Genomic DNA, 140158 nt, shown 5'->3' with positions numbered 1-140158 from the left:
TCACATCCTCTTTTGAGTTAACTTTACCATCCTGCTGGTTTCCTCCTTCATGAGTTAAACTTTGACACGTGCTCACAATCTTTGTATAAAACTTTTTCTGAACATTTTGAAAATCATACTTTAACAATGATCCCATTTTTGTAAAAACAAAACAAAAACAACAATATGGTGGTGGGAGGAGCTGGAAGAAAATGCTCCAAACTCTTCACAGCAGTTCTCTGGTTGGGGAAGTGGGGGACATGATTGAGGATTTCTTTTGTGTTAAGTAGTTTGTAATATTTGAATTTTGTATAATTTTACATGATGTTTGTAATCTGAAAATTTTATTACTTTAAAAAGTAGATATATGTAAAGAAATCATTCACACACAGTGTCTGCCCCCAACAAGTTTAAGATCTGGTTGAAGAGGGAGAGATGTACTGCATACAACTAAGTAGAAATATAAGACAAATTAAGATAGGTGCCCATGAAGGATATGGGCTATCATCTGTTGAGTGCTTATTAGATACCAAGGTTCATGTCGGATCACTTACATAATTTTATTTCATCACAACACTCCTCTGAGATAGATGCTATCTATCTACATTTTTCAGACAAAGAAGCTGAAGCTGACAGTGACTTGCCTAAGGTCACACAACTACTCAGGGAAAGAGGTAGAATTTGAATCCTGGTCTTTTTTATTGCAAAGCTCATATCCTTCCCATTTTACTACACTGCCTCCCATAGATGTTTGGTCCAATGGTCTGGACTGGGTAGGACTGAAGTCAGTGGGTATTTTATACTCAGCTTTGGCTTTTTAAATGGGGCAGGTGCATTCACAGAAGGGAACAAAGGATGCTTATCTCTGATATATACCCAAACTAATCTATGGCTTAGCCTGCTCTGTATAGTTTCCTGACCTCCATGCGCTCATATTCTTGGCTTTGGACTCCAGTCCCTTCTTGCTTTCCAGACCCATTTTACTCTGCTTCTCTGGTTTACCAACCTCTGCCTGCCTCACTTGACTCTTCAATTTGCTCTTTTCCATTGGATTGGCTCACTGCAATCAGGACACAAAACAATTTCAATACCCAAAAGAATTTCCTTATACTACCCCTTTACAGTCACACCCTCCCCACCCCCAAACCCCTGGCAACCACTGATCTGTTCTCTTTCCCTATAGTGTTGTCTTTTTGAGAATGTCGTACATATGGAATTATACAGTACACAGCCTCTTGCATTGAGGGTTTTTGAGCAGAGGAGTGATGTAGTTAGGGCTATTTCAAGAAGATCACTTTGGTGGTGTGTGAAGGATGGATTACACAAGGGTAAAACTAGATGTCGAGAGACCAGCTGCAAGAATTTAAACTAGAGATGACTATATGTGGTACATATTCATTCATTAAAGGGCCGATTGTAATTAATCAAAGAGCTGTAGGGGAAAAAAAGAAACTAAACTAGGTCATGTTTACATATCTATAATGTTTTGATATATTTTAGTTTCCATTGATTACTCAAAGGGTATAATAGTACACACTATAGACAAAACAAAACAAAACAAAACAAAAAAACTAGCCACAAAAGGATACATACAGAATAGTCCAAATCTTATTTTTTAAAAAAGACATGTATATATAGATAGTAAAATGTCTGGAAGGTATATAAATATACACCAAGATCTTAATGTGTTATTTCTGCATGATGGAATTAGAAGTGATAGTTTTCTTCTCTATAATAGTTTACATTTCCAAAAGCCATATTTCCTCTCCTCCCACTTCCCCACCCCAACCCGGATGCCTGGAGAATAGGTAGGAGAATAGGTAGTATATACACAGTTCTTTGTTCCTTTGTACTACTTGGCATAATTCTAGGCACACGTTAGACAATAACTTTTATCATTATTTTATCAGTTATAATTTCTAAGTTACTAAGGAAAGAGTTAAGGTACTGTAATGAAGTGGCTTGGCCAAGATCACACAACTAATTAAGGATAAATCAGAATGTAATCTAGGGCTCATACTCCTGGTCTATACTTCTTTTTTTTAAAAACTTTTTATTATAACAGTGTTCAAACATACATAAAAGAGAGAATATAATATAGTTTCATGTACCACCAACCAGCTTCAACAATTATCATTTTGCCATTCTTATTTCATCAAGCTTCCAATAATTGTTTCTTTTCATCTGGCTGGAGGATTTTTTAAAAAAATTTACAATAATTAATTTGGTGTGCAATCTATAACTGTTAAAGACATTAAGAAATACACATAGCACTATACCATCATCACAACCAACAAAATTAACAATAATTCCTTAATTTCAGTCCATATTCAAATTTTCTCAATTGTTTTCAAGATGTCTTTGTACTGTTGGTTTGTTCAGATCAGCATCCAAACAAGATCTACACATTGCACTTGGGTAATAGGTCTCAAGTCTCTCTTATTTTGTAATAGACCATACTCCCTTTTTTATGTCACTGATTTGTTGAAGAAACGGGATCATTTTTTCTGTAGACTGTCATGCACTCTGGATTTGGGCAATTGCTTCCTTATGATATTGTTTAACTTGCTCTCGCATCACCTATATTTCCTATGAACTGTTAGATCTAGAGATTTGATTAGATTCAGCATCAATTTTTCAGCAAGGATACCTGATAGATTGTGCTAGGCGCTTCCTACCACATCAGCTTGTGAGGTGCATTATGTCTGCATATCTCATTTTGATTGATGCTAAGATCAATCAGTGAGTTTAGATGATGCCAGCTTATCTCCCCTATTATAAAGTTCTCCATCAACCTTTGCCTAGATTATTATGGAATTGCAAGATGGTGATTTTCTAGTGCTAACATTTCTTTGGCATTTATTAGCTGGAATTCTATAAATAATAACTTTCCCTCATCAGCTATCTGCTTACTCTGAGAAACAATTTATACAAGGAAAGGCAGAATAAATGCTTCATTTCTTTTCTCTTTATTGGTTTTCTGAGTAATAAGTTGTTGCCTTAGCAATCTCCAATGGTGCTCAACAAAGGTTTTTTGCTTTTAGCATCATTATGAATTTATGTATTTTTATATGTTTGATGTGCTTCAATCCAATGCAGTCATTATTCTTTGTTTAATAAACTTTTTATCTTAAACTAGTTTTAGATTTACAGAAAAGTTGCAAAGATAATACAGAGAGTTCTCATATATCCCTCACACAGTTTCCCCTATTCTTAATATCTTACATTACTATGGTACATTTGTCACAACTAAGAAACTGTTATTGATACATTGTTGTTAACTAAACTCCATTGTTTACTCAGATTTTACTAGTTTTTCCCTAGGGCCCCTTTTCTGTCCCAGGATCCCACTCAGGATACAACATGACACTTAACTGTCATGTCTCTTTAGCCTCATCTGGTCTGTGATGGTTTCCCAGACTATCCTTATTTTTGATGACCTAGACAGTTCTGAAAAGTACTGGTCAGGTAATTTGTAGAATTTGCATATATTTTTGCCATGATTAGACTGGAGTTATGTGTTCTTGGGAGGAAGACCACAGAGATAAAGTGTTGTCATCATATCATATCAACGATACATGCTAGCAACATGACTTATCACTAATGATGTTAAACTTGATGACTTGGCTGAGGTAGTGTTTGCCAGGTTTCTCTGCTGTAATAGTATCCCCCATCACTCACTCCATACTCTAGTCTTTGGAAGCGAGTCACTAAGAACAGCCCACATTCTAGGGGTGAGGAGTTAAGTTCCATCTCCTCAAGGAGGCATTATCTACATAAATTATTTGGAATTCATCTGTATGGGAGATTTGTCTATTTTCCCCAATTTATTTATTTGTTCAATCATATATTTGCATCATGGATATTTATTTTATTCTTTGGGCTATAATCCAACCCTTCCTTCCTTCCTTCCTTCCTCCCTCCTTTTCTCTCTTTCTCTCTCTCTCTCTCTCATTCGTTCATGGTGCCTTGCTACAATCTGGTGATGGTGAAAGTCTAGGTTTCTGCTCAGCCTTTGCTGGCATGGGTGGGGTGGGACAACATTTTTTTCTGTGATGTTTGGCTGGAACAGAGCAGTCGTTGTCTAAAAGTTTTCTGTCTTGCTAGGCTGCCCCTTGCCTAGTCCATTGGCTAAAGACAGCAGACTTTTGTTGGAGTTTTTTTGTTTTGTTTTGTTTTATTTTGGTCTACACTCATTGGCATTTCCAACTTGCTGGCTTCTTCAGATCCAAGTCTACGATATGTGATGCAAAAAAGAAAACCCAGAGAACTCACCGCCATGTACTACCTTGGGTTCTGAGGTCTCTAGCCTGTCTGCCTTCTTATCTCCATCTTTCAGAGGCTTCTTATGTTTGCTTATGTCCAGATTTTTAGTTGTACTTAGTGAGAGTAACAGGAAAATGTACGTCTACTTCATCTTCCCAGAAACAGAATTCCAGCAATGAACTTTTGGACATTGACCTTATATCCTGCTATCTCACTAAAGTCACTTGTTAGTCCCTGGAGTTTTTTGTAAATTCTTTGGGGTTTTCTACATAGTTTCATTTCCTCCATTCCAACTAGCATGCTTTTAGAAAATTTTAAAAATCTTTATATCTTTTAATTCTTTAAATGCCATATCATTGCAAGTTTCTTTTTTTGTTTTTATATCAAGTTCATTTTTATTGAAGTATATTTGATTTGCAATATTACGTTAATTTCAGTGATTCAGTATTTTTACAGATTATGCTCCATTAAAAATTATTACAGGGGCTTCCCTGGTGGCGCAGTGGTTGGGAGTCCGCCTGCCGATGCAGGGGACATGGGTTCATGCCCCGGTCCGGGAAGATCCCACATGCCGCGGAACGGCTAGGCCCGTGAGCCATGGCCGCTGAGCCTGCGCGTCTGGAGCCTGTGCTCCACAGCGGGAGAGGCCACAACAGTGAGAGGCTCGCATACCAAAAAAAATATTATTACAGGATAATGGCTATAATTCCCTGTACTATACAATATAGCATTGCTGCTTATCTATTTTACATATAGTAATTTGTATCTCTTAATGCCATACCCCTAATGTGTCCCTCTCCTCTTCCCCTCCTCACTGGTAACCACTAGTTTGTTTCCTATATCTGTGAGTCTATTTTTGTTTTGCTATAAACATTCATTTGTATTACTTTTTAGATTCCATGTATAAGTGATATCACACAGTATTTCTCTTTCTTTGTCTGACTTATTTCACTGAGCATAATACTCTCCAAGTCCATCCATGTTGTTGTAAATGGCAAAATTTCATTCTTTTTTATGGCTGAGTAATATTCCATTGTATATTTGTAACAAATCTTCTTTATCCATTTGTCTGTTGATGGACACTTAGGTTGCTTCCATGTCTTAGCTATTGTAAATATTGCTGCTATGAACATTGGGTTGCATGTATCTTTTCAAATTAGGGCTTTTGTTTTTTCGGGATATATACCCAGGAGTGGACTTGCTGGATCATACGGTAGTTCTATTTTTAGATTTTTAAGGAACCTTCATACTGCTTTCCATAGTGGCTGCACCAATTTACATTCCCACCAAAATTGTACAAGGGTTTCCTTTACTCCGCATCCTTGCCAACATTTCTTATTGTAGACATTTTGTTGATAGCTATGTTGACAGGTGTGAGGTGATATCTCATTGTTGCTTTGATTTGCACTTCTCTAATAATTAGTGATGTTTGGCATCTTTTCATGTGCCTGTTAGCCATTTGTATGTCTTCTATGGGAAAATGTCTATTCAGGTCTTCTGCTCATTTTTTTAATTGGGTGGGGTTTTTTTTTTGATATTGTATTGCATGAGCTGCTTATATAGTTTGGATGTTAATCACTTGTTGGTCATATCATTTGAAGGTACTTTCTCATTCCATAAGTTGTCTTTTCATTTCTTTGATGGTTTCCTTAAGTTAATTAAGTCCCATTTGTTTATTTTTGCTTTTTTTCTTTTGCCTTAGTAGACAGATCAAAAAAACTATTGCTATGATTTATGTCAGAGAGGCTTCTGCCTATGTTCTCTTATAGGAGTTTTATGGCTTCAGATATTACATTTAGGTCTTTAGTCTATTTTGAGTTTACTTTTGTATATGGTGTGAGGAAATGATCTAATCTCATTCTTTTACATGTATTGATAGCTGTCCAGGTTTTCCAACACCACTTATTGAAGAGACTGTCTTTCTCCGTTGTATATTCTTGCTTCCTTTGCCATAGACTAGCTGACTATAAGTGCATGGATTTATTTCTGGGCTCTCTATCTTGTTCCATTGATCTATGTGTCTGTTTTTGTGCCAGTACCATACTCTTTTGATTACTGTAGCTTTGTAGTAAAGTCTGAAGTCTGAGAACATAATACCTCCAGCTCTGTTCTTGTTTCTCAAGATTGTTTTGGCTGTTCAAGGTCTTTTGTGTTTCCATACAAATTAAAAATTTTTTTGTTCTAGTTCTGTGAAAAATGGCATTGGTATTTTGATTGGGATTGTATTGAATCTGTAGATTGCCTGGGTAGTGTGGTCATTTTAACAACACTGATTCTTCTAATCCAAGAACACAGTATATCTTTCCATCTGTTTGTGTTGTCTTCAATTTCTTTCATCAGTGTCTTACAGTTTTCCAAATACAGGTCTTTGCCTCCTTAGGTAGGTTTATTCCTAGGTATTTTATTCTTATTGATGTTATGGTAAATGAGATTGTTTTCTTAATTTTGCTTTTTGATACTTGGTTGTTAGTGTATAGAAATGCAACAGATTTCTGTGTATTAATTTTGTATCCTGCAACTTTACTGAATTCATTGATAAGCTCTAGTAATTTTCTGGTGACATCGTTAGGATTTCCTATGTATAGTATTATGTCATCTGAAAACAGTGATAGTTTTACCTCTTCCCTTCCAATTTGGATTCCTTTTATTTCTTTTTCTTCTCTGATTGCTGTGGCTAGGACTTCCAAAACTATGTTGAGTAAACCTGGCAAGAGTGGGCATCCTTGTGTTGTTCCTGAATTTAGATGAAAGGATTTCAGCTTTTCACCATTGATATTGGTGTGATATTAGCTGCAGGTTTGATATTAGCTATGGGTTTGTCATAAATGGTCTTTATTATGTTGAGTATGATATTAGCTGTGGGTTTGTCATAAATGGTCTTTATTATGTTGAGATATGTTCCTTCTATACCTACTTTGATGAGAGTTTTTTTCATGATCAGATGTTGAGTTTTGTCAAATGCTTTTTCTGTGTCTATGGACATGATCACATGATTTTTATGTTTCCTTTTGCTAATGTGGTGTGTCACATTGATTGATTTGTGAATATTGAACCATTCTTGTATCGCTAGAATAAGTCCCACTTAATCATGGTGTATGATCCTTTTTAATGTATTGTTGGATTCAGTTTGCTAATATTCTGTTGAGCATTTTTATATCTATATTCATCAAAGAGGGCTTCCCTGGTGGCGCAATGGTTGAGGGTCTGCCTGCCGATGCAGGGGATGTGGGTTCCTGCCCCGGTCCGGGAGGATCCCACATGCCGCAGAGCGGCTGGGCCCGTGAGCCATGGCCTCTGCGCCTGCGCATCCGGAGCCTGTGCTCGGCAACGGGAGAGGCCACAGTGGTGAGAGGCCCGCATGCCGCAAAAAAAAAAAAAAAAAAAAATATATATATATATATATATGTATATATATATATTCATCAAAGATATTGGCCTGTAATTTTCTTTTTTGGTAGTGTCTTTGTCTGGTTTTGGTATTATGGCAATTGTGAGCTTGTAGAATTAATTTGGGAGTATTCCCTCCTCTTGAATTTTTTGAAATAATTTGAGAATGATAGGTATTAGTTCTTCTTTATGTGTTTTGTAGAATTCCCCTTGTGAAGTCATTGGTCCTGGAGTTTTGTTTGCTGGGAGTATTTTTTTAAATTACAAATTCAATTTCACTACTAATGATGGGTCTGTTCAAATTGTCTGTTTCTTCTTCATTCAGTCTTGGCAGCTTATGTATTTCTAGCTCAGGATTGACCCTCAGGGCTTCTGCTCAAACAACTTGGGATCAAACCCTGTCCTTGATAGGGCAGTGACAGTCATTGAGCAGAAGGGAAGTTCCACCTCATACCCAATGCCAGCTCTAGCCCTTCCATCTCCAACTCCACTCCATACCAAGGTGATAGCCACCAGCACAGCCTAAGGAAAGACAGGACTTTGGTCCATAGCAAATCCAGCCCTCCCACCAAAGACACTGGGCACAAGCAGTATGTATAGGGATGCTCCCACATAAGAACACCCCTTCAAGACCACAATTGGTAAGTGTTTCACCTAAATTCATAGAGACAGAGAAAGTTAAGCAAAATGAAAAAGCAAAGGAGCTTGTCTCAACTGAAAGAAAACTCTGGAAAAAATAAACAATGAAACAGAAATAATTTACCAGATAAAGAATTCAAAACATTTGTAATAAAAATGTTAACTGAATTAGGGAAAATAATTGATGTAAAGAATTACCACTTCAACAAGGAACTAGTAAATATAAAAGAAACCCAATCAGAAATGAAGAATTTAATATCTGAAATAAAAGCCATACTAGAAGAAATGAATAGCAGACTGATACAGAAGAATGCATAAGTCATCTGGAAGATAGAATAATGGAAATCACCCAATCAGAACAACAAAAATAAAAACAAATTAAAAAAATGAAGGCAATTTAAGAGGGCTCTAGGATAACATTAAGCATATCAACATTCACATTATAGGGGTTCCAGAAGGAGAAGAGAGAGAGAAAGTGATTGAAAATCTATTTGACGAAATTATGGCTGGAAACTTCCCAAACCTGAAGAAGGAAACAGATATTGAGGTACAGGAAGCAAGATGGTCCCAAGCAAGATGAACCCAAACAGACCCACACAACACATATCATAATTAAAATGGCAAAAGTTAAAGAGAGAATTTTAAAGGCAGCAAGAGAAAAACAAAGAGTCATGTAAAAGGGAACCCTGATAAGGCTAGCAGCTGATTTCTCTACAGAATCTTTGCAGGCCAGAAGGGAGTGGCATGATGTATTTAAAGCACTGAAAGGGAAAAACCTGCAACCTAGGATACTCTACCCAGCAAGATTATCCTTTAGAATAGAAGGAGAGATAAAGGACTTCTTAGACCAGCAAAAACTAAAAGATAGTTCATCAATACTAAACCCACTCTAAAAGAAAAGTTGAAGGATTTTCTCTAAGTGGAAAAGAAGTAAAAATCTATAGGAAAGGGAAAATGCCACTAGGAAAAACAAATAAAAGTAAAGGCTAAAGATCAACCACTTAAATAATCCAGTATGAAGATTAAAAGAAAAAAATTGTAAAAGCAACTATAACTAGAATAAACAGTTAAAAGATGAGCATGAAGATATAAAATATGATATGAAAAAACACAGAATGTGTGGGATGGGAGTAAAAATGTAGATATTTTAGAATGTGTTTGAACTTAAATGACTACCAGTTTAAAACAAGCAGATATAGGTCAACGTATATGAAACCTGTGGTAACCACAAATCAAAAACCTGCAACATATACACAAAAATTAAAAAGAAAAGAACATAGGCAGTTTCTTCCCTTTCATTTGTTTGTCCTTTTAATTTTGCCTAATACGTCCTTTGCTATAGGTAAAATGTTGAGTTTTTTCCTTTACTGCTAAACTTTATTTTTAGAGCAGCTTTAGGTTCACAGCAAAATTGAGTGAAAGGTACAGAGTTCCCATCTACCCCTGTCCCGACACATGTACAACATCTTGCACCATTATCAACATCTTGCCCCAGAATGGTACATTTGTTACAATCTATGAACCTACCTTGACACATCTTTATCACCCAAAGTCCACAGTTTACATTAGGGTTCACTCTTGGTATTGAACCTTCTGTGGGTTTTGACAAAAGTATAATGACATGTGTCCACCATTGTAGTATCATAAAGAATAATTTCACTGCCTTAAAAATCTTCTGTGCTCTGCCTATTCATCCCTCTCTCCCCCTTAACCCCTGGCAACCACTAATATTTTTAATGTTTTCATAGTTTTGCCTTGCTCAGAATGCCATATAGTTGGAATCATACAGTATGTAGCCTTTTCAAATTGTATTCCTTCACTTAGTAACATGTTCTTAATTTTCCCACGTGTTTTTCCATGGCTTGAGAGTTCATTTCTTTTTTATCTATCTATCTATCTAGTGAATAATATTCTGGGTCAGTCCATCAAAAAGATATAACAAGTGTAAATATTTACATGCCCAACATCACAGTACCTAAATATATAAAGCAAAAACTAACAGAGCTAAAAGGAGAAATAAAAAGGAATATGATAGTTGGGGACCTTAATACCCAACTCTCAACAATAGATAGATCATCCAGACAAACAATAAGGAAGCAGCACATTTGACAGGTCAAAATACACATTCACAGTTCCTTGAGGATAAGGTCTGTATCGTTGTTCCCTCTGGCACAACAACCTGCACCAGGAGGTTAGGTTGTTATCTTCACAGCTGCTGCCAATCTGGAGTGAGGGATGACAAACACACAATTTAAAATGCCACAGTCCTTTCACTGTAATGCAGCATCTTCTCCATTAAGCTTTCCCTTGGTTGGTATGAGTTTTTTACTAGATTCCAGAGATCCCAGAAAGTTGATTCTGAAAGTTTGATAGCTTATTAGTTGCTTTTGTGGAGGGACGGAACCCTGGAATTACCTACTCCACCATTTTCGGTGACCTCCATTTTTTAAAAAAATAAATTTTTAAGGATGGCAATTCCACTTCCAAGCTCTTAATATGCCTGAGCTAAAAACAGATGTCCATTCATTACCTTTAATGCACAAATTGTGTCATCATTGGCCAGTGGAATCCCCTTCAAACTGGCTTGTTTTCCTTTTGACAGACCCCCAGTAATTTTTGATAGCTTCCTCGCTTTTTGCTACAAGATATCTCAGGCTCATCTTGTACATTTACTGACTCAGACCTGGATATTTGTTGCTATTGGGTTGTCATTGCTTCTAGGCTTTTCACTGGATAGAGTTAGGAAAAACATACAGAGTGAAGTAAGTCAGAAAGAGAAAAACAAATACCGTATGCTAATACATATTATATGGAATCTGAAAAAAAATGGTTTTGAAGAACGTATGGGCAGGACAGGAATAAAGACGCAGATGTAGAGAATGGACTTGAGGACATGGGGAGGGGGAAGGGTAAGCTGGGATGAAGTGACAAAGTGGCATGGACATATATACACTACCAAATGTAAAACAGATAGCTAGTGGGAAGCAGCCACATACCACAGCTTTGTGACCACCTAGAGGGGTGGGATAAGGAGGGTGGGAGGGAGATGCAAGAGGGAGGAGATATGGGGACATAAGTATATATATAGCTGATTCACTTTGTTATACAGCAGAAACTAACACACCACTGTAAAGCAATTATACCCCAATAAAGATGTTTAAAAAAACAAAAAATGAGTCCTTAATGGTATTTCCAATTCAAATTTAATAGTACAGGGTTTTACCTAATTTCTTTATTTTGTACTTATATCTTTTTTCTCTTACCCTGGTAATCTTGGTTTATAACTACATTAACATCATACTTATTTACTTTATTCTAAATAAGCCATTAATAAATTAAAATAACAATGCCAATATTATGATTAACAATAAGACTACTGAAAGCAGTCCAAGATTTCTTTTTCTTTTTTTTTGCCACACCATGTGGCTTGTGGGATCTTAGCTCCCCACCAGGGATCGAACCCGTGCCTCCTGCAGTGGGAGCTGGAGAATTCCCATCTTTGTGGTTCATTTTGTTCTTACACCATATATAGCTAGGGGTGTACAGCCAAAATACTGTCTTTTAAAGTCACTTGACGTTATTCTCTTCTTTGTGTGATTATGCCACCAACTTGATAGACGGTGAGGTTCATTTGTTTCAGTTTGTTTTCAGTTTTTAAGGGTTGATTTTTATTTTCCTTTTGATTTAATTTTATTTTTTAATTATGCTTCCAACATCAAAACTAGATAACAAGGTACATTCAGAGAAGTTTAGCTTCTATTCCTGCCACTGCACTCTTCCCTCCTTTTCCCAGTTTGGTTTCTTGTTGTTTCTTGTTGAAAAATATAAGCAAATACGTATAGGTATTTCTACCCTTTTTGTACACAAAAGATGGCATACTATAGAAACTATTCTCTACCTTGCTTTTTACCACTTAGTATGTTCTGGAGATCCTTCTATGTCAATACATGAAGATTATCTTCATCCCTTTTTGTAACTGTATATTATTCCATTTCGTGGATGTACTGGGTTTCTTTCAGTCTTTTGATATTACAGACAGTGTCACAATGAATACATTGGACGTATGCTATTTTTGAATTTTTTTCCAATATGCCTTTGGAATAGTTTCTGGAAAGTGAGATTGCTTTATGTATGCACATCTAATTTTACTAGATTGAGACAAATTCCTTTCCATAGGGGCTATACCATTTTCCATTCCCATCACCAGTGTGTGAGAGTTCAGGCCTCTTTATATCTCTCCACAGGGCCAGTGTGGATCAAATTGGTAACTCTGGCCTTCATGGCACAGGAGAGGCTTCACCTCCCTCACCACTCATCCCACAGATACATAAGAGAGCTTGCATCCTATTATTTTCTCTATTACATACCCTGTGCTAAAAACAAATGGGTTGCCTGACAGTAATGAGGAACAAAGTAACGTTGCAAGCCTTGGCTTGTTACGCGCCAGGTCACAAGCTGCCTGAGGCTGAAGTAGGTTCGGAAACGTGTTAAACAGCCCTGACAGCCTGATTGCAAATAGTCCTCATTGTCCGCCGTCTATACCAATCATATGATCTTGCCTATGACCCTGTCTGAAGGGCATAGACCAGTACACACAAGGCAGAATGAGACATTAGATGTGCATCTTTATACTTCCCCGAAGTACTTGTTTTCTGTTCACTATTGTCAAATTTGAAATAAACCCATTGGAGGCATCCAAAAGACAAACATGTTATTGTTATTGTTGTTGATATTTCTTTCATCTTCACTCCCATTCACTGCTTCTCTAAGTGTCTCCTTGGAGCTCTTGCCATCTTATGGCAGGTCAGCAGGCTTAAGAACTGAAATACTGACTTTTCAGAAGTGTGAAGAAAGTGTTTTCTAAACTATAACAGGCTGAGGCTCCACCCCCCACCAGCTTTGGCAATACTGTGAGGTAGAAAATGTTCATTACCAATGTTCCAAGGTTTTCTTTTCTAGACCTCCCCTTATTCTTGTGTTCCCAGCCCTTCTTCAAGGTGCCCTCTCTCTGACCTCAAATACTCAGAACGCTGGTGGTCTCTGCACCTATCAATAGCCTCTTGTGACCATATGTCATCACATTCCTCTCCTGGAGAGTTTGTCCTCTGACTGTGAAAAGAAAGGCTCTGTCTTTGGCTAAAAGAAGTTCAGGCACCAGGGAGGGTGGCAATGGCAGAATGAAGGGAGGATACAAACTTGAGAGTGAGACCTTTTCCTGAAATCATGTCATGCAAACATCGTCTATTCAGCCGCTTCAGAGACCCTGAATTAGCAAGCTGAGAGAGGAACCGAAAGCACTTTCTGATATAATGGCAAATTTTCACAGTATCCTATCACTTATTTCTATCCCTGGTACATGCTGGGTACTGCAGCTCATTAAAGCTTTTCCCCAGAGCTGACTTGATGTTTCAGTGGTAGTCTAAACGTTGTGATCTGAAGGGTTCTGGGAAGACTCCGGGGCCAAAAAGATGTTTTCCACTAGACTTTTACTCTTCTGGAAATTTTCACTTGTATGTGAAAATATGTATTTTAAATTATAAAAGCAAAACATGGTTCCACTTAAATATGGCAGATTGAACATATGAATTTGGTTTTGCTCCTTCACCAAGCCCCATTTAAATGACAGTGAAAGAAAACCTCCAAGACTTGCAAAATAATAACAAAAGGATTAGTATCCAGAATATGTGTGTTTAATATGTAAAAAATGACAATGAAGGGACTTTTTAAAAAGGCATAACCCACAAGACTGAAGGGAATAGGAAAGAAGATAGCATAGATAGTATTTTTTTTTGCAGTACGTGGGCATCTCACTGTTGTGGCCTCTCGTGTTGTGGAGCACAGGCTCAGCGGCCATGGCTCACGGGCCCAGCTGCTCCGCGGCATGTGGGATCTTCCCGGACTGCGTCGGCAGGGGGGCTCTCAACCACTGCGCCACCAGGGAAGCCCTATAGATAGTATTTTGAAAGCTGGAAAACAATGGTGAAATGGATAATTTACTCAGCAGATCTGACAAAGCTGAACCTTATAACAATAGCAAGAAAAAAGACCAATTTGCACTGCCCCCCAAAAGGAATCAGGAAAAAGCAAATCCCTGGAATCCTTCCTTCATTCCATGCATATAGCAACTGTCCTTTTTCCTGACAAAGGATTGAAGATTTATTTTCTGGAAAATGTAAAACAGAGAATGTCTGGACAGGAAGGATACTAGATACAGTTGAGGACAAAGGTATCCAACCAGAAACAGAGAGATTAAGTGAATGTTTACATACTGAACGCTGATACTTTAGCCCTCTTCCTCACTCAGTTTCCAGAAAGCTGGTGGCCAGTTATGTATCCTCCAGATAGGAGACTGGAAGACTCTTCTCTGGAGAATCAGAAGAGCCCAAGAATAAAGACCTAAATATATTGATACCAAGTGTTCCCCAATGAAATGGCCTAACTACCTTATCCTACAGTGTCACAATTGTAGTGTCACCAACTACAGTCTTTGAACTTCCAATTAGCTTTTTAGCTTCCCATTGTTAATTATAATCAGATGGCCAAAGGTCAGTACACATCTGAACAAAATCTCTAATATGAAAGATAGTAGCCCACGTAAACATAGCAAAAGTGGATAATGTAAAGTTTTACAGTCTCTTTCCTCTACCCCAAAGCAGAGCTTGAGGTAAAGGCTTGCCAGCAGGTGATTTATTTTGGGAAGTAATCCCAGGAAACAAGAATGAGAGACCTGGGATAGTAAAAAAGGGAAGGAAGGAAAGGATGCATTATCAAGTAGTCACTGCTGTTGGCAACTGGTGTTCTATCTTGCTAGTACCTTCTGAGGAGCTATGTTGAACCTATCTCAGAATTTTCCTCCTGAGTTATGAAAAGGGAGAGCATTAATCCACTGGCTCCCATCCTTCATTGGTCAAGGATGTCAACTACCATGCACTTCTGGGTTATGTAGACTGCAGTGCAGAGCTGATTTCCCCAAGCATAACTTTGTAGGTCAGAAGAGCTCCAGGGCGTGAAGCAATTCTTGGTGCACTGTCAGATTACTCCTGCAAAAGACTGGTTGCCACAGCAATGGCTGGGCTAAACTGTGGGCTGAAAGAATGTGAAGAAATGTACACCAGGTGTCTGCTACATAGGGAGAATAAAAGATTTTTTTAAAAAAAAGAACTATTGTTAGTATCCCTAGAGTTAAGAGAAACCATTAGTAAGAATGGGTTGCGCTTTTTTAAAAGGAAAAATCAGAATAACAAAGAGCTCTTTGGAAATAAAAATATGATAGTAGGAAAAATTCAATAGGAAAGTTGAAGATAAAGTTGAAGGAATCTCCCAGAAAGGAGAGCAAAAAGACAAAGATTGAAATAGGAGAAAGAATATTTGAAAATTAGAGGACCTGTCCAGCACGTCCAATATCAGAAGAGGAGGCATTCTATTTAGAGAGAAGAGAAAATGAAAGGAATAAAACGTTTAATATAGTCCAGAAATTTCCCCCAAACTGAAGGTCATGAGTTTCCAGGTTGAAATATCCTTGACTGATGAAAATAGACCCACACCAAAACACAGCTTCATAAAATTTCTCAACGTTGGGTTAAAAAGAAGACTTTACAAGCTCCCAGAGATAAAAACAGGTCAGATATAATGGATCAGGAATCACAATGGCTTTGGATTTTTCAATATCAACATTGGAAACTAGGAGATGAGCAAAAATGCCTTCAAAATTCTGAAGAATAATTATTTTTAACCTAGAGTTCTGTACCCAGCCAAGCTGTCAATCAAGTGTGAGGATAGAACAAATACAATTTCTGATAAGCAAGGTCTCAAAAATTTACCCCTCATACACCTCTTGAAACCAAGAAAGAAATCTCTTTAAACCTCTTTCTTTAAAAAAATTTTTTTATTGAAGTAGAGTTGATTTACAATGTTGTGCCAATCTCTGTTGTACAGTAAAGTGATTCAGTTATATACATGTATACATTTTTTATATTCTTTTCCATTATGGTTTATTACAGGATATTCAGTATAGTTCCCTGTTTGAAACCGCTTTAAACCAAGAAAGTAGAAGGACTTGGGTTAGTGGGGAGATGATCCAGCATAAGAAAGAGGCAAAAGGGAAGCTCCAGAAGAGGGTGAAGGTAGGTTCCAGGATGACAGCTGCACACAAAGAAGGAATAGAGGTCAACTAGCTTATACAGGTCAGAAGACTTCAGGAGAGATATCTTCAAGATACCTGATACACCAAAACACATGGAGAGGAGCTGGAGGTAACTGATCAAGAGTTTAAAGTTGAATTCTTGCTAAGTACATAGAAAATTATTTAAAGAAAAAACAAAATAATTATGAGCTCCAGGAAACACAAAAAGTTGTGCAAGTAAGGAAAAGTATTTGTGACTTCGTGGCTGTGAATAAAGTTTCCTTGGTCACCATCCTGTAAACATTGAATAGTGGTCTAACCAAAATTATGATATGCCTATATTGGAAAAATGTAGGGATAAAAAGGGTCTTGGGTGAATTGGGAGGGCAGGATGAGTGTAGGTAATGCCAATAGACAATGTCAAAAACTTAAAATTCAAGAAGTAGCAATAAAATAATGTTATTTAGAGAACCAAGGTAAATACCAAAAGAATCAGCTAAAAGAGTTGAAAACTCTTGCCTCTGGAGAGTGGGAAATTATGGGGAAGGGAAAAGGGCACTGTTTTTCATAACAAAACTTGTAGAACTTTTAAACTCTGTAAACTATGATAATGCATAACTTTGATAAAATTTTTTAAATTAAAATATAAAAGCAATGATGCACATTATAAAAACGTAGAAAATTCAGAAAATCAAAAAAAAATCACAAAGGAACTCATTACTTATCAATTGCCACATTTAATATTTTGCTATATTTCCTTTCAGGCTTTTTACATGCCAGATTATACAGTGTTGTGATTATTCTGATATCTTGGTTTTTCTCTCCATTAACTTCAAATCATACACATTTTCCTGTTACATTCATTTAAATAGTTGTGTAGTGTTCCACTGTGTAGATATGCTATAATTGATTTGACTATTCTGTTATTGAGCATTTAGCTTATTTCCTTTTTGTTGACCACTACAGATAATGCTGCAATGAACATCTTTATTCATAAGTTTTTTCCGTACTTCAAATTATGTCCCTAATATATCTTGAAGAATGGTAATCTTATGGACTATATTGTGTGTCCCCAAAATTCATATGTTGAAGCACTAACCCCTAATGAGGCTGTATTGGAGATAAGGCATATAAGTAGGTGATAAAGGTTGAGGTCATAAGGAAGGGGCCTTAATATGATAAGGCTGGTGTCCCAGTCTCCCTGTCTCCCTCCCATTCTCCTTCTCTTTGTCTCTCCCTCTTTCCCTCTCTCCATGTACACAGAGGAAATGCCATGTGAGGACACAGCGAGAAGATAGCTATCTACAAGCCAGGAAGAGAGCTCTCACTAGAAACCAACTTGATGGTGACCTTGATCTTGGACTTCCAGCCTCCAGGACTGTGAGAAAATTAATTTCTGTTGTTTAAGCCACGCGCTCTGTGCTATTTTGTTAAGGTAGCATGAACAAACTAATACACATAGTTACTTTGTATTTTAAAGCACCCATATGAAAATATCAATGTCCCTGGGGAAGGCTCACACAAGGGGCTGTTGTCAGTCATTCCCTCTCGCCCTTGTACTAGTCATTCATGCTGCTTTCTCCTTTACAATGAGGTGAAATACTGGCACCTGGAGGTGGGACTTAGCTGCAGCTAATGAAAGATTGGCAGAGCTTCTGAAAGTCAAAGAGATTCAGTAGTACTGACTTAATGAATGTCAAAACAAGAGTTAAGAATTATTTAGATTTGTAGCAATGTTTTCTTTTTGCTTAATGAGTTGTATACGTTGTTTATCAATATGAACGAACATTACTGGTCTTCTTCCTCTTCAAAGTATTTACTAAATCCACCCTTTCTTCCTACCTCCACTGCTCCAACCCTAGACCAAGCCTCTCGGGTCACATCCACCTCTCCCCTGATCTGTTCTTTGCACAACTACCAGAGTATACATATAAAAAATGAAAACCAGATCACATCTCTTCCCTGCTCAAAACAGCTTTCTATCACATTTAAAATAAAATCCAAACTCCTCGCCATGTTATATTGTATGTGTGCAATGTTTTATATTGCCTATAATTTACTTCAAAACACTTCAGTATCAGCTGTGTAATATACCTTGTTTTTTCTAAGATGCATATTTTCCCACTTTTCATCACCTCTGAAATTGGGATGAATTTTACCATTAATGGTACAGCATAGTTTAATTAAGAGCAATTTTTCTTTCTTGGTGCGTAAGAGAATGATGGGTTTTCCAACCTATGGTCATCTTGGATTCATAGAATCAATTATTTAATGAAACGGTGTATTGTCTAAAAAATAATCTTTTGAAATATTGGTCTAGGGTGGGGGCAGTGGAGGTAGGAAGAAGGGAGGGGTGGGTTTTGTATATATTTTGAAGTGGAGAAAGAACAGGCAATGATTATTCATATTGATAAACAATTTATTCAACTCACTGTAAATTAGTTTTAATCCACACTCTGGGGTGCTTAGTTAACATTTGAATTATCCTAATCAGGAATCTAGACTCAGGAGTGTTTGGTTAGCATTTGAAATATCCTACTCAGGTGTCCTTACCCCAAAGGTAGTTACACGCCCCATCCCCATGTTCACATTTCCCTATCTGAACCTGTGCTAAAGCAGGAGTTCTTACACTTTCTTTGTGCCATGGGCCCCTTTGGCCAACTGGTGAACCCGATTCAGAGTCATTTTTTTAATGCACAACAAGATAAAACACATAAGATTACAATTAAAACCAATTGTGTTGAAATGCAATTATCAAAATATTAAAGATACAGGGTGGAGTGGGGCGGGAGGAATCGGGAGACTGGGATTGACATATATACATTACTGATACTATGTATAAAATAGACAACTGATGGGAACATACTGTATAGCACAGGGAGCTCTACCTAATGCCCTGCACTATGGTAACCTAAATGGGAGGGAAGTCCAAAAGGGAGGGGATATCCGTACGTGTACGGCTGATTCATTTTGTTGTGCAGTGGAGGCTAACACAACATTGTAAAGCAACCATACTCCAATGAAAATTAATGATAATAAAAAAAGAAATAGGAAAAAATATTAAAGATACAATTTTGACATATTAATATGTATATTTCTTTACTAGCCCAGCAAATAACAAGATCTAGCAGCAGGTCTAATAATCACCATAATTTTGAAATAGTAATGAATTTAATGATCTTTTAAGATATTGGCAATAGCTATAATGTGATATGAAAATATGTTTGATATGTGCTGGTGACAAAGTCACTGGTACTACTAATAAGACTGTGGTTTGTTGACTACATTCAGTAACAATAAAAAAAAATAAAGGCATAATTTTTTCCCATCAAGGTCCCAGAACCCCCTGGATTCTATCCCCAGGACCCAAGGTTAGGAAGCCTTGCACCACAGACTCCACTTATCAGCATAAAAGATGTAAGAAATATATTTCATTGGTGAAATGAATTGCTTTCAAAATATGTGAAGTGGCTAGAAATATTGTCCAGGTGCTTCCATCCTTGCATGATCAGAATATAAAAATCTGGCAAGCAAACCCAACAGCTCAGTACTCTTTGGAGTGGCATTCTAGGCCTCAGACTCTGTGTGGTCCTGTATCCCACTACATGATAGCCAGCCTGCCAGATGGTCCCCAGTGATTCTTTCCTTGTGTAGTTACTCCCTTCCCACACTGAATAGGGAAGAATGTAACCACTGTAATGTAACTGGTAGAATATTATGGAAATGACCAAATGTGACTCCCAAGGCTGGGTCAGAAAAGACATTACAGCTTCTGTCTTGCTCTGTCTTGGATCATTGCTCTGAGCTTGCACGTTATGAGAAATGGAGGGCCATGTGTTGAGGAACTGAGATCTGCCAACAACTAATACTAGCTTGCTAGGCATATGAGTGAACCACCTTGGAAGAAGATCCCCGGGCCCATTCAAGCCTTTAGATGACTGCAACCCTAGCCAACATCTTGACTGCAACCTCACGAGAGACTCCCAGCCAGAAGCAGCCAACAAAGCTGATCCTGGATTCCTGACACACAGAAACTATATGATATAATCAATGTTTGTTGTTAAGGCACTAATTTTGGGGTTAATTTGTAGTACAGCAATAGATAATTAATATATATCACTTAATGGAAGATTTTCCTGCTCCACCCAGAAGATAGGTTGATCCCGTTACCATATTATTAGGCCATCTGTTTCAGGTAAATCTTTCATGCAAGCAGCTTGCTGGAGTTCCTAAAGGTCAGACAGAGAGTATGTATTGATACTTCACCCAATTTACAAGAAGAGGCTATGTGACTGTTTTGACCCCTGATTGCTAATAACTGCATGTGTCAGAATTTAGTCTGACAGTTACCTTCACTGTAATGTTCTACCTAGTAAGGAGGTTGTGGGAGAGGCGACCTATAGCCCTCACTTACCTCTAATCTTTTTTTTTTTTAACCTCTAATCTTTAGAGGCTCCCTAAATCTACCAAAAACAATGGGTTTAGGTCTATTTGCATCACATTTGCAAAGGCCTGCAAGACCCTAGATAATCTGACTTTTACCTACCTCTCTGAACTCATTTCTTACCCCATCCTCTCACTTGTCTCTAGAAACACTGGCTGTATTCATTTGTTAGGGCTGCCATAACAAAGTACCACGCACTGAGTGGCTTCAACAGAAAGAAGTTTGTTGTCTCACACTTCTGGAGGCTAGAAGTCCCAGTTCAAGATGTTGACAGGGACTTTTCCTTCTCAGAGCTGTGAAGAATCTGTTCCATGCCTGTCCGCTAGCTTCTGATGGTTTGCTAGCAATCTTGGGTATTCCTTGGCTTATAGAACCATCACCCTGATCTCTGCTTTCATCTTCACATGGTGTTCTCCCTGTGTGCATGTATGTGTTCAAATTTCCTCCCTTTATGACACTAGTCATATTAAAAGCCCACCCTACTCCAGTATGACTTCATCTTAATGAATTACATCCAAATAAGGTTGCTTTCTAGGGTACTGGGGGTTCTGCATACAATTTTTTTTTTGGCCACGCCACAGGGCTTGTGGGATCTTAGTTCCCTGACCAGGGATTGAACCTGGGCCCTCGGCAGTGAAAGTGCTGCGTCCTAACCACTGGACCGCCAGGGAATTCCCCTGCATATGAATTTTAGAGAAGACACAATTCAACCCATAACACTGGGCTTCTTGCTGTTCCTCTAGCACACCAAGCTCATTTCTACCTCAGGTCCTTTATATGTATTAGTTCTCCCTCTAGAACGCCAAAGAAGCATGACTGTTCCCTTCTCAGAATACAAGTGTCATATGTCAACTACTCAAAGAAGTCTTCCCTGATCATCCTATCTAAAACAGCCCCTCCACCACACACATCATGGTCTATTCCCTTCCCTGTTTCAATTTTCTTCATAGCACTCCTCATTACCTGAAGTATATTTCTTTTTATTTGTTTTTAATCTGTCTCTCCCACCAAAATATAAGTTCCATAAGGACAGGGAGCTTGTATATCTTATTTACTGCTGTATCATCAGCTCCTAACACAGTGCCTGTTAGAGAGTAAGTATTTAATAAATGTTTGTTGAGTGAACATTGAATGAGCAAATGCTTACTTTGTTGATTCTCTGATTTAGTCTCTGGAAAGCCCAGTAGAATCAAGTTTTCCCTGAGAAAATGGAACTTACCCCAAACTCCTCAAGATATTCATTTTCCTCCTTGGAAATGAACTAATTTATAATCCAATTATAAAACAGTAAAATAATATTCCTCGTCTCCCCCAAAGTTACCTGTTTTTCCTCTCTTTATACTACCAGGAAGCCACCTGAGGGTAGCAAAAAATCAGAGTGAAGAGAGGTCAGTTCCAAGGCAGAGGTACATTTTCAATCTTTCCTCAAAGATTGTCTGCCACCTGCTCTGTCTCCAGCCTGGCTAGTTTTTTTCCCTTCTGGTAGGTGCACATTAACGGGCCTAGCTGGACTACCTATTAGGAAAAATAGGGGATCCCTTTTCATTGAATCAGCTTGCTCAGAAAAGGCCAAGGACCCAAGCTGAGTTCCAACTGAGATTTCTAAATGTAAGAGCCTTAAGTTGGAGCAATGACTATATTTTGTTCTTTTTTTTTTTTTAAGAGCAGTCCACTTTGAGATCTGACCTGCCACCTACCTCCCAGCTCTCAGCTGTATGACCTCTGACAGGTGCTAAGATAAAGTGGTAGCTAAACAAAGTCTCTAGGCGTTTTATGATTATTGTTTGTTTTCATATTTCCTTAACAATCAAAAGAAGGGCTCCAACCCGGAATCTTGATGTTTATTTCACCTAAACTGAGGCTTTTCCTGTAATAAAAAAAAAGGGGGGATTGTGTGTGGTTTGCGATCTGGGAAGATTCAAGCAAGGGAGGAAGGAAGGAAGTTTAGTTTCTAAACCATTTCTTAAAGGACAAATCTTTGTTAAATAAAGGAATCTAATTAAACCATTTTGTGAGATCAATTCCCAACTTTTTTCCATTTACTCTTTCTCCCAACCTGCTTAAGTGTTTGAGCCCTTGTGAGTCGCAGACTCTGTAAGAGCAACACTTCTCAAATTTAATGTGCACGTGAATCACCTGGTGATCCTGTTAAAATGAAAATTCTGATTCAGTAGGTATGGAGAGGGCATTATAGGTGGATCCAGTGGGTCTTCAGGCATTCACTTTGGCTTCAGTCCACCTCCAAACACCCAATGCACCCCTGTTTTCCAAAGTCCTCTGCTACAGTACCCGATTCTAACTACTCCTTATTGCCAGATGCCCCAGGAATCTGTTATAGGTCCCCTTCTCTCTGGATCCTGCCTTCTGTGAAAATATGAGTTACAGGTGATAGTGGGTTGTTTCGTTACTTCCCTCTCTCTCCTTAGAGCAGAGGCCTCATCCCCCACCCCCACCCCTCCATCAGTACAAGATAACAATGGAATTTAATTATAGCCTCTGGGAGCATAGCTTTTTAATTCCAATGGTAAGAATTTCCTACCCTATGACAGACTAATGAAAAGGCTGTTTTTCAGTGGGGTGGGGAAGAGGAATGTCATTTTGAATTTCTCAAAAAATTATACAACATAGGAGACTGCCTGCCTGACTTACTTATAATTTCTCCTCTACCTCTCATCTGCCTTGGTCTCATTAAAGGCAACATTTTCTTATTTTAGAAGTGGAACCATGAATCTGTCATATTTCCATCCATTTCATATTTATGTACAAAGAGTTGCAATTCCATAGCAAGACAAGCAACAGAGATCTGAGTGAAGGTTTCCCTGTTGATGACAGTACATTATTTGGTGTTTACAGAAGGTAAAATGATCCTGATACTATTTGACCAATATTTCACCCAATAATTTTTCTATAATTTCCTCATTTAGGTAGAATTGAAACTAGTTAGGTAAAACTACTTATTTAAGCTTTCAACCCACAGCACAAAATACTTTATAGGGCAGCCTATTCTCATGCTCATTTTTTTAACGTCTTTATTGGAGTATAATTGCTTTACAATGGTGTGTTAGTTTCTGCTTTATTACAAAGTGAATCAGTTATACATATACATATATTGCCTCCTCCCATGGACACACCAAAATTACAATTATTTACAGAGAAATTATTGATTAGAAGAACAAAAGACTAGCAGAAAAGATATTCTACAATTAAAGATATAGAGAAGGAACCATAATGAGATGGGACAAAAGATGAAACATCAAGAAAAAGAAAGAGAAGAAAAAATGAAAGAAACAAGTTCATACTATCACCTTTCCAAGAGGGGCTGAAGCCAGGTTGAACTTTTGATTTCCAAAACTTAGTCTTTTGGTGTAAGGTGGCCAAACAAGGATGCAGAGCCAAGCACTGTGAAACCTACAGACACATTGAAGAGCTCAGGGAATACGACGTCTTTTCCACCATGTCAAAACTCCTGAAACCAATCTCCACACCCTCTGTAACCACACAATAAAGACTTGGGAAATCACACCAGAAAGAGAGGAAGGAAGGAAGGCCAGAAACTAGACTAGGCACCTCTCAAAGAAGAAAACTCACTCAAATGGCCAACAGTTGAATTAAAAGATGCTCAACTGGGAGTTCCCTGGTGGCTTAGTGGTTAGGATTCCAGGCTTTCAATGCCATGGCCCGGGTTCAATCCCTGCTCTGGGAACTGAGATCCCGCAAACTGTGGGAACTACATGTGCCAACATGTACGAATCTCAGAGACACAATGTTGAGTGAAAGAAGCAAATCACAGAAGCATATATACATACAAACAGTTAGATTCCATTTACTTAGAGGTTCAAAAACAGGAAAAACTAAACAATATGTTGTTTAGGAATGCATTTAGTTAGTAAAACTGTAGAGAAAAACAGGGCAATGATTACTCCAAATTTCAGGATAGTAGTTACATCTGATGGGGGAGAGACTGGGGAAGAAGGGAAATCGTGATCACAGAGGGACACAGAGAGGACTTTAAGATACTGGAAGTAAATATTCAATTTTTTAAACCTGGCTACTGAGTACATAGTTATTCATTCCTTAAAATTATTTTTTAAATTACATATATATGTTTTATATATTCTTCTGTGTATATTTCACCATTTTAGAAAAGGAAAAATATCAGTGCCCAGAACTGAACACACAACTCTAGCTAATCCATCATACTAGAATACAATCACCTCTCTCGTTTGGAATACTTTGCCTCTGTTTTTTTTGAACCGAGGTGTTCATTTGTACCTGCTAAATTTTCTTTTATTTTATGTGGCCATTCTTTTCACTTGTCCTTCCAACCAGTCAAGCGCTCCCCAGAGCCAGATCATCTTCCAGGAGAACTGGTAAACAAAGTTTCTGAGCTAGCCAGGCCGAGGTCCAAATTGCAGCAGGCAGCTGCAGCAGCTCTTCTGAAAGCCCACCTTAAAGCAGCTTCCTTAACAGGCGTGTGTTCTGCCCTGCTTTTCCTGAGATCATCTGTTTATAGCCTCAGCCCAAAATCTTCCTTATGAGAAACCTTAGCGAATGTCTTATCAAGGAAGACAATGCCCCACATTAAATCATGTTGATAAGTTGATGGGAGAGAACATTCCCACCCAAGAAGATTGTTATTTCCTGAAGGGATAAAACCCCACCAGGGAAAACACCTGTGATACTTATAGGTAGGGCTGGTCTACCAAAGCTGATAACATAGTTCTGACCAGAGGAGGAAGGCAGAGTGCATGTATTCATTCCTGAAAGCTTTGTGGGTAGGTGTGCATCTTTCACATATTAAAGATTCACAGTCCCTGAGCTGGACAGAGGTGCCAATCCTGAAGAATCTCTCCAGAATCCAAGTTGCTGAATCTTCCCTGCTGCCTACAGAGGCTCCAAACCACCACTTGACAATGGGAAACTGGGTGGTTAACCATTGGTTCTCAGTTTTGTTTCTGGTAAGTGATGTTTCACTTTCTAATAATTACTCTTAGAGTAAGGAGACATTATGTTTGTTAATATTTGTGAAGTTACTTGAAAGGGAAAGATTCCATGCCAATATTGAGCTCATCAAGGCCAGTTATCAGCTGAAAGTTCCAACTCTAGGATTACATATATGTTTTATATACTTTTCTGTGTATGATATATTTCAGCATTTTAGAAAAGGAAAAAAGTCCAACTCCAGAAATTGATTGGTAAAGAGACAAAAATATAAACCACAAGTATTTGGAATTTCAATCTGTTTTCATTTTTTGTCTTCTTTTTCTCTTCCATTTCACTTCTAACTAGTGCCATGGAGCACTCATTTCTCTCCATTCTTCTTATATTGCTCACATCAAGAAATAATAAAATTGAATGTTTGAGATATAAGTGATCTTAGAGATTATGGTCCAGTGCTGTCCACTAGAAATATAATGTAACGTCACATATGTAATTTAAAAATTGTCTAGTACCTAGACAATTGAAAAAGGTAAGAAATAGGTGAAATTAATTTCCAGTAATATATCTTGTTTAATCCAATATATCAAAAGTTATCCTTTCAACCTGTAATCAATATGAAAATATTAATGAGATAATTTATATTCTTTTATTTTTACTAAGTCTTTGAAATCCGATGTGTATTTAATACTTACAGCACATCTCAATTAAAACTAGGCATATTTCATGTGCTTAGTAGCCGCATGTGCTTAGTGGCTACAGCTTTGTGTAGTGCAGAACCAAACCAACTCTTTGATTTTATAAGGGAAAATAAGACCTAGACGTCACACAGTGAATTGATTGCAGAGCCATCACTCAAAGCTAGCTCCCCAGGGTTCAAGCCAAAATGCCTTTACCACACCACGTATGCACAATCCCCTTCTAATGCACTCTCTAACTGAACTCTAGTTTCAGTTCTGCTATTAATTGAGTGACCTTGATCAAATTATTTGTCCTCTCTAGCCTTCAGGTCACCTGTGTGTGTGGGGCGGATTGATGAAAACTAGATTAGATATAAGTGTGTTTCTAGGTCTAAAATCCTCTGCATTTTTTATCCCTCTCTTAGGTTTTGCTTGGAGAGTTCATCACCCCTGGTGGTGATGATGATGTAACTAGCTTTGATTTTTCACCTTGCACCAATCCCACTGGCAGGCTCAGACTTCTTGTTATCTCTGACATACACTCCTTTGAACTATTACTTTAATGAAAAATAAATTACCCCCAAAATATTTTTACTCTTCCTGCCAGGTCTTCTACTCTTTCTTTTCCATTCATAGTGGAGGAAATTATAGTCAAGGTGGGGAATGGAATTCCTTACTCTCAGATGTCACTGTATTTCATCATTCATCTTACCTACAATTGATGATGGGCTGTCACAGAGGTCTTTGCCTCTGTGTCCCTCTCAGATTCTGAAATATTTCTGCTCCCTCTAAATAAGCTTCTCTCCTTTGTCTTCTGAACTCTTGAAGTATCTGTGGCTTTCACCTCTCTTTTTCCATTAAGGTCAAATGATCTCTGGAAGACACGCAACTCTAGAAAGGGTGTGTGGGCAAAGAATGCAGGAAGAAATTGATTGGTAAAGCCAGTCTGGTGATGACACAGGCAGAATTTATTGAGCTTCTACTATGCACCAAGCACTGTATTAATCACTTCACATACATTATTGCATGTAAGTCTCACAGCATTGCTGTGGGGTAGATATAGTTATTGTCCGCATTTTATAGGTGAAGAAATTGAGGTTCAGAAAAGTTAAATCACAGGTCTAAGATTACAGAGCTAGAAAGTGGTGGAGCTAGAATTTGAGCCCAAGGAGTTTGACTCCAATATCACACTTCGAATCACTATGTTATGATGCCAGAGGTGTGTGAGTGGTCCAGATCTAGGGAATCTGAATAGGCCATGTTCTAGGCTAAAGGCCCTCTACCTGTGGGGCTGAGATGGTTCTGGACCATCCTGGGGCCATGGATATATATCAGAGGCATCCCAGTGCCCTAGAGTCCTGATCAATTACAGACTAGCACCTTCAAGCTTGGGCTAAAGCCCACCTGGTTGTTCTCCAAGGAAAGGGACGGTAGGTTCCAAATTTCCCTCTTTGCCAATGTAGAGACAGATCTTGGGACAGACCAAAGAAGTCTTAAGAGCTCAAATGAGTCCAAAGCAATGATAGGTTAATTTGAAAAAAGAATCACAATCTAAAAACAGGAAAGTGTATGTCAGGAAAGTGTATTAAAGAGGCAGGCCCATCTGGAATGGTTTAGTCCCTTCAGATGGGTATTGTCACAGATGTTAAATTTATTTTCTATTTCTTTAGAAATCCATTTATTCACGTATTGCCTTCTTATAGGTGCAATAGTTGGAACGCTCCAATCCAGAAGTTGGCAAATGTTTTCTGTAAAGAGCTAGGTAGTACATATTTTAGGCTTTGCAGTCCATATGTTCTCTGTCACAGCTACTCAACACTTCCATTGACTCACAAAAGCAGTTATAAACAATACAGAAATAAGTAGGTGTGGCTAAGTTCCAATACCACTGTATTTATAGATACTGAAATTTCATATAATTTTCACATCATGAAATATATTCTTCTTTTGATTTTTTCCAACCATTTAAAAATGTGAAAACAACAAAATATAAAAACCATTCTTAGCTTGTAGGCTGTACAAAACGGGTGGTGAGATAGATTTGGTCTATGAGCCTTGATGTGCTGACCCTGGTCATTAGCATCTAATGCATGTCTTGAAGTCCTAACTGACTCAGAGTAAGTTGACTCATTTAAAATGAAAACAGATATGGGAATTCCCTGGCGGTCCAGTGGTTAGGACTCTGCACTTCCACTGCAGGGGACAGGGGTTCTACCCCTGGTCGGGGAACTAAGATCCCACATGTTGTGTGGCACACCCACCACCCCCAAAATGAAAACAGATAAACACAAAATAGCCAAATGGTAACACTATTTTCTACCCCTTATCTACTCTTTCCTGTACCCAAATTTCACTTTATCCCTTGCTTAATTTTTCTTCCTCTAGGCTGCTTGGTTGGGGCTGAATGTTTTCCTGTTTGTGCATGCCTTCCTGTCATTTGAGAAGGTAACAAGTACTACTACACAAGACAAATCCTGGGGGTGAGTATCACAGTTGTGATGTGGGGAATCTCTGTTTTTTCTTATCTCTGACGCTGGCTTCTTTGAGACCCAATGCCCTCATTTCGCCTAGAGTTAGAGTTGCCAGAAAAAAAATACAGGATGCCCAGGTAAATTTGAATTCCAGAAAAGTAACAAATATTTTTTGGGGGAGTATAAGTTATTCTACATATTGCATGAGACAGGGGCATATTAGAAAATTATTCATTTTTTAAAAATCTGAAGTTCAAATTTAGCTAGGCATCTGTATTTTTGTTCATTAAATCTGACAGACCTATCCAGGGCACACTCCCCAGACTCAATAATGAAAATACACAGTAAAGAAATATTGAGCAATTTTCAAACTGGTTTCCACAGAAATTCAGGTATCCCTACAGGGTGTGAGGGGAAGGCTAACTGGGCAGTGTCTCTACTTCAACCAAAGCAGCCTTTATCTGTCTTATGGATTCCTGTTTATGATTTTAAGAAAGAGTTTGGTTGAAAACAAATAAATGAACAAGTTGAAAACCACCACTGTGGACTGATCTCACAGAAAAATACCTATCAAACAAGAGGGATACTTGGGGTGGGGGGTTTTGTGAAGTGGGTGGTGTTGCCAAATTCAAGGCCTGTATAAAAGGTGGGGTCAGGTCAGAGTAACAGGTTGGAGAAGGCTGGGGAAGGAGCAGATCAAGGACAGAAGAGGAAGGGTGGGGGTGGGTATGGCACGTTGGTGTATGGAGGTTCCTTAAAAACTAAAAATAGAGCTACCATATGACCCAGCAATCCCACTACTGGGCATATACCCTGAGAAAACCATAATTCAAAAAGACTCATGTACCACAATGTTCATTGCAGCTCTATTTACAGTAGCCAGGACATGGAAGCAACCTAGGTGTCCATTGACAGATGAATGGATAAAGAAGATGTGGCACATATACAATGGACTATTACTCAGCCATAAAAAAGAATGAAATAATGCCATTTGCAGCAACATGGATGGACCTACAGATTATCATACTAAGTGAAGTAAGTCAGAAAAAGAAAGACAAATACCATATGCTAACACATATATATGGAATCTAAAAAGAATGGTTCTGAAGAACCTAGGGGCAGGACAAGAATAAAGACGCAGCTGTAGAGAATTAACTTGAGGACATGGGGAGGGGGAAGGGTAAGCTGGGACAAAGTGAGAGAGTGGCATGGACATATATACACTACCAAACGTAAAATAGACAGCTAGTGGGAAGCAGCCCCATAGCACAGGGAAATCAGCTGGGTGCTTTGTGGCCACCTAGAGGGGTGGGATAGGGAGGGTGGGAGGGAGACGCAAGAGGGAGGGGATATGGGATTATATGTATACATATAGCTGATTCACTTTGTTATAAAGCAGAAACTAACACAATATTGTAAAGCAATTATACTCCAATAAAGATGTGTTAAAAAAAAAAGAATTCATCCCATACAGATAGCCTCCACAGAATATGTAGCTGTGAAATTGTAGTCCTATGTTCTTCAATTCACTTGTCAATTTTTTTTTTTTTTTTTTTTTTTGCGGTACGCGGGCCTCTCACCGCTGTGGCTCCTCCCGTTGCGGAGCACAGGCTCCAGACGCGCAGGCTCAGAGGCCATGGCTCACGGGCCCGGCCGCTCCGCGGCATGTGGGATCTTCCCGGACCGGGGCACGAACCCGTGTCCCCTGCATCGGCAGGCGGACTCCCAACCACTGCGCCACCAGGGAAGCCCACTTGTCAATTTTAGCTTTAAGGAGCCTCTGTGACTCAAATAAGCAAGCAGTGGGAACCAATGTGGAAATGCAGGATATTTGAGATGAGCAGAGAAAATTTACTCAGAAATAGAACAGGCCGTCTCTACCAAAAACAGTTGGAGTGTGACTCAGCAGAGGGAGAAAACACAGGTCATGTGGAAGAGTCAGAAATGGAAAACAGTAGGGCAGCTCATGTTCATTGCACTGCCTGGCATTGTAAGCCATTATGGATGGTAGGCAGATCTTGACCTGGCTTATTAAACCAGTGTCACGTTGTCCCGGGTTTAGGTTGTGGAAAAATAGTTTTTGTGCCGAAAAGATAATTAGAAAAAGGCCGAGAAATTGTTAACTCTATCTCATATTCTTTTAGCAAGTCATTGACAGGCATACATGTAAGGCTGACCAGTCAGCTGAAGTGAACAAAAATTTCCTGGCTGCTGCCACCACCTTCACTGCTGCTGTGAAATTGTCACACTCCATTGTCTGCAATCCCAAGGAGCTGACTCAGAGACCAGTTGTACAGCTGAGGAGAGAAGTCGGAATTAGCTACCACAGACAGAGTTGAATATATTCTGACTAGCCTATACTAATCAAGCCTATTTCTGGGCTCAATACTTCTTTGAAGTACTGATTCCTTGTCTCCTTTTCTAGCGACTTCTACTGTTGGATCAGATTGATCTTGATGTATGCTGCCTGGCCACCCAAGGAAATCAGTTTGAAATTTTGTTCTTAGAAGTTCTCCCTTCTCAAATCTCTACCTAAGTTTAAAATTTTTGCTCTGAGGGGTTCATTCGTTTTGCCCATTTTATTCAATTATTAAAGAGATCTTAAATATAAATGGTTAATTTTTTATTACATGATTATTACATGCATATAATTGCAACATTAGAAAATATAGAAAAGAGGAAAAATAGTTACCATCTGTAATTATAACTCAAAATATCTAAGCTTTATTTAAAGTGCAAATAAAATATATATGATCTTCAAGATTGTTTTACAAGTGACAAGCTAAAATCATAATTGAGTGTATTAAGCTAAAAACCTTGTAAAGTATTATATTCATATAATTTATTTGTTAACATTAAATCTTGTTCTCTTTCATATTGATAAATATATAGTCAAACATGTCCAAACCACTGTCATGAGGATTTCTCAATTCAATGTTAAGTTCAGCAAATTTTCTGTCATTTGTAAACAGAGATTTTGGACTGATTGTCCAGGTCTCAGGCAAGTGGACTGGGCCCATGCTCACCTGCAAGATGAGGAGATGACGCAGCTATTGGTTTCTTCTCTCCTCCGTTCTAGTTGGCATTGGCCTGGGCCCAAGCCTCTGCTTGCAGCTTGCATTTTAACAGCATGCTGATTCTGCTTCCTGTGTGTCAAGATTTGCTGTCCTTCCTGAGAGGCACCTGCTCACTGAGTCCCAGCCAATTGTAGGTCAACTTTCACATTAAAGACAAGAGACTCTTGACGTCTCAGTAGGACAGCTCAACACCAAGCCCCTAGGAATGGAAGCCAGAGGTCTCCTTTGGTAACCAAGGGGGTGAGCAAGAGTGGGTGTGTATTGGCACACTCTGTGTAAGACATGTTGGTTATGGGTTAGCGAATTTCATAAAGCTGCCTGGATACACCCTATCTTGATCATTTTACATTTGTTGTTTTGTAGGCGCACCCTGGGAAAGCAACTGGATCACAACCTCACCTTCCACAAGCTGGTGGCATATATAATCTGCCTACTGGGTAACTGGGGCAAACGATGAAACTGCAGGCTCCTGGACATTCACAATCTAGTTTCATTCATCCACGCATATAAACATTCAAAATATATTTATTGAACACGTGGCATTATTTGCCAGGCACTATTCTAAACCTGCTTTCATGGAATTTACATTCTATTCCTTTGGGGACAGAGTGAGTATAAAAAAGATCTTGATTCTCTCTGTAATCATTATTGGGCACCTTCTGTGGACTCACCATTCTGCTTGGCACTATATATAGGATCCTTCTCTTCTAGTGGGGCATGCCTGCCATGATGTTTCTGAGACAACTCTCACATTCCTTTCCATCTTTTCATTTAGCTATTCACATCACCACACACCTGTTTAACTTTGAACGATATAGCAGAAGCCGACAGGCCACAGATGGATCCCTTGCTTCCATTCTCTCCAACCTATCTTATCAGGAGAAAGATTCTTGGCTAAATCCCATCCAGTCGTCAAACACAGTGAGTTGACTCAAGGGCAAAGCATCTGGAATCTGGTCATGAGCAGGAAAGGCGTGGTGTCCCTGGTGGAAATTGTGTCAGGCTGAAATTTCTACTTTCATAGACAATGGAGTATGTGACATTCACCCACATTGCTGGTGTCACTGGAGTGATCATCACAATAGCTCTAGTTCTCATGGTGACTTTAGCTATGGAATTTATCCAGAAGAGTTATTCTGAGGTCTTCTGGTATACACACCATATTTTTATCATGTACTTCATTGGCTTAGGGATTCATGGCCTTGGGTAAGGTCCTCAAACTCCCATTTTCATGCCCCAGTTCCTGACCTTGCATAATTCTTTGCCACATATTGTATTTTTGTCTGTCTCAGTGGACTTGTCCGGGATCAAACAGAAAAGAACATGGATGAGAATCATCCTCACAAGTGTGCAGAGTTTTTTGAGAAGTGGAACGATCCTGACTCCCACTGCAAGCCTCCCCAATTTGAAGGGCTCCCCGCTGAGGTAAGACCAGGACAAGGATAGTAGATTCTTGTTAGGAGCTGTTATTGTTATTATTACTCTTCTTATGATAACCATTATTAACTCAGCCTGGTGCTGGCTCCTATGGAGGACATATGCTATACGTTATTCATCTTCTGACTGAAGGCTTGTACCCTTTGACCAGCATCTCCCCATTTCCCCCACCTTCCAGCCCCTTACTACTTTCTGTTTCTGAGTTCAACTTTTTTCTTTTTTTTAAAATTGAAGTATAATTGACTTACAATATTATATTAGTTTCAAGTGTACAACAGAGTGATTTGGTATTTTTATACATTACAAAATGATCAGCATAATACGTTACCATCCGTCACCATACAAAGTTATTAAAATATTATTGACTATATTCCCCATTCTGTACATTACAGCCCTTTGACTTATTTTATAACTGAAAGTTTGTACCTTTTTTTTTTTGTTGTTTGTTTTTTGTTTTTTGTTTGTTTTTTCGCGGTACGCGGGCCTCTCACTGTTGTGGCCTTTCCCGTTGCGGAGCACAGGCTCCAGACGCGCAGGCTCAGCGACCATGGCTCATGGGCCCAGCCGCTCCGCGGCATGTGGGATCCTTCCGGACCGGGGCACGAACCCGTGTCCCCTGCATCGGCAGGCGGACTCCCAACCACTGCGCCACCAGGGAAGCCCTGTAACTGAAAGTTTGTACCTTTTAATCTCTCTCACCTATTTCACTCATTGCCCCCCACCATCTCCCCTCTGACACCACCAGTCTCTTCTCTGTATCTACGAGTCTCTTTCTGTTTTGTTATGTTTATTCATTTGTTTTGTTTTTTAGATTCCACGTGTAAGTGAAATCATAAGGTATTTGTCTTTCTCTGACTTATTGCACTTTGCATAATACCCTCAGGATCTGTCCATGTTGTTACAGATGGCAAGATTCATTCTATTTTATGGCTGAGTAATATTCTATTATGTATGTACATATATATAATATTCCATTATATATATATATATATATATGTCACATTTTCTTTTTATCCATTCATCTATCAATGGATACTTGGTTGCTTCCATATCTTGGTTATTGTAAATAATGATTCAATGGACATAGGGATGCGTATATCTTTTCAAATTAGTGTTTTTGTTTACTTTGGAAAAATACAGTTGACCCTTGAACAACTCAGGGGTTAGGAGTGACAATCCTGGAAAGACAAAAATCTGTGTATAACTTTACAGCTGGCCTTTGTATCCACGTTTTGGCATCAGCAGACTCAATGAGCCACAGATCTTGTAGTACTATAGTATGTATTTATTGAAAAAAATCTGAATATAAATGGACATGTGCAGTTCAAACTCATGTTGTTCAAGGGTCAGCTGTACCCAGAAGTGGAATTGCTAGCTCCTATGATAGTTCTATTTTTAATTTTTTGAGGAACTGCCATACTGTTTTACATAATGGCTGCACCAATTTACACTCCCTCCAACAGTGCACAAGGATTCCCCTTTCTCCACATTCTCACCAACACTTAATTGTTGTCTTTTTTATAATAGCCATTCTGAAAAGTGTAAGGTGATATCTCATTTTGGTTTTGATTTGCATTTCTCTGATGATTTAGTGATATTGTGCATCATTTCATGTGTCTGTTGGCCATCTGTATGTCTTTTTTTGAAAAATGTCTATTCAGGTCCTCTGCCCATTTTTTAATTGAGTTGTTTGTTTGATGTTGAGTTATATGAGTTCTTTGTATATTTTGGATATTAACCCTTTATTGGATATATCATTTGCAAATATCTTTTCCCATTCAGTAGGCTGTCTTTTCGTTTTGTTGATAGTTCCCTTCACTGTGCAAAAGCTTCTTATTTGATATAGTCCTATTAGTTTATTTTTGCTTTTGTTTCCCTTGCCTGAGGAGACATATCAAAAAAATATTGCTAAGACTGATGTCAAAGAGCATACTGCCTGTTTTCTACTAGGAATTTTACGGTCTCAGGTCTTACATTGAAGTCTTTAATTCATTTCGAGTTTATTTTTATTTATAGTGTAAGAGAATAGTCCAATTTGATTCTTTTCCCTGTAGCTGTCTGGTTTTCCCAACACCATTTATTAGAGAGGCTATCTTTTCCCCATTGTATGATCTTGCCTCCTCTGTCATAGATTAATTGACCATCTAAGTTTGGGTTTATTTCTGGGCTCTCTATTCTGCTCCATTCACCTATGTGTCTGTTTTCATGCCAGTATCATACTTATTTGATTACTGTAGCTTTATAGTGTAGTTTGAAACCTGGGAGCTCTAGCTTTGTTCTTGTTTCTCAAGACTGTTTTGGTTGTCCAGGGTCTTTTGTGTTTCCATACATATTTTAGAATTACTTGTTCTAGTTCTGCAAAAAATGCCATTAGTATTTTGGTAGGGATTTTGATTACTGTAGCTTTGTAGTGTAGTTTGAAACCTGGGAGCTCTAGCTTTGCTCTTCTTTCTCAAGACTGTTTTGGTTATCCAGGGTCTTTTGTGTTTCCATACATATTTTAGAATTATTTGTTCTAGTTCTGCAAAAAATGCCATTAGTATTTTGGTGTAGGGATTGCATTGAATCTGTAGATTGCCTTGGGTAGTATGGTCTTTTTAGCAATAATAATTCTTCCAATCCATAAGCACAGTATATCTTCCCATGTATTGTGTCCTCTTGAATTTCTTTCATCAATGTCTTATAGTTTTCTGAGTATAGGTTTTTATACCTCTTTGTTTAGATTTATTCCTAGGTGTTTTATTCTTTTTGATTCCATTGTAAATGGGATTGTTTCTTCATTTCTCTCTCTGATAGTTCATTTTTAGTGTATGGAAACACAACAGATTTCTGTATATTAATTTCATACCCTGAAACTTTACTCAATTAATTTATTAGTTCTAATATTTTTTTGGTGGTGTCTTTAGAGTTTTCTCTATATATTATTATGTCATCTACAAACAGTGACAGCTTTACTTCTTTCTTTCCAATTTGGATACCTTTTATTTATTTCTCTTGTCTGCTGTGGCTAACAATTCCAATACTATGTTGAATAAAAGTGGCGAGAGTGGGCATCCTCATCTTGTTCCCAATCTTAGAGAAAATACTTTAAGGCTTTCACCAGTGAGTATGATGCTGGCTGTAGATTTGTCATATATGGCATTTATTTTGTTGAGGCATGTTCCTTCTATACACATTTTGTTAAGATTTTTATCATAAATGGATGTTGAATTTTATCAAAAGCTCTTTTGCATCTATTGAGATAATCATATAATTTTTATTCTTCAGTTTGTTAATGTGGTGTATCACATTGATTGATTTGCGGGTATTGAACCATTCTTGCATCCCTAGGATGAGTCCCACTTGACCATGGTGTATGATCCTTTTAATGTGTTGTTGGATTCTGTTTGCTAGTACTTTGTTGAAGATTTTTGCATCTATGTTTATCAGTGATATTGGCTTGTAACTTTCTTTTTTTGTGGTGTCTGGTTTTGGTATTAGGGTGATGCTGGCCTTACAGAATGCATTCAGAATTGTTCCTTCTGTGATTTTGGGGAATAATTTTAGAAGGTAGGTGCTAACTCTTCTTCAGGTGTTTAGTAGAATTCACCTATGAAGCCATCTGGTCCTAGACTTTTGTTGGTTTGGAGGTTTTTTATTTTTACTACTGATTCAATTTCATTACTGGTAATCAGTCTGTTCATATTTTCTATTTCTTCCTGATACAGTCCTGGGAGATTGTATGTTTCTAGGAATTTATCCATTTCTTCTAGATTGTCCATTTTATTAGCATATAATAATTTTTTGTAGTAATCTCTTATGATCTTTTATATTTCTATGGTATCAGTTGTAACTTTTCTTCTTTCATTTCTGATTTCATTTACTTAGGTCCACTCTTTTTTTCTTGATGAGTGTGGTTAAAGGTTTATCACTTTTGTTTATCTGTTCAAAGAACCAGCTCTCAGTTTCATTGATTTTTCTTCAGTCTCTATTTCATTTGTTTCCACTCTGATCTTTACTGGTGCTAGGCTCTTTTAGCTTTTGCATGACTGTAAAACTCTTTATCTCTTCTTCAAATCTGAATGATAGCCTTGTCAGGTAGAGTATTCTTGGTTGTAGGTTTTTTCTTTTCATCACTTTGAATATATAGTGCCACTTCCTTCTGGCCTGCAAAGTTTTTGCTGAAAAGTTAGCTGCTAGTCTTATGGAAGTTCCCTTGTACATAACTAGTTCCTTTTCTCTTGCTCCTTCTAAGATTCTCTCTTTATCTTTAATTTTTCCATGTTAATTATAATGTGTCTTGGTGTGGATGTGTTTGAGTTCATCTTGTTTGGGACTCTCTGTGCCTCCTGGACCTGGATGTCTGCTTCCTTCTCCAGGTTAGGGAAGTTTTCAGCTATTATTTCTTCAGATAAGTTCTCTGCCCCTTCCTCTCTCTCTACTTCTCTGAGACCCCTATATTGCAAATGTTAGCATGCTTGAAGTGGTCCCAGAAGTCTCTTAAGCTTTCCTCATTTTTTTATTCTTATAGGCTTTTTAATATACATACATATTCAGACATATGTATCTAGTTTTTTGTTGTTTTTAATAATGGAACAATTCTGTAGTACTTGTTTGATTCCTGATTTTCAAGAAAACCATATATCTTGAGCATCTTTTCAGGTCAATATAGACTTATATCATTTTTTTTCTCCTCATTAAAAAAATTTTTTTTTCTGTTTAGCTTCAGTGATTTCCATTACTCTGTCTTCCAGTGTGCTGATCTGTTCCTCTGTATCATCTAATCTACTGTTGATTCCTTCTGGTGTATTTTTTATTTCAGTTATTTTATTTTATTTCTTTGGTTCTACTTTATATTTTCTAACTCTTTGTTAAAACTTCTCAGTGTTCATTTTTTATTTTCCTGAGTGTGTTGAGCATCTTTGTGATCATTACCTTGAACTCTTTATCAGGTAGATTACTTATCTCCACTTTGCCTAGTTCTTCTGGGGTTTTGTCTTGTTCATTTGTCTGGAAGATATTCCTTTGTCTCCCCATTTTGCTTAATTGTCTGTTTATTTCTATGTATTAGATAGGTCAGTTACATTTCCCGATCTTGGAGAAGTGGCCTTATGTAGGAGACATCCTATGGGGCCCAGTAGCACACTCCCCTCTGATCACCAGAGCTATATGCTGTATGAGTGCCGCCTATGTGAGCTGCATGGGCTCTTCTGTTGTGATGAGGCTGACTACTATGGGCATACTGGTAAGCATGACTGGCCTCTGGCCACATTGGCTGCCAGGCCCTACCTCTTGTAGTGGCTGCCAACCTGCTGGGTGGCTGGGTCCCTATGTGGCTGCCTTCATAGTCTGGGGGTCCTAGGGCTGGTGCCAGCTTGCTGTTGGGTGGCACCATGTCCCAGTGTGACTGTCTTTGCAGCTGGGGGAGCTCCAATGCCAGCCCACTGGTGGGTGGGTAAGCTCCCAGCACTAATAGGCTAGAGGGAGGACTCCAAAATGGCCCTTGCCAACACCAGTGTTCTAGTGGTAGAACGCGCTCCCCCAAATGGTTGCCACCAGTATCTATATCCCAGAGGTTGGGCTCCAATGACCTCCTGCCTCTCCAGGAGGCTCTCCAAGATCAGCAGGTGGTCTGACCCGGGCTCCTTTCAAACGACTGTTTCTGCCCTGGGTCCTAGAGCATGTGAGATTTTGTATACACCCTTTAAGAGTGGAGACTCTATTTCTCACAGCCCTCTGGGCCTCCCAAAAGTAAGCCCCAGTGGCCTTCAAAGTCAAAATTTCAGGAGCTTGTGCAAAACCCCAGGCTGGGGAGCCCAATGTGGGCCTCAGACCCCTCCCTCCTTCAGGAGAACCTCTGCAGTTGTAATCATCCTCCCGTTTGTGGGTCACCCACCTGGGGGCATGGGTCTTGACTATAACACAACTCCACCCTCCTAGCCATCTCGTTTTGGTTATTTCTTTATATTTTTAGCTGTGGAAAATCTTTTCTGCTGGTCTTTAGGTCATTCTCATAGATAGTTGCTCTGTAAATATTTGTAATGTTTGTTTGCATGTGGGAGGAGGCAAGCTCAGGGTTTTCCTACTCCACCATCTTGGCCACAGCCCGCTGCCTTGTGATTTCATAAAATACCAACAAGAAGCCTCTGAAGGAAGGTCTGCTCCTCAACTCCTGGATGGGGAACCTGAGGCTTGGTGAGCCCTATTTTGCCATATGTCATTGGCAGAGGCCACACGGGAAGCCCCCTCAATTTATTTTTTAAACCATTCTTGAAGTTGACTTTCTTTGGTATTGTAAGAACATGCCTGGAAATTATTGTTAGATAGTGGATGATCAATAAACTGGATTCCAGGGAACTTAAGGTGTGCCTCAAGGTAAGTACCATGGATATTATGCTTTACCTTTAGTTGTTCATAAAATATGTTAGGTTGAGGAAGAAATGGAAGAGAAAGGTTGATTTGTGGTGTCTTAAAGTGCTCTGAGGATGATTAAAGTCTTTAAATCATATGCAGAATTAAGAGCAATAGCTCTGTCCTCATGTAGAAAGAGAAAAATGTTTTTTGAAAATCCCCTGTGACTTCCTTGGTGGTGCAATGGTTAAGAATCTGCCTGCCAATGCAGGGGACATGGGTTCAAGCCTTGGTCCGGGAAGATCCCACATGCCGCAGAGCAATTAAGCCCATGCACCACAACTACTGAGCCCACGTGCCACAACTACTGATGCCCACGTGCCTAGAGCCTGTATTCTGCAACAAGAGAAGCCACCACAATGAAAAGCCCGCGCACCACAACTAAGAGTAGCCCCCACTTGCTGCAACTAGAGAAAGCCCACGCACAGCAATGAAGACCCAACACAGCCAAAAATTAATTTTTAAAAAAAGAAAGAAAGAAAGAAAATCCCCTAAAGTTGACATTTCAAATCAGTTGGGAAAAAAGATACATTATTCAATACTTTTCTTTACAATAATAGGATAGACATCTAGGAAAAAAAGCTGTCTCTTTATTCCATACTTTACAGTAAAATATGGTCAAGGATGCATGGATCAAGGATTTAAATGTTGAAAAAAATGAAAGAAATCATAAAAGCACCCTAAGACCACATGGGATTTTTTTTCTAATACTGGAGTTTTAGTAAAAATATTCTAAATAATATTTTTAAAAAGCTCGAAGCCAGAAAAGGAAAGAAAATACATATTTTTATTCAAATTCATTTATTCTCTCCCTGTCTCTCTCCATCCATCCATCCATATATATATTTTTTTATGGCAAAAAAATCCATCATAAAGAAAGACAGGTAACAAATTACTGAGTAGGAAAAGTATTTACAGTTCACAGACCATGAATTAATTTCCTAATATACAAATATAGAAATCAATAAGAAAAAGCCTAACAACCTGATAAAAAAAAAGATGTAGAAGATATGAACAGAGTGATCACAGTAATAAACCTAACAAATTAGCAAAGATCAAAGAGTTTGCTCATGTGCTGTGTTGGTAATGCTCTTAAGCATTGCTTGTGAGCATCTAAAATATGCTTGCAAATGTGTTAAATTACATGTATTAGGTTATTCATTGTAGCATTGCTTGGTAGAACAAAAGATTGGAAATAAGTGCCCATCAATAGGGGACTAGTTAAATTACGGGACTTTCCTACAATGGCATACTCTGTAACCATTGAAAATAAAAAGGTAGCTTTCTAGATATGAATATGGACCAGTCTCTAGGATGTTAAATGAAAAAAAGTCAGGGCAGTATGTATGCTCTGCTACCATTTGTACTTAATGTAATATTATCATTTAAATGCATTTTCTCCAAAAGGATTCACAAAATAATAATATTGACTGCCTTGGGGAGCTGAGGGGAGCAGTGGAAGGGAGATTTACTTTTTATTGTATACCCTTTTGTACTTTTGAATTTTGTGACATGTACGTGTATTACCTATTTTAAAAATAATTTTAAAAGGACATACCTGATATATGTTAATAGCACATTTCATTTCTAAAGTCAGTGGAACTTGTAGGCTATGACCAGACACCTTTTATATTATTTGACCAGTAAGAGGTCCTTAAAGACAAGAAGTTATAACGCTTGACTAGTCCCTTACTAGCTAAGGCAGTTAATCCCCTGTCTTACCTTGCACATCAGCTTCTATCCCTTTCCCATCTATTACCTGAGATAAAGGTATAGTTGGCCTATTTGGAGGTATACTGAGAACTCAGGGGTTGCTTTGAATAGTCATGTAATACCACAAGGGAGAGAATACCGGTTTTGCCATCTGTTTGAATGTATTGGTTTGTTTCTTCCATAAACACACACAAAAATACTCTCTCCACATTCTCCCTATTTAAAAATTATAAAAATAATACATGCTGGGGCTTCCCTGGTGGCGCAGTGGTTGAGAGTCCGCCTGCCGATGCAGGGGACACAGGTTCGTGCCCCGGTCCGGGAGGATCCCACGTGCCGTGGAGCGGCTGGGCCCGTGAGCCATGGCTGCTGAGCCTGTGCGTCCGGAGCCTGTGCTCTGCAACGGGAGAGGCCACGGCAGTGAGAGGCCCGCATACCGCAAAAAAAAAAAAAAAAAAAAAAAAAAAAAAATAAAAATAATAATAATACATGCTTATTGTAGAAAGTTTGGAAAACACAGAAAAATATTTAGAAGAAAATTAAAATTTCACAGAATTTTATCACCTAGAAGTAATACTTTTTTCCTTTAGTCTATATCATGGATCTTTTCCTATATTGTCAAGTATTCTACTGAAACTTTTTTTTTTTTGCTGCACCACACAGCATGAGGGAACTTCAATCCTGACCAGTGATTGAACCCATGTCCCCTGCATTGGGAGTGTGGAGTCCTAACCACTGGACCACCATGGAAGTCCCTGAAGAATTTGTTTTAAAAATGCCATATGTTATACCATTTTTGTCATTTTTTCCTACATGATCATTTTTAATGACCTTGAGGGTATTGTGCTAAATGAAATAAGTCAGACAGAAAAAGACAAATACTGTATGATCTCACTTATATATGGACTCTAAAAAAAAAAAAGCTCATAGATACAGAGAACAGATTGGTGGTTACCAGAAGCAGGGATTGGGGTATAGGCGAAATGGGTGAAGGTAGTGAAAAGGTACAAACTTCCAGTTATAAAATGTCCTGAGGATCTAATGTACAGCATGGTGACTATAATTAATAATACTCTACTGCATATTTGAAAGGTGCCAAGAAAGTAGATCTTAAAATTTCTCACCACAAGAAAAAAAATTTTTTGTAGCCATGCATGGTGAGAAAGGTTAACTAGAATTATTGTGGTGATCATTTTGCAAAATATATACAAATATTGAATCATTGTGTTGTGCACATGAAACTAATATGTTATATGTCAATTATATCTCAATACAAAAAAATAAATAAAAATTAAGAAAAGACAGTCTGGTATTAGCCAAAAAAAGTCTGTATGATATGCCACTTTTTTCTTTTTAAATAAATTTATTTATTTATTCATGGCTGCATTGGGTCTTTGTTGCTGCACGCAGGCTTTCTCTAGTGGCGGCGAGCAGCAGTTACTTTTCGTTGTGGTGCGCGGGCTTCTCACTGCTGTGGCTTCTCTTGCTGCAGAGAAGCTCTAGGCACGTGGGCTTCAGTAGTTGTGGCACAAGGGGTCAGTAGTTGTGGCTCGCGGGCTCTAGAGCGCAGGCTAAGTAGTTGTGGCGCACGGGCTTAATTGTTCCACGGCATGTGGGATTGTCCCAGACCAGGGCTCGAACCCGTGTCCCCTGCATTGGTAGGTGGATTCTTAGCCACTGTGCCACCAGAGGAGTCCGATATGCCATTTTTGTCATTTTTTCTTAGTAAATAAGGGGTCATGACTATACTCATATACTTTGTGCACACCTTAATTATTATTTTATGCTCCATTTCCTAGAAATAAAATTCCTGTGTCAAAGAGAAGGAATGCTTTCAAGGCTGTTGAGATGTTTTGCCAAATTGCTCTCTGGGAAGATGCTACTTATTTGTACTTCCCCCAGGTGCACATGTGAATGTGTCTATTTCCCTGCATCCCACTTAATGGTGGGAATTATTGTTTGAAACTGCTTTCCAATTTGAGACGCTAAAATACTATTTTGTTTTAATATTCATTTTCTCTGATTACTTTCAAAGCTAACATTTTTTTCCCACATTGGTGATTAGCCACTTTTTTTTTTAAATTTACTTTTGGCCACACCCCACAGCATGTGGAACTTCCCCAACCAGGGATCAAACCCGTGCCCCCTGCACTGGAAGCATGGAGTCCAAACCACTGGACCACCAGGGAAGTCCTAGCCACTTCTTAAATATATTTTTTTCATGTCTTCTGAATTCAGCTGGGGATTTTTTCCAAATAAGAAGTAGCATCAAATTGTATTATACCCACTCTCCGATTTACTGTACCCGTCTCTGCCCCTTTCCTCCCCAGAGATACCCAAGAAAGTATCTTGCCTGAAACAGCATAAGAAACCTCATTCCACACAGTTCCAATGTATTGTGATTGAGCAGTTGGGCAAAAAAGAACATGACTTAGCACTGCTAGGAAATACATTTTTAGTAGCTCCTGTGCATATAGAAGCAAACTGCTGCTGCCTTTGAGAAGATCTCAGGGATAGAGAGACTGCTTTTTAAAAAAAGTAGACAAGATAAAAAATGTTTTACTATGTTAGATGTTTTGAGCACCTGAAAAAAGAGGTGATGGATAAATACCAAGTTTTATGTATTACTGTTACCAGTAGTGTCAGCCACACACTTTCCCTTTTTGTTTTGTTTTCTTTTTAATCATCTGCTGCTATTTCACATCTACCTTCTCTGTTGGTTTTTCAGATTGGACAAGTTGTCCTGGAAGATAGTCTTAGATTCTTAAAATTAAACTTTAAATATTATTTAAGAATATATATAATTACCATGTATTTTATTTCTGTGCTTTTCTCTTGCTTCCTGGTGAGACCTGTAAAATTTCAGGAAATGATCTGCTTTATGAGTAACAGATTAGCAAACAAAACCATTGTGGATTACTCCTTTCCATTTCCGTCTTCAAACTTTGGTGAAATTAGCAGCTTAGTAATGATACACGTCAGAGAACTCAGTAAATATTTATTGAATGAAGGAATGAACTGCTACACAAACAAATCCTAGAGAAGAGATTAATGTGTAACCTCACTTTTTATTGTCTCTGTGTGCAGTCTTGGAAGTGGATCCTTACACCAGTCATTATTTACATCTTTGAAAGGATCCTCTGATTTTATCACTCCCAGCAGAAGGTTGTGATTACCAAGGTAAAGAATATGCACTTTCTTCTTGCTCTGCTAAGAGATGTGTTCTTCCTGATTATAGAAATAAATTGCCACATTGTCACCTTGACAGGAATAAAAAAGAATTTGAGGGCAATATATTTGAGTTCCTCCAAAGCTGGACAGAGCCGGAAAGAGAGGTTTGGCAGAAATCATCAGCTTGGGTCTATGTCAGAAGCTGCAAACAGGCATTCTGCGCCATATCTAGCCCACAGACATATTTTGTTTGGCACACACCCTGATTGTTTAGAAAGTCAAATTGGTTGCTAACATTTAGAAATCTGGATGGAGGCTTTCACATTGAAAAAGTGGCATTTCTTGTTGCCTTTCCAACCTACCCAGTTACAGCACAGGGAATTACATTCAATATCTTGCAATAACCTATAATGGAATATAATCTGAAAATAATAACTGAATCACTATGCTGTACACCTGAAACTAACACAATATTGTGAATCAACCATGCTTCAGTTTTTTAAAGTGGCATTTCTGGTTTCTCTTGAAGAATCAGGCAACCTGACAATGCTGAGTCTTGGCTCCGTAGTATGACCATTGTCTGGACTTGGTAACTGCTGCCCCCTTTAGAAGAGACTTGTGTTTGCAATTTACGGCCATCACCAGCTCTCCAGCTTTACTTATTTACCTTATCTGCCTGCTCCTGTCGCCATTTGAATTTGCCTTCTTTGGCCTCTGTGCTTTATTCATAGGATGGGTCATGTACCCATCCAAAGTTTTGGAATTGAAGATGCACAAAAATGGCTCCAGCATGGAAGTGGGACAGTATATTTTTGTTAATTGCCCCTCAATCTCTTACCTGGAGTGGCATCCCTTTACCCTGACCTCTGCTCCAGAGGAAGACTTATTTTCCATTCATATCTGAGCAGTGGGGGACTGGACAGAAAATCTCATAAGGGCTTTTTTTTTTTGCGGTACGCGGGCCTCTCACTGTTGTGCCTCTTCCCGGACTGGGGCACGAACCCGTGTCCCCTGCATCGGCAGGCAGACTCTCAACCACTGCGCCACCAGGGAAGCCCTCATAAGGGCTTTTGAACAACAGAATTCACCAGTTCCCAGGTAGGTCCTTAAGAGCAGCAGAGACCCAGACCAGAAAGCAGACAAGCAGAAAAGAGAAAGCAATTCCGCATTGAAACTTAAGTCTGGTACAATGGAGTATGATTAAAATAAACAGGTAGCAATCAGCTGTGGAACAGCTCTGCCTCTGGGAGGATTTTTGAGGTTGTGGGTGGAGGTGAGACTTCACTTGCCCTTTGATTTTTGCCTTCTGCCAGGATCAAGGTGGATGGTCCCTTTGGCACTGTCAGTGAGGATGTCTTCCAGTATGAAGTGGCTGTGTTGGTCAGAGCAGGAGTTGGGGTCACCCCCTTTGCTTCCATCTTGAAATCCATCTGGTACAAATTCTGGAATGCAAATCACAACCTCAAAACACAAACGGTATGCTCCCGAATACCACTTTTCATCTGGTCTGGGCCTGATAGGTCCATTGCTTTCATGGGCTAAGCTCTTTACAACTGGTAAGAGAGTAACCCCTCCCTGGAGTTATGAGAGTGAGTGATCACTTCTCCCTGCCAAGGCATCTGCTTGTACAGACTTACCATAAGAACTGGGTCTTCATTTTCAATTGGAGTTTAAAATCACTTTGAACTAAAGCTGACGTTGGAGTTCTCTTTCCATAAGGGAAGTTGTTAGGACTCTGGACATTAATGCCACCTGAGGTCTGCTGTACCGTAGAGGTGATTTTTTCAGGTCACTCTTAGACTGGATCAACAAATATAGTGTATATGTACATAATCATGTCACCATAGTGCACATTGTAAAGGGCACTTAATAAGGCTATATTCTCTTTTGCTGATTCCAGATCTATTTCTACTGGATCTACAGGGAGACAGGTGCGTTTGCTTGGTTCAATGACCTATTGGTTTCCCTGGAACAGGAGATGGAGGAATTAGGCAAAGTGGGTTTCCTAAACTACCGTCTCTTCCTCGCCAGATGGGACTGCAACTTTGTGAGTTCAAACAACAGACTAATTCCCAAGATGCAAGATGAATGTCAGACGAAACATAATATATGCTGATTAGAAATAATCATTTCTTATGATTTCCTACCTGTTCTCACCTTCACACCCAAGTTTAAAAGTGGCTGAAGGAAGAGGCAGCTATCAGGACCTGCTTTTTCTAACTTCCTATTTCTCTGACCAGGCTGGTCATGCAGCATTAAGCTTTGACAAGGCCACTGATATCCTGACAGGTCTGAAACAGAAAACCTCCTTTGGGAGACCTATGTGGGACAATGAGTTTTCTACAATAGCTACCACCCACCCCAAGTAAGTGTATTCTCTAGTTACAGAACTGATTTTACAGAACTGATTCATTTTGTAGATTTAGGTTTAAGACAAGTATTACAGCATGTTGAACACTCTTGGGAAAGATCTCTGGGGCCAAAACTATTTGCACTAATCTTAGATTCTTGCTTAAAAGTGAGGAAATTTCCTGTGGCGTTTCAGCGAAATAAGGGTCTTGATCTTGTAATTGACGAGAAGACATTTGTTGTCCCCACATGCATTCAAACAGTGAGGCAAAGAGACTCAGTTCTGGTTGTCTTACCAAACAAAATAGAGAACGGGAACAATTCAAATGCACTGTTTTGGGCCAAAGCAATTCTGAGGAAAAAGAACAAAGCTGGAGGCATAACCCTCCCAGACTTTAGATAATACTACAAAGCTGCGGTAATCAGAACAGCTTGGTACTGGCACAAAAGCAGATATATAGATCAGTGGAACAGAATAGAGAGCCCAGAAATAAACCCACACACTTACAGCCAATTAATCTTCAATAAAGTAGGCAAGAATATACAGTGGAGATAAGACAGTCTTTTCAGCAAGTGGTGTTGGGAAAGCTGGACAGCCTCATGTAAATCAATAAAATTAGAACACTCCCTTACACTATACACAAAAATAAACTCAAAATGGCTTAAAGACTTAAATATAAGACATGGCACCATAAAACTAGAAGGGAACCTAGGCAAAACATTCTCAGACATAAACTGTAGTAATATTTTCTTAGATCAGTCTCCCAAGGCAAAAGAAATAAAAGCAAAAATAAACAAATGGGACCTAATCAAACTTAAAAGCTTTTGCACAGTAAAGGAAACCATAAACAAAATGAAAAGACAACCTACAGACTGGGAGAAAATATTTTCAAGCAATGCAGCTGACAAGGGCTTACTTTTCAAAATATACAGACAGCTCATACCACTCAATATCAAAAAAGAAAAACACAACCCTATCAAAAAATGGGCAGAAGACCTAAACAGACATTTCTCCAGAGAAGACATACAGATGGCCACCAGGCACATGAAAAGATGCTCAACATCGCTAATTGTTAGAGAAATGCATATCAAAACTACAATGTGAAGTTTCACCTCACAGCAGTCAGAATGGCCATCATCAAAAAGTCTACAAGTAGTACATGCTGGAGAGGGTGTGGAGTAAAGGGAACCCTCCTACAGTGTTGGTGGGAATGTAAATTGGTGCAGCCACTATGGAAAACAGTATGGAGGTTTCTTTAAAAAACTAAAAATAGGGCTTCCCTGGTGGCGCAGTGGTTGAGAGTCCGCCTGCCGATGCAGGGGATGTGGGTTCGTGCCCCGGTCCAGAAAGATCTCACATACCGTGGAGCGGCTGGGCCCCTGAGCCATGGCCGCTGAGCCTGCGCTTCCGGAGCCTGTGCTCCGCAACGGGAGAGGCCACAACAGTGAGAGGTCTGCGTACCACAAAAAAAAAAAAAAAAAACCTAAAAATAGAGTTACCATATGATCCAGCAATCCCGCTCCTGGGCACATATCCAGAGGAAACTCTAATTCGAAAAGATACATGCACCCCAATGTTCATAGCAGCATTATTTACATGGAAGCAACCTAAATGTCCATTGACAGATGAATAGATAAAGAGGATGTGATACACACACACACACACACACACACACACACAATGGAATACTACTCAGGGACTTCCCTGGTGGTCCAGTGGTTAAGAATCCACCTTCCAATGCAGGGCACGTGGGTTCAATCCCTGGTTGGGAAACTGGGATCCCACATGCTGTGGGGCAACTAAGCCCGTGTGCTGCAACTACTGAGCACACAGACCACAACTAGAGAGAAGCCTGAGTACGGCAATGAGGAGCCCCCACGCGCCGCAGTGGAGGATCCCGCAAGCCGCAACGAAGATCCTGCGTGCCGCAACCAAGACCTGACACAGCCAAAAAATAAATAATAAAATAAGTAAAAAATAATAAATTTCTTTCAAAAAAAAAGGAATATTACTCAGATAACGCCATTTGCAGCAACATGGATGGACCTAGAGATTATCATACTAAGTGAAGTAAGTCAGACAAAGACAACTATTATATAATATCACTTATATGTGGAATCTAAAAAAATGGTACAAATGAACTTATTTACAAAACAGAAACGGAGTCACAGACATAGAAAACAAACTTATGGTTACCAAAGGGGAAAGGGGAGGGGGAGGGATAAATTGGGAGTATTGAATTAACAGATACACACCACTGTATATAAAACAGATAACAAGGATTGTACCATATACCACAGGGAAGTAATAACCTATAATGGAAAAGAATCTGAAGCTGTACACCTGAAACTAACACAATATTGTAAAAGTCAACTACAATTAAATTTTTAAAAATGCATTGTTTTGGGCCTTAATGACCTCTACTTAAAGTAACAAGGGTTTGGAGTGTATTAACTAGTTAACTGATGACCTGACCTCAGTTTTCTGAGGGGTTCTGAGACATGCTAGAGCATGAAAATCAGCCATAAAATCAGCCATTCCAATGGGAAGATTAAGCTGATCATATTAGATAAATCCTTGGAACAAGTTGGCAGGTGAAGATCAGTTCAATTCCACAAACATTATTGGTTACCTTCTATAGGGTACAGCACACACTATTCTAAAAGATTTGGAGGTTGAAAGAAAAATAGGATAGGGTTCTTGCCTTCAAGGAGCACACATTTTAACAAGAGATGCATATAATCAACTCAAGCAGAATGATGCACTCCATGAAGCAGGTACATGGACACGGAGGAAAAGTCTATGCCCATATGGGGTGATCAGGAAAGACTTCAGGAAGGCAGTGGAGAGAACACTTAGTGACTCAGATTCAGATGATCCTGGGTCCTACTGCTAGTTCTGACACTTTCTAGTTCTGGGACCTTGAGCTACAAAGCCCTCTGATCTTCAGATTCCTCATATGTAAAATGGGGGTTTATATTAGTAAGCGCCTGCTCTACTCACTTGCAGGATTGTCGTGAATAAGCAAGACAATATATTAAAAATGTTCTGTAAACTGTAAAACAGCATATAAACAAAAGAGATTATGTTAATTATTGTGTCGGGTTGATGATAGTTGAAGTTGTATTAAGGAATGCATACATTATGTGGGAAGGGAGAAAGATGAGCCAGGGAAGTAGGAGAATGTGTAGAAGCAGTATCACAGAAGCCAAGGGAGGAAATATTAGAGGAGTATTGTCAACAGGGTTGGAGGAGTGGCAGGGTCCAGGAAATACTTATTTAGTTTAAGGATGATCTAAGCATATTTATAGACAGATCAGGAGACAGTAGATAGGAATAAAATAAACATACAAAAGGGGAGACAGGGCTAGGATGGCCATAATAAAAGGGCAATAACAAGAGTTGGCGAGGAAATGGGGAAACTGTAGGCAAGTTCCTCCCATGTTGCTTATGGGAATGTGAAACAGTGAAGCACTTTAGGAAAACTCTGGCATTTCCTCAAAATGTTAAACATAGAATCACCACATGACCCAGCAATTTCACTCCTAAGTACATACCCAAGAGAAATGAAAACATATGTCCACACAAAAACTTGTATGTGAATGTATGTAAAATAGCCAAAAAGTGGTAACAACCCAAGTGTCCACCAACAGATGAATGGATAAACAAAATGTGGTATATTCACACAAAGGAATATTATTCAGCTGTAAAAAGGAATGAAGTATATTACATGCTACAACATGAAGGAACCTTGAAAACAGTATGCTAAGTGCAAGAAACCAGACACAAAAGGCCACATATTGTATGATTCCATTTATATGAAATGTTCAGAATAGGCAAATCTAGAGACAGAAAGTATACTTGATTGTCTAGGGCAGGGAGTGGGGGCGGTTGGGAGGAAATGGGGAGTGACTGCTAATGTGTATGGGCTTTCTTTTTGGGAAGATGGAAATGTTCTCGGATTAGATAGTGGTGATGGTTGCACAACTTTGCGGTTATACTAAAAAGCACTACCTGCACACTCTAAAAGGGTGAATGTTAAGTCATGTGAATTACGTCTCAAGTAAAAAAGAGGGGAGAAGAAGGTATGAGGGAAGGAAGGACAGGGTGAGACCCAGAGCCTAGTTAGAAAGATTATCCTTGGCAATAAGAACCACCACCTCTTCAGTGTGAGAAAACACTGGATGGATTTAATGGCAGCTAACATATGCACTTGCTATATGCCAGGCATTTTTCTAATTGCTTTACATATATTATTTTTGTTTAAACCTTCAAACAACCCTGTGAGGTGGATACTATCCCATTTTACAGGGGGGAATATTGAAGCACAGAGAGGTTAAGAAACTTGCCTAAAGTCACACAGCTGGGACAAATGTCAGAACAGGGATTGGAACCTAGACAGCCTGGCTTCAGAGTCTAGTACTTCATTAGTGCACTGCACTCCATCTCCTGAGTGTCTGTGCTCAATAGAGTAGGCAAGGCTGAGTGCTGAGAGGGTTAAGAGTTGGGAGCATATTTGGGGCTTGCAAGCGGAAAAGGTGAGAAGACGAACATGAAGAACATGAAAAAGTCAATAACTGAATTTTTATGTAAGGTTGTTGGGAGTAGTAGAGGCCTAGCAGAGGCAGAAACTATTCCCTCAAACATTGTCAGCAGCCTTTGCTGCATTCTAACTCTGGCTACCATTCTATTCTTGCAGGTCGGCGGTGGGAGTCTTCCTATGTGGTCCTCAGACTTTGGCAAAGAGCCTGTGCAAGTGCTGTCATCAGTACTCCAGCCTGGATCCTAGGAAGGTTCAATTCTACTTCAACAATGAAAATTTCTGAATTACAAGAATAAGGATGGTAATCTGCGCTTAGCCTCTGTATCTTCAACAATCTACTTGGTCTGGTCAGGTTTGGGCAACCACTTAAGGACAATAACATGTTTCTTTCAAGCCTTGACTCCCTGGTATTCTTTTTTGATTGGACTCAACTTTGTCATCACTGAGCTTCATGGACCTAAGAACTTCAGAAGTCACAATAATTGCAAAGCCCATGGATCATTTCTCGGGAAAACAACTGTAAATCCTTCTGGAATGCCATGATTGAAGCAAGGCTTGATAGGAGACGTGGTTGACAGTTACACAATTTAACTCCAGGTGATTTTGTTGATTCCAAGTGTTACTGTCTCCTGGACTCTGGGTCACATTCTCCTCTCCCTCCCACCCACAAAGAAGATTTCTAAGTAGGGTGATTTTTTAAATAAAAATTTATTAAAGAATTAATGACAAAACATAATAATAAGCATAAATAGTAAAACAACGAACATAGAATTACCAAGAACCCAATACCTATATAACACTATGTACATTCTTACTGTTAAACATGGTCTTATCCAGTGTGAACAGCAATTTATGCTTTACTTATTTTTGCTTGTCAAAAAATGAAGGATTTTCTTCTTTGCTTAATGAATAAATCTTTTGTTACTTTACCTAGGCTCTCCATTTGGGAAAGAAAATCTTGGAAGTATGCTAATCATAATTGAAATTGTGTTATAATTGAAAGTCAGTTATGTTGTCATTAGCTTGCATTGTTCTGTTGGAAATAATTGTGAAAACTTGAACTCCATCTTAGGATGATTATTTAGTCAACAAGGATTCTTTATTGCCATTTTTATCAAGGGGTTTTATTAATGTCTAGTCTTAAAAAAAAGATAATTTAAAATTTTGACATTTTTTGGCTCATACGTAACTATTCATTAAGGAATCATTCACCTAATGACATCAGCAAAATGCCTTTTCTTTCTCCTATTGAAATGCTTTTTATTTCTTCCATTCACCTGGCTCTGGGATGTCAGTAGTCACAGTGAAACAGAAGAGGGAAAGATCGGGGCCCTTAAAAGAGGAAAAATAATCCACATTTCTTTGTGCCCAAAGACAATTCAAATCACTGGATTTACAAGAATGTTTTTACTGAATCAACATTATAGCACCTATTTCTCTACCATTAAGTGAGCAAAAATGAATAAGTGATTGTTTCTAATTATCCAGAAACCTACATGACTTGAAAGATTAGTAAAACCAATCTTTTCAGTCACTAGTTTGAACAAAATAAAGGTAGGTCATGAACTCATGGTAGCTAATTGTGTTTCATTTATTAACTGGACATCAGGAAAAAATACTAATGGATGTTTCCATGGGAATAGATTGGGATACCCCTGCTGTTACCAATTTCCCGGATTTCAGCTAATTTAAATTTAATAAGGCTTTAGGAACATGCACAATGGAACCTTGATGATATGGTTCCTACTAGACAACTGTTGACCAAATTATAATTTGATCTTCAGTGAGTTTGATTTGGAATCTTAAGTGTTCTTGAAACTTATAATGCGTTCCTAAGGAGAAAGGCTGTACTCTTGGTCTTAATGTCTAAATATATTGACACTTCAAGATATGACTGCTGCTAAAATCAACATATCAAGGCCTAGAATGTTCATGGAAGTAGGCAGAAAAGGTAATGATGATAAATCCTACACATAATCAACATCTAAGCCTGAACTGGGGATGAGCAAGATACCTAGAAAGCTCCTCAGCTGTTTTGAGCAAGTTTTTCTTCCTAGGTTGTAATATCAAGTATCTTATTCAGCAAATTTCTGTTGCAGTAAATGTTTACATATCAGAGTAGAAAATCCCTCAATTTTAATGTCTCTCATAAAGTTGATTATCTTTGCATTCTTTTGCTTCACAGGTAAGCAATATGCTATTACATTCTCTAAGCCTATGGCAGGCTTTTAATTCACTTGACCATAATCCTAACCCAGAGGCTAGGACTCTGTGAACATAAATAGGCTCAGGAGTAGTTCCAGTGGAACTTTACTAATTATTAAGGCACCTCTTAACCTCTTGAGGTTGGCCTGATGGAGAGAAATCATGTTTCTCCTTAATGCCACTATGAGAGAGAATACTAGGCTGGAAGAGCAATAGGTTAGAGCCAGTGGCACTGATTATGTTCACACCTATTTGAAAGGAAGCAGGCAGGGCAGGCCTAATGGGCAATCCGACAGCTTATGCTCTACATTTGGTCCTCTTAAAATAAATGAGAAAAATGTAAAAGTTTTAGAGTTTCTATGTTTTAGTTTCCCAGAATAAATCTGGTCACTGGGTAGGGCTGTAGGTTAGTAATTATTTAGAAGGCAGGATGAAATGTATTTTGTTTGTTTGATTTCTGTTCAGTGTTTATTTCACCTTGAACATGTGAAAAATTAGTGGCTTTCTTAACTTTTAAGGTTGACTACCCAGACTTAAGAGTTTTAAAACAGACAAGAAAATGTCAACAGTCTCTTGTGTTGTTGACACACTCAAACCAGTGATCATACATCATCTTTGTCTTAACTCTGAACTATGCATGTGAATAGACGTGGTACTGACCAAAAAATACATTTTGATACTTGGATTTTTCTAAACTAAATACACTGCTCTCCTAGGTAGGCTCTTTGCATTGTTGGCCTTCTGACCATTTTACAGCTCTAAGCACATGCTATTGTCTCCCAGTAGACTCAGAAGTTCTAGCAAGCTCTCAAAGGGCAAATATTATTCCTGTTGGAAGCAAACTAAGCAGAAACTAAGTTCCAGAAAACACTGTTTCTGAGAAATTCTCAAATATCATCAAGAAGAATAAATGGTTAACTTAAAAGGAAAAACAGAGCTATGGCAACATAATATTAAAGTACAATACTGCAGTAAGGGTAGAAAACACATGTAAGGTTTCACCCTTGGTGTTCAGCCTTTTAAAAGCAAAAAGGTCATGTATATCAATTTGCAGTATACTAAAATTGTGTTCAAAGTTTATTTCAAGTCACAGAAAACATACAAACTAAGACAACAGAATGAACTGATTTTGTTCTGAGAGAAGGTGATGGGAGTCCTCCACCTGGCACCGATTTGAGTCATTCAAGGGTTAGGATGCAGAATTCTTCTTTTTGCAACATTTCAACAAAGTTATGGAACTAATTTCCAGATTTGTTGCCAGGTAGTTTTGAAAACCTGTAAGGAAAAGTTGGGAGAAAGCCATCAGAAGTGGAGACAAAGTTCTCTTCCCCGAACATCAGAAAAAGAAATTTAAAGGTGGGGGAGGGAGGCTACACATATGAGCAAATCACCAGGGAAAGATCCCTAAGGTATCTGCTTCTTGCTTCCCCAAAGTAATCATCCCTTACAGCGGAGTTTCTCAACCTCAACACTACTGACGTTTAGGGCCAGAGAACTCCTTGTTATTGGGGGATGTCCTGTGCATTACAGGATGTTTAGCAGTATCTCGGGTCTCCACCCACTGAAAGCCAGTAGCACACCATACCCCCTAAAGCTGTGATAACCAAAAATGTCTCCAGACATTTCCAAATGTCGTGTAGGGGGCAAAACTGCCTCTGGTTGAGAACCACTGACCTGATGGTAGTGGTACATAAGCCTGTCAGTGACAGCAGAGCTGGATCACAATGAGCAAGGTATAGGACGGAGGGAGAGACAACATCTCGGCTACAGTATGCACAAATACCAGCAAATACACATTAAAACCTTCCCTGCATAGAACTACATACACAGAACTACGTGTGCGTACGCACACACACACATTAATGCAGGTTTAGTAAAAATGGTAAAAGGTGAATAAGGTCTGTAGTCTAGTTAACGGTAAGGTACCAAAGTCAATTTCTTCCTTTTGCACTATAAACCAAAAAGGTATGTGTACAACAGCTTCCCAAGATGTTATCATTGCAGGAAGCTAGGGGAAGGGTACACGAGGCTCTTTGTAGTACTTTCCCAACTTCTTGTGAATTTTTAATTATTTCAAAATAAAAGTTAAAACAAAAAACCTTGCCCTGTGGTTTATGTGCAAGGCTTTAAAATGAGATATCTTACAAGCAAGAATACACAATGAAAGTACTTTCAGAAACATTTTTACCTCTACTATCCCAAAACAGAATTTCCTCACATTGTAGGGAATGCCTTCTCTGGCATAAATAAATTAGAAAAAGTAAAAGAGAGGAATAATTTTTTTAATATATCTATTCCTCTGAATATAACAGGTCTATACTTTTATAGATCTATAATAGTCTATACTTTTACTGAAGAAAATAGAATGCCTTGGGTATCTGGACTAAAAGTGCTGGTCATACTGAAAGTCTACTCCATCCATCTACGACAGCTTCCCATTAAAGTTCAGTCATTTAAAGTCTAGATATAGATATAATGCACATTTCCAGTTTGGATGTTTTAACAACATTACAAATATGGATTAAAATACAATATATTTAGTAAAGACTGCTAGTTAGTGTAAATGAGTTCACTGTCATATGATAATACATGGATGGGAATTATAATAAAGATGGAATAAAAAGCAGAAATTCAAAATGTGATATTCCAACTGATATTGGGACAATGTACATTTTAAACTGTTCTTAGAAAGCAGAATTGTTTATGAAATACCAGATGTTGGGGAAATTTTTTTTAAAATGAAACGCCAATACATGTAATCAAGTTAGGTCACATGACTATGTTCCTTTTTACCTGACTGATGAGCAAGAAAAATAAGGGCAGCAGTGTACAGCAACCTCTAAAATGTACAGGGACTGATGGCGATGGTGGACATTCACTACCTTAAATTATGTGCTGTAATAGTTTAACCTCAAAGTATTCAATGTAAAATAGATACTGGAAACTGAATGCTTATACGTTTTATTGAAATGGTTTGTATTTTCTTCATTTTGATGGGGAAATATTTTATTTTATTTATGTTATTTTATTTTGGAATAAAATAACAACCGATTCTGGAGGAATATATGATCAAACCATATCAAATTATATTATGTCTAGAGAATGAGATTGAGAGGGCAGAGATTTTACCCTGAACTTTCTACATTTCTGTATTTGATTAATTTGGTTAAATTGATCATATGTCACTTTTGTCATTAGGAAAGAAAGGTTAAATTAGATTACAATCCATTCAATAACTGAACAAATGCCTACAGCCTTCCCCTGTCATGATAGGGACTGAGCTACTGAAGGGTGAAGGGTCTAGCCAAGAGGAGTGCAGGTCTTGGAGGGTCTTGTTGGTTAAGCTTGAAAGTATATATCCCAAATGCATGAGGAGCTTGTCTGACTCAGGCAGGGTAAGTCTGCTCACCTTTTAAGGCGCTCCAGTAGATTTCTGTATTTGTTCCTTTAAGATCAGGATACTCTGCCTCTGCTCAGGAGGCAGCATGGCGATCTGGTCTGCAGTTAGTTGAAGAACCTGCATGATCAAAGCAGCCTGTGCAGAGGAAAAAAAGGTAGTGAGTTTTAATGATGGCAGCTAAAAAAACACCACCAGCTTCTGTCCAAAAAGGAAGGACAGAGAAAGGATAGTTCACACACAAAAAAACAGCAGGCCAAAAAAAAAAAATCAAACAAAACCAGAGAAAAAACCAAAACCAGCTGGTGAGAAAAGGCACAATGAAAAACACAAGTACAATGCCTAAGATCAGAAGACTCAAAACAGACACCTTCATGAACCCCAAATTCTTACAGACTAAGGTGACACCTGTGAGCCCTGGGAAGTCTACAATTTTTAATCCTGCTTTAAAAGTTTCTCCTGGGACTTCCCTGGTGGTGCAGTGGTTAAGAATCCGCCTGCCAATTCAGGGACCATGGGTTTGAGCCCTGGTCCAGGAAGATCCCACATACTGCAGAGCAACTAAGCCCATGTGCCACAACTACTGAGCCTGTACTCTAGAGCCCGCGAGCCACAACTACTGAGCCTGCACGCCACAACTACTGAAGCCCACGCGCCTAGAGCCCATGCTCCACAACAAGAGAAGCCACTGCTATGAGAAGCCTGCGCACCACAACAAAGAGTAGCCCTTGCTCGCGCAACTAGAGAAAGCTCGCACACGGCAACGAAGTCCCAATGCAGCCAAAAATAAAATAAATTTTAAAAAAAAGTTTCTCCTTTTCACAAGTTTTAGCCTTTCCATCAGATATGAACTCCCTACAATGGTCAAATATAGAAACAGAAAGATATGCTCATGGGGAATCTGCTATTGTTTTTAGGGATAAGGTAAAAAAGGGAGGAAGAAAGGGATTTGGATTTCCAAGTCAATCAGGCCTGCACACAAAAAATCTACTGGTAGATGAGTTGAAATGTAAGATAAGCTGCCATTCACATACATCCATTTAAGAATTTTAGGACCAAGCCCACAGATTTTCAGGTGACAAGATCATAAAGAGTTCTAAGAGTAAAAACATCACTTCCTGAAGACCCAGGACCTCCACATGGTGACTGTGAAAAGAGGATTCCAAAAGACTCGTGCATATGGAGGCAGCTGGACAGCATTACTTACCTTCTCATGGTCCTGTGGAGTGACTTGGTTCTGGCCAGGACTAAAGCCACCAGGCTGGCCTCCACCCTGAATGCTCGCTCCTTGCATGCCCGCTCCCTGCATGACTGGGACCTATGTGCACAGAGAGAGATGAAGAGAGATTTTCGGTACTTCTCATTTAGGTAACCAGAAGCCAGTAATAACAGCAATGTGAAAAAATATCTGATTGTGGATATGAGTTTAAAAAGCAAATTAATGACTGAATATCATTTCCTACTGTTAGCATCAGCAGAAGGCAGGGTTTAGCCAGAGATCAACTAGCAAGTTGACAAATTTCTTACAACAGCTCCAGCATCATCAACAAGTATCACACAGCACAAGTGGATACCATCAAATCAAGCAAAATTCAGCCACATAAGCACAGGGGAAACTGAGGGCATTCTAGAAACTAGCACTCAGTGGAAACAGAAACGAAAGCTGACAGATTCTAGAATAATGTATGCTGGTCCACTGGGGAAGCTACATTTACAGGGATACCACCTACCTCTAGTTCAATCAGACACAGGCCCTATCCCACAAGTAAGGCAGAGATGATCATAATGGCAGAGGCAGAAAGGAGATGGGAAGGCCTCCAGGGAAAGGACTACTATTAGCCCAACATTTGTTTTTTATAACTTTCCTCAGAGAATATGCAGCAGTTGCTTTCTGTTAAATACAGACCAAGAAACACGACTGACCTGAGTTTAACAAAGTGCAGTTATATCATGCTTACTGGTACTTAAGATCTTCGATGGGTTCAATGTTTTGGAAGACAACCAGAACCCAAGGAAAAGGCCTCAGAGCACCTAGAATAACTTAAAAGGTCCCTATACTGGATTTATGTTCACACTCAGGCATTTACCCAGAGCTTAGGTGGTACTCTTATTAAATACAAATTGTTAACAAACATGTTACCTGCTTCCTCAGCAGATGAGAAGCAGCAAAGCATGAAAGAAATGTGGATGAACCATTAGGAGCAGATATCATGACAGCAATGTGAAGAGCCAGGTGACAACCTGACAGTAAAGGATACCAGAAACCAAAACAGGAGATGCTATGTTTTCTATTATAGCCTATACAATAATGGGTACGTTTAATGATGACCTTGAGTAATCAAAAATGATCAAAATAATTTTTTGTATCCTGTTTAAGAAGAGAAGGAAGCATAGTATACTTCATAAATGATTTTTCATTAAAATAGTTTAAAAACTTGGTTGAATAATTCTATTATGTGGAACATTCATTTGGATGCATTAACTAATTTCCCAAAGACACCAGAGACATGAAGCATTAGTACAGCTTTGTACAGATTGCTAGAAATTATCACTTTCTGTTCTTTATCAATACTGAATCCGGAGACCAGTCTGAACCTTAATGAGCTGTTACAGATCTGAAAAATCTATGAGAGTAACCTTTTTGAAGCTTCAGTCAATACTAATTTGAGGTACTGTAATGTGATCTAACCATTTAATAATGGTCATTTAAAGTTTCCAGAAGAGCCTGTTCTAGGCTCTCAAGTAATTATACAGCTGACCACATATCCAGGTTTGCTAAGACAGTCCCAGTTTAAGCTTCTGCCCCACAGTAATTACTAACAGCACTCTCAAATGTGTCCCTGTTTGTGGACAGTAAGTTATATAATCACCCTAGTAATAATAAGCCTTTTACCAACAAGTTTCCAACTAGGTGGACTGAAGTTAATTTTAAAATTTGATTTAAAATTATGAGTGAGGGACATATTGTTAGGTTAAAAAACAAGGTGCAGAACAGTGAAAGGAGGAAAAAGTAAGAATACATATATATTCATATTTGCAAAAATAAGTATATTCTTATTTGCTAGAAAGATACATTATAATAAAAGTGATTATCTATAGGAGATGGGGGTCACAAGGGAGACAGGTACGAGGAGGAAGTGAGGTTCTTACTGTATATCTTTTGTACATGAGTGAATGTATTTTATATATTTATTTATAAGTAAACATAGTAAACAAGTTTTTTAAAGTTTGAAGATAAAGTTTTTATTTTCTCTACCTCAGACCTAATTGGCTTTATAGAATCTACTAATGAAAATTATAATAAATGTAATATTAGACTAATAAGTTCAAGTACTAGCAGATAAAGGAGCAAGAAATTATTGATAAATGGTCTTCCAACCATTATTTTCGACATCTTTCTCCAAAGAACTATTGACAGAACTATATAAGGACATCATGTAGTTATTTGTTATTTATCTCCCCACTAGAATATAAGCTCCATGGGGGCAGGACTTCGTTTTGTTCACACTGCTATATCCCCAGTACCTATAGCTCTGCCTGGTATATAGTAGGTGCTCAATAAATATTTGTTGAACGACTGACTGAAAGCATAAAACCCATTTTTACTATGAGGCTACTGACCATAGAGGGTATGATAAAAATCAAAGCCCACGAACACATTTGTTTTAAAGTGAAACTTGAAAAACAATAGAAAAGTTTTTTTCTACACATACCAGAAAACAACATATTCATATTTCATATTAGAGAGGAGGGATAGACACACATATACAACATGCAGATAACAAGACAGAGTAGCATAGCGGAAAAAATAGTGGGTTCTATTCCTTGCTCTGCCACTTTTTAGTTGTGTGAATTTGGATAAGCCACCTGAATTCTTGGGTCTCAGTTTCCAAACCTATAAAATGAGAGAACTGGGTGACTGACATGTTCCATTCCAGCTCTGACAATACAGTTCTCTCTCTTGTGCATACACACACACACAAGGGGGAGTAAGGCACAGAAGCATATGGAAGAGAGAAGAGATAAAGAAGTACATAGAGGAATGAGGAAGTCACATTGAGGAAAAATGAAGGTGGAAGGGCTAGAGTGAAACGAAGGTGTTAGCTGAAAAACAAAACAAAACAAAACTAACTCAGAGGGAAGATACAGATGTACTACCTCCCCACAACCAACTGGAGGGTAAAAAGGATGGAGATAAGAACACATAGACAATCATAGACCATCATTACACATAGCTGGAGAAAGCCAAATAAAGAGAAAGAAGAGATAAGAATTTAGTTGCACAGCTTTTAAGACAAGCATTAGTAAATTGCCTTTCAACTCCATTGTTCACTTTAGGCTATGTGATGAAAGTAAATTAAAATAGATTTCTGCAAACCTAAGATCAGCTAAATGACCACTAATAGCTCTTCATATGTTCTAATGCAGTGGTTCTTAGGGTTATACATTAGAATCATTTGGGGGAGATTTTTCAAATTATCCACGCCTAGATTCTACCGACGTGCTCTCTATCCCCTAAAATCAGGGATTCTGCTCTGAATGGAATTTGAAATTGTGGGACAAGGTTACACTTTTGGACTATAATCCTGGTAGTCAGAAAACCACCACCCTAAGGAACAGAGAAACTAAAGGAAGGGAGATTCTAATCTTCCCCAAAAAGCTGAGAAAACAACCCAAATCAGAAAGCAGTAATAATCAGCCTCAATAATCAATTCCCGAATAGATCAAGATTTTACATAGAAGTGACAGTTACATATACCTGTCTGGATCCCTGGGGGCCAACTGTCCCCATGTTAATTGGACTGGGACCCTGGATTCCACTAGGTATAGGGCCTCTAGGGCCTGGGACTGGGCCCCTTGTATCCATGCTTCTGGCCTCCATTCCTCTGACTTCCATTGCACGGGCCTCCATTGCACGGGCCTCCATTGCACGAGCCTCCATTGCACGGGCCTCCATCGCACGGGCTTCCAATCCTCTAGCATCTAATCCTCTTGCCTCCATGGCTCGTGCCTCCATCCCTCGTGCATCTATGCCTCGGGGATCTCTTCCACCTATAAAAAGTTGCAAGAAAACCATTGGGTAGCTACCCACCTTTACTGCAATAATAACCAACAATCAAATAAACATTCTGTATCCCAGATTGGAGCCTAAGACAGCATGTTCATCATGAGCCCACAACTACCAGTCAGCCTTGTGACGTGGTTTCCCCTCACCTCTGCCATCCAATGGTGGACCCCTCTGATCTAGCATGGGTCCTCTTGGCTCTGCCATTAGCGGTCTGGGCTCAGCTAATGGCCCTCCTCGCATCTCATGTGGGGGTGGGCCACGGCTGTCATGGCCAGGGACATGGTGCATGGGCGGACCCTGATGAGGTGGTCCCAGGTAACCTCTAGAGATGGAGAAAAAAATGTTATATTTTAAAACAGAACAAAACAATAAGAAAAAAGTGTCAACCAGAAGATCAGTAAAATTAGATAAAGAGCTGATGCAAACATCAGTCTACAAATGCTAAGAGAATAACACAAAACAGGTCAAAGAAAAGCTATCGAGATGTAAATCCATGTATTCTAGAATTTCGTATTTGGTCAGGGCACTCAAATTAAGGAGGACTGAATGGATATCCATTATATATAATGAATACGCAGTAGGGTGCTTAAGAACATGGGTTACTGTATGGGTTCAAATCTAGGCTCTATCATTTATTAGCTGTGTGATCTTGGGCACATTTGCTTAACTTCTCTAAGCCTTAGTTTCTTCATCTGTAACATGGGACTGATATTAGTATCAATCTCACAGGGCTGTTGTGTGGATTTAGTGAGATGAACTCAGTAAAGTACTCAGAGCAGATTGAGAGGCATAATCCCCACTAATACCAATTATTATTATTATTGCTATTATTAGTATTACTACTAACAATAAGCAATATAATTTTTTCCTGTTTAGATATGTGTGCTAGAATTTCCAATTTCTGAGGATGGAGTAGCAATGGTTAGTTCAAAATGACACACTCAACTACATAGTTCTGCCCAGGAAGTGCTTCATCTTGGACAGTGGCCATGAATATTTATTTATCTTTTGAAGTAAGCAAACAGGCACAACTGGTATGAAAAGACTTTGTTCTCAAAGCAAGGGGAAATTCTGATTCCTTCAATCTTTTCCTTCTGTGTCAGTGCTTACCTAGGCTCTACCTCTCCAGTTACAGAAAGTAAAGTGCCTCCGCGTGGGTCATTTGGAGCATCTCCCAACAGACCTCGAGGAGTTGGGACGTTGGCAGGCAAGGGCCCACGCTGCATAGCTGCTCTGGGGTCTTGCATCGGCACTGACAGGGAAACAAACGGGGAGGTACTGCTGTGAAGGACATGTAAGGCAAGAAGAAATGACTCTATATGCCACTGACAACATAGTTCAGACCCCTCAGAGTGGGTGAAACCTCACCACAAACAGACTTCTCTTGCAGCTCAAGAACAGAAGCAGGGTATAGGCAGAATTTGTTCTATGTTAGAGGTATGGATGGAATTATGTAAAGAACAAACTGGGGAGCAACCTGCCAAGGCCTAGCACTGCAACCTGAAGAAACTTAGGCTCCTGGTTTTGCTTATAATCAATCTTAGTTCAAGGACCAGAGTCACAAAAGAGAGGTAGGGCCTTGGCATATGTGAATACTGCCATGGCTCTGCAAGAACATGCTGTCTCTTTACAGACTGCTATTCCATCCAAGCCTCCTGACACCAGTAGGGAGGGAGTACAGCCTCAGACAGTTGTCCATATCATCCATGTTCTCTGCCCTGTGTGAAGAGGTCAATCTTAGGCTTGTGGCCCCAAAAGGAAAAAAATGAAAAAACAAAAAACCCAAAACACTACCCTTTTGGGTTCCAAATGTGAGGATGACTGCCAAGCAGCCCTTTACCTCTCAACGTCCCACCCTGAACACCACAAGCAAAAGGAAACCCGCAGATACAATGGGTACCTTGGACTCGCTCAATTGATGCAGGCCCGGTGGGTCCCACGGGCGAGTGCTGTAGGGTTCCTAGGTGAGCAGTAAGTTCAAAAGGAGAAAGAACAGACACTTAAAATAGCTTGCACACACACGCAGAGGCACACAGACAGTGGAGATTTACACATATAAGTTAAAGAGCCAAGAGTTCATTAGCTTGCCCTGGGCTACAAAATCTTCCTAAACTATATGAGCTTCTTTGGGATCTGAAACTGTTCTGCTTTGATGAGATTGCTTCCTAAGGTAAAACCTGTGGGCCACTGATTTTATTTGGGCAGGAATAACCAGCCACTTTCAATTTACACCTCTCCTACTGGGATTCCCCTTAAATCTTATGATACTATGAAAAAGAGAAACAAAATATAAAAAGGATGCTTCTGAAACTCCAGTTAGGCAAAGAAGGTAAACGTATTTTCATAAGCAAAAAATGAAAGAAATTGCACTGAATCTGGAAGGCAAGATTTATTCTGGAAAAGCCCATTAACAGAAGTGGCACAGTATTATTTTTGTCATAATTTAAAGCACAAAAATTCCTGCTATCAAATGGGGAAATGCAGTGAATGAACTTTAGACAAAGAAAGAGAATATTACTCCTCAAGAAGTACTCTGCCACTGTAAGTTTTTGATAAACAAACATCATGACATCAGCAAATAAAGATTAATAAGACGACAAGGGTGCCAACACTAAACAAAGGTGGCAGAAGGCAAGAAGAAGTCTCTTCTTAAACATCTCATTGTCTCTTTTCAACATTACAAATGTGTAAAAGAAGCATGGATTGCAGGAAAAGAATGACAAACTGGGTACAAATGAAAGATTCTTGCTTTCTCTGCTGGGTACTAAAGGAAAAGTATAAAAGTCTCATTTTGTCTCTTCATGAAGACATCCTTGATATACCTTCAAAACTCAAGTCATTTCCCTTTGTTAACTTTTGACCAGAAAGGTGAAAATAACTGTATCAAGGAAGATGTCTTGTGGAAGTGTGTATTAAACAAAGTTTGATTTATTGATGGCTGGGGGAGAGGTAGAGGTATGACTGAAACTTCTAATTCCTTCTCACTACTGCAAAAATACTTTGGGGCACCTACACGATCTACTGATAGCAGCTGAGGGGGGTGGGGCACAATAGCATAAAAGCATGGTCTGCTCAGACAAGGTGTCTGGACAAAGAGCTTGTTCCATTGTCAATTGCCTGACAAGATTATTAGCTCTGTCACTTTAGCAACCAATATCAGTATACAAACCATAAACGAGGAGTACAGTGCATAGGCCTGTATCTTAGTATTTTGCTTAAAAAAAAAGGGTTTTGGGGAATTCCCTGGCAGTCCAGTGGTTAGGACTCAGCACTTTCATTGCCATGGCACAGGTTCAATCCCTGGTTGGGGAACTAAGATCCTGCAAGCCACATGGTGTGGCCAAAAAAAAACCAATTAAAAAAATTTTTTTAATGGGTTTTACTTATAGACCATATGCTAATAAGAAGTAACTTAAGCTTCCCTACACTTGTCCAAAGCAGTTCTTTCTCATCACAAGGACACAATGAATAAGAACAGAAGACACTGGAAGGAAACAGAAGCAGTGTGATTGACAGAAAGAGGATAGATTTCAGAGTCAGAGACTTTGGAATCTTAGCTCTGCCACTTATTAGCTGGAAAAGAAGACGAATGCACCAAGCCCAGGCCACGTTACTCAGATACCAGTATTTACTTACCATGTCCCCTTGAGGAAGTAACTCAGAACTCTGAGCTTCCAGCTCTTCACCTGAAAACTGAGGTGCTGCCACCTAACTCACAAGGTTGTTTATGAAAATTAAAGTGCATGGCCTATAGGATGCGCTCAGTTTTATTGTTAGTTCCTTCTGTTTTCTCACTCTCTCTCTTCCTGATGTTGGTTTCAACCGAATCACTGCATTTTCTTTTCTTCAAACTCCAGTAACATAGAGAAATAACGTGGACATTTTGGAGCGCCTGCCACTGTGGTATCCAGTGTTACTGCCACAGTATAACATATACTTACCAAGCAAGCTTCACAGACCTTTGACCCCCTCCCAGTTTTCTCTGGGGTTTAAATTTAGTCTTACACATACCCAGTCACATATAACATGGTCATAATTAAAATTCCTTACTCAGATCTCCATAGATGGAGTGAGAACATGTAAGTAGAGGGATTAAACTATCAGGAAAAGGCGACATAAATTAAATAGAAACAAAGGATCAATTTGCTTCATCATCAATTCTTGTAGAGCTGGGCTCTGAATCACTAGATAGAAGTCGAGACAGTGCTGCCCAACAGAATTTTCTGCAATGATGGAAGTGTTCTATATCTGCAATATCCAATATGGTATTCACTAGCCACATGCGGCTACTGAGCACTCAGAATGTGGCTACTGTGAATGAGGAACTGAGTTTTACATTTTACCTAATTTCAATTTAATTTATTTAATATTTGAATAGCCACATGTGGTTAGTGGCTGCCATATCAGACAGTGCAGATATAGAACATTTCCATGTCTAGTCCACATTAATCGGACATTAATATTTATTTACCTTGTCCCCGCTCCATGGACACTGGTCCACTTCCTGGCATTCCAACCTGGGCCTGCATTCCTCCTAGAAGATAAAGGGCAGGAAAGAAAAACAAATTGGGACAGTGGGGAAAAAATTTGGACAGTGGCTGAGTTAACAAATTTCCTCTTTCTGCCCCACAAGCAGAAACCTATACAGGAAGATCATAAGTACCACTAAACAATGCAGTTATACAGAAGATGGAGTTTGTTACTGTACTTTAGCCGTTGGTGACAGAAAAGTGAGTTAAAGAAGAATTCTTAATCTCACTGGTTACCAAAACTTTGGCAGGGGGCTTCCCTGGTGGCGCAGTGGTTGAGAGTCCGCCTGCCGATGCAGAGGACACGGGTTCGTGCCCCGGTCCGGGAAGATCCCACATGCCGCGGAGCGGCTGGGCCCGTGAGCCATGGCCGCTGAGCCTGCGTGTCCAGAGCCTGTGCTCCGCAATGGGAGAGGCCACAACAGTGAGAGGCCCGCGTACCACAAAAACAAACAAACAAACAAAAAAACTTTGGCAGCGAGTTCTGTAATACAGAACAATGGCACTTATCCATGTACCTCCTCCCACAGGAGGCACTACTGTTCCAAGCGTACTTTGTAAATGGGGGGGTATACTGTTGCAGTTGTGACAAAGATTTGTGGGGGCACGCCTGGCATTTTATGAGAAGCCAACAGGGATACTAGATGTCCTGCAACGTATGAGACAATTCTGCAAAATCAAGGATTACCCTGTCTTGCAAAACTTTCAAACGTCTTGCTAAACATTCACACAAATGAAAACCTTTTTATAGTCATCTAAACTTAAAACTTGTCTGTTTTATTTGTAAACAAAGCGCTTCTTTGTCCAGTTTTTACACACACACACACACACACACACACACACTGAATTTTCCAGGAATGCAATTATTGAGTAAATTATGGGTATTGTATCTTGTTTTGTTAAGAACTTTACCAAGAGTTTTCATTTTCACCATTCAGAAAATCACATCATCAATGTCAACAGTCCTTGTGGTATCTGAATTGCCAAAACAACATACCTGGGTCTGTCTTTTACTTTTATAGTATTGGTGCAAGCATCTGACTGCTATTTATTGTTTTCTAGTGTAGCTGTGCTTGAATACTTGCGTATTTATAATATTCTTTTACTATAAATTAATTTCCTTTTACTTCTCCTTTATATTATAGTTACGGTAACTATACTGATTTTTTGGAAGCCATGTTAAGTATGCTATGTCACCTGTGCATTTCATTTCAGGATAGTAAAGGGTCACTGCAAGATATGTTACAAAAAGGAGCCACTGGGTCTAATAGTGTTGAGAATGACAGGTCTGCTCTAACCAGCTATACAAAGACTAAACATGTACCATAAGTCCTTGTCTGGTCCTTCCCACGTAGCAATAATTCTGTTTTCCTCAAAGGAACAATATATGCTGCGAGTGGGGAGAAAAGACAAGCTGAACTGTTTGCAGTTCATTAATACTCACCTAAAATATCCAAGTACAATACATGTCACATTCTCTTATCCCATTTAACATGCCAGGCACCAAAGAGCCATGAATTAAGAACCTGAGTCTGTGCTAGCTCTACCAATGCTACTAAGTAATTGTCATTTTGAACAACTGATTTGATAAAATTAACATACCCTCAGGCTTCCTCATCTGTAAAGTGAACGAGTTTATTTAAACAGTGTTTTCTCAGAATGTGGTCCCCAGACCAGCAGCGTCAGCATCACCAGAGACTTGTCAGAACTGCAAAGCTTAGAGCCCTACCTCAGACCTGCTGAAATGCAAACTCTGGGTGTGGAGACCAGCAATTTGTGTTTTCATAAGCCCTTCAGGTGATGCTAATGCACACTAACATTTGAGGTCTAAATGATTTCAAAGCTCTCTTCTAGCCATAACATTCTATGATTTATTCAGACCACTCATAAAAACAATACAAAAATTTAGGATCTGAGGAAAGCAATGGCAGAAGGCAATATGGGTAATTTATCATACTACACTATCACATAATGGCACTTTTATCTATATGGACTAGCTTCCCAGAAGTGGAATTGGTGGGTCAAAGTGTATATGAATTTTTAATATGAGACTACTTTCTTAAAAGGCTTAAAAAGTTCACATTTCCACCAGCAATGTATACTACCACTCTCCCCACCAATATTAAGTGTCATCTCTGAAACTTTTGCTAGTAGGACGGGTTTAAGTAAAGTGAAATCACGTTATTTAATTTGAAATCCCCTGAATATAAATGAATGTTTTTATTGCCATTTGGATTTGCTCTTCTATGATGTGCTCTTCTATGAAGTACCTACTCATTTTCTTTGCCTACTTTTCTACTAGTTTGTTCCCTCTTCTCATCAACTGCCAAAGAGCTTCGTACAGGGTATCTCAAAAATTGTAGTGAAGTTTTAAGTTTCAATAACTTCAGAACTATAAATGCTACAAACGCATAAAAAATATCACTTGAAAATTCAATTATTTAAGTTTCTTTTACACTTACTTTCAACTTTTGTATTTATTAATTCCCTCTTCTTGGTACCTTGGGTTTTTTAAAAATTATTTTTCTAATACTTTAGAACTAGCAGAGTTCCTTTATTCTTTAATAAGGCACTTAAGGGTATTCATTTTCATTTAAGTACTGCTTTCACTATTTCCTGCACTTTTTTGTATGAAGTGTACTACTTTTTGTTGTCTTTTAGATAATTTATAAATTTCTTTTTATTTTCTCTTTAATTCAAGGATTACCAAGAATATGTTCCTTAACTTTACAAGTAAAGGTTTTTTCCAGTCACCTTTTAATTATTTATTTCTAACTTTATTGGCTTATAATCAGAGAATGCAGCCTGTAAAATCTCTACATTTTAAAATTTGTTTTTATTTTATGGCTAAGTACATGGTCATTTTTTTAATGGGGGGAGTATATTTTCCAATCAAAAGATATAAGGCTCCCTCTCTATATTAAATCAAGCTTATTGATTCCATTATTTTATTTCTCAACATCCTTACTTATTTTTTGTCCACAGATTTTTTTTGTCAAAGTGTGGTCTACAAATGACAATGATACACACTGTATGTTAACAGTTCGTGATTTTTAACTACAGAAATGGAGAGTAGACACTTTTATAGCAACTTGACATTGCTGTGACATCCAAGTGCATGACATGTACTTGTCTCACTGAACAGGGTATAGACCAGTTTGGGTGTTTTTCAACTCATGTAATGAGCTGCATATGTCATGGGTTGCACACTTGTTATGTGTAGTAGGACCACATTACAACTTGTGATATTTTAAGGTAAGCTAGGTACCTATAACACAAAAAAATGTATAAAACACAGAATCTATTTCTTTCAATAAAAGATAATTTAAGTTTAACGGTAACTCTATAGGATAAGTGAAAATCGTGAGTTTGCTGAAATTTATTTGAAAATCCCTTCTCCCATTCCCTGTCAACTTAGCTCTTCAGACTGGTTTCTCTATAAACCAGAACAATTTAAGGCCAAATTATTGCCCATTAGTTGTGTTGTAGTCAATCTAACCCAGATTAGATAAATTAACAAGAAGTGAGTTTGTTGTGCAAAAAACTTTAAATACTGATACACATCATATGTTCATACTGGTGTTTTATATGAGGAATCACCTATTTCACCCATAACTTTTTAAGTTATGATTGTTAAATGACGAAAAGCTACAAGCGTAATATTAATTCCTATATACACAATTTTAGTGAACATATTAGTTTTTAGAATTCTTTTTTCCTTTTGTCGTTTGGTCTAATTATATTTCATGAAATCCAATGTTATGTTTGTTACATATAATAACAAATGCAACCAGGCATTTTGCTTCTCTTTTTTTTCCCGCATGTACTTTTTAACCTAATCTGACAGTCTGGCTTTTAGTGGGAGAATTCAGTCCATTCACATTTAGCAGAATAATGACTATATGAGATTTTATTCCTTCTACCTTAACTCTATGTTTATTATTACTTACTTCACAATGTAATTTCCTTTTCTCTATATTCGCTGGCTTGGTGTAGTTTCCATTCATTCTATTTTTCCCCTCATTAACTTGGAATTTTACTGTACTTTTCCAATTTACTGTTCTTTCCTCTGCTCTCATAATCAGACATACAGGATGTGTATATAAGAAATCAACTACTTCTTCCACCTAGGATATATACTGCCTAGCTATACATTAATTTAATATCAAGATCTCGTTGCCACATAATAATTTGGCTACACTATGCCATTTGCTATAACAAAACTCTAGCAAAATACTAAAATGGTGAAAATTCTAAATGAAAATGTACCTCCAGGAGCTAAGGAACCAGGCCCAGGTCCTGTTACAGTGGCTGGTATCTGCCCTGGTGCTGCAACTCCAGCCTGTAGAGAAGCTTGCATCAGAGGAGGTGCGCCATTGACATGCATTCCACTCTGACCAAGAGAAAAACCAGAGTATGTATATGCCTCTGTGAAGACTCAACACACAAAGTCTATGACCTTAAAGAACTCTTCAAATTGACACGCCCAAATAGTCTACCAAATACCCTTTTCTGACAGCACGTCTCATGCAGCATTAGATTTATAACACACTTTGAACAGAAGCTGCAATACATGCAATGAGCCTGGTTACACAGAACACAATTACGACAGACTGTATTATAAAAGCAGAGGTTGACAAGTCTTATCTGTGTGGTGAGGCCATATATAGCACCTATTTGTTGACTTAGAGATGAGGGCCTGGCAGTAAAAGTTTTAAAAAAAAAAGTGCCTTGAATGCAAGAAGAAATGAGGACTTTAAAAAAAAAAACAGAACTGCTGTTAGTCTAAATTTTTAAGATGAAAAATTTTCTTTGACCAATCTTTTCTCATTGCTGTCCTCAGAAATAATTCTACTTGGGAGGGGGATGTAAAATTTTTCTAATGCTACATTAAAGCTCCAGAGGAAAAGGGAATGTTATGTTTTCATTTGTGTATTCCCAAAAGAACTGAGAAGCCCCTTGGAATAGAAAAATAAAAACTAAGATATATATAAATATTTTAAAAATCACATATATTCTCAGAGAACACAAACAAAACTCTAGAATAGAAAAGAGGAAACTGTATAGTGAGGTGGTTAAGAGAAAACAGGTTATGATGTCAGACAGAACCAGATTCAGATCCTGGATTTGCCACTTAGATTGTTATTTTTGGAGCAGTTAACCTCTCTGGACCTTAATTTATTTCCTTTCTATTTCTGAAAAAGTATTTATTGAATCAGAGCAGGGGATAGTAAACTATGACCCATGGGCCAAATCTGGCTCACTGCTTGGTTTCATAAATAGTTTCATTGGAACACAATCATGCACATTTGTTTATGTACTGTCTGTGGTTCATTTCACACTCCAATGGCAGAGCTGAGTAGTTAAGACAAATTCCACGACCTGCAAAGCCAAAAAATATTTACTATTTGGCCATTTAGAAGATGTGTGCTGACCCTCACCATAACTTTTGTATGAGCCATCCAAATTGTTTACCTCTGCCCATCTAACAGGTGAAAAATGATAGCTTATTGTACTTCATTCACATTTATCTTATTTTGAGGCTGAATACTTTTCATACATTTAATATATATTTGTATTTCCATTCTTATGAACTGTTCATATCCATTGCATAGTTTTCTACTGGGTTATTGGTAATTTTCTTACTAATTTATAGGAGGTGTTTTTTAATATGAAAAATTTCAGACATATAAGTTGTATAGAGAATAAAATAACCACACAGCTTAGGAAACAAATCACATACATAATTGAAATCTCCTGTATGGTCTTCCCCATTGCATCCTGTATCCCCTTCTTAGACAACCACTTAAGAATTCTTATAGATGTTTTGAAATTTTATGTAAACCATTACATACTAAACACATTCTTTGCAACCCACTCAACATGTTCTCGGGATATGTACAGACACATACATCCTGTATTTTGGAAATATTTCCACATTCACTTATTTTCACTTCTGTATGGCATTATGTGTTTGAGTTACCTGTGTTGATACCATGTATCCTAGTTCATCCTAACTGCTATATGAAACTACATTTTTGAAAGTCATTCACGGTGACACATGTAGTTTATTTAACTGTTGTAGAGTATTTCATTGGATAAATATACCACATTTTCTCCATTCTTCCATTGCTGTACATTTAGGATGTTTCCAATTTTTCACTATTAAAATGTGGCAATAAACATTCTTGAATATGACTAATGGCCCTTAGGTAATCAGCCTGCTGTCCATCACGTGTGTGGCAAATACTTTTTCCCAATTTGTCATTTGTCTTTGGTGTTTATTTCTTTTTCTCTGTTCAGAAGTTTTTCAGTTTTCAAATGTACCAATTTTTCATGGCTTCAGGGTTTTGTGTCACACTTGGAAAATAAGCTTTACTTTTTTCATCAGTGAGAATGGAGATAAGAAGAGTACCGACCTCATACAACCACTCTAAGTATTAAATGAGATGACGTATATGGAATAACAAAGTGCCAACCACAGTGCCACACATGCACATATACACAAAATCAGCTTATAAAAAAAGGGCATAAAGGAAGGATCTCTGTTTTACAAACTTGGCACTAAATCTGTATTCATTTAGATGTCATGTACTCTGCAACCCTGTTAACTGCTTTTATGCCTGGAAACTGAAATTATCATCTCTGGCTGCTCACCATTCTTCTTCCAATATATCCTCCTAAAATGAAAATGACATTTTCAAGGCAGTTCAAAAATGTTAAGGGATAAAGTCCTACCAAAGACTGGGCCTGAGGGGCCTGAGGATTCTGCTGGTTCATCGACACATTGGATCCTGAGCCAGGTCCGGCGCTGTGGACTGTCTGAGGGTTGCCTGCAATCAGTGTTGGGATATTTGTCTGGCGATGCAGAATTTTCTAAAAAGTGAAAAGACAAATCTATGAGCTGTCTGTTTCTACCCCACTCAAGGTTTACCCTAGTATTTCCATAAAAGAACCAGAAGCACTCACCAAGGCAATTTCTGGATCCACAATTCTCATCACTACCTGGGCTTGTAGCAAAGCATAAGCCAGTTGAGGGTTCTGAAGCAACATGTTCCGTGCTTCCTGAGGACTATTCTGGACACAGAGCTGTGAAGATAAACAGATTCATCATCAGGTTCAAAACTTATTACTCAGAAATTGACAGTGATTTAGAGCTATTCCCATCTGAGAAATGTAATATTCAAGAGGCTTTTAAAGCTATTATCAGTTTTTACATAGCACACAAAATCTCGGTCATGGCAGGCAAGAGAAGGAAGAGGCATTTCAAATACCATAATACCACCATTTAGGAAAAAAGCCACATTTTAACATCTACATTTGATATCTATGGGCCACAAAAACCCTGCCAGATTGTGTGTGTTTGTGTACAAAAAATGGAAAGCTCTTTGTATGAAATATACAACACACTGTGCACATATGGAATACTGAAGGTGCAAGAAATGTTGGTCAACAGGTACACTTCCTATTTGAGCTCAGGAAATCATTTCCATTAACTCAATGTTAATTTCCATTAACATCAATGACTTCTTGAAGAGTTGATATGCTATGATTTTCCATAACCTAATGCCTCCTCTTACCTTCATTTGTTTCATCAGCTCAAACATCTGCTCTGGTGGAAGACTGGCAACTGCTTTGCTAATGGACTCAGGGGCATCCTCAGGACTGATGGTCTCTCCATAAGGTGACTCAATGACAGGGGCACCAGTGCCAAGGCCTGATTGGGAAGAAAGTACAAAAACATTAAGGAGGCAAATTAAAGAGCTAAATCATTTCAAGTATCTACTTTCCAGGGTTGCTGTAAGGACCTGTTGATAACTTTAAATTTTCTGGAGCTTAGAAATAAGTGACTTGCAGGACTTCCCTGGTGGTGCAGTGGTTAAGAATCCGCCTGCCAATGCAGGAGACACGGGTTCAATCCCTGGTCTGGGAAGATCCCACATGCCACAGAGCAGCTAAGCCCGTGTGCCACAACTACTGAGCCCACGTGCCACAACTACTGAAGCCCATGTGCCCCTGAAGCCTGTGCTCCACAACAAGAGAAGCCACCACAATGAGAAGCCTGTGCACTGGAATGAAGAGTAGCCCCCGCTCAATGCAACTGGAGAAAGCCCATGCGCAGCAACGAAGACCCAACGTGACTAAAAATAAATATTTTTTAAAAAATAAAAGAAATAAGTGACTTGCAAGTCTTTTATTTCTGTGGAGGAAAGTGACAAAGTATATTTTCTACTCTCAAAGGAAAGCTGAGACCAGGATTGTATAGGTGAACAATGTTAACATAAATTAGGGACTAGGGATATCCATTTCCTTTCACAAGTCATTTCAGAAGCAAAAGTTTCAAATAGAAAAAAATTCTAATTTCAAAATGGAATTTCTGGATCTATTACCTCATGAAAAAAGCCATGAGAATGCCTCGGTATCCCCATCAGTTACACATCTGGCAACATAATTACAGGAGTGGCAAACACTAATGACAGACATAGTCAACATAACTAATGGTGTGGTGAACCTGTAATTCATCTACAACTGGAAATCAACTCCTTGGCAATGGAAGGACTTAAGTCAACTTTACCTTATTTCTCAAAGATACACACTTCCCTAATACAGGTACCTCAGGTGGGTCAGGTAAAGAAGCTGTGTGGCTGACAACCATTTCAGCAGATGCTAAAACATATCATTAAGTGGAAAATCTTCATTGTTACATCTTTACTAACTCATGTTGCACACAGCTTGGGTTTATACTCACTCTTCAACTCTTCTTTGTTCTTTTCGCTGGCAGCATTGTCCACTCGAAGTGCTCTCCCACTGAATTCGCGCCCATTTAGGTTTCGCATGGCACTAAGTGCTGTCTCCTGGTCTTGGTATTCACAGAAGCCATAACCTTTTGGCTTTCCTGTCTCCCTATCATATACCAACCTGGAGAGCAGAACCAAGTGTCAGGCACAAATGTTACATACACACAAGGTTCCCACTAACATTGCCATGTTCTAATTTGATCTACCGTAAGACAAATAACCTTATCGCTCTGTCTCACTGAAATACTTTTTACACATCTTTTTAAGTGAAAAAAATGTATCTTTGGGCTTCCCTGGTGGCACAGTGGTTGAGAGTCCGCCTGCCGATGCAGGGGACACGGGTTCATGCCCCGGTGTGGGAGGATCCCACATGCCGCGGAGCGGCTGGGCCCGTGAGCCATGGCCGCTGAGCCTGCGCGTCCGGAGCCTGTTGCTCCGCAACGGGAGAGGCCACAACAGTGAGAGGCCCGCGTACCGCAAAAAAAAAAAAAAAAAAAAAAAAAAAAAAAAAAATGTATCTTTTAGTAAAAATGAATGTGAATTGTATGATATGTGAATTACATCTCAATAAAGCTGTTACAAACAAACAAGAAGAATGCATGTGAAAACTCACCAGTAAAAGGCTTGCCATTATTACTAAGGGCCAAATTTGTGGTGATTTTAAAGAAACTTCCACCAAGTGGTAAAAGGGGATCTCACCTGAAACTAACAACAGGTCCAACCTCAGAAAAGATGTCCTTTAATTGCTCTTCAGTAGCCTCATATGGAATGTTCCCCACTAAGGAAGAAAATAGATAACATATCAAAACTCTGAGTTTGTAACCTAGATCTTTAGTGAGAAAGTATCTATATATATCACTGAAAATGTAACAACTTAGCACAGGGAGATCAGCTAGGTGGTTTGTGACCACCTAGAGGGGTGGGATAGGGAGGATGGGAGGGAGGGAGACGTAAGAGGGAAGAGATATGGGAACATATGTATATGTATAACTGATTCACTTTGTTATAAAGCAGAAACTAACACGCCATTGTAAAGCAATTATACTCCAATAAAGATATTAAAAAAAAAAAGAAAATGTAACAACTGGTTCAAACACAGTGTTCCTCCAATCCTGGTTCCACCGTACTCCCTTAGACAAGATTTCAATCCTGTCTGCTGACTTTATTTACAAGAGAAATAAACCAGTTAGACTAAACACAAAAGGTGTAGGCACTCCTAAGTATCAGTTCTCAGACTTAACTGACATGTGTTAGATTTTCCTTAACTATGGTGAAAATACTTAGGCATTAGTATTTACCTGAAGGTGTTTAAGTCTTATCAATAACTACTAAAAATGTCAATATTATAATTTTTAAAGCCGGCTCATATGTCCGTATTTCTACATATACACGCACTCAAAGGAGAATGACCATGAATGTACTGGAGGATGTTTAAAAATTGTTGTAAATCAACTATACTTCCGTAAAAAAAAATATATATATATATATATATTCTGCACTGTTTTGTCATGTTCCTTTCAAAAGATGCTTTAAAATCACCACACATACTTTAAAATAAACAACTTATTTTGGCTGAAAAGATTACTCAGAATAGACTCCACCCTCTTTAAAATTTCTTCGATGAGGTCGTAGTCGTTCATTCATTCATTTATTTACAATCCACCTTAAGACGCCGGGTAGTCGCTACCACTAACGACGAACTAAAATGTAACGGGGAAAAAGCAGAGGATGAAAGCCCTTATGAGAGGGCGGGAAGTGGACACAAGGATCTATACCCTCAGCACACAACCTGTATTCTGGGACTGGGGGTGAGAAGTAGTACGGGACAGTTGCCATGAGCCCTCGCTTCTGGATAATAATTGAAGCTCATGAAAAGAGAAACGCATATAAGCTGAACGCTGGTGTAACTTCCTCAGCCACATCGTGAAAAGGCTGCGAAACCTCGGGGGAAGGGGAGCATCACTTTGCCCACGAGTCCACCAGGCTGGCCGCCTGGGATAGGCAGGTCGAACTGCAAGCCCCGCGGCGATCTGTGAGGTGCAGGGGGGCATTCCTCGCCGATCCCTGTCTTTTTCTGTCCCTCCCCGATGCTTGGCTCCACCGAATTCCTCTCACCGAACACCGAACGTAGAGAACGATCCACCGCAGGGTCTCTCACAGTCAAACCCGCCATCGCTCTCTTCCAACGGCTTCCGGTGCGCCAGAGCACACTTCCGTACGGCGCGTGAGCCCAGCGCCGAACACGCTTCCGTACGGCGCGTGAGCCGGAAACTCCTGGGCCAGAGGGACGCAGGGTCCCTCCCCCGGCGTTATGCCGTCAGCAGCCGGCACGCGTTACGTCCACGAGAGTGCTACTACCCCAGCTTCCCCGGCCCTGGGATCCCGCCTGGGAATAACTTGGTTCTGAGCTGGAGCTTGGCTGATTTGAAGGCTTTTAGTATGTAGAATTCCTTATTACTCATTTTTTTCTTAGGCTAACGCAAGTAATTGTCGACCACAATAATGAGGCGGCGGCGGCTTTACCATGGAAACAGGGAAGTCCTATGGTAAACAACCGTGGCATTTTCATTTTAGTTCCGCCCTGTTACGGGAGGGAAACGACTTGGCCACGCCCCAGCGGCGTGCGTTTTATTCTTTTGTAAAAGCTGTGAACCTTCAGGGGACATGAGGAAAGACAGTCGCGGCAGCCTAGAGAATGAGGGGCGCTCAACGTCAAGGCGCCCACATAGCTGAGGAGATGGGGAGGTAAACGCAGAAGAGACCCCTACTTGCTCTCGTGCAGCCTCTGGGCTCCAAGTGTTTCGTGGTGGTGAGGGGGCGGGGCGGCGGAGGACGTTGGCAGGCAGGGTATCTGAAAACTTCGGAACGGAAAATATCTTTGACTGGTTGTACGCCGGAAGCAGCTAAGATGATTTTAACTCGGGTTGCTTTGGCTCCAGAGGCTGCATGTTTAAGTGCTGTATCTACTGCCTACCAGTATAACTCAGAATTTTTAATGGCGTAAGTTTTAATTTTTAAACCGTTTTTGGAAAAGAACTTAGAGCATAGGGCCTGGTGATGGTGGATCACTGTCTCATAATAATGAACCACCGAAGAATAGGTTGAGGCGCTTAGCCAGGGCTTGTTCTGCCATCAGCCATTTGTGGAGAATGGATTGTTGGTTCTATCACTTCATCAACCACCCCTACTGGTTATAAAAGAAGACATGTGTACAAGGGGTATTTCCTAAGCTTTTGGTTTTTTATATTTGTGTTTCAGGTCACCATGTGCCTGTGACCCCATGCCTCATTGCTGTTGTCCATGAGGGTCTTTTCCCTTCATTGCTACGCTCCCCCCCTTACACATTTTTTTTTTTTTTTTTTTTTTTAAGTTTTTTTTTTTTTTTTTTTTTTTTTGCGGTATGCGGGCCTCTCCCTGTTGTGGCCTCTCCCGTTGCGGAGCACAGGCTCAACGGCCATGGCTCACGGGCCCAGCCGCTCCGCGGCATGTGGGATCTTCCCGGACCGGGGCACGAACCCATGTCCCCTGCATCGGCAGGCGGACGCTCAACCACTGCGCCACCAGGGAAGCCCCTGACACATTTCTTTTGCCTCCAGGTTGTAGCAAAATGAAGACAGAAGGTGTTGTCTGATGCTGTTGTAGGTATTATGACTGAACCTCAGTTAACACAAGGAAATAGGTGCTGTATGAAGAGGTAGGGGAAAAACTAGGAAAGATGCATTTCTACACAAATGGGACTAAGTGTTATTTGGGGGCTTTGAGCAGAAGAGAAAGGGTATGTAGTAGAGAATCAAAGAATTTGGGAAACCACAGGCAAGATTTGTGGGGCATTGGCAGAAAGTTTTGTGGTAAAGTCCTGAGTTCTTATCCAATTTTGTTAATGGCACTAAGAATACTGGATAAGGTACCAGTGAAGCAAACAAAGACATTCAATATTGTGAGGGCACAGAGACTTGGGTTATTTATCCTGGCCATGAAAGGTCATACTTCCAAGGCTGGAGTAAGTGTTGCTTATGTTTGGTCCACATTTAAATTTCCTCAGACAGTCATGGAATGAAATCTCCCTTTGGAAGGCAGAAACCTATGGATAGACAACATTTCACAAAAAAGATTCCAAATAGAACTGTAGCATTACCCAAGTTAGGAGGAATCCTCAGTGGTGCCTGCAAGACATAAGGTAACTTGGGGCCCTCAGAAAGCACATGAATGTTGACACAGATCCTGGTCAGTATCTGGCTATAGGTACCAATTGGCTAGCTTTCCAGAAAGAAATATCATTCCTAGGTTTTGCACTACTGCATTATTAACAGTGGTTCTGCACCAATATTTATACTTTCTGAGAATGTTTGAGGGTTCAGGTTTGAGGCTACTCTACAGATAATTGTCTAACCCATCAAAGCTGGTTATTCTGGTCTTTCAGCTTTAGCATTTTCATTTATATTTCTTATGTAACTACTTCTTAGTTCATGCTCAGTGAATATATTTCCTGTATTCCTTTCCCAGAATCCTGTTCCTTCAAAGGAGGTTCAGGATTGTTCACCTGCTCAAAGTCTGCCTCATTAAATATGTTGCTTGGTAGCAGGCCAGGGAGTTGGGTGGTCAGTTGAATTGGAGGATTTCCTTTGTTCTTGGCAGTGGCATGCTGACCTCTTGTTGCTGAATGAGGACTGTTTCCAAACCAAGCATTGGGAAAAACAGTAAGAGGGGAAGAAGTCTTTTGAGTTTTTTCTCTAGGAACCACCAGGCTTGTCTGAAACTTTTGTCTGTTTGGGGGCTTGTTCTGTTTCAGAACCAGAACTCTGGGAGACCATTGCCTTGGCACATGGAATTCAGGGCCTAGCAAGATGAAGGTGGATATCACTGGATAGCACTTAAACTCCAACAGTATGCTGCTAGGTGAGCATGGCTCGGTTGAGCATGTGGATAATGGCATCAGGCTGGGGTAAACAGGGTAGTGATTAAAAAGAGCTAATATTTGTGAAGGGCCATATAGATTACAAAGCTTTTTTACATAGATCTCACTTGATTCTCACAAAACCTGGGAGATGGTTTTAGTATGCTATCTTTTTGTGGTAAAATATACATAACAAAATTTACAGTTTTAACCTTTTTTTTTTTTTTTTTGCGGTACATGGGCCTCTCACTGTTGTGGCCTCTCCTGTTGCGGAGCACAGGCTCCGGACGCACAGGCCCAGTGGCCGTGGCTCACGGGCCCAGCCACTCTGCGGCACATGGGATCTTCCCGGACCGAGGCACGAACCCGTGTCTCCTGCATTGGCAGGCGGACTCTCAACCACTGTGCCACCAGGGAAGCCCAGTTTTAACCATTTTTAAGTGCATAGTTCGGTGGCATTAAGAATATTCACATTGTGCAACTATCATCATTCTCCATCTCCAGAACTTTCGTATTTTCACAAACTGAAACTCCATACCCATCAAACACTAATTCCCCATTCTCTCCTCCCCCCAGCCCCTGGCAACCACCATTCTACTTTGTCTCTATGAATTTGACTACGCTACATACCTCATATAAGTGGAATCGTAACACTGTTTTTCTTTTTGTGATTTATTTCAGTTAGCATAATGTCTTCAAGGTTCATTTATGTTGTAGCATGTATCAGAATTTCCTTCCTTTTTAAAGCTGAATAATATTCCATTGTGTGTATATACCACATTTTGTTTATCCATTCATGCATTGATGAATACTTGGATTGCTTCCACCTTTTGACTATTGTGAATAATGCTGCTATGAACATGGGTGTACAAATATCTGTTTGAGTCCCTGCTTTTAATTCTTTTGGATATATACTCAGAAGTGGAATTGCTAGATCTTGTGGTAATTCTATGTTTAATTTTTTGAGAAACCATCACACTGTTTTCCACAGTGGCTGCACCATTTTACATTCCCACCAGGAATGCACAGGGGTTCCCATTTCATCCTCACCAACATTTGTTATTTTCTGGTTTGTTTGTTTTTTTGATAATAGCCACCCTAAAAAGTATGAAGTGGTATTACATTGTGGTTTTGATTTGCATTTCTGTACTATATTGGAAAAACCTACTGTTCTCCTCTCCTGTGTGTCTCCTTTACTTTCACATAGAACACTATACTTTTGACACTTCTGGTCACCAAATGTGTGGTGGGGGATTTTCCTCACAACAAGCAATTCTCTGCGACACCAGCTGGGTGTTGTACAGTTTAACTCAATTCTGACACTATCTACCTGGAGATAGCATCAGATTCACAGGTTAAGGGCTCAGTCCCACAAGACTGCTTTCCACCCCCACTTATGCCAGTCACAAGCCCAGGTTATCACCTGTGTTTTTGACCAATTGGCTATAAATCAGAGGTTCCAGCGACTTCCTCCTTGGGTTCAGTTAATTTGCTAGAGTGGCTCATAGAACTCGGGAGAACAGTTACTTTTATCAGTTTACTAAAGGATATGACAAAGGATACAGTTGAACAGCCATTTGAAGAGATATATAGGGTGAGTTCTTCAAGGGTCCCAAGTGCAGGAGCTTCTGTCTCTGAGGAGTTGGGGGTGCATCATTCTCCTGGTATGTGGATGTGTTCATCCACCTGGAAGCTCTTTGAACCCCCTACTTTGGGGATTTTTATGAAGGCTTTGTCACATAGGCATGATCAATTATTACTCCATTTCCAGCTTCTCTCCCCTCTCTGGAGGAGGGGGAGGGGGCAGAGCCAAAAATTCCAAGCTTCTGATCATGGCTTGGTTATTCTGGTGACCAGCCCCCATCCAGGAGCTCACCCATAGTTGCCTCATTAGAACAAAAAATGCTGCTAGTGCTCTTATCATTTAGGAATTTATGAGGCTTTTAGGAGTCCTGTGTAAGGGATGGGGTCAAAGACCAAATATTAGAACAAGAGATGCTCCTAGTGCTCTTAGGAAAAGGTTTTAGGAGTCTGTGCCAGGAACCGGGGACATAACCAAATATATATATTTTCTGTTATCTAACACCTAAGGATTAATGAGGTTGAATGTCTTTTCATGTGCTTATTGGCCATTTGTAGATCTTCTTTGGAGAAATATCTATTTAAGTCCTTTTCCCATTTTTTAATCTGGTTGTTTGGTTTTTTTTGTTGTGGTTGAGTTGTAGGAGTCTTTAAAAATATATTCTGGATCCTAATCCCATATCTGATATATGATTTCCAAATATTTTTCCCATTCTGTGGGTTTTCTTTTTACTGTGTTGGTAGTGTCCTTTGGATACACAAAAGTTTTAAATTTTGATGGAGTTCAACTTATCTATTTTTTTATTTGTTACCTGTGCATTTGGTATCATTTCCAAGAAATCTTTGCCAAAACCAGTGTCATAAAACTTTTCTCCTATGTTTTCTTCTGAGAGTTTTATAGGTTTAGCTCTTACATTTAGATCTTTGGTCCAGTTTGAGTTAATTTTTGTATATGGTTTAAGGTAAAGGTCCAACTTTATCCTTTAGCATGTGGATATCCAATATTCCCAGCGCCATTTGTTCAAAAGACTGCCCTTTCCCCATTGAATGGTCTTGACACCCTTGTTGAAAATCATTTGACCATTGACCATATATGTGAGCGTTTATTTCTGGACTCCCTATTCTATTCCATTGATCTATATGTCTGTCTTATGCCAGTGCCACACTGTTTTTTTTTTTTTGTTTTTTTGTTTTTTTTTTTTTTTTGGGGTACGCGGGCCTCTCACTGTTGTGGCCTCTCCCGCTGCGGAGCACAGGCCCCGGACGCGCAGGCCCAGCGGCCATGGCCCACGGGTCCAGCCGCTCCGCGGCATGTGGGATCCTCCCGGACCGGGGCACGAACCCGTGTCCCCTGCATCGGCAGGCGGACTCTCAACCACTGCGCCACCAGGGAAGCCCCCACACTGTTTTGATTATCGTACAATAGATTTGTAGTAAGTTTTGAAATCAGGAAGTGTGAGACCTCCAACTTTGTTCTTTTTCAAGATTGTTTTAACTTCAAAATCCCTTGGGGTTCCATGACTTCTAGGATAGATTTTTAAAAAAATTTCTTCCAAAATGTCATTGGGATTTTAATAGGGATTGCTTTGAATTTGTAGATTGCTTTTGGTGGTATTGACATCATAACAATATTGAATCTTCCAACTCATGAACATGGATGTCTTTCTATTTATTTGTGTGTTCCTTAATTTCTTTCAGTAACCTTTTGTAATTTTCAGCATAAAAGTCACCTTCTTGGTTAAGTTTAATCCTGAGTATTTTATTGTTTTATATATATATATATATTTCACATATAACATTATATTATTTTCAGGTGTACAACATAGTGATTCAATATTTGTATATATTGCAAAATGATCACCACAGTAAGTCTAGTTAACAGTCATCACCACACATAATTACAACTTTCTTGTCTTGTGATGAGAACTTTTAATATCTACTCTCTTAGCAACTTTCAGGTACACAATGCAGTATTACTAACTATATTCACCATGCTTTACATTACATCCCAGGTCATATTTATTTTATAACTGGAAGTTTGTATCTTTTGACCACCTTCACCCTCCGGCAACCACCAGTCTGTTCTAACTATGAGATGTTTTTATTTTTTTTTGGATTCCACATGTAAGAGAGCTCATATGGTATTTCTCTGACTTATGTCACGTAGCATAGTACCCTCAAGGTCCATCCGTGTTGTCACAAATGGCAAGATTTACTTCTTTTTAATGGCTGAATAATGTTCCATTGTATATGTATACTACATTTTCTTTATCCATTCATCCATCCATGGACACTTAGGTTGCTTCCATATCTTGGCTATTGTAAATAATGCTGCAATGAATATTGGGGTGCATATATTTTTTCAAGTTAGTGTTTTTGTTTCCTTCAGATAAATACCCAAAAGTGGAATTGCTAGATCATGTAGTAGTTCTATTTTTAATTTTTTGAGGAAACTCCATACTGGCTTTCCATAGTGGAAAAGCCGCTTTCCATAGTGGGTGTACCAATTTACATTTCCATCAACAGTGCACAACAGTTCCCTTTTCTCCACACCCTCACCAACACTTGTTATGTCTTGTCTTTTTGATAATAGCCATTCCGACAGATGTGAGGTGATATCTCATTGTGGTTTTTGATTTGCATTTCCCAGAAGACTAGTTGTGTTGAGCACCTTTTCATGTATGTTGACCACGTGTATGTCTTCTTTGAAAAAAGTCCGTTCAGATCCTCTGCCCATTTTTTTAATCGGATTGTTTGCTTTTTTCCCTTTTGAGTGTTATGAGTTCTTTATATATTTTGGATATTAACCCCTTATCAGATACATGATCTGCAAATGTTTTCTCCCATGTGGTAGGTTACCTTTTCATTTTGTTGATGATTTCCTTTGCTGTACAGAAGCTTTTTGGTTTGATGTAGTCCCACTTGTTTATTTTTGGTTTTGTTCCTTTACTTACTCTTTTTGATGCTATTATAAATGGAATTGTTTTCTTAATTTCTTATACAGATTGTTCATTCTTAGTGTATAGAAATGCATCTGGCTTTTGTATGTTATTTTTTATACCTTAAATATATGTTTTTTAATTAAAAATGTGTAAAAACATTACTACAGAAACATTACCTAAGTTCAGAAATGAACTGAGTTATTATTTGTAAGTGGGCCCTTCAATATGATTTTAATATTTGGGAAAATATAAATATATTTTAGTAATTCTGATGAAATTTAGAATTCCATTATTTTGGGGTTTTTTGTTTTTTTTTAAATTTTTATTGGGTATAATTGATTTACAATGTTGTGTTAGTTTCAGGTGTACAGCAAAGTGAATCTGTTATACAAATACATATATCCACGCTTTTTTAGATTCTTTTCCCATATAGACCATTACAGAGTGTTGAGTAGAGATCCCTGTGCTGTACAGTAGATGCTCATTAGTTACCTTTTATATATATATATATACATACACACACACACACATATATATATATATATATATATATATATATAGTGTGTATGTGTCAATCCCAATCTTCCAATTTATCTCTTCTCCCCCCCTACCCCCCAGTAACCATAAGTTTATTTTCTACATCTGTAACTCTGTTTTGGTTTTGTATATAAGTTCATTTGTAGGCTTTTTAAATTTTAATTAATTTATTTTTTTAACATTTTTATTGGAGTATAATTGTGTAGGCTTTTTTTAGATTCCACGTATAAGCGATATCATATGATATTTGTCTCTCTCTGTCTGAGTTACTTCACTCAGTATGGGAATCTCTAGGTCCATCCATGTTGCTGCAAGTGGCATTATTTTGTTCATTTTTATGGCTGAGTAATATTTCACTGTATATATATATACCATATCTTCTTTACCCATTCCTCTTTTGATGGACATTTAGGTTGCTTCCATGTCCTGACTATTGTGAGTAGTGCTGCAATGAATATTGCGGTGCAAGTAACTTTTCAAATTATGGTTTTCTCTGGATATATGCCCAGGAGTGGGATTGCTGGATCAAATGATAGCTCTGTTTTTAGTTTCTTAAGGAACCTATACTGTTGTCCATAGTGGATGTACCAGTTTGCATTCCCACCAACAGTGTAGGAGGGTTCCCTTTTCTCCACACCCTCTTCAGCATTTATTGTTTGTAGGTTTTTTGATGATGGCCATTTTGACCGGTGTGAAGTAATACCTCATTGTAGCTTTGATTTGCATTTCTCTAATAATTAGTGATGTTGAGCATCTTTTCATGTGCTTTTTAACCATCTGTATGTCTTCTTTGGGGAAATGTCTGTTTAGATCCTCTGCCCATTTTTTGATTGGATTGTTTGTTTTTTTGATATTGAGCTTCATGAGTTGTTTGTATATTTTGGAGACTAAAACCTTGTCGGTTGCTTCGTTTGCAAACATTTTCTCCCATTCTGAGGGTTTTCTTTTTGTTTTGTTTATGGTTTCATTTGTGTGCAAAAACTTTTAAGTTTAATTAGGTCCCATTTGTTTGCTTTTGTTATTTTGCAGCAAACTCTGCAAGTTTGCTGAGTTCATTTATTAGTTCTAATGAGTTTTTTCAGGGGGAGGAATATTTAGGCTGTTCTCCATGTGAGATCATGTCATCTGCAAACAGGTAATTTTAGTTCTTCCTTTCCAATTTGGATGCCTTTTATTTAATTTTCTTGCCTAATTTCTATGGCTAAAACTTCCTTTTCGATGTTGAATATTATTCATCTGAGAGTGTCTTAATTTCTTTCTCATTTCTGAAGGACAGTTTTGCCAGATACAGAATTCTCAATTGACATTTATTCTTTCAGCCCTATAAATATATTATCTCACTTCTTTTGGTCTCTGAGGTTTCCACTGAGAAATTTGCTGATCATCTTATTGAGGATCCCTTGCACATAAGAGTAGCTTTTTCATGGTCCTTTCAAAATTCTCACTATAGCTGTTGACAGTTTGATTATAATGTATCTTGGCGTAGGCCTCTTTCAGTTTATCTTACTTAGAGTTCATTGAGATTCTTGGACTTGTGAATCCATGTTTTTCCTCAAATTTGAGAAGTTTTCAGCCATTATTTCTTCAAATAACCTCTCTGCTCTTCTTTTCTTTCTTTCAACCTCTGGGACTCTCATAATGCATATGTTGCTTGATTATGTCCCATTAGTCTTTTAATCTCTGTCCACTTCATTCTTTTTTGCTCCTCAGACTTGATAATTTCAAATGATAACTTCAGCTTCACTGATTGTTTCTTCTTGTTTCAGTCTATTGTTGAACCCCTCTAGTGAATATTTTAGTTGTTACTATATTTTCAGCTCTAGAATTTCTTTTTTGTTCCTTTTTATAATTTTTGTTTCTTTTTTGGTATTCTCATTTAAAAAATATATTCCTTTCCTCATTCCTTTGGTTCTTTGTGTTTTCCTTTAGTTCTCTGAACATATTTAAGATAATTGTTTTAGTCTTTGTTTGGTACTTCTAGTGCCTGTGCTTTTTCAGGGACAATTTCTGCCACTTTATTTTCTTCCTTTGAATGTGGCATATTTTCCTATTTCTTTGTATGCTTTGTGGTTTTTTAAATTGAAAATTGGGTATTTGAAAAAAACAGCCTTGCAGGTAGGCTGTGTGCTGGGGAAGACATTTACTAATTAGCAAGGCTTGCTCTGGGCCTTGGGATCAGCCTCATGTCAAGGCTTAAAGTCTTCTTGGACCTTTTCTAGGCGTACATCTTGCCTAGGCCACTGTGTGTGCTTTTTCAATTCCCTAAAATACACATCTGTTTTTAAGTGTCTTACTTTCCAAAAGACTCTCACCACTGCTTCTTCTGGGGGCCATTGATGTTCTGTTGTGCTCCTCTACCTCTAATCTCTTGCCCCGGATGTTGCAAGACTATAGTCCCTCTGCAGCTTTCTTGAGCGGTGTCCACTATTTCCTGTCTTTTCCTAGCCTGAGATCCGAGCTATACCGCTTTTCTCTTTCTGAACTCTAAGAGACCAGTACCTTAGGCAGCCCCTAGACAGATTAGAACATTGCAAAAAAGGTCCGCCTTCCTCTTGTTTCCAGTTAGAGGGAGGGAATTGACAGCCAGGCCACTGCATCTCCCAGACTGTGCTTCCCTGCACTACAGGGGAAGGAGAGGTGGGGTACAAGTAAGTAAAAATACCACGAAATTTCCTTCCATTTCCTGTGTGGCTTTTTCTTGATTAAGCTTTCGCTTGGTTGCTATAGACTGTTTTCCAGATCTCCTGTAAAGTTATTTTTTGCTAATTTCTAGTTGGTTTTTTAAAAATGTTAATGTGGGTGGGGGTAGGAGAGCCTGGCGTTTCCTAGTTTACCAACTTACAGATATCACTGAAATAAACAGTATTCTATCTGTTTTATAAACAGAGATACCAGTGTTTAGATAGTGACTTATACAAGGTTCACAATTAATGAGGACAAAAGCTGGGCTTTGATTCTATTTCTTTTTCCAGGTTTTGTGATTTTTTAAAAAATAAACTTTGAGTCTGTCATGCAGAGTGAAGTAAGTCAGAAAGAGAAAGACAAATACCGTATGCTAACACATATATATGTAATCTAAGGCAAAAAATGTCATGAAGAACCTAGGGGTAAGACAGGAATAAAGACACAGACCTACTAGAGAATGGGCTTGAGGATATGGGGAGGGGGAAGGGTAAGCTGTAACAAAGTGAGAGAGTGGCATGGACATATATACACTACCAAACGTAAAATAGCTAACTAGTGGAAAGCAGCCGCGTAGCACAGGGAGATCAGCTCAGTGCTTTGTGGCCACCTAGAGGGGTGGGATAGGGAGGGTGGGAGGGAGGGAGACGCAAGAGGGAAGAGATACGGAAACATATGTATAACTGATTCACTTTGTTATAAAGCAGAAACTAACACACTGTTGTAAAGCAATTATACTCCAATAAAGATGTAAAGAAATAAATAAATAAACTTTGTATTTTAGGATAGTTTTAGATTTACCAGAAAGTTCCAAAAATAGTACAGAGAGTTCCCATATCCACCCACTCCCTGCCCTGCACACAGTTACCCCTTTTATCAACGTGTTACATTAGTATGGTACATTTGCTACAATCAGTGAACCCATACTGATGAACTAAAGTCCATACTGTTTTTCGGATCTCCTTAGTTTTTACTTAATGTATTTTTCTGTTCTAGGATCCAGTCCAGGACACTACGTTAGATTGTTCTCATGTCTCCTTTGGTTCCTGTTGATTGTGGCAGTTTCTCAGAATTTCTTTGTTTTGATGACCTTGACAGTATTGAGGAGTACTATTCAGGTATTTTGTAGACTGTGCCTCAATTGGGATTTGTCTGATTTTTTTCCTCATGATGAGAATGGGGTTATGGATGTTTGGGAGAAAGACCACAAAGGTAAAATACCATTCTCATATATCAAGGCTTTGATGAGCTGACCAGCCTTTACCAGCTTTTTCCTCCATATAGTTATTTTCCCCACTTTCTATACTCTATTCTTCGGAAATTAGTCACTAAGTCCAGCCCACTTGCAAGAAGGGTTGGGGAAGATTAAGCTCCACTTCCTGGAGGGTGAGAATCTACATAAATTATTTAGCATTCTTCTATAAGGAAGAATTATTTATTTTGTTTCTCAAATTGTTCCAGCTTTGTTCATTAGAAACTCTTTCACATTGGACCCTATATCCCTTTGGCATGTCCCCATTGTTTTGTTCTTTGAGCACTTCCTTATTTCTGGCACTACAGGTTGCTCATTTTGTATATTCCCTGCCACAGCCATGGGAGAACCAACCATTTCTCCAAGGAGACCTGGTTCCTTTTATTAAATCAGAATGTCTTCCAGAATATGAAAGATCTAGATGACTGTAATAGAACCAGTGGAAACCCATTTGTAGGGGTATGTGTGTGTAGGAGGTGGTTAACAGGAGCAAAAGAAAAAGGGAAATCTGGAAGGGTCATAATCCAATTCTCTTGAATGATAGTTTACTATCCATTTGGAGGCAATTTAAGAGCACAAACTAAGAGATACCTTGGGTTCAGATGCCAGCTCTGTCACTTTCTAGCTGTGTGTCTGTGAACCTCAGTTTCCTCATCTGTAATGTGGATATAGTAACCTCATGAGGTTGTTGGGATGATGATGAAGTGATTTATTTATTTATGTATTTATGTACTTACCACACTCTGCGGCATGTGGGATTTTAGTTCCCCGACCAGGGATCGAACCTGCGCCCCCTGCAGTGGAAGCACAGAATCTTAACCACTGGACCGCCAGGGAAGTCCTGATGATTAAGTGATTTAGAACACAAGCTTTTGCACAGTGCCTTGCACATGGTAAGCATTCACATCTTAGCTATTATACTTAGTTTCAGTTCTTGTCTGAACTAGCTACTGTAATGTCACGAACAACTGTGAGCTCTCACTTTTTAAATTTGATGCCTTTGTTATTCAGCTTCCTTCTTGTTATATTTCTTTCCCTAGGAATGATTTTCGTGGGACCCAGTGCATCTTCTCATTTGAGGTATCACCGAGAAGCTGTGAGTGATGTCATTGCCCTGTACTGGAGAAGCACTGGTGTGGGGGCGTCTCTATGCAGGTGATGATTCTAGGGACCATGGGCTTGAAGTAGCAGCCTATTCCCCAGACCCCTATTCAGGTCCAGTCCACTCTTGAAACTCTTGAATCAGTGTTTTTCTTCAAGGCCATGAGAAAATTGTGTTGTTCAAATATGGTATATTCGTATTAAAGTGCAGTGAACTCCAAATCTGTTTTTATTAATAGAATAAAAATTCTTTATCACCTTCCCAGCAAATTTAATGTCCCCTTGTCAGGTTAGCTCTTTAAAATGTAAGAAGAACTTGTCTTCCTTTTGATCATGTGATTCTCCTCCTAAAGGCTCTTCCTGTTTCACTGTGGATGAAGTCTAAAGTCCTCCTCCTGAATGTCAGCACCCCCTATTAGATTGCCACATTTTTTATACCCATGAACCTTCTCCCATGACTCCCATGCCTGACATGTTTTCTCATAATTTCCTTCACTAGACTGTCATTCAAATAACTTTTTAAACTCTGCCCAGAGTAATGTAAAGAGTGCTAATACCTCCCTATCTACTGTCTTTTGAACACTGCTGTTCAGTTATTACCTAGAGTGCACTGGCCTTTGGTATGTATATGGTATAAATACTCAAAATATTCAACATTTGGTTGTGTTTCTATGTATCTTCTAAATATTTGTATTAATGTTGTCTTCTCCCTAAAGAACATGTATGTAAATACCCCAGTCAATATAGTACTAAGTATCTGCTTATTGATAATGAGGAGGAAGATAAAGATAGGTCTAGAGTATAGTCATTGACAAATTTGAATAAGGGGACTTCTTACATCTGAGGTAGTCAGTGTCTCTGCCTACTTAAGTCCCTTGGCTGTGATTATAGGAAATTAACTCCCAACTCAGTCCACAGCTGGGTGTCCCTTCAAGAAGATTGCTATTTCTGAGTCTTAGAGCTTGGAACCTATATTTATGGTTGGCCACTTGGGACCCATAATCTCAACCAGTGTCTAATCTTCCTGTAGGGATTGACTATTTTACATTACCATTCCTAGTTTATGCTGATGCTGCCTTCATCCATGCCTGTGGTTGGAATCCTCATGCTGTACCTGCTCTGAGAAAAAAATCTAGAGATAAATGGAGTAGCAGATCTGTGCCAAATATACTTTGAAGATAACGGGAAGGTGAGTGCAGGGGAAATATATCTTTTGAGTGACTTTCCACATACACAACCAGGCAGTGACTTTCAGAAAATATCCAAAGTAAGACCAGCTGTGTTGTTTACCTTCATCATCTCACCATACAAAGTACTGTTCTTATATTGAATGATTTCACTCATAGAATTTGAGTGATACATGTAGATAGTTAGTTGCATGTAATTGGGTAAAGGAGAATATTGGTAAGCAGCCAAGGTCTGGAACTAGTACAGAAAGATAATAAAATGGTTGAAATAAAACTATGGGACTTGAGATTTTTAATGCTGTTTAAAAGATGTGGATTGCCTGCTCTAAAAGAAATTAGAGAGGAAAATGATGGGAGAAATGTTAAGTTGGAGTGAAAACTCATGAAAAATGAGTCTTCCTTATTTCCTACAAAATAAAGTGGAGAAGCATTTGTTTCTTTGTTTTTCTTCTTTTCAAAATACACAAGTGGAAAAGAGAATTCGGAAAATCGTCATAGTCATTTTCCCTTTTGCTGTGCTATGGCTATGTCCTATTTGAAAGTACTGCTGTTGTTCCTCATTTCATTTTCTTTACACCTCTTGTAGCTGAAACTGTTTCACATTGCTGACAGGGTAGTTCTTGGGCTGGTCCTTAGCTCTGAAGAAGGCTGGTTCATTGCCTGCCAAATGTTACACCAGGACACTGGAGGCATTTTGCATGTCCACCGAAATGTGGAACCTTGCCTGCAGAAGAATCTAGCTTCCTGGAAGCAGGGACATAGAAGAGAAGCAGCACTGTTAGTATCCTCAGCAAATTATCAATGACAAGTGGAAATATAAAGCTACTAGGGTGTCTGTGAGGGAAATGCTGGTGGTAGTCACCGAACTACAGTGGCAAAGGTGGGCTCAACCTGTAGAAACTCACATTGCCATTCTCTACCAACAAGAGCACAGTAAACTGTGTAAGACACAGATCTTGCATATTCAGCTAGTAAAATCCTGTGGTGCCCATGTGGATCACAGAGTTCTGGATATGAACCGCCACCCCTGTCCTCTAATTGACTAGAGGAGGTGAATCCAGGGGCACAAGGGTTCCATCTGTGAGTAAGTTTCCATAGTTGATTCCTTTAATTTATTAGTTCAACTCAAGTTGTAATCCCCTTGTCTCCTAGTGATATGTTTTAATTTTTTTAAGGAAAAACAGCTTTATTGAACTATAATTCACACTTAAAGTATACAATTCAGTGGTTTTTAGTATACTCACAGAGTTCTGGAACCATCACCACAGTCAATTTTAGAATATTTTTGTCACCTCAAAAGAAACCCTATAACCTTTAGCTCTAAGCACCCCAATCCCCTATTCCCTCTAGCCCTGGGCAACCACTAATGTATATTTTGTCTCTGTTTGCCTATTCTGGACATTTCATATAAATAGAATATATGGTCCTTTGTGACTGGCTCCTTTTACTTAGCATAATGTTTTAAGGTTCGTTCATGTAGTAGCACATATTAGTACTTCATTCCATATGTATGTGAGAGAGAGAGTGTGTGTGTGTGCACATGCATGCACGCACATAACAGCTATATTGAGACATTATTCATATAACATACAATTCACACATTTAAAGTGAACAATGGTATTTAGTATAATCACAGAGGTATGCAAATATCAGTCATTTTAGATAAATTTAGAACACCTGTTTTCAGTTCTTTTGGGGAATGTACCTAGGAGTGGAATTGCTAGGTCATATGGTAATTCTGTGTTTAACTTTTTGAGAAAGTGCCAAGCTTTCCAGAGTGGCTGTACCATTTTATAATCCCACAAGCAATGTGCAAAGTTTCCATTTCCTCCACATCCTTATCAACACTTGTTACTTTGTTTTTTTGCTTATGACCAGCCTAGTGGGTATGAAGTGGTATTTCCTTGTGGTTTAGTTCTGCATTTCTCTAATAATGCTGTTGAACATTTTTTCATTTGCTTGCTGGCCATTTGTATAACTTCTTTGGAAAATGTCTATTCAAGTCTTTTGTCCACTTTTTAATAGGGCTGTCAATATGTTGTTGAATTGTAAGAGCTCTTTATATATTCAAGATATTAGAACCTTATTAGATGCCTGATTTGCATATATTTCCTTCCATTCTTTGGGGTTTTTTTTAAGACTTAATTTTTTTTGTGTGTGTGGAGCAGTTTGTAGGTTCATAGAAAATTCAAGAGAAAGGTACAGAGATTTCCCATGTACCTCCTGCCTCTATACATACATAGCCTCCCCCATTTTTAACATACCCCACCAGAGTGGTACTTTTATTACAACTGATGAATCTGTATCAACACATCGTAATTACCCAAAGTTCATAGTTTATCTTAGTGTTCACTCTTGATGCTGTACATTCTGTGGGTTTGGGCAAATGTATAATGACTTATGTCAGTCATTGTAATATCATACAGAATATTTCCACTGCCTTAAAAAATCCTGTGTACTCAGTACCACCACTCACCCCACAACCCCTGGATACCACTGATCTTTTTTTTTACTGTTTCTACAGTTTTGCCTTTTCCAGAATGTTATATAGTTGGAATGATACAGTATGTAGCCTTTTCACTTTGTGTTCTTTGAGTAATAAGCATTTATAAGGTTCTTCTATGTCTTTTCATGGCTTGATAGCTCATTTCTTTTTAGCACTGAGTAATATTCCATTGTCTAGATATACCACAGTTTATCCATTTACCTACTGAAGGACATCTTGTTTGCTTTCAAAAGTTTTGGCAATTGTGAATAAAGCTACTATACATACTTGTGCGCACATTTTCATGTGGACATAAGTTTTCACTTCCTGTAGGTAAATATCAAGGAATGTGATTGCTGGATTGTATTGGAAGAATATGTTTAGTTTTGTAAGAAGCCACCAAGCTGTCTTTCAAAGTGGCTGTACGAGTTTATATTTCTACTAGCAATGAATGAGAGTTCTGCTCTTCAACATCTTTGCCACTATTTAGTGTTGTCAGTGTTCTGGATTTTGGGCATTTTAATAGGTGTATAGTGATATCTCCTTGTTATTTAATTTGCAATTCCCTGATGACATATGGTGTGGAGCTTCTTTTCATATGCTTATTTGCCATCTGTATATCTTCTTCAGTGAGGTGTCTGTTAAGGTGTAAGGCCCATTTTTTTTTTTTTTTTGCGGTACGTGGGTCTCTCACTATTGTGGCCTCTCCCGTTGTGGAGCACAGGCTCTGGATGCGCAGGCTCAGCGGCCATGGCTCATGGGCCCAGCCGCTCTGCGGCATGTGGGATCTTCCCGGACCGGGGCACGAACCCGTGTCCCCTGCATCAGCAGGTGGACTCTTAACTACTGCACCACCAGGGAAGCCCAGGCCCATTTTTTAATCGAGGTACTTGTTCTCTTATTGTTTTTATTTTAATTCTTCATTCTTTAATACTTAGATAGAGCTCAGTTACAAAAGCATTGGCTCTTTGAACATGATTTTTTATTAAGGTATTGTTGATTTACAGTATATATAAGTTTCAGGTGTACAACATAGTGATTCACAACTTTTAAAGGTTATACTTCATTTATAGTTATTATAAAATATTGACTATATTCCCTGTGCTGTGCAATATATCCTTGTAGCTTATTTATTTTATACATAGTAGTTTGTAACTTTTAATCCCGTACCCCTATATTTCCCCTTCCCACTTCCCTCTCCCCACTGGTAACCACTAGTTTGTTCTCTATATCTGTGAGTCTGCTCCTTTTTTTTGTTATATTCACTAGTTTGTTTTATGTTTTAGATTCCACATATAAATGATATCATACAGTATTTGTCTTTGATTTATTTCACTTAGAATAATGTATTCCAAGTCCATTTTGTTGTAATTGGCAAAATTTCATTCTTTTTTATAGCCAAGTTGTATTCCATGGTATATATATACCAAATCTTCATTTTCCATTCGTCTGTTGAAAGACATTTAGGTTGCTTTCGCATCTTGGCTATTGTAAATAATGCTGCTATGAATATTGTGGTGCATGTATCTTTTCGAATTAATGTTTTTGTTTTTGTTGGATATATGCCCAGGAGTGGAATTGCTGGATCATATGGTAGTTCTATTTTTAGTTTTTTGAGGAACCTCCCTACTGTTTTCCACAGTGGCTGCATCAGTATACATTCTCACCAACAGTATACCAAAGGGGTTCCCTTTTCTCCACATCTTCTTCAACATTTCTTATTTGTGGGTTTTTTTTTATGATAGCCACTTGACAGGCATGAGGTGATATCTAATGGTTTTGATTTGCCTTTCTCTGATGATTAACAATGTTGAGCATCTTTACATGTGCCTGTTGGCCATCTATATGTCTTCTTTGGAAAAATGTCTATTCAGGTGTTCTGCCCACTTTTTTTTTTTTTTCTTTTGCGGTACGCGGGCCTCTCACTGTTGTGGCCTCTCCCATTGCGGAGCACAGGCTCTGGACGCACAGGCTCAGCAGCCATGGCTCACGGGCCCAGCCACTCCGCAGCATGTGGGATCTTCCCAGACCGGGGCACGAACCCGTGTCCCCTGCATCGGCAGGCGGACTTTCAACCACTGCGCCACCAGGGAAGCCCTTTGCCCACTTTTTAATTGAGTTGTTTGTTTTTTTGATGTTGAATTGTATGAGCTGTTCATACATTTTGGATATTAATCCCTTATCGGTCATATCATTTGCAAATATTTTGTCTAATTCAGTAGGTTGTCTTTTTGTTTTGCTGATGGTTTCCTTTGCTGTGAAAAAGCTTTTAAATTTAATTAGGTCCCATTTATTTATTTTTGCTTTTGTTTCCTTTACCTTAAGAGGTAGATCCAAAAAAATATTGCTGCAGTTTATGTCACAGTGTTCTGCCTATGTTTTCTTTTAGGAGTTTTATGGTTTCTGGTCTTACATTTAGGTCTTTAATCTATTTTGAGTTTATTTTTGTATATGGTGTAAGAAAATATTCTAATTTCCTTCTTTTACGTGTAGCTGTCCAGTTTTCCCAACACTACTTTCCCAACACTACTTTTCTCCATTGTATATTCTTGCCTCCTTTGTCGTAGATTAGTTGACTATAAATGTGTGGGTTTATTTCTGGGCTTTCTATCCTGTTCCATTGATCTATTATATCTGTTTTTGTGACAGTACCATGCTGTTTTGATATCTTTATCTTTGTACTATAGTCTGAAGCCAGAGAGCATGGTACCTCCAGCTCTGTTTTTGTTTCTCAAGGTTGTTTTGGCTATTCGAGGTCTTTTGTGTATCCATACACATTTTAGAATTATTTGTTCTAGTTCTGTGAAAAATGCCATTGGTATTTTGATAAGGATTGCATTGAATCTGTAGATTGCCTTGGGTAGTATGGTCATTTTAACAATATTGATTCTTCAAATCCATGAACACGGTGTAGCTTTCCATCTGTTTGTGTTGTTTTCAGTTTCTTTCATCAGTGTCTTACAGTTTTCTGGGTACAGGTCTTTTACCTCCTTAGGTAGGTTTATTCCTAGGTATTTTATTCTTTTTGATGTGATAGTAAATAGGATTGTTTCCTTAATTTCTCTTTCTGATACTTCATTGTTAGTGTTCAGAAATGCAACAGATTTCTGTATGTTAATTTTGTATCCTGCACCTTTACTGAATTCATTGATGAGCTCTAGTAGTTTTTTGGTGGTGTCTTTAGGATTTTTTTCTATATAGTATTGTGTCGTCTGCAAACAGTGACAGTTTTACTTCTTTTCCAATTTGGATTCCTTTTTTTCATCTGATTGTTGTGGCTAGGACATCAATACTCTGCCCATTTTTCAATTGGATTTTTTTGGCTATTGAGTTGTATGAGATCTTTATACTTTTTGGATATTAGCCCCTTATCAGATATATGATTTGTAAATATTTTCTCCCATTTGGTAAGTTGCCTTTTCATTTTGGTGATGGTTTCCTTTACTGTGCAGAAGCTTTTTTTTTTTTTTTTTTGCAGTACGCGGTCCTCTCACTGTTGTGGCCTCTCTCGTTGCGGAGCACAGGCTCTGGACGCGCAGGCTCAGCGGCCATGGCTCACGGGCCCAGCTGCTCCATGGCATGTGGGATCTTCCCGGACCGGGGCACGAACCCGTGTCCCCTGCATCGGCAGGCGGACTCTCAACCCCTGCGCCACCAGGGAAGCCCCAGAAGCTTTTTGGTTTGATGTAGTCCCACTTGTTATTTTTGCTTTTGTTGCTTTTGCTTTTGGTGTCAAATCCAAAAAATTCTTACCAATATCAATATCAAGGAGATTACTGCCTATTTTTTCTTCTAGGAGTTCTTTTTAATGATTTCAGGTTTACGTTCACGTTTTTAAGTCATTTTGAGTTAATTTTTGTGTATGGTGTAAGGTAGTTGTCAAGTTTCATTCTTTTGCATGTGACTGTCCAGTTTTCCCAGTACCATTTATTGAAGAGACTGCCCTTTCTGAATTGTATATCTTAGCTCCTTTGTCATAAATTGACCATATATGCATGGATTTGTTTCTGGGCTCTCTACTGTGTTCCATTGATCTATGTGTCTGTTTTTATGCCAATACCATACTGTTTTGATTACTATGACTTTGTAATATAGTTTGAAATCAGGAAGTGTGATGCCTCCAGCTTTGTTCTTCTTTCTCAAGATTGCTTTGACTACTTGGGGTATTTTGTGGTTCCAAAGAAATTTTAAGATTATTTGTTGTGTTTCTTTGGAAAGTGCCATTGGAATTTTGATAGGGATTGCACTGAATCTGTAGATTGCTTTGGGTGGTTTGGACGTTTTAACAACATTAATTCTTCTAGTCCATGAACATGGAATGTCTTTCCATTTAGTTGTTCTTCTTTCATAAATGTCTTCTAATTTTCAGTGTACAGGTCTTTCACCTCCTTGGTTAAATTTATACTTAAGAATTTTTTTGATGCAGTCATAAAAGGGATTGTTTTCTTATTTTCTCTTTATGGTAGTTAATTATTAATGTATAGAAATGCAACATTTTCTGATTTTGTATCCTGCAACTTTACTGAATTTGTTCATTAGTTCTAAGAATTTATTGATGGAGTCTTTAGGGTTTTCCATATATAATATGTCATCTGCAAATAGCAACAGTTTTACTATTTCATTTCTGATTGGAATGCCTTTTATTTCTTTTTCTTGCCTAATTGCTGTGGCTAGGACTTCCAGATACTATATTGAATAAAAGTGATGAGAGTGGGCATCCTTGTCTTGTTCCTAATCTTAGAGGAAGGTTTCAGTTTTTCTCCATTGAATGTGGTGTTAGCTTGGACTTTTCATATATGGTCTCTATTATGTTAAGGTATGTTCCCTCTATGTACATTTTGTTGAGATTTTTTAAAATCAAAAATGGATGTTGAATTTTTTTATGTGCTTTTTCTGCATCTGTTGAGATGTTCATATGATTTTTACCCTTCATTTTGTTAATGTGGTATATCACATTGATTAATTTGCAGATGTTGAACCATCCTTGTTTCCCTGGAATAAATTCCCCTTGATCATGGTCTGTGATTCTTTTATAGGGTTGATTTCATTTTGCTAATATTTTGTTGAGGATTTTCGCATCTGTGTTCATCAGGGATATTGGCCTATCATTTTCTTTTTGTGGTGTCCTTGCCTGGTTTTGTTGTGAGGATAATACTGGCCTCGTAAAATGAGTTTGAAAGTGTTTCCTTCTTTTCTGTTTTTCTTTGGAAGAGTTTGGAAGGATTGGTGTAAATTTTACTTTAAATGTTTGGTACCATTCACCAGTGAAGCCATCTGGTCCTGGACTTTTGTTTGTTGGAAGGTTTTTGAATCTGATTTAATCTCCTTACCTTGTAATCACTCTGTTCAGTTTTTCTGTTTCTTCGTGATTCAGTTGTCGTAGGTTGTATCTAGGAATTTATCCATTTCTTCTGGGTTGTCCAGTTTATTGGCATAGTTGTTCATAGTTGTCTCTTATGATCCTTTTTATTTCATAAATTTTAAATTGAATGATGAAATCTCACACCGTTCCACTCTGTCCCACCTGGAATCCCCAATCATTGACATAGTCTGCTCCTGACACACAACCACAGACCTCTCTTCATCTCATCATGTGGGTATTATATTACCTCACATCATCACAAGAAGAAGGGTGAGTACAGTACAATAAGATACTTTGAGAGAGAGAGAGAAAAAGCACATTCATATAATTTTTATTACAGTATATTGTTAGAATTGTTCCATTTTATTATGAGTTATTGTTGTTAATGTCTTATTATGTCTAATTTATGAATTAAATTTTATCATAGGTATGTATACATAGGAAAAAACATAGTGTGTATATATATATATATATATATATATATATATATATATGCTTCTATACTGTGCAGTTTCAGACATCCACTGGGGATCTTGGAACATATCCTCCATGGGTAAGGGGGGACTACTGTATAGCTATCCTTGCTTGCTTTTGGTTTCCATTTGAATGGAGTATCTTATTCCAGGCCTTCTCTTTAATCGATATATGTCCTTAAAGTTGAAGTCAGTCTCTTGCAGGCATCATATAGTTGGGTCTTGGTTTGCTTGTTTTTTTAATTTGTGCAGCCACTCGTGGTCTTCTGATTGGAGAGTTTAGTTTACATTTAGAGTAATTATTGATATGTATGGTCTTATCACATTGTTAATTGGTTTCTGGCTATTTGTAGTTCATTTATTCCTTTCTTCCTCTCTTTATCTCTTCTTTTGTGGTTTGATGACTTTCTATTTTTAATTTTTTTATTGAGTTGTATGTGACATATAACACTGTAAGTTTAATGTGTACATTATATTGATTTGATACATTTATTTTGCAGTATGATTGCCATTGTACCATTAACACCTCTATTGCATCACATAGTTATCATTTCTTCTAATATTGGGAACAATTAAGATTAGTTCCTGGACTTCCCTGGTGGTGCAGTCCTTGAGAGTCTGCCTGCTGATGCAGGGGACACGGGTTCGTGCCCCAGTCCGGGAGGATCCCATATGCTGCGGAGCGGCTGGGCCCGTGAGCCATGGCCGCTGAGCCTGAGCATCCAGAGCCTGTGCTCCGCGGCGGGAGAGGCCACAGCAGTGAGAGGCCCATGTGCTGCAAAAAAAAAAAAAAAAAAAGATCCTTAGCAAATTTAATGTTTGATACAGTTTTGTTGTCTATAATCACTGTACTGTGTATAGGTCTCTAGGAATTATTTATCTATTTGAAAGTATTTACTCTTAAGTGACATCTCTCCCGTTCTCCCATCCCCCAACGCCTAGAAAAGACCATTTTATTTTCTGCTACTATGAGTTTGGGTTTTTTAGATTCCACATATAAGAGATATCATAGATTATTTGTCTTTCTCTGTTTGACTTATCTCACTTAGCATGATGTCCTTAAGGTCTATCCATGTTGTTGCAAAGAGCAGAATTTCCTTTTTTCATGGCTGAGTAGTATTCCATTGCATCTATACATATCACATCTTCTTTATCCTTTCATCCATTAATGGAAAGTCAGTTTGTTTCCATATCTTGGCTATTGTAAATAATGATGCAGTAAGCATAGGAGTTCATATATCTCTTGTTAACCAGCTTTCATTCCTTTGGATATATACTGAGAAGTGGAATTGCCGGATAATATGTTAGTTCTAATTTTAATTTTCTGAGGAATCTCCATACTTTTCTCCATAGTGGCTGAACCAGCTTACAGATCCCACCAGCATTGCACAAGGGTTCCCTTTCCTCCACGTCCTTGCCAACACTTGTTATCTCTTGTCTTCTTGATGACTTCTAGTCTTACAGGTGTGAGGTTATATCTCATTGTAGTTTTGATTTACTTTTCTCTGATGCTTAGTGATGTTGAGCACCTTTTCATGTGGCTGTTGTCCATTTTTTTTGAAAAAATGTCTTTTTTGAAAAAACGTCTATTTAGTTCTCATGCCCATTTATGGATTTTTTTAATCATTGAGTTGTATGTATTATATAAGTTCTTTATATTTTTTTGATATTACTCCCTTATCTGATACATGATTTGCAAATATTTTTTCCCATTCTGTAAGTTGCCTTTTCATTTTTGTTGATCGTTTCTTTTGCTGTGCAGAAGCTTTTTAGTTTAATGTAGTCCCACTTGTTGATTTTAACTTTTGTTGCTTGTGCTTTTGGTGCCACATCAAAAAAAGCATTGCCAAGACCAATGTCAGGGAGCTTCTTCCCTGTGTTTTCTTCTAGGACGCTTATGGTTTTAGGTCTTATGTTTAAGTCTTTGATCCATTTCAAGTTAATTTTTGTAAGTGGCGTAAGATAGGGGTCCAATTTCATTTTTCCGCATGTGGTTATCCAGTTTTCCTGACAGCATTTGTTGAAGGGACTATCCTTTCCCTACTGGATGTTTCTGGCTTCCTTATCAAATATTAGTTGACTGTATATGCAAGGGTTTAATTATGAGCTCTCTATTCTGTTCCACTGGTCTATGTGTCTATTTTTATTCCAGTACCATGCAGTTTAACAAAAGAGCAAAGACAGCACAATGGACCAAAAATAGTTTTTTCAACAAATGGTGTTGAAATCACTGAGCATCCATATGCAAAAAAAGAATCTAGATGCAGACTTTATACCCTTCACAAAAACAACTCAAAATAGATTAGAGACCTAAATGTAAAAAAGTGTAAAACTTTGAGAATATAACATCGGAGAAAATCTAGATGACTTTGGGTTTGGCAGTGTTTTTTTTTTTAATACATCTTTATTGGAGTATAATTGCTTTACAATGGTGTGTTAGTTTCTGCTTTATAACAAAGTGAATCAGTTATACATATACATATGTTCCCATATCTCTTCCCTCTTGCGTCTCCCTCCCTTCCACCCACCCTATCCCACCCCTCCAGGCGGTCACAAAGCACCGACTGATCTCCCTGTGCTATGCGGCTGCTTCCCACTAGCTATCTACCTTACGTTTGGTAGTGTATATATGTCCATGCCTCTCTCTCTCGCTTTGTCACAGCTTACCCTTCCCCCTCCCCATATCCTCAAGTCCATTCTCTAGTAAGTCTGTGTCTTTATTCCTGTCTTACCCCTAGGTTCTTCATGACATTTTTTTCCTTAAATTCCATATATATGTGTTAGCATACGGTATTTGTCTTTCTCTTTCTGACTGACTTCACTCTGTATGGCAGACTCTAGGTCTATCCACCTCATTACAAATAGCTCAATTTCATTTCTTTTTATGGCTGAGTAATATTCCATTGTATATATGTGCCACATCTTCTTTATCCATTCATCCGATGATGGATACTTAGGTTGTTTCCATCTCCAGGCTATTGTAAATAGAGCTGCAATGAACATTTTGGTTCGTGACTATTTTTGAATTATGGTTTTCTCAGGGTATATGCCCAGTAGTGGGATTGCTGGGTCATATGGTAGTTCTATTTGTAGTTTTTTAAGGAACCTCCATACTGTTCTCCATAGTGGCTGTACCAATTCACATTCCCACCAGCAGTGCAAGAGTGTTCCCTTTTCTCCACACACTCTCCAGCATTTATTGTTTGTAGATTTTTTGATGATGGCCATTCTGACTGGTGTGAGATGATATCTCATTGTAGTTTTGATTTGCATTTCTCTAATGATTAATGATGTTGAGCATTCTTTCATGTGTTTGTTGGCATTCTGTATATCTTCTTTGGAGAAATGTCTGTTTAGGTCTTTTGCCCATTTTTGGATTGGGTTGTTTGTTTTTTTGTTATTGAGCTGCATGAGCTGCTTATAAATTTTGGAGATTATTGGCAGTGGTTTTTTAGATGCAACACCAAAGGCCCAGTCTATGAAAAAATGGATTGATAAACTGAACTTAATTAAACTTAAAATTTTCTGCTGTACAAAAGACTGTCAAGAAAATGAAAAGACAGACCACTGCCTGGGAGATAATATTTGTAGAAGACATACCTAATAAAGGGACTGTTATTAAAATATGCAAAGAACTCTTAAAACTCAACAATAAGAAAATACCACAGTTAAAACATGGCCAAGAAGCCCTAGCAGATCCCTACCAGAGAAGATATATAGGTAGAAATTAAGCATATGAAAAAGTATTCCACATCATATATTATAAGGGAAATGAAAACTGAAACAAAAATGAGATACCACTATATACCTATTAGAATGACCAAAATCCAGGACACTGACAACACCAAATGCTAGCAGGGATGTGGAGGAACAAAAACTCTCATTCATTGCTGGTGGGAATGCAAAGTGGTACAGCCACTTTAGAAGGCAATTTGGCAGTTTCTTACAAAAGTAAACATACTCTTACCATATGATCCAGCAATCATGCTCCTTGGTATTTATCTAAAGGAGTTGAAAGCTTATGTCCACACAAAAACTTGCACTTGGATGTTTATATCAGCTTTATTCTTTTTTTCAAAGCAAACAACTTTTTATTGAAGGGTAGTTGATTTACAATGTAGTATTAGGTGTTCAGCAAAGTGATTCATATATATGTAAACACACATACATATGTATTCTTTTCAGTTTCCTTTCCATTATAGGTTATTAAAAGATATTGATTTTAGTTCCCTGTGCCATACAGTAGATCTTTGTTGTTTATCTATTTTATGTATAGTAGTGTTAATCTGCTAATCCCAAACTCCTAATTTGTCCCTCCCCCATCCTTTCCCACTTGGTAACCATAAGTTTCTTTCTATGTCTAAGAGTCTATTTATGTTTTGTAAATAAGTTCATTTGTATATTTTTTTAAGATTCCACATATAAGTGATATCATATGATATTTGCCTTTCTCTGTCTGACTTCACTTAACATGTTAATCTCTAGGTCCATCCATGTTGCTGCAAATGGCATTATTTTATTCTCTTTCATGGCTGAGTAATATACTATCGTGCGTGTGTGTGATATATATATATATATATATATATATAGATATATATATATATATATACACCACACACACACATATAGATACATACATACACACCGTATCTTCTTTATCCATTCATCTGTCGATGGACATTTAAGTCGCTTCCATGTCTTGGCTGTATATCAGGTTTATTCTTAATTGCCCAAACTTGGAAACAACAAAGATGTCCTTCTGTAGGAGAATGGATAAATAAAATGTGGTACATCCAGACAATGGAATATCACTAAATATTCCTAAAATGTGCTTAAAAAAAGAAGAGCTATCAAACCATGAAAAGTCATGGAGGAAACTTAAATGTGTATTACTATGTGAATGAAGTCCATCTGAAAAGGTCACATACTATATGATTCCAATTTTGTGACATTCTGGAAAAGGCAAAACTATGAAAACAGTAAAAAGATCAGTTGTTATCAGGGATTATGGAGGAAGAGGGGTGAATGGGCAGAGTACAGAGGATTTTTAGTGCATTGAAACAACTCTGTATGATTCCATAATGGTAGATACATGACATTATACATTTGTCTAAACCCATGGAATGTATATTAAAATTGAACTCTAATGTAAACTGTGGACTCTGGATGATAATAATTTGTCCATGTAGGTTCATCAGTTGTAACAGATGTACCACTCTCATGGAGGATGTTTTTATTTGGGAAGGCTATTCATGTGCGGGAGCAAGGGGTATATAGGAAGTCTCTGTATCTTCTACTCAATTTTACTTGAACCTAAAACTGCTTTGAAAAATAAAGTCTATTAAAAAGTATAAGACATACTTGAAAGAAGTTAGGTAATATCTACATCAATGAATGACATCCTATGTACATAGATTGGAATATTTAAGATTTTTAAGATGGCTGTGCTCCCCAAATTCATCTATAGATTCAATGGAATTCCTATAAAAATCCCATCTGTTTTATGGCATAAACTGGAAAGCAAATGTTAAATTCATATGGAAATACAAAGAACCCAGAATAACCAACAATCTTGAAAAAGAACAAAGTTGGAGAATTCACACTTTCCAATTTCAAAATTTACTGTAAAACTACGGTAATCAAGATAGTATGGTACTGCAGTATTTATATAAGGATAGACATACACATCAATGGAATTCAATGAGAGTCCAGAAAAATAACCCTTAACATTTATGATCTATTGAAATTCATCAGTAGTGCCAAGACAATTCAGTGGGGAAGGAACAGTCTTTCTCACTAATGGTGCTGGAGTTACTGTATATCCACATGCAAAAGAATGAATTGGGATCCTTACATCAGGCAATGCACAAATGTTAACTCACAATGGATCATAGACCTTAATATAAGGGATGAAAAGTATAAAGAAGTCTTCATGACTGGATTACACAATGGTTTCCTACACATGATACCAAAAGCATAAATGACAAAAGAATAGAATACATAAATTGGACTTCTCAAAATTAAAAACTTTTGGGATTCAAAGGACACTATGAATAAGGTGAAAAGACAACCCACAAAATAGGAGAAAATATATTTAAATCATATATCTGATGAGGGATTTATATCAAAAATAAAATTCTTGGGCTTCCCTGGTGGCGCCGTGGTTGAGAGTCCACCTGCCGATGCAGGGGACATGGGTTCGTGCCCCGGTCCGGGAAGATCCCACATGCCACAGAGGCTGGGCCCGTGAGCCATGGCCGCTGAGCCTGTGCTTCTGGAGCCTGTGCTCCGCAACGGGAGAGGCCACAGCAGTGAGAGGCCCGCGTACCACAAAATTAAAATAAAAATAAAATTCTTGCAACTCAATAATTAAAAGACAGTCCATTTGAAAATGGGTAAAGATTGAATATTCGCCAAAGGAGATTTGCAAATGACCAATAAGGATATGGAAAGATGGTCAATATAAACAGTCCCTAAATAAATGCAAATCAAAACCACATTGAGAGGGCTTCCCTGGTGGCACAGTGGTTGGGAGTCCGCCTGTCAACAAAGGGGACTCAGGTTCAAGCCCTGGTCTAGGAAGATCCCACATGCTGCGGAGCAACCGGGCCTGGTCACCACAACTACTGAAGCCCGCGTGCCTAGAGCCCGTGCTCCACAACAAGAGAAGCCAACGCAATGTGAAGCCTGCACACTGCAAGGGAGAGTAGCCCCCGCTCGCCACAACTAAAGAAAGCCTGTGTGCAGCAACAAAGACACAACACAGCTAAAATAAATAAATAAAATTAAAAAAAAATACAGTGAGGGATTGATCAAGATGGCGGAGCAGGAGAACATGGAACTCGCCTCCCCACACAAATACATCAAAAATACATTTACATGTGGAACAGTTCTCACTGAAAACTAGAAACTGCCAGAAAGACTCATGCGCAACCAGGGCTGTAAGAAAGATCCACACATAATCAGGTAGGAAGGGAAGAGAAGTGATCAGGTCAGAACCAGTGTCCCTGGGAGGGGACTCAGAGGAAAAGGGAGACTCCATGGGTAGAGATTCACCCTGGGAAGTGAGTGGGTCAAGTCACAGATTGGATGCCCCAGTCCTGGGGTCCTGCGCAGGGTAGATGATCACCCTTGACTGATTGGGACCATTGGAACTAACAGGAAGGCTAGGGAAGCCTGGACTTCACTCCTGAGGCATGCATATGTGCTGGCTTGCCCGAGGCAGGGCGGAGAGGCCAGAGTAAGGACTCTTCAAGTGGCTGCCTGTTTCCTGCTACTGCCTCAGCAAGTGCCCCAGCCTGAGCCATGTGAATGCTCCAGCCCCTCCTTACTCCACATTGCGGCACAGGACTGGAGTTAGGGCTCCCATGGTCTGGGAGAAAGCTCAGAAGGATGCAAAAGTGACTCAGTCCCAGGGCAACCTTTGGGTGGGACGGCAGTGGCCATTATTGGTGCTTACTCAAGCAGCACATCAGAAGCAGACCAGAACTCTGACAGTGGCCAGTCCACCACAGCTCACCCCCAGATACATGCTGAGAGTCCAGATGGGACCCCCTGCCCTGTGGTGTGGCTCCACAATAGGGCAGGGGTGGCAAAGGCTAGGGGGAGTGCTTGGCTGTGAGGGACAAAGGGGACTTGGACCCAATACTCCATGTGAGCAGAGTGAGGGAAACAATGTGGATACCTGCACAGGTAGTGCATCAGAGACAGCTTGGACCATTGTTTGTGGTGAAACTGAAAGCACTAGGGGGACCCCCTTGCTTCAGCACTCCTCCTCCTCTGGGTCAAGGGTCCCAATGCTGGGAGAGGGGAAAGCACACACTTAAGGGAACAGAGCCAGCTTGGGCCTGACCCTCAGGACTTCTGCTCCAGCAACTTGGGAGCAGACCCTGTCCCTGATAGGGCAGTGATGGCCACTGAGCAGAGGGGAAACCCTACCTCACACCTGGCTCCAGCACTAGCACCTCCATCTCCAGCCCCACCTCCTACCAAGGCGATAGCTGCCAGCACACCCTGAGGAAAGACGTGACTTGCATCCACGTCAAATCCAGCTCTCCCACCAAAGGCACTGGGCACACGTAGCCTGCATAAGGATGCTCCCATGTAAGGACACCCCTTTAAGACCACAATAGGTAACTGTTTCGCCTAAACTCATAGAGGCAGAGAAAGTTAAGCAAAAGGAAAAGGCAGAGAAAACCCTGAAAAAGCAAATAATGAAAAACAATTTACCAGATAAAGAATTTACAGCAATTGTAGTGAGAATGTTAATTGAATTAGGAGAAAGGTGAACACAGAATTTTAACAAGGAACTAGAATATATAAAAAAGACCCAATCAGAAATGAGGAATTCAATAACAAAAAACACCCTAGAAGGAATGAATAGCAGACTAAATGAAGCAGAAGAGCACATAAGTGATCTGGAAGTTAGAATAATGGAAATCATCCAAGAAGAAAGTCAAACAGAAAAACAAGTTAAAAAAAGAACAGTTTAAGAGATCTTTTGAGATAACATTAAGCATACAAACACATTATTGGGGTCCCGGAAGGAGAAGAGAGAGGAAGAAGGGGATCGAAAATGTATTTGAGGAAATTATCACTAAAAACTTCCCAAACCTGAAGACAGAAAATAGATATTGAGGTATAGCAAGCACAGAGGGTCCCATACAAGATGAACCCAAACAGATCCCACACCAAGACATACCACAATTAAAATGGCAAAAGAGGGGCTTCCCTGGTGGCACAGGGGTTGAGAGTCTGCCTGCCAATGCAGGGGACACGGGTTTGAGCCCTGGTCTGGGAAGATCCCACATGCCGCGGAGCAACTAGGCCCGTGAGCCACAACTGCTGAGCCTGCGCATCTGGAGCTTGTGCTCCGCAACAAGAGAGGCCGCGACAGTGAGAGGCCCACGCACTGCGATGAAGAGTGGCCCCCACTTGCCGCAACTAGGGAAAGCCCTCGCACAGAGATGAAGACCCAACACGGCCAAAAATAAATAAATAAAATAAAATTGCAAAAGTATTTTAAAGGCAGCAAGAGAAAAAGAGTCATATACAAGGGAATCCCCATAAAGCTATCAGTTAATATCTCTGCAGAAACTTTGCAGGCCAGAAGGAAGTGGCATGATATATTCAAAGTGCTGAGGGAAAAAACCTGCAACCTAGGATGCTCTACTCAGCAAGCTCATTGTTTAGAATAGAAGGAGAACTTCTCAAACAAGCGAAAGCTAAAAGAATTCAGCAATACTAAACATACCCTAAAAGAAATGTTGAAGGGTCTTCTCTAAATGGAAAAGAAGAATCTATAAGAAAAGGAAAATCCCACTAGGGAAAGCAAATATATAGTAACAATTGAAGATCATTTAAAGAAGCCAGCATGTAGATTAAAAGACAAAAAGTTGTAAAAGCAACTATAACTGCAATAAACAGTAAAGGGAGAAGCATGAAGATATAAAATATGACATCAAAAACAATGTGGGGGAGGGTAGTAAAAAATGTAGATCTTTTAGAATGTGTTTGAACTTAAATGACTACCAGTTTAAAAGAAGTATATGTAGTAGTATTCAATATATATGTACCCCATGGTAACCACAAATTAAAAACCTACGATCGATACACAAAAACTAAAAAGAAAGGAACACATACCACTGAAGAGAATTATCAGAATAATGAATGTAGACACAGAACTTACACTCTTCACAAAAATTAACTCAAAATGGGTCATAGACCTAAATAATTTGGTTCTGTTGTTTCTGGAATTGGCTTTCTAATGTGATCAGATTTAAAGACACTGATGAATCTATTTCCAGTAGTAAAGAGAACATTAGTAGTCCATGATGGGAACTGTTTATAGAGATACACAAAATATATACTCCTAATCAACCACTTATAAGAAGCAAGAGGCTAAGTGACTCAGTGAATGATACTTTTCAACGTTTTTTGAAGATTAATGAATTAAATGATGTGGTTGGTTGCTTCTAATGTTGCTGGACAAAGTGGTGTAAGAAAAGGATAAGCTCAGGGATTTGAATACCTAGCTCGAGTGTCATGTAAATGACCTAAGAGCTTCTCTGTGTGCCTTGAATAAGAGTCTTATTTCCTGTAGAAGCAGAGCTAAAATTGCTGAAAGTCAAACACAGCACTTCACCTTGTAATTGGCTGAGTTACAACACAAATTTAGCTCAGCCTTGCAGAGTGTCTACTGTTAAAGTGAAGGCATTGATTACGAAATAATGGGATCCTGCAAACTGGGATGGAAATGTGTGGGAAGACGCTGATGAAGCTGGAGACATTGAGCCACTAAATACTGATAAATCTTCTTTGCCAGTGGAAGAGGTCTCCCCACCCCCAGTGGAAGCGGCCTCCCCATCTTCAGTGGAATCGACCTCCTTACCCCTAGCTGAGTTGATATCCTCAGCCCCAGGAAAAGTGTCTTTCCCAACTATAGAAGAAGTGGCTTCCTTACCCCTACCGGCAGCAGCATCTCCACTCCCAGTTTCCTCTCCTACAGTGGTATGGTCCTCTCCACCTGTCTATGGGGATTAACATAGCATTGCTTGAGGAAATGGTAATTGCCTCCCTTTAGGCAGTTGCCATACAAGACCATGGTGAGACCCCTCAGGGTCCACTCCCATCACCCTTCTCTGCTTCTAGACCTATAACTATACTCAGGTCCCAGCAGGCCTCTAAAGATGAGGTACAAAGTGTGATCCATGAGGGAGTGCACTACACTACAAATGAACTAATTGAGTTTTCTAATTTATATAAGCAGAAATCTGGGGAAATTGTACGAATGTATACTAAGAATGTAGGGTAATGGTGGAAGGAACATTTAAATTGGATCAGGCCGAATTTACTGATATGGGCTCATGTTGGTTTGCAACCTTGGGAGTCCCTGGGTGAAATTTGAAACTGGCTCCCATACTTGGAGTACAAGGAGAGACCCAAGAAAGAGACCACTCCGGATCGGTAGGTGGCGGTTTTAATAAGCAAGGGAACTTACATATGAGGTTTATCTTGGGTAGTCACAGGACAAGTGGATCTCTGCACCCACCAGCCAGCATCTTAAGTTTAGTCACGTGCACAGTCCAGATTGTCTCAACAATACGTTACTCTCTCAAGGCTGCATCCTTGAAACAGCTCATAGTGTGGGAATGGTGGGCAGAATGTACATTCCAAGGACAGGGGAATGGGTAAGCAGCCATCGATTGCCCAGGTCCAGCTTGCAGGTCAACTGGAGGTCAAGTCCTCTCAATAACCTCCTCTAATACTCCATCCCTGGTGACCAGCTCTTACAATCTTATACATCCCCCTCTTCTGCAGTGTCTCTAAGTAATCAGCAAAGAGTTTTAATACCATGGATGTGGCTCAATTTGTAGCTCTCTGGCTACATTGGAGGTAGATGCCTCAGCAACAGTATAAGCACATGCAAGAGAAAACACAGATAAAGATAATGATTCTCAATATAAGTAACAATTTTTTTCCCACCAAGAACCCCATGATCCAAAACATTGATTGACTAAGTCCCCCTAGTGAGATTGGATCACTCAGGGCATTCACTTGTGTCCTCATGTGATTTAATAAAGATGATACATTAGTAGACTCATCAGGTATGAACATAGAACATTCTGTTTGGGTAATGGTATAGGTGCCTCCTTGTGAGGTAGTAATACTGTCCAAGTCCATCCTATTTTAGAGGATGGTTTTTCTCTTTAGATATTTGTCAGTGTTCAGTAAAGAAGGGCTTTGCTGGCTATCGTTTAAGTCTTGTTTGGTGAATCTAGTAAGGGATTCTATGTGTGCTATAATGTTCTCTAGGCTAATGTTAGGAATAAAGACAATGGCCAAATGACCCTGGCAGTGGAAACTGTGCCCACCCAGTGACTGGACACCACAGGACAGGGACAGCAGAAGTCTAAGGTTGGAAAGACAGATATTTAGCAGGAACTTGTATGGGGAAGTCTTCTCATATAGGAATAACACTTGTTGTCTGATATGTAGATGTTAACATGACTGCAGCTTTAGGAATCTGACCTGGTTGTGCATACTGTACACGTTGCCAGGGGAGGCAGCACTGTCAGGCATGAGGAGATAGACAGCGGGTGGGATATGCTGACCAGGACTTCCACCTTCTCCCCTCTTTCAATGGTGCATGTTCCATTCTAGGTATGTTGTGCTTCAGTAGGTCTGACTTGCAGTAGGACGGTGGGATCCCAGTGGAGATTGAGTAGTTCTCCTTCATCCAGAGGTGCAAAGTAACTCACCCATCCTGGTGGGATGATTGGGATTTGCAACATTGCAAATTTCAGTAGATAACACTTTCCCTAGGCGTGATGGGGCTTGGTGTTCTCAGCAGCATAGCATGTTGATCCATGATGAGAGTCGAACAATAGTTGTCTTCCACGACTTTCATACCTTTTTATACCTTCACGGTGTTGGGTGTATTAACCTGTCTGGCATATGGGGAAACAGGTCCTACTGTTTGATCTTTCAAATGTAATAAAGCCTGGGACCATATTTTAGTCCATTAAGCCAAGGTCATTTTACCTGTTAGTAATTTAATCTGCTGTTTAATATTCCATTTTTCCTTTCTACCAACACTGCTGCTTGTGGGCTATAGGGAAGATGGAACCTCCACTGAATGTCATGTACTTTTGCCAGTCTTGCATACCATGACATTTGAAATGTGAACCCCCAGTTACTGTCTATTCTATGAAGGTATCTGTACATGGTACTCAGCTTCTCTAGTCTCCTAATGGTGGCAGCCTAGTTTGCATGGCAACAATGGAAAGCTTGGGTTAGGCCAGATGCAGTGTCCACACAAACCAAAGTGTATTTAGCATCTTCAGTGAGATAGAGGAGGCTAATATAATCAATGTGCCAATGCCTCACCAATTGGGAACTCTCGTGGATGGCCCCAGACTCCTTTGGCAGTTGCCTTGGCTGTTGTTTAGAACAAACAGGACATGTTGTTGCTGCATTAGCCAAGTCACTGTATTCCAAGGGCAATCTGGCATCCTTGGTAATACACCATCACACCTGAGTGCTACAGTGGCCACTCTTTATATGCACCCAGTCTGCTGTGGAAGACAGTGGGGACTGCCTCAGTCTCTTGCAGATGAACTTAAATGTCTTTCTACATATCCTGACTCCATGAGGGCTTATTTGTGATTATTCATCCCTTGGTTTCCCATTATCCAAGACATAAGGTTAAACCCTTTGGAACAGCCCAACTGTCAGTACAAAGGGCTAATAGCCAGGGCTCATGAGTGATCACCAGCTACATTGTTGAGTTCAGCACGTAGGCTGCTATGGTTCATTCTTGTTTCCATCCAGATGGTGTCAGTTTGGGCTGAATAGCTACTGAAATGCATGTGGGCGGGTTGCCCTGACTAGATCCATCTGTACACCAGGCATTAATGGGAATTTCTTCTATTACCTCTCTACAGGACCCAGGGGCCGCCATAGGAATAAGGGCAGAGGCATTTGAAGGATCTACATGTTCCACAGGCCTAGTAGCACCTGCATTTCCAGAGACAGTGGGCTGATGGACAGGGTGCTCCTCTGCTGCATACAGGCATGCAACTTAGTCAAAATAGGAGTTTGAGCAATGACAGAGGTGAGTTGATAGAACATATTCTCAACCCAACTCTTCATGGGAAGGGAAGTTCTTAATATGCTGTTCATTAAAGCTGTCTGATCATATCTGATTCTATGCACATTTTAAAATATGACATTCCAATCAAAGCCTTGGTAATATAACCAAGTTTCCAATTGTGTCCTGTTTCAATGAAAACAGATTCTTATTGAACTTACGCAAATAAGTATGTTGCCATAAAATAAGATTACTCACCAAGAGTTTCTGAATCCTGGAGGGATCAGGCAGGGAGAAAAAGATAAACGTTTCATCTTTGTTTACAAAGGTATATGTTAGCAAATTGCTAATAACTTGAGAAAAAGAGATAAAGATTATCTTAAATACGGAAAAACAAAGCATAAAAGTACCAACAATGTTTCAAACAAAAACGCATAAAAATTATAATCATCCTCATCAGTTCATTTAGTCTAATATAATTAGTTCTTGTTGATCTTGATCTTTGGTTAGCAGTTTTATATATTCATCCTTTTTTTCCTTAGAGTTCTGTGAATTCTTACTCAGTTCAGTGGTATAATCTTCTTTATCAGAAGCCTGTATATGTCAGTCTTTTCCATGAATCTCCTTGAATATGAAGCACTTTTGCAGGAATACTTTTGCAAAAGCATCAGAGTAAAAAAATAACTGTCTGTAAATGACAAAAGACTTTAAAATGGCCATGGTTAAAGATCTGATGAGAGTTCATTGTAATGCAGTTGACAAGGGAATTTGGTTATTTCTGTAACATCATTTTTAAAATAACTAGAATTATTGTTGATGGAGGTCACTGAGAGGACGTGACCACTGGTTGACCCATGGCTGGACCTGGGCAATCAGAGGCTACTCACCTCTTCCCCTGTCCTTGGAATGTACATTCTATTCACTGTTCCAACACTAGGAGCCATTTTCAAGGATGCAGCCTTGAAAGAGCAATGTGTTGTTGAGGCCATCTGGACTGTGTATGTGACTGAACCTAGTTAATGCCTCTATATAAACTTTTAAGATTCTGGTGGACTGGTGCAGAGATTTACTCATCTTTCAGCTGCCCAAGACAAGCCTTGTATATAAGTTTTGTTGCTTATTAGAACTGCTACCTACCAATTTGGAATGCTCTATCTCTTTCTTCAGTGTCTCCTTGCCCTCTGTGTATGGGGGCCAGTTTTTGAACCAACAGTTGATGAGCTGGCCAGGAGACCTGAGAAATGGGTCTTGGTAAAGAGGCATCTGTGGGGGAAAAGAGGTATCTTGAGTTGGTCACGACTTCTCTGTGGCCAGGGGTGGACCATATGTTAGATGCTTGTGGATCACTGCTTGAGTACAGGGACCTCCTGAAAATGCTGGCTGGTTTGACACGCTTATTTAGAAACTACACATAGTGCACTGTGGCAAACAAAGAAAACAAATGGTTTCTGCAGTGGGCTGGTCTCTACTGTGGTCAGTAGAGTAATTTAACATATCAAATTTAACACGTCAATAAGTCTAATTAGCTTAATCTCTCTCTCTCTCTCTCTCTCTCTCTCTCTCTCTCTCTCTCTCTCTCTCTCTCTCTCTATTTTTGGCTGCATTGGGTCTTTGTTGCTGCACGCGGGCGTCCTCTAGTTGCAGAGATCAGGGGCTGCTCTTTGTTGCAGTGCGCAGGCTTCTCATTGTGGTGGCTTCTCTTGTTGCAGAACAAAGGCTCTAGGCACGTGGGCTTCAGTAGTTGTGGCTCATGCACTCTAGAGCGCAGGCTCAGTAGTTGTGGCGCACGGGCTTAGTTGCTCTGCAGCATGTGGGATCTTCCCGGACCAGGGCTCAAACGCGTGTCCCCTGCATTGGCAGACGGATTCTTAACCACTGTGCCACCAGGGAAGTCCCTAATATCTCTCTTTTATCAGGAGAGAGGACAAATCTTTCAGATGTTCCAGGGACCCTCTGGAAAATCCCAAAGTTAGTTTGAAGTCAAAAAGACTTCATTTAGAATTTGATTTTGGGGAAGTTTGTCAAAAATATCAAAAAAGGTTTTAAAAGACTTGCTTAAATAGTATTATAGGTCACTGTGAAATAATATTTAGTTATCTATTTAGCCAAAGTGTCAGTTAAGGACTTTGAAGGCAAAATCAGAAAGTTACATAGTCATAAAAAATCTTAGCTCTTTTAACAGAGAAGACTCAGTTTTCTTAAGTAATGAAAGAACTGATAAAGACAACATGAAGCGCAGACAATTATTTTGATAAAACACAGAATCTTTGTTTTCTAGGTAGATTACTTAAAGGTAAAGAAAAACTTTTCATAATCTTATCAGGAACAAACCAATAGTTCAAGGAAACTTTGTTCTTCTCAAAGATGAAAGAAAATTAAATTTTAGTTTTACCTAAGTACACTATTGATATTAAAGCTTTTTTTCTTCACCAATTAAATAGAGCTCTTTTATAAATTAATTTTGGCAATACCATTCGGATGTAGAAATATATCATATATAACAGGTAAAAATAGACATACAAAAGCATACAGACAGACACAAACAGAGACCATATAACTTTCATTTCAAAATTTTAGCCATGAATCAGGTACAGCAATACAAAACTCACTAGTTTATAAATAATAGTTGAATCCAAATGTAACTGGCAGACAGAACAAGTTAAGATTAGCCACTCAAATGGATAAAGCTTTTTACTAATATTTGTGGAGAAGACTTAAGATTTGTATTTGCCCTTGACCAATAATCATATAGAGGCTGTGGACTGATTTTGGGCAAGGGAGCTTCTATAGCAGTATGTGTTTTAAAAAGCCTCTTCTGCCGCCTTTTTCCCCCCTCCAGTCTCGAGCAATCCTGGGCAGTGTTTTAGTTAGCCCCTGGGGTATTTACATTTCAAAGACATTATAAGACTTACAACTTCAATGGGAAGAGAAAGAATGCAAGTTTTTCTTTTAGGAGTTTTGGGGTATATTTCTCTATTATCAGAAATCTGGGTAATTACTATTTAAACTTTTCATTTGTATTAGGGGTCAGATGGTGTACAGCTACGTCTTGTTTCATTGTCAATAACCACAACACTCTCCCCTTTGTTCTCCTCACTTTCCCAGGGATTCCACGTCTTAGTGTCTCAGCCTTTGTCTCACACCTTAATCTGCAGCAGCTTGTGCCCTCCTAGCTTTTCAAAACGGGCATGCTATTGTCTTCAACTTATTATCCTGCTCTGCCCCAAAGCTAGCAGAGCAGTGAACAATCACACATCCTTCTCTACCCTCAGCTCTTCTTCCAGCTGTCTAACTTGAGCTTCAGCTTCTAGTTGGGCATCAGTGGCCAGATGAAGTGCCAACAGTAGAGACCAACCCACAGTTGCAGCCATTTGTTTCCTTTCTTTGCTGCAGTGCACTGTGTGTAGTTCCTTAAACAGACACATTAAACCAGCCAGCATTTTTGGGATGTCCCTGTAGTCATGCAGCAGTCCACAGACATCTAACTATGTACCACCCCTGCCCACAAAGAGGTCAATGGCCAACTCAGGATTTCCCCTATCGATGCCTCTTTCCCAAGACCAATTTCTTCCGTCTTCTGGCTGGCTTGCCAATTGTTGGTTTGCAATTGTTGGTTTGCAATTCTTGGGAGTTCCCTGGGTGATATTCAAAACTAGCCCCCATTTAACAGAATGCAAGGAGAGACCAAAGAAAGAGGCAGAGCACTCCAGATTGGTAGATTGTGGTTTTAATAAACAAAGGAACCTATATATGAGGCTTGTCTTGGGTGGTCGCAAGATGAGTAGTTCTCCGCATCAACCTCCCTTAATGGAAGTCAGTCACATACACAGTCCAGATAGTCTCAGCAACACATGAATAGAACATACATCCCAAGGTCAGCAGAGGCGTGTAAGGAGCCTCTGATTTCCTGGGCCAGGTCATGGGTCAACCAGTGCTCACATCCTCTCAGTTACCTCCTCTAACAGCTCACTAAGCAGAGATCCTGCATTTAATGTAGCTGAGGAAGTTAGAAAGGCCTCTAACTGTTTGGTTGGTTATCTGACTGAAACATGGACAAAAAATTTCCCACAGTTTGTGAATTGGAAATGCCTGACCTCCTTTGGTTTAATGTAGAGGAAGGGGTTCAGAGATTTAGAAAGATTGGAATGTTAGAGTGGATTTGTCATTTAAGACCTACTCATCCATACTGGGAGTGTCTAGAACAGGGGTCCCCAACCTCCAGGCCTTGGACCAGTATCTGTCCGCAGCCCATTAGGAACCAGGCCACACAGCAGGAGGTGAGCGGCAGGCGGGCAAGCAGAGCTTTATCTGCGGCTCTCCATCGGTCACATAACCGCCTGAACCATCCCCCCCGCAACCCCATCCGTGGAAAAATTGTCTTCCACAAAACCGGTCCCTGGTGCCAGAAAGGTTGGGGACCGCTGGTCTAGAAGACATACCTTTCACCAATACTTTGACAAATAATTTGGTGAGTGGAGTCCTAGCATCCTTGAAGATCTCCATGATTGCTCATCTCTGTAAGTGAGACGTTACCGTGGGAACTGCAGCCACTCAATGGAAAAACCTAAATGCAGTAGGAGTAATTTGATCCTGGCGTGGCAGGGGCCAAGTGGCAGCATTCTATCACCAAAGGGAAGGTGAGTGTGGTTACCATAATGGACAGCAGAGACAAAGCAGCAGTCAGAATAGTCTGATTCATGCAGACTTATGGTGCTGGCTAGTTAGTGTTCTAAAAAGTGAAATAAATAGGAAGCCTACTAGATTTTCACTTGATCTGTATAAGCAGAAAAGTTCTAGATCAAGTGAACAAAAATCTAACTCAAATCATAAAAACAGAGAGTCACAGCCCCTTGATCAATTCCAAGACTTAAGACAGTTTGTAGACTTAGAACCCCTTGAATGAAGGGGGGGGTTGGGTCCCCTTGAAGAAGGATCCCAGTACACTAGTGAAAATTTATACTGTTAATATTTCTCCCAAAGGCACCTGCAGCCTTTTACCAGAGTAACTGTACATTGAGAAAAAGGAAATAATCAGACCTTTCAGGGACTACTGGCCACTGGATCTGAACTAGAACTGATTCTAGGAGACCTGAAGCACCACTGTGGCCCTCCAGTCAGAGTAGGGGCTTATTAAGGTCAGGTAATCAGTGGAGTTTTAGCTTAGGTGTACCTCACAGTGAGTGTAGTAGCTCCCCAAATCCATCCTGTGGTTATTTCCTTCATTTCAGAATGCATAATTGGAATAGATATATATAGCAGCTGGAAGAATCCCCACATTGGTTCCCTGATCTGTTGAGTGTGGGCTGTTATGGTGGGAAAGGCCAAATGGAAGCCATTGGAACTTCCTCTACCTACAAAAGTAATAATAAAAAATAATACCACATTCCTGGAGGGATTTCAGAGATAAGTGCTACCATCAAGGACTTGGAAGATGCAGGGGTGGTGATTTCCACCACATCCCCCTTAAACTCTATTTGACCAATGTAGAAGACAGATGGATCTTGGAGAATGACAGTGGATTATCACAAGCTTAACCAGGTAGTAATTCCAATTGCAGGTGCTGTACCAAATGTGGTTTCATTGCTTGAGCAAATTAACACATGATCTGGTACCTGGTATGCAGCTGTTGATCTGGCAAATAATCTTTTTCTCCATACCTGTCCATAAGGCCCACCAGAAGCAATTTGCTTTCAACTGGAAAGGCCAGCAATATACCTTCACTGTCCTACATTGGAAGTATATCAACTCTCCAGTTCTGTCTTAACTTACTTCACAGAAATCTTGATTGCCTTTCCCTTTCACGAGGTATCACAATGATCCATTACATTGATGACATTATTCTAATTGGACCTAGTGAGTGAGAAGTAGCAACTAATCTAGACTTATTGGTGAAACAGTTGCATGTCAGAGGGTGGGAAATAAACCCAACTAAAATACAGAGGCCTTCTACCTCAGTGAAATTTCTAGGGATCCAGTGGTATGGGGCATGTCGAGACATCTCTTCTAAGGTGAAGGATAGGTTGTTGTATTTGGCCCCTCCTACAACCAAGAAAGAAGCACGATGCTTAACTGGTCTCTTTGGATTTGGTGGCAACATATTCTTCATTTGGGTGTGTTATTCTAGCCCATTTACTGAGTGACCTGAAAAGTTGATAGTTTTGAGTAAGATCCAGAACAAGAGAAGGCTCTGAAACAGGTTTGGGCTTTTGTGCAAGCTGTTATGCCACTTGGGCTACATGATCCAGCAGATCCAGTGGTGTTGGAAGTGGCAGTGTCAGATCGAGTTAGTGTTCGGAGCCTTTGGCAAGCCCCTGTGGGATGAATTACAGCATAGACCCTTAGGATTTTGGAGCAATGCCCTGCCCTCATCTGTAGATAACTACTCTCCTTTTGCGAATCAGTTCTTGGCTTCCAACTGGGCCTTAGAGACTAAACACTTGACCATGGGCAACAAAGTTACCATCAAACCTGAGCTGCCCCTCATGAACTGGGTGTTATCTGACCCACCAAGCCATAAAGTTGGGCATGCACAGCAACACTCCATCAGCAAATGAAAGTAGTATATATATGATCAAGCCTGGGTAGGCCCTAAATGCACAGGTAAATTACCTGAAGAAGTGGCCCAAATGCCTATGGTCCCCACTCCTGCTACACTGCCTTCTCTTTCCCAGCCTGTACTTGTGGCCTCATTGGGAGTTCCTACAATCAGTTGACAGAGAAAGAAAAGACTTGGGCCTGGTTTACAGATGGTTTTACAAGATATGCAGGCACCATCTGAAAGTGGACAGCTGCAGCATTACAGCGCCTCTCTGGGACATCCCTGGAGGACAGTGGTGAAGGGGAGTCCTCTTGGTGGGCAGAACTTCAGGCAGTGCACCTGGTTGTTCACTTTGCTTGGAAGGAAAAATGACCAGATGTGTGATTATATACCAATTCATGGGCTGTGGCCAACGGTTTGGATGGATGGTCTGGGACTTGGAAGGAACATGATTTAAAAATTGGTGACAAAGAAATTTAGGGAAGAGGTATGTAGATAGACTTCTCTTAATGGGAAAAAGACGTGAAAATATTTGTGTCCCATGTGAATGCTCACCAAAAGGTGACCTCAGAAGAGGAAGATTTTAATAATCAAGTGGATAGGATGACCCATTCTGTCGGTACCATTCAGCCTCTTTTGCTAGCCACCCCTGTCATTGCCCAATGGGTTCATGAACAAAGTGGCCATGGTGGCAGGGATGGTGGTTATACCTGGGCTCAGCAACATGGACTTCCATTCACCAAGGCTGACCTGGCTACAGCCACTGCTGAGTGCCCAGTCTGCCAGCAGTGGAAACCAACACTGAGCCTCTGATATGGCACCATTCCCTAGCATGATCAGCTAGCTAGCTGGTGGCAGGTTGATTGCATTGGACTGCTCCCATCATGGAAGGGGCAGTGTTTGTCCTTATTGGAATAGACACTTACTCTGGATATGGATTTGCCTTCCCTGCATGCAATGCTTTTTCCAAAACTACCATCTGTGGACTTAATAGAATGTCTTATCCCCTGTCATGATATTTCACAGAGCATTGCTTCTGATCAAGAACAATCCTTTACAATAAAAGAAGTGTGACAGTGGGCCCAAGCTCATGGAATTCACTGGTCTTAGCATGTCTCCCACCATCCTAAAGCAGCTTGCTTAATAGAACAGTGGTATGACCTTTTGAAGATTTAGTTACAGCACCAGCTAGGTGGCAGTACCTTGCAGGGCTGGGGCAAGTTTCTCCAGAAAGCTGTATATGCACTTAATTAGTACCCACTATATGGTGCTGTTTCTCAAGTAGCCAGGATTTACAGGTCCAGGAATCAAGCAGGTGGAAATGAAAGTGCACCAGTCATTATTATCCATAGTGACCCACTAGCTTCCTGTTTTCATGACTTTATTTTCTGCTGGCCTAGAGGTCTTAGTGTCAGAGGGAGGAAAGCTTCTATCAGGAGACATGACAATGATTCCATTGAACTGGAAATTAAGACTGCCACCCTGCCACTTTGGGCTCTGAATCAACAGGCAAAAAAAGGAGTTATGGTGTTATCTGGGGTGATTGATCCTGACTATCAAGGAGAAATTGCACTACTACTACATGGTAGAAGTGAGGAAGAGTGTGTCTGGAATACAGGAGATGCCTTAGGGCATCTCTTAGTATTACCATGCCTTGTGGTCAAAGTCAATGGAAAGCTACAACAAACGAATCCAAGCAAGACTACTAATGGGCCAGACCCTTCAGGAATGAAAGTTAGGGTTACTCTGCCAGCTAAAGAACAATGACCAGCTGAGGTGCTTGCTGAAGGCAAAGGGAATACAGGATGTGTAGTAGAAGAAGGTAATTATAAATACCAGCTACAACCACACCACCAGTTACAGAAATGAGGACTATAATTGTCATGAGTATTTCCTCCTTATTTTGTTATACATATGTTTGTTTGTGTATATATACATAAACTAAGTACATATTTTTGTTTTATTTCCTTTCTTGTTCTTTTATCATATAAGATAAGCTGTATTGACTTTACATCAGTAATTGAGTATTGCTAATTTTACATCATAGTATTTAAGTTATAGGATATCAGGAGAAGAGTAAGCATCACTCAAGTGCCGTTCCTCCTCTTCTGGGGAAGGGATTAGTGCATTTTCAGTTGTTTGTAGGATAGCTATATCATGTCAGTTGAAACTATGACCTTGTTATTGTCTTTATTTGGAGATCCAGTATGGTTTAAGGAGATATGTATGGGTACCAAGCTGACAAGGGGTGAAGTTATGGTGGTTAATTTTATGTGTCAACATGATTGGGCTAAGGGCTGTCCAGAAAGCTGGTAAAACATTATTTCTGGGTATGTCTGTGAGGGTTGTTAAAAAATAAAATTCAACTGAGTAAATCAGAAGATCTAATTGTGCTTTTTCAAAGATTCATGAATCAAGCAGCATCTCATCTAGCAAACAGAAAGGAGCTCTGAGGAGCTGCGCAAAATGGAAGGCTTTTATAGACAGAAGGGAACAGGAAAAGGAAGTTTCTGTTCCACAGTCCAAGAGTGGACTGTCTCAAGCAAAATCACCTTCCTATGGGGGACAAAAATGGTCTATCGAGTGGATTACCTCACTAGTGCTGACCAGGTAATTCCAGAATGACTTGTTACAGGTCACATTCTTGGGAGAGGCTGAAATTGCAATTAGATTAGGTATTAAGTCTTGGTTTGCTGATGTGGGGCTTAGCACAAGTGACTCCATTTGAGGCCTATTGTTTCTTTTTTAACAGGGTGTTCCCAGAAGAGATTAACATTTGAATTGGTAGATTGAGTAAAGAGGATCACCCTCACTAATGTGGTTGGACATCATCCAATCCATTGAAAGCCTGAATAGAACAACCAGGCAGGAGAAGGGCAGATTTACTCTCTTTACTTGACCTTGGACATCCATCTTCTCCTACCCTTGTACACAGGCATTCCTAGTTCTTGGGCCTTTATAGACTCAGACTGGAACTTACACCATCAGTCCCCCAAATGTCAGGCCTTTGGACTCAGGCTGAATTACACCATGACCTTTCCTGGTTCTCCAGCTAGCAGTGGCAGATCTTGGGATTTCTTGGCCTCCTTAATCACGTTGGTCAATTCCTATAAGTCTCCTCTTATTTATATCTATGTCTATATCCATGTTATTGATTCTGTTTCTCTGAAGAACCCTGTCTAATGCAATATGGAACCTAAAATAGTCAAAGTCATAGAAGCAGAGAATAGTATGGTGGTTGCCAGGGCCTAGGGTAAGGGGGAAATAGGGAGATGGGAAAAGGGTACAAAGTTTTAGTTATGCAAGATAAATAAGTCTTAGAGAACTAATGTACGGCATGAAGACTATAGTTAGCAATACTGTATTGTAAACTTGAAATTTGCTAAGAGGTGTTCTCACCACACACATAAAAAAGTAATTATATTAGATGATGGATATGTTAATTAGCTTGATTGTGGTGATAATTTCACAATGTGTGTGTGTATATATATAAACATCAAATTGTATGCCTTAAATATGTATAATTTTTATTTGTGAATTATACCTCATTAAAGCTGAAACAAACAAACAGAAATAAAAATGTCCAGATTGGATGGAAAGAAGTAGAAATATATATATATATTGTATTTCTTATATACACTCCCACACACAATTAGAACTAATAAATGAACTCAGAAACATTTCAGGAAATGTCAGTGTAAAAAATCAGTTATATTCTATACTCTAGCAATTAACAATCCAAAAATAAATTAATATCTTTACTTAGAATAACATCAAAAAGAATAAAATACTTAGCAATAAATTTAACCAAAGAAATGCATGTCTTGTATACTGAAAATTACAGAATATCATTGAATGAAATTAAATAAATGGAAAGACATTCCATGTTTATGGATTAGAGGGCTTAACATTGTTAAAATGATAATACTTTCTAGAATAATCTACAAATTCAATTCAATCCCAATCCAAATTCCAGCTGCTTTTCTTTCTCCAACATTAATAATCTAAACTTAAAATTCATATGAAAATTCAAGGGACCCAGAATAGCCAAAAGAATCTTGGAAAAAGAGCAACAAAGTCGAAGGACTCACATTTCCCTATTTCATGACTTACTACAGAGCTACAGTAATTAGAGCAGTGTGATACTGGCATGAAGATAGGTATATAGATTAATGAAATAAAATTGAGAATCCAGAAATAAATCAGTACACCTATGGTCATTTGACGTTCAATAAGTGTACTAAGACAATTCAATGGAAAAAAACAGTTTTGTCAACAAATCTTGCTGGAACAACTGGACCCCTGTCTCATACCATATGTAAAAATTAACTCAAAGTGTATCAGAGACCTGTATGTAAGAGCTAGAACTATAAAATTATGACAAGAAAGCATGGGTGTACATCTTCCTGTACTCAGATTAGGCCATTTAAAAAAATATATGATACTTAAAAGCAACAAAAGGAAATAGAGATAAAGTATACTTCATCAAAAATTTTAAAAAGTTGCTTCAAATGACACTATCAATAAAGTGAAAAATAAATTCACAAAAGGGAGAAAATATTTGCATCATATATTTGATGAGTCTAGTATCCAGAATATATGAACTCTTACATGAGTGTAAGAGTTCTTACAACTCAAAGTAAAAAGACATGAGCCAATTTAAAAATGGACAACGGATTTGAGTAGACATTTTTCTCCAAAGAAGATAGATAAATGGTCAATAAGCACTTGAAAATTGCTCAACATCCTCAGTCATTAGAGAAATACAAATCAAAACAACAGTGAGGTTCCACTTCACACACATCAGTATGGCTATAATAAAAAAGACAGTGAGAAATGTTGATGAGGATATGAAGAAATTAGAATCCTCATACGTTGCTGGTAGGGATGAAAAATGGTGTAGCCTCTGTATAAAACAAAACCTCAAAAGGTTAAGCATAGAGTTAACATAGAGGAATTCCACTTGTAGGTATATACCCAAGAGAATTGAAAACATGTGTTCACACAAAAACTTGTACATGAATGTTCGTAGCAGCATTACTGATAGTAGCCCCAAAGTGGTAACAACCTAATGTCCATCAACTGATGAATATATAAACAAAATGTGACATATCTATATAATGCAATATTATTCAAATGTTAAAAGCAGTGAAGTATATCAGCACATGACACAACATGGATGAACCTTAACAACATTATGCTATGTGAAAGAAGCCAGTCACAAAGGACCAAATATTTTATGATTCAAAGACTGGTAGAGGGCTTCCCTGGTGGCGCAGTGGTTGGGGGTGGGGTCCACCTGCCGATGCAGGGGACTCGGGTTCGTGCCCTGGTCCGGGAGGATCCCACATGCCGCGGAGCGGCTCGGCCCGTGAGCCATGGCCGCTGAGCCTGCGCGTCCGGAGCCTGTGCTCTGCGGCGGGAGAGGCCGCAACGGTGAGAGGCCCGCGTACCGCAAAAAAAAAAAAAAAAAAAAAGACTGGTAGAGAAATTCATGGTGCACACTCACTAGAGCCCCTCCTCCCAGGCATTATTCGGAGAAAACTCCCAACTCCCTACATCTCCCTGGGGAGAAAAAGAGAAGAGTAGAACATATCCAATGTTCTGACTTTTGAGGGGGCTACTAAGAGACTGGTTTTTATCTTGCCTGAATCTAAGCTCTGACAAGAAAAGGATACCAGGTTGGGAGACTTCGAGAACAAGAGATCAACGTGCAGTACCACAAACAGACGCTAGATGTCGCTCCAGCACAGTATACTACCAAAGAGGCTGCAGTACCATACTTTGACACCAGGTGGTGCTTGTGAGTAAAACCCGTGAAATTTCAATTAGGAGATTACACACACAAGCCCAGAGAAAATGTATCCCCCAAAAAGTTTTAGAAGGTCTCCTGAATCTCTACCTGGGTGATTGAGGAAAGTCTTCCATGTGCAAAACCAGATCACAAAGACTGGGAGAGGTGGCTGATTTTTCAAACGCCAGAGTCCTAATGGGACATGACAAGGTATACAAAGAAACAGGGAAACATGGTCCAATCAAAAGAACAAGTTAAACATCCTGAAACTAACCCTAAAGAAACAGAGATATATGAGTTTCCTGACAAATTTTTTTTTTTTTAACTGCCATAACGGGCTTCCCTGGTGACACAGTTGTAAAGAATCCACCTACCAATGCAGGGGAGATGGGTTCGAGCTCTGGCCAGGGAAGATCCCACATGCGACGGAGCAACTAAGCCCATGCACAACTACTGAGCCTGCGCTCTAGAGCCCTCGAGCCACAACTACTGAGCCCGCGTGCTACAACTACTGAAGCCCACGTGCGTAGAGCCTGTGCTCTGCAACAAGAGAAGCCACCGCAATGAGAAGCCCACGCACCACAACGAAGAGTAGTCCCTGCTCGCCACAACTAGAGAAAGCCCATGCGCAGCAACAAAGACCCAATGCAGCCAAAAATAAATAAATAAAATAAATTTATTTTGAAAATACTGCCATAAGGATGCTCAACAAATTAAATGAGAGCATGGATAGATAGCTAAAACGAAATCAGGAAAAAATGCATGAAGTAAATAGAATAACAACAAAGAGTTAGAAATTATGAAGAAACAACAAATAAAATTGGGGAACTAAACAATACAATTACTTAACTGAAAACTTCACTAGAGATATTAAGCAGTAGATTTGACCAGTCAGAAGAAAGAATCAGTGAAATTAAAGGACTTCAAAATTACCCAGGCAAAGGAGGGGGAAGAAAAAGAAGAACGTGAACAGAGTCTGAGACGCCATTAAGTAGAACAACATATGCATTATGGGAGTCACAGTAAGAGAAGAAAAAGAAAAAGGAACAGAGAGCCTATTTGAAGAGCTAATGGCTGAAAACTTCCCCAGTCTGAGGAGGAATGGACATACAAATTCAAGAAGCTCAGAAAAACAACAGCTAGGATAAATATAAAGAGAATTACACCATGACATACCTAATTGAACTGTCAAAAATCACAAAGAGAATCTTGAAAGAAGAAAGAGAAGAGCAGCTTATGACATACAGGCCTACCTTGTTTTATTGCACTTTGTTTTATTGTGCTTCACAGATAATTGCATTTTTTACAAATTGAAGGTTTGTGGTAACCCTGCATTGAGCAAGTCTATTGCCACCATTTTCCCAACAGCATCTGCTTACTTTGTGTCCCTGTGTCACATTTTGGTAATTCTTGCAATATTTCAAACTTTTTCGTTATTATTTTATTTATTATGGTGATCTGTGATCAGTGATCTTTGATGTTACTATCGTAATTGTTTTCAGGCACCATAAACCATGCCTATATAAGATGGCAAACTTAATTGATAAATGTTGTGTGTGTTCCGATTGTTCTATTGCCCAGCTGTTCCCCAGTCTCTCTCCCTCTGCTCAGGCCTCCCTATCCCTGAAACACAACAATATTTAAATTAAGCCTAATAACCCTACAATAAGTGTTTAAGTGAAAGGAAGAGTTGCATGTCTCTCACTTTAAATCAAAAGCTAGAGATGGTTAAGCTTAATGAGGAAATCATGTTGAAAGCCAAGCGGGGCCAAAAGCTAGACCTCTTTGTGCCAAACAGTTAACCAAGTTATGAATGCAAAGGAAAAGTTCTTGAAGGAAATTAAAAGTGCTACTCCAGTGAAGGCAAAACAGACATTGCTGACATAGAGAAAGTTTTAGTGATCTGGACAGAAGATCAAACCAGCCACAAAATTCCCTTAAGCCAAAATCTAATCCAGAGCAAGGCCCTAACTCTCTTTAATTCTATGAACCTGAGAGAGGTGAGGAAACTGCAGAATAAAAGTTTGAAGCTGGCAGAAGTTGGTTCATGAGGTTTAGGAAAAGAAGCTGTCTCCATAATTTAAAAATGCAAGGCAAAGCAGCAAGTGCTGGCATAGAAGCTGCAGCAAGTTATCCAGAAGATCGAGCGAAGATCATTAATGAAGGTAGCTACGATAAAAAACAGATTTTAAATGTAGACTAAACATTAGACTTCTATTGGAAGAAGATACCATCTAGGACTTTCATAGCTAGAGAGGAGAAGCCAATGCCTGGCTTCAAAACTTCAAAGGACAGGCTGATTCTCTTGTTAGGGACTAATGCAGCTGGTGACTTTTGGTTGAAGCCAATGCTCATTACCATTCTGAAAATCCTAGGGCCCTTAAGAATTATGTTAAATCGACTCTGACTAGGCTCTATAAATGAAACAACAAAGCCTAGATGATATCACATCTGTTTACAGCATGATTTACCAAATATTTTAAGCCCATTGTTGAGACCTACTGTTCAGAACAAAAGATTCCTTTCAAAATATACTGTTCATTTGACTATACACCTGGTCACCCAAGAGCTCAGGTGGAGATGTACAACAAGATTCATATTTTCATGCCTGCTAATACAGCATCCATTCTACAGCCCATGGATCAAGAAGTAATTTTGGCTTTCAGATTTTATTATTTAAGAAATACATTTTGTAAGGTTATAGCTGCCACAGATAGTGATCCCTCTGATGGGCAAATCAAATTGAAAACCTTCTGGAAAGGATTTGCCATTCTAGACGCCATTATGAACATTTATGATTCATGGGAAGAGGTCAAAATATCAACATTAGCAGTCTGGACGAAGTTGATTCCAACCCTCATGGATAACTTGGAGAAGTTCAAGACTTCAGTGGAGGAAGTCCTTGCAGATGTGGTGGAAATAGCAAGAGAACTAGAATTAGAAATGGAGCCTAGGGACTTCCCTGCTGGCGCAGTGGTTAAGAATGCATCTTCCAATGCAGGGGGTGCATTTTCGATCCCTGGTCAGGGAACTAGATCCCACATGCATGCCACAACCAAGAGTTCACATGCCACAACTAAGGAGCCCACCTGCCACAACTAAGACCTGGCACAACCAAAATTTAAAAAAAAAAAAAAGAAAGAAAGAAATGGAGCCTGCAGATGTGACTGAATTGCTACAATCTCATGATAAAACTTGAACAGATGAGGAGTTGCTTCTTATGGATGAGCAAAGAAAGCGGTTTCTTGAGATGGAATCTACTCCTGGTGAAGATGCTATGAGGATCATTGAATTGACAACAGTGGATTTAGAATATTACATAAAACTTAGTTGATAAAGCTGCAGCAGGGTTTGAGAGGATTGACTCCGATTTTGAAAGAAATTCCACTGTGGGTAGAATGCTGTCTAACAGCATTGCATGTTACAGAGAAATCGTTTATGAAAGGAAGAGTCCATCGATGTAGCACACTTCATTGTTGTCTTATTTTAAGAAATTGCGGCAGCCACCCCAACCTTCAGCAAGCACCACCCTGAGCAGTCAGCAGCCATCAACATCAAGGCAGGATCTTCCACTGGCAAAAAGATTGAGTTGCTGAAGGCTCAGATGATGGTTAGAAATTTTTAGCAATAAAGTATTTTAAAATTAAGGTATGTACATTGTTTTCTTAGACGTGATGCTATTGCACACTTAATAGACTACGGTATAGTGTAAACATAACTTTTATATGCACTGGGAAACAAATTTGTGTGAATTGCTCTCTTGTGATATTCACTTTCATGTGGTGGCCTGGAACCAAATCTGCAGTATCTCCAGTGTATGCCTGTAAAAGTGAGCTGTTATTAAATTATCAGTGGATTTCTTAGAAGAGAACTTGCATGCTAGAAGGAAGTGGGATGATATATTCAGTGTGCTAGGAAAAAAAAAAAAACCCTTCCATCTAAGAATATTATGTCCAGCAAACAGTCCTTCAAAAATGAAGGAGAAATTAAGACTTTCCCAGATAAAACCTGAGGAAGTTTATCACCACTACACCTGCCCTACAGGAAATGCTGAAGACAGAGAATTCCCTGGCTGTCCAGTGATTAGGACTTGGCGCTTTCACTGCCGGGGCCCGGGTTCAATCCCTCACCAGGGAACTGAGATCCCTCAAGCCGTGTGGTGCAGCCAAAAAAAAAAAATGCTGAAGGCAGTCCCTTCAGGTTGAGGTGAAAAAATGATAAACAATAACACAAACCCATATGAAAATATAAAACTCCCAGGTAAAGATATAGATATAGAATCTTATAGTAATGTAAATGCATAAATCATTTTTAAAACTAATATGCAATTTAAAAAACAAAAGCATAAAAAGTAATTATAAATCTGTTAATGGATATGCAGTATAAAAAGAGATCATTTGTGTCATCAATAATGTGAAGCTGGGGGGACAGAGATTTAAGATTTAGAGTTTCTATGTATGATTGGGAATTAAGTTGTTATCAGTTTAAAATACTTTGTTATAATTTTATGATTTATGTAAATGAAATGGTAATCACAAACAAAATGTATCTATAAAATATACACAAACAGCTCATCTCATGAATCCACTGAAATAGAGTGAAATAATATTTATAGAGAGCTTTTCTCTCCTAGAAAAGAAGAAAGGTTGCCAGTTGTTGCTTCACAGAATCAAAATAATAGGAATTCAAATAATTTTCTTCTGCTCTTTTAAAAAATCTTTCTATCCTGCAGATGGAATGGCCTCTGATGATGAAAAGAAACCATATCTCTAAAATGGTTTTGAAAATTGGCTGAAGATAAAATTGATGAAATATTCAAACTCTTGAAAACTATGAAAAACCCCACAGAGAAATCAATTATTTGAGAGGCAAATTTTTGGAAATCATTTAAGTGTTTTGAAATGAAAAGATGAGGAATAGCAAAATTAAACTATTTTACAATCATTATATAGAAATTTTATTTTAAAAATATATATTATATGTATATATCCCAAAGGATAATATTAAAATCTGAATCTTTTGTAATAAATCATACTCTGTGTGAAAAAAAAAGAATATACACAAACGGAAGAAGGGAATCAAAACATGTTAGTACAAAAAAAATCAACAAACACAAAAGAAGGAAGCAAGGGATGAAAGAATGACAAAAACTATAAGACATACAGAAAACAATGAACAAAATGGCCATAGTCAGTTTTTCACTATCAGTAATTACTTTAAATGTAAATAAATTAAACACACCAATTAAAAGACATGGATTGGCAGAATGGAGTGAAAAACAAGATCTAACAAGATGTTGTTTACAAGACGCTCATGTTAGGTCTAAGGACACACATAGACTAAAAATGAAAGGATGGAAAGGATATTCCATGCAAACAGGAGCATAAAGAGAATGCAGGTGGCCATACTTAGACAAAATAATTTAAGACAAAAATTGTTAAAAGAGACAAAAAAGGACATTATATAATGATAAAAGGGTCAATTCATCAGGAGGATGTAATGATTATAAATATATATGTACCTACATTTGAGCTCCCCAATATATGAAGGAAACACTGAGAGCTGAAGAGAGAAATAGACAGTAATACAATAATAATGGAAGACTTCAATACTTCAATTTCAGTTATGGATAGAAGAACCAGAGAGAAGATCAAGGAAACGGAGGACTTGAACACCACCATAAAACAAGTGGACCTAACAGATTGTTGGGCTGCACCCCGAAGGCCTACAAAGTCTTGTAGTTACCCAGCCTCGAGACTGAAGAAACAGCCCAGAGACTGCGACAGAGACATAAACAGTTTATTGGACAAGGGGATCTTACACAAAGGGTCCTGGAGTGACAATCCACTGTGTGCAGCAGACTGTAGGCAGAACGTGGTAGCAGTCTTCACTACTCAGGGGAGAAGGAGGCTACCATTTATAGGGGGAATTGACATCAGGTTGGCTCATCGGTTACCAGGGGCTAATTAAGCCTTATAATTAAGAGGATTGGATAGTCATGTGAGTGAAGCAGGGACTGGTCAAGCAGGAGATGTACAGAGAGCAAGAGAGCAGCCATCTTGAATGGCCTAACCATACACAGACATATACAGAACATTCCATCTAACAGCAGCATAATACACATTCTTCTCAAGCACACAAGACCATTTTCATGTCAGGCCACAAAACAAATGTAAGAAGGGTGAAATCATACAAAGTATCTTCTCTGACCACAATGGAATGAAACCAGAAATCAATAGCAGAATGAAAACAGGAAAGTCCACAAATATGTGGAAATTAAACTACTCACTCTTTTTTTTTTTTTTTACAAATTTTTTTTTTTTTTTTTTGCGGTATGCAGGCCTCTCACTGTTGTGGCCTCTCCCATTGCGGAGCACAGGCTCCGGACGCGCAGGCCCAGCGGCCATGGTTCACGGGCCCAGCCACTCCGTGGCATGCGGGATCCTCCCGGACCGGGGCACGAACCGGTATCCCCTGCATCGGCAGGCGGACTCTCAACCACTGCGCCACCAGGGAAGCCCTAAACTACTCACTCTTAAACAATCAAATAATCAAAAGAAATCACAAAAGAATTTAGAAAGTATCTGAGCAAAATGAAAACAAACACACAAAATAACAGAACTTATGGGATTCAGAATGACATCAGCAAAATGACAGAATGGGCATTTTATACCATCTTCCCCCCCAACCCCGAACACCAATTTTTCCAATCATCCACAGATGAAAGTGCCTTTGTGGAAGTCCAGGAGTCCAGCGAGAAGTTCCAGCACACCACTGGAGCAAAAATAATCTAAATTGGACACATTGAAAAGGGTAAGAGGAAAAGCTTCACTTCACTTGCATAACCCTTTCCCTAAGGTGGAACAGCTTAGTACCAAGACCCTCTCCACCTGTGATTTCTCCATGGAGAAAGTAAGAGTGAATGAAAGACAAGATTCCTCAGCTGTGTGGAATGCTGCCAAAGAAGCCCACCTTTTTCTTATCCCATCCAGAATACTGAAGTGTGCTGCATGTTTGGACAGTGGGGAAGGGCTGGCAGAACAGCAGCCAGGGTTCTTGGAGGGCATCAAAAGGACACAGATCCTACTAACACTTCCACTGATTCCATCACGAAGCCCACCCACAAGCTGCTGGGGATGCCTCACTTGTGGATCTCCCCAACTGGTCCACAGTTACCCTCAATGTTCCATGCTCCTCATTCACACACACCCTCACTGTGTGGCTTGCTCCCTGCATGTACCCCCAAGGGAAACACATATGAGTTTTGCAAATGGTTAATGAACACCCACACAAATCTGTCCTGTCTCTGTGGGACTGTGAGAAAGCACACAAAATTGAACATTTGGCATTGCCATAGGGAAAGCAAATGGGAGGCTGTCGCACCCAGCCTGGCTTTGTAGGATTGAGGGAAGGTATACAATCTTAATAATTACCCCTCCTCCCCCGCACCAGAGAACAAGAAGTGTGGAGTAGGCATATTTACAGAAAAGGTCTGAGAAAGTCTCAGAATCACTAGCACAGATGACAGATAGTATTTGTCATCTGAAGACAGTCAGTAAAGACTGGAGGATGTGACTGCTTCTTCAAATAGGAAGACAGCAACATAAGCCTTCAAGGAACATGAAAAATCAAGGAAATAATGACACCACCAAAGGGATACAATAATTTTCCAGTAACTGACCCTCCATCACAATGGAGATCTGTGATTTGCCCAATAAGGAATTCAAAATAGTTGTTTTAAGGAAGCTCAATAACCCATAAGAAAACACAGAAAGACAAAAGAAACCAGGAAAAAAATATAGGAGGTAAATGATAAGTTTCACACAGAGAGAAATCATAGAAAAGAGCCAAACAAATTATGGAGCTGAAGAATACAGTGAATGAAATGAAAAATGCAATACAGAGCATTAAAAGCAGATTTGATCAAAAACAAGAATCTGTGAAGTCAAAGGCAAGTTATATGAAATTATCCACTCAGAAGAGAATGAAGAAAAAAGAATGGGAAAGCATAGGTGGAACACTCTTTCCAAAGAGAACACTCTTTTCGAAGAGATGTAAATTGTAGCAATATTTTTTTTGGATCTGTCTCTTAAAGCAAAGGAAATAAAAGCAAAAATAAACAATCAGGACCTAATTAAACTTAAAAGCTTTTGCACAGCAAAGGAAACCATCAACAAAATGAAAAGACAACCTACTGAATGGGAGAAAATATTTGCAAATAATATGACCAACAAGGGGTTAATATCCGAAATGTATAAACAGCTCATACAACGCAACATCAAAAAATCAAACAACCTGATTAAAAAATGGGCAGAATATCTGAATAGACATTTTTCCAAAAAAGACATACAGAAGGCCAACAGGCACATGAAAAGATGCCCGTTATCATTAATCATGAGAGAAATGCTTCACAAAGACCACCAACATTTTTATTCAATGGGCTACTCACACACCGGGAATCAAATTGCTGGATTTGTCATATGGTCTTCAGTTGCTGTACCCCACCTTAAATGCTTACTCTGCTGATATATTCAATTTCAGCCAACTCCAGGTAACAACAACATCTTTGCCCCAGGGCTTCCCTTCAGTTGGATGCCCTGCCCATATTTCTGCCCTAATTGCTCCTCAAGGAGTGATTTTGGAGTGGCCTTCAAGGCCACCTTGGTTATTCTGTGCCCAGGGACAAACAGCTCTTGGCTCACAGATACCTTTAACCACACCACTAGGACTCATATAGCAGAGATAGCCCATGAATGGGCACAAATGCCTGGGTTTCTTGTGGGAGGTTCTGATGAATACTTTACACTGGGAACTTCTGCCTTTGGATTTTATTGCAGGACCCATATCACAAGGCTCTCACCTAGTACATTATTCTCTCTCCCAGCTATGGAGTGTGGGGTGGTGGTGGTGGTGCACAGAGTGCTGGGGGCATGTGTCACCTAGTGGGGTGTTCTGCAGGTTACACACCCCATGGGGCTCGCGGATGGGGCTCCTGGTGGAGTCCATGAGCTGGCTAGTAGGATGTGTCAGTTGTTGAATTCTCTGCACTGGTTGCTGACAGCCCTTACTTTTTCTTGCTCCTAGCTGCTCCCAGATGCTTCAGATGTGCTGATCCCCCTCAGTGTTCTTGGTGGGAAGAGAAAAAGTGGGCCTCCTGGGCATAGTGCCACAGGCTGTGGAAATTGGGCACTCATTTTTCCCTTACTTTCCCTTGAGGGAAAAATCGAGGGCCAAGGAGGAGGAGGTCTCTCTTGGCACTGAGCTGTGCCACACTGAGGGAAGGGTGATGTGAATAAAGTGAAACTGTTCTTACCCTCTTCAATGCATCTGTTCTGAGTTTTTGCTTCACCATGGTGCTGAAACTTCTCCACTGGCCTCCTAGACTCCTATAAAGGTGTTTTCATCTGTAGTTGGTTGCTAAAATTAATGTTTCTGTGGGGGGTTGATGGCTGGAACCTCCTATTCTGCTGGCATTCTTTTCTAAGCTATTTTTTTTAATGACTGTATTGTTTGTCCTGTGTGGCCAATGAAGTCTTTGTTTTGTTAGGTGGTAAGCTGGTGTTTTGACAGGGTTTCACTAAATGTCTGGAGCCTAGAAAAGAAAACAAAAAAAGAAAAAAAATACTCTCCCAGTCTTTGCAAATTGGTATTGTTTTTGGGCACTCCTTCAATGCTTAGCTGGACCATTTACAACTCTTTCTTAGCCTTCGTGTCTTGCTTCCGTGGAAACTGAAGGTCACCCTGAGGTGAAATCTTAGAGTCTTCTTAGGCCCTTTTCTGAACTTGTGCCTACACTTGGTCATCCTTGTGGACTTCTCAATTCCACAGTATGCACAGCAGTTTTTAAAAGCCTCATCTACCTAGCCCACCATATATCTCCTCCACATTCTTTGCTAGTTTTTTTGAAGTGTCTATTGCTTGTTTTGACTGTTCTTCCTTGCCCCGGGCTGCTGTGTCCAATACTTTTTCCATTAAATGCTTTCTATGAAAGCTACCCTATAAGGCTTACAAGGCCTGGGAATGTTCTGAGTCAAGAGAAACAAAGGCAAGCCTTTGCACCAGTCCTTGGGGAAGCCATCAGATGGACTGAAATCCACAACCATAATTCTTTGTGAATAAGGTTCATACTGCTCTCTCTGGCACTAGCAACCTGCACCAGGAGTGTGGGCTGCTGCCTTCACAGCCACCAAACTGAGGAGTGGGGAGATGGTAGGTAGGCAAAAAAAGCTACAGTGCTCTCTGACTGCAATGCAAAAGCTCCTTTCTTCATTAAGTACTCTTCTGGTTCTTGTAAGTTTTACACTAGATTCCAGAATTTTACAAAATTGATTCTGACAGTTTTTGCCAACTTATTAATTGTTGTTGTGGAAGGGATGGAGCCCTGGAGTTTCCTATACCACATTTTCAATAACATTGCTCAATTTATTCTTCATTCCTTTTTTTTTTTGCTGAGTAATATTCCTTTGTATGACTATACAAAACTTTATCCATTCAACAGTTGATAAAGGTTTGTGTTTTTTCCACTTTTTAGTTATTATGAATAATGGTGCTATGAACATTCATGTATGAGTTTTTGTGTGAACATATGTTTCCAAATCTCTTATGTATATACCTAGGAGTGCAACTGCTGGGTCATCTAGTAACTCTATGTTTAACTTTTTGAGAAACTGTTGAACTGTTTTCCAAAGTGGCTGCACCATTTTATATACCCACCAGCAATGTATGAGGGTTCCAATTTCTCTATATCCTCATGGCACTTGTTATTATCTGTCTTTTTTATTGTAGATACTTCAGTGGGTATGAAGTAGTATCTTTTTGTGGTTTTGGTTGAAATTTCCCTAATGACTAATGATATTGAGCATTTATTTGTGTTTATTGACCATGTGTATAGCTTTTTGAAGAAATGCCTATTCAGATCTTTCACCTATTATTTCTTAGTTATTTGTCTTTTTAAATTTTTTTTTTTATTTTTGGCTATGTTGGGTCTTCGTTTCTGTGCAAGGGCTTTCTCTAGTTGTGGCGAGCAAGGGCCACTCTTCATTGCGGTGTGCAGGCCTCTTACTATTGCGGCCTCTCTTGTTGCGGAGCACAGGCTCCAGACACGCAGGCTCAGTAGTTGTGACTCATGGGCCCAGTTGCTCCGTGGCGTGTGGGATCTTCCCAGACCAGGGCTCGAACCCGTGTCCCATGCATTGGCAGGAAGATTCTCAACCACTGTGCCACCAGGGAAGCCCAGTTATTTGTCTTTTTGTTGTTGAGTTGTAATAGCTCTTTATATATTCTAGATGCAAGTCTTTTATCAGAGATATGATTTGCAAATATTTTCTCCTGTATATTTTCATTTCACTTGCTTGATATTGTCCTTTGAACCACAAATTTTTAAATTTTGATGAATTCTTATTTATCTATTGTTTTTTGTTGCTTTTTGGTGTCATATCCAAGATACCATGACATGATCCAAGGCCATGAAGATGTATGACTATGACTTCTAAGAGCTTAAAAGTTTTAGTTCTTAACGTTTAGATATTTGACCCATTTTGAATTAATTTGTATAAATGGTGTGAGGTGGGGGGTCTGACTTCATTGTTTTGCATGTGGATATCCAATTGTACCAGCACCATTTTTTAAAAAGACTATTCTTTTTTCATTACATTTTCTTGACATCCATTGGTCTATATGTCTGTCTTTATGCTAGTACAATACATCTTGATTCTGTAGGCTTGTAATGAGTTTTAAAATCAGGAAATATGAGTCATTCAATTTTGTTCTTCTTTTCCAAGATTATTTTGGCTATTCTGAGTCCTTTGAATTTCCATATGAATTGTAAAGTCAGCTTGTCAATTTCCTCAAAGAAGGCAGCTTAGATTTTGACAGGAATTGTATTGAATTTGTAGATAACTTTGGGAAGTGTTGCCATATTAACAATGTTAAGTCTTCTGATCCATGAACGTGGGTTGTTGCATTGGTTTCCTATTGCTGGTATAACAAATTTCCACAAATTTAGTAACATAAAACAATACAAATTAATTTTCTTATAGTTCTGCAGGTCAGAAATTTGAAATGGGTTTCAAGATGTTAGATGGAGGGGGGGATACATTTTCTTGCATTTTCTGTCTTCTAGAAGCTACTTCCATTGCTCATGGCTCATGGCTAATGGCCCTTACGCCATCTTGAAAGCCAGCAATGTAGCATGTTTTAATCCCTCTCTCTAACTCTTACACTCTTGCCTTTATCTTATAAAGAAAACTTTCAATCACATTGGACCCAACCAGATATCCAGGATAACCTTTCCATCTCAAAATCCTTAAGTTAATCACATCTGCAAAGCCCCTTTTTTCATGTAAGGTAACATATTCACAGGTTTTGAGGATTAAGATGTGGACATCCTTGGGGGCCATTATTCTGCCTACTACAGATATCGTTCCATTTATTTAGATCTTCTTTAATTTCTTTTCACAATGTTTTATAGTTTTTAGAGACTAGGTTTTGTACCTCTTTTGTTAAAATTATCCCCAAATAGTTTATTCTTCTGGTTGTTTTTGTAAACAGAATTGTTTTCTTAGTTTCATTTTCAAACCATTCATTGCAGAAATATAATTGATTTTTGGATTTACAGAAATACAATTATATTTACAGAAATACAATTATATTTACAGAAATACAATTGATTTTGTATATTGCTCTTGTATCCTGAAACCTTGTTGAACTCATTTATTTGTTCTAATAGGTTTTTATTGGTGTGTGGATTCCTTACAGTTTTTTATATACAAGATCATGCCATCTACAAATAGAGTGTTTTAGTTCTTCATTTCAAACTGTATGCCATTTGTTTCTTCATCTAGCCTAATTGCCCCAGCTAGAACCTCCAGTACAATGTTGAGTAGAAGTGGCAAGAGCAACATCCTTGTCTTGTTCCTGATTTTAGAGGGAAAGCATGCAGTCTGTCATCATTAAGTATGTTAGCTGTGGGGCTTAAATTGCTCTATAGTTCAATCCGAATAAATTTGGGCTCTTTTGTAGGGATAGTTTTGAGGCACATGTTTGAGGTCTGCTCTGATCCCTGGAAGGTTAGTCTTAGCCTTCTTTTTTCCTGCTTCTTTCTGGCAAATTTATTGGCCTACGGTTTACCTTGCTCTCATGGAGTTATCAGTCTCTTCTTAATTGCTTGCTACCAAAATGGCCACTGTTTCTAGGAGCACCCTTAGTCTTTCCACATACTTTTTCAAATTAAATCAGTTTCTTTAAGGAGTACTTTGGAACTCTCAGTTATTATGGATGGTGTCTTCCCTTGGGAAAATTATCTGAGTCATTCTTTGGGCACTGTGTGGGTGTAGTACCCTCTGGTCTTCTCAGCTTGCATTTCCTGACATGGAACCCTTACTTTTAGAGTGAGCTAGAGCAAGGGTGATTGGGGCCCCAGTGTTCTGGCAAGCCATGCTTGATGTAGAATGTCTGCCCTGTGAGTGGAAGCTGGGTAAGGAAGGGTGTCCCAACTTCTCGGCCATATTCACCAGGCATTTGGCTTCTTCAACTTGGAGTGGTAGGGAATGTGAAGTGCTGGTGGCTTGCCTCTCCCAATGAGATATGATAACCCTTGGTTTGGAGCTGAGGGGTAAGAGAGACCTGTCTTCTTGGCCACATCCTCCTGGAGGGAAGCTTCCATTAAACCCAGGTGGGTGATGGGGAAGGAGGGAATGGGTCTTGGCTAAACTGTCACAGATCCTTGCTATTCTTACTGAGTTTTAGTAGATTTTCTTGAAGAAATGTTTCTGCATTTGCTCTGTGCCCTAGGACAATATCAAGGGACTTTAAACCATTGGCTCTTTAAATGATTTTCATCAGTTATGCTTGTTTCACTCTGGAGTGGATCTACAGTGCTCCTCACATGTCATTATGGATGTGGAAGTCCTTCATTTCTATCTTCAATAAAATGCTGCTTTGTGTGGGAAATTTTATGGTTTGGTGGATCAGGTAGCACTCAGTTCATGAAGACAAGTTTGGTTTGTATAATCCCTTTGTGTCCTATAGTCAGATATTCAGTCTCTATCAGGGCCCAGTAATAAACCAGTAGTGATTTTTCAAATGAAGAATAGTTGTCAGCAGAGGAGGGCATGGCCTTCCTCATGAGCCATAGT

General features: G+C 39.1%; 2 protein-coding genes and 2 pseudogenes across 6 annotated transcripts; 3 read left to right on the top strand and 1 right to left on the bottom strand.

The window, feature by feature from the left end:
• Positions 1 to 25750: 25750 nt before the first annotated feature.
• On the top strand, positions 25751 to 52628 carry NOX1 (NADPH oxidase 1). The gene is given in 15 exon segments (XM_032620501.1): positions 25751 to 25795; positions 28841 to 28898; positions 28901 to 28935; positions 32006 to 32115; positions 32358 to 32434; positions 32770 to 32924; positions 33028 to 33209; positions 33296 to 33428; positions 44631 to 44725; positions 45450 to 45667; positions 45770 to 45812; positions 46028 to 46190; positions 46615 to 46761; positions 46955 to 47079; positions 51764 to 52628. Coding segments are annotated over 15 exon segments (1713 nt in total). The 3' UTR covers positions 51891 to 52628.
• CSTF2 (cleavage stimulation factor subunit 2) lies at positions 52292 to 77841 on the bottom strand. Of its 5 annotated transcripts, none has more exons than XM_032620500.1 (15): positions 77720 to 77832; positions 76304 to 76382; positions 75556 to 75725; positions 74387 to 74523; positions 73776 to 73895; positions 73545 to 73682; positions 71076 to 71199; positions 66749 to 66811; positions 64178 to 64237; positions 63388 to 63529; positions 62424 to 62599; positions 61969 to 62261; positions 58417 to 58527; positions 57222 to 57347; positions 52292 to 55087 (listed from the first exon to the last, which is right to left on the bottom strand). In XM_032620500.1, exons 1-14 carry the CDS (start codon positions 77775 to 77777, stop codon positions 57225 to 57227), a joined length of 1794 nt encoding a protein of 597 aa, XP_032476391.1. In that variant the 5' UTR covers positions 77778 to 77832; the 3' UTR covers positions 52292 to 55087; positions 57222 to 57224. The 5 variants fall into 5 exon arrangements, with proteins under 5 accessions (XP_032476391.1, XP_032476387.1, XP_032476389.1 ...); XM_032620496.1 differs by lacking the exon at positions 64178 to 64237 and adding an exon at positions 68131 to 68196 and having other exon boundaries at positions 77720 to 77800; XM_032620498.1 differs by lacking the exon at positions 64178 to 64237 and adding an exon at positions 77190 to 77304 and having other exon boundaries at positions 52306 to 55087; positions 77720 to 77782.
• Positions 77842 to 77915: 74 nt separating this feature from the next.
• On the top strand, positions 77916 to 92826 carry LOC116747140 (annotated as a pseudogene).
• Positions 92827 to 113675: 20849 nt separating this feature from the next.
• LOC116747139 lies at positions 113676 to 122107 on the top strand (annotated as a pseudogene).
• The last annotated feature ends 18051 nt before the right edge of the window (positions 122108 to 140158 follow it).

This window comes from Phocoena sinus, chromosome X (assembly GCF_008692025.1).
Source record: "Phocoena sinus isolate mPhoSin1 chromosome X, mPhoSin1.pri, whole genome shotgun sequence".
Lineage (NCBI taxonomy): Eukaryota > Metazoa > Chordata > Mammalia > Artiodactyla > Phocoenidae > Phocoena > Phocoena sinus.
This window is presented reverse-complemented; position numbering and strand designations above follow the sequence as displayed.

What these genes read in the sequence shown, in the direction of transcription:
- CSTF2 (XM_032620496.1), bottom strand. Translation starts at nt 77,777, where the DNA reads ATGGCGGGTTTGACTGTGAGAGACCCTGCGGTGGATCGTTCTCTACGT. An exon ending in ACTGGAGAGGTAGAGCCTAG is followed by an intron (nt 62,600 to 63,387) that starts GTAAGCACTGAC and finishes CTCCATCTCTAG; the next exon opens with AGGTTACCTGGGACCACCTC. An exon ending in GCCCCCAGGGATCCAGACAG is followed by an intron (nt 58,528 to 61,968) that starts GTATATGTAACT and finishes CTGTGCACATAG; the next exon opens with GTCCCAGTCATGCAGGGAGC.